The following is a 144,179-nucleotide window of genomic DNA, read 5'->3' on the forward strand; positions in this document are numbered from 1 at the left end:
TCCCACTCACACCTGCAACTAATCCGTAATCAAGCTGTACCTGGGGAGGACAAGGGGGTCTAGAACCTGACACTCAGCGCCAGATCGTTCACGTATCCTCAGTGATTCTGCTCTGCTTGGCTCAGTCTCGTTTTGGCATTTATACCTTTTTCCCTCAGTTGAATATCTTTGTTCTCTTCCAGTTCTCTTCCCTGAACCTGCACCACGCCTCCGTCTCTGACCCAGCTTTCCACAACCGGTACTAACCTCTCACTCTCCGTCTCAGTTCACCTCGACTGGTACACTGTTAAACTTTTCACCCGAATTCTGAATCTTTGGTCCCGGTCAGTCGTTATGACAAGAATACCGACCAACCGATGTCCGATAAGCTCTGCCACTAATTTTTGGGACGATATTCAGAGCCGATTTAAATTATTTTCCCCAAATGATGTCATTTAAATTGACTACAAACTCTCAATAGCCTTTTTTTTTTAACCACAAATCTATAAGAGAGCTGTGTTGTCACGTGTTGTGCAGATATCTTTTTGTATTAAAGTGTTAATTTAAAGTTTTGTGTGTATTTTTAGACAGCAGATTGACCAAAACTAAATATTGGCCTATGCTGGAGACTTAAGGCCGATATCTGATACGGTAAAAAGGCCAAATATCGGCCTGATATATCGGCCAACTGATTTATATATAGTCAAAAGTATTGGAGTTGATTCTAATTAATTTACTTAATCAAAACATTCAAAAGTGACGCTCGTTTCACTCTTTTCAACGTCATTTCAGTGTGTTTTTTCAGAGCGGCGTCCGTGCACAGATCTATGTTGTGCTGAATACGTTTTTTTCTTGTTCTTCTCAGCAGTGCACAGTCGTCTTCTCATTAGTGTCTTCCTCTGTTGTATTTGGCAGGCTTTGAACCAGGGACAAGTTGGACATTTGTCTTGTGGCGTCTCTACACGGTCCAGAGGGCTCAGATCACACGCGGCACATACAGGGGGCGCTACAGTCACTGCTCCTCCAGCTGTTTCCACTGGAGAGGCTGGGATCCCGTCTGTGTCACTGCAGGAGCAGGTCAGTCACGCTGAGGCGACAGTTTTACGGGTTTTATGAGCTGAGACGTTAAAGACGCTGCACCTGATTCTAGAGCATTGCACAGAAAAAAAACATCACTAATTTCACAAATGTTTTAGTGGATTATGTTGTGTTAAGAAGGGCACCTGAATGAACGACGACTAAAAGTTTAGTCAAATGTACATGTATTTTAGCCAAATTTGTCTTGCCCTAGTAAAGATGTATTATAAGTATAGTATAAGCAGTTCTTGAGGTCAACACACGTCTGCTTTCTGCGTCTAAGTTATTAGTGCTATTGTACCATAATCAGAAGGTGTGTGGTTAGCATGATAGTTGCTGTCAACATTATCGTGACGACTCCGCTCTGGCCTCTGAAAGTTGTGAAACGTCATCTCTGTAGTCCCTCAGTCGTCCAAATCTGACCCATAATAAAAGACGAAGTTTAAATCTGTCAACTCGGCAAATCGTTGTAGGAGTGAAGACGTTTCGCTGCTCGTCCAAGCCGCTTCTTCAGTTCTGGTCAGATTACTGCTGGACACTGCCTTATATCTGTCTGAAGGGAGGAGATAACCACACTGAAACTGTAAACAGCTATTGTCTTCAGTTTCAGCCTTTAACGACCCTGCTGTTGTTCAAGAGCAGATAGATATAAGTCGTGATAAGTTCAACTGTAAGTGAACAATTATGACCGTATATATTGCCAAAAATCTCGGAATGTTCAGTTTATCTCCTGCTAAAATTCGGTGAATATAACTTAAGAATTATAGGAGCTATTGAAGATTTAAAAGTGTCAGTGAGTGAATAGATTTAATTCTGTGAAAATAAAAACACTACCTCTATTTTACACTAAACCTCCAAAGGACATGGTTCAAGGTGGGGTAGAAAATTCATGCTCCCCTATCCTTGTTCATGGGTAAAGCCTTTGCAAATTAAGAGTATTTTCATCACAACAGCTTAGATCAAATAATTAGATCAACTTAGATCAAATAATAATTCATAGAGTGATTTTAATTTTCCAAAAGAAAACACAACACACACATGATTAGAACTGTATACAATATTTATTGACAATTGTATTTATCTCCATTGGGTTTTCATGTAGTAAAGATGGACACTGGTTTTACAGGGCTTTGGGGGTTCCTGGTGAATGGCACAGACAGGGTTGTTCTGAGGTGAAGAGAGAGAAAGAGAGAAGAAAGATGAAAAAGAGGAAAGAGATAGACAGAGAGATAGAAGGAAGAATATGGCGCTGCTGGAGAGGAGCCCTGGGCAGCATTCAGGCTAAGGCTTCTTTTGTGAGTGTGTGCAAACCATCACCAGATGCACTGTCAAATCGGCTTCCCCCTTCTCGTTTTTAAAGTGTCCATTGAAAACGCCCGTAACACCCAACCATTTCAGGAAAAAAGTCACCATTTACAAGTTTCTGTAAAGTTATACAAGGGGCTATGAAAAGACTCCCGACGTTGTAAGTTTAAAATCATCATTCTGTGGAAGAAATGTTGAAACGGTCAAAGCAATGGCCAGAAAACAGTGTCCGTTCACACAAACTTTTATAGACAGGAGTATAAAAATATATATCCAACCAAAAGCACTGTGAATCAAAACACAAAATAATGAACTACGGAGCTTTCTTACAATGTGCTTAGTCGAGCCGGTCAACATACATCCACCACACGTTCACTCAAACACACGATTCTATTATCATATACAAATTTTGAACTATTTCTACTTTAGATTTAGTGCGGTCAGGTTGTTTTTTCAGCAGCTGAGGTGGTGTCTGGGTTGTCAAAGTGTAAGTTCGAAACACATTACTTTGGAAATACACAGAGGTAGAAGTAAAGTTGGGGTAAGATCGAAGTTTGAAGTGTCAAAGTTTCAAAATTTTTTGTTAAATGGAAGTGAAAACTCTTGCGTCTGAGGTAAAAGAGGCGATATATTTTGTTCTAAATGAGACGACAATATTGGAGATTTGTTTCCAGGCCTGCCAAAACCACTCGCTTCGATAAAACTTTACAATCCCCTTGCGAGTCTGGAGCCATATCCCGTTTTCCCCATTTCAGAGAGACGTGATTGACAGGTGGATTAACCAATCAGAGAGACACCTGGTCTGTTCATGTCAAAGCAAACATGCCGGTTTATGAGTAAAAAGGGGGGGAAAACAACGCGGAATCAATAATCGACGCTGGAAACTCTCATTTATCTCATGTACAAGAAGTTATACATTTTGTTCTGAGAATTTTTGAAAGGATTAGCTGCAGTGGTTTGACTGTCCCAAGTTAAAACGGATTTTTACACATTCTATAGTCCCTTTCCAGACTCTGTTTTCGAACATAATGCAGAAAAAACAGGCTGGTCAAAACCATTCGAGACTGTGATGGGCACGTCCCAAATAAAGATGGTTGCTCCAGACCCTCTGCATTAGAATAGAAAGTAAATAAAACTATATATTTAATAGTATAAACAATGGGACATTTCATAAATCATCCTCTAGTCTTCCATTTGCTCTGGGTAGTTCTGATAAAAAAAAATTTAAAAAAAGGAAAAATTTGTCTTTTCTTTGAAGGAATGTCAAATATACGCCGCGCTGATGAATTATAGTAGCGTATAAAAATGGCTTCAAAACCAAAAATATCAAAAATAAACTAGAAGTACAATGTTTGGACTGACAGTCGTGTTGAAATTCAATGAGATGATCGCGTACCCCGACCTCACCGCCGCCTCTGTGCACGCCGGCTCCAGAGAACGTTACGCTAAACCTGAGAGGAGTTTAGGGCTGATTTTGAGACATGCCGTAGTGTTCTGTGTGTTTTTCCTTTCATCATTTCACCGGTTGAAGTAAATGTTCCACAGCCGCTCCACGCTGCATCTACATTCATGATTCTACCTGTAACATTTGGCAAAGTAAAACGCTTGGATTGAAAGAGCAGAATGAACTAAACTATGGCATTTTCACTGAGTGTTTGAGTGACACGCTAAAAGAGGCTATTTACACAGTTTCAATATATTTTGCATTCGCTTACAGTATAAATATTATTATTGAAAGTTTCTTTTAGTCTTTTCTGTAGAAAGGCCATTTTATTTACAAGATAATATAATATGTACCAATCCAAAGGCTATTATTTGCAGTATCATATATGTACATACATAATTATGATTACTTCAATGGCGCAATATGTAACTTTTCTCGTGTGGGGTCTGACACCTGCTCGTCTCCGTGGCGATGTTGTTGCTTTCTTCGAACTTTCCACAGTATGGCATTAAACTTAGTAATCTTGCATTCATTAAATTACATCCATCCATTTTCTTCTGCTTATCTGGGGCTAAGCAGTCGAACTAGGGACTCCCAGACTTCCCTCACCCCAGACACTTCCACACTTCTTGCAGCTCCTCTAGTGGGACCCCGAGGCGTTCCCAGGCCAGCCGAGAGACACAGTCCCTCCAGCGTGTCCTAGGTTGTCCCTGGGGCCTCCTCCTGGTGGGACATGCCCTGAAAACCTCCCTAGGGGCCGCCCCAGCTGCTCCTCTCGACGCGGAGGAGCAACGTCTCTACTCCGAGCTCCTCACCCTATCTCTAAGGGGAGCGCTCATTAAATTACAGGCGTTTATATTCCTCAAAAATACCTTGAAAAAAAAACATGCTTTCTCGATTCGACCTCGTCTCTATGGTGATAAAACAAGTTTAAAGCCATAGTGTGGATTATTACAACGCAGTAACATCTTCATGGAGACGATAGCGAGCGCCCCCCCCGCCAGTCAAGTTACACAGTGTACATCTTTAAGCACAGCACATCCTTCAGAAAACAAAATGTGCCTATGCCGTTAATAATTATATCTGTAATAAAATTGATTATTAAGACCAGATACCATTGTGTACATAAAAATAGGACAAATGTGAAATTAAAAATAATTTTCACAAAACACGAGATTATAGTGAAAGTCCTTGGCCTCTTCCAAAACAAAAAAACCCAAAAAAACAAAATTAGGTATTCCATTTTTAAATATTACCACAAATAATCTTCATAAACTGCTAAATGTCCTATGTAAGGTTGAGGTCAAACATCGTGAGAAACAGATGACCCAAATTCAAAATAGTAGAAAGTTAACATTGACTACAGCATGCAGTAACACACCTCCTGTGGCTACATATTAAAAACAACTAAAGCAGAACCGCCCTCCGCTCACTCCTCCACACCCAAATGAAGAGCGTTACAAAGGAATGACTCATTTGTGTAAAGTGAAATGGATACACTGTGTTCCTGCTAGTTCTACGAGTCTAATTATAACCACACAGATTTGTCGGTAAAACGTAGCTCTAAAGGGCAGTTCTGTGGTCATTTGGTCTGAAGGCAGAGTGGCCACCTCATCAAAGTAATAATAAACCGTAGACAGTAGTTGTTAAAGGCGCAGTACTTGATTTTTACCGTCTTTAAAAACCCACAAAGTTCATTTTTGAAACGTTTGCAGTCGGCTAAAGTCATTCAGCGCTTATTTTTGCATTCGGAGCATCCTAATTATTTACCGCCGTGAGTTTGTAAGCTTTTCGCAAACGTTCAGGAGCGGGAATAGTAACGCTAACAACAACTAGCATGCTAACACACACTTCCTTGAACACTTAATTGAGCAAAATGGTTTAAAATGAGATGCAAACAGTACACAGCAGACTTATTTTGACCTCAAGAGCATCATAAACTGTATATATAAATGGACAGAGCTAACCCGCTAGCCAACATGTTGTAAATAGGAAGTGATCATGGCTCCAATTCACTTTCTATTGAAAAACTGTCAGCCTTCTCTCTGTATCTACTGCTGTCAGACTCGTCATTTTGGTCTCAGAATGTTCGTATTAACCCGCTCTACATGATCCTGGTGTTTTTATTCTGCTTTCGTGTCCGTAAATCAAGATATGAACATTAATAACGGACAAATCGGCTGCTTTCTTTCCCAGAGGTTGTTCTGCGGGCGTTAGCAACATGTTTGATTTGATTAACAGCGTTGCTAAGCGCCCTCTCCCAACTAAACCAAGGATGTGAAGGGGCGTTACCTTCAATAGCTTCACTCCTGATTGGCTCTTTGGTTGCTATGACACTCACGGTTGAACTCAGCTACAAATTTACAATACAAACTTTGGAAACCAGGACGTAGCACTGTTAACATGCTAACTGCTCTGGCCTTTGAAAATAGAGGAAAGTGCTTAAAAAAACATATCGTTGTGAACAATTACGATGCTAGGAATGCATCAGGAAACGAGGAATAACTTTGGACCACTGCAAACTGTTTACAATGAATTCAGTTTTTTCACTTATTAAGAATCAGGCACAGCACCTTAAAGATGCTCATCACTAAAAAGTCAAAATGTAATTGTCTTTTTTGAGCTAGACTTTCAATTTTATCTTTTGCCATATCTGTATAATTTAAAATCCTTCTTTTATAATCAAATTTTCCATATTTGGCCCAATAATTGATCATTTTTGATTGTTCTAGCAACGAAAAAGGTACTGACTACAGTTTATTAAGGGAATGTATATCAAAACGTTGTGATAGTAAATTAAATATAAGTTGGAGAGCACCAGGTGTTGAAGGTACAGCCTCTATGGCTTTAGGATCGTCAGTGCGCAAAGGTTTTATAAAATGTTCCTGGAAACAGACAGCACTGTTCTATGGAAGTATAAACTGTGGCTTTCCAAACTATTCTGAATACTATTGTCAACAGAAGAAAAGGTATGGTCCAATATGTGGTTTTGGTCATTTTGTGCTTTGTTATGGGCCACAATTTTTCAAAACAACATGGAAATTACATCGTATAAAGTGCTTTTTCATTAGTGAATTTAAGTGTTTAGGATTATCATCATTATTATTCTGTATTACTGAATAAATATGAGTTTTTAGTATGTTTTATTCACATACGTACATGTACATACACAGTCATAAGGAGGAGTGTATCGTTATGACATAGAGCTCCTTAAATAAACCTGTGTACATGTGCTTTGGATTAAATATGTTTACTTATTTTTTTGTAATTTATTACTCTAGCGAGGCTACACAATTTGGAATGTATCTTTTTTTTTTTTTTTTTTTAGTAAAAACGATAAATATAATAGTTGGCTTTTCTTTTTTTCTTTTTTTCTTAAAGTAGAGGATGTTTCTCTCACACAGTCAAAGTTATGTAAATAGTCAAGTGTAGGGCAGTAGACTTTTTTTGCTCCAGAAATAGGAAAACCTGACAGTTACTTTTTTTTCTTTTTAATATTAGCTTCGGTCACAGTACTCGAATATCACCCATCGCTTTACTCCATGTAAACTTGCACCTAACTGGTATTTTGGCAACAACTCATATCCTGAAAATGCAATTAAAAACAAAAACGATATAAAAAAATAAGTTACTACGCAAGTCACACACAAAAAAAAACAACGCTAAATCAGAACTAACCAGGTACAGGCACCTTAAATGTTGGTAATCTCGTCTTTTGAGTATCTGGAAAATACGTAAAATCCTGAATATTCCAAAATGAAACCAAAAGAAATGAGAAATACACTTTTTTTTTTCTATTTTCCTATATAAATGTCCCTGTTTAGTTGACGTAGTAAAGCCAGTAAACGATGTTGAAGAAAGAGAACATGGTTGGGAAGATCATCCGCGACCACTTGTCAATAGAGTTTACGTCAGTCAAGTCGGGGATGGTGATTTTGAGCTGGGACGCGCGCCTCCGTAGCCTGCTCTTTTTGGTCATGTGTCTCTCCAGCGCGTTGCGGCCGAAGTTGTGGCGCGCGAGGCCGGCCTTGCGGTACTGCAGGGTGGAGCTGTCGTAGGTGAGCATGGTGTTCCGCGGGTCGTTCAAGCCCAGGGCGAGCTCCGAGATTCCCATGTCGTTCTTCAGGTCCAGCGTGCTCAGGAGGATGTTCTCGTGAGGGTCCATCTGTTCGAGTCAGCAAGCAAACATGGACATTTTAACGTTGTGTTTTATTTGGGACAATAAACAACAAACAGGTCTGTAAATGTGCCAGTAGTAGATATTTTTAACTGTAGTCCCTATGCGAAATGTAGAATGCCAGGAATATATGAAGTTTATAGCGGTCCCTCGTTTATCGCGGGGGGTCACGTTCTAAAAATAACCCACAATACGTGAAATCTGCAAAGTTTCAGCTTTATTTTTTACAGTTACAGTTGTCCCTCACTATATCGTGGTTCACCTTTCACGGTCTCGCTGTTTCGGATATTTTTTGTGCAAATTTACATCCTTTTTACATCGTCTGAGCGTACATTGTGTTCTGCGTCCTGATTGGCTGTTGGACCGTAGACCATTGTCCATCCGTCTCCTCCGTGCCGTGTCTCCTGTACAGTACAGAATGTGTTCAGATTTACATAAATGTTGGATCGCAGTGTGACTCTGAAGTGCTGTACGTTTGCAATTTGTTTTCTCCCCGACAAAACCCACAATGTCGATGAAACGTTCTGCACCGACAAAGACGCCGACGAAGGTTTGAACTTTGAGAGAGTTTAAACGAGAGAGAAATGTGAGAAAATGTTAACGCCTGTGTGAGAAAAGTGTATAAAGTGTGTGGTGAGGGGTTTTACAGCCAAAAACAGAGAGTAATAGTAAAAAATAAAGCTGATACTTGGCAGATTTCACCTATTGCGGGTTATTTTTAGAACATAACCCCCGCGATAAACGAGGGACCGCTGTATTCTATATGTTTTGCAGCTGTAAAACCCCTCACCACACACTTTATACACTTTTCTCACACAGGCGTTAACATTTTCTCACATTTCACACTGCGATCCAACGTTTATGTAAATTTGTCTGAACACATTCTGTACTGTACAGGAGACACGGGACGGAGGAGACTGATGGACGACGGTCTACAGTCCAACAGCCAATCAGGACAAAGAACACAACGCACGCTCATATGCTGTAAAAAAAAGATGGAAAATTGCACAAACAAATCTGAAAAACAGGTGAACCGCGATATAGCGAGGGACAGCTGTGATAAAAGTTAAAAAGCCACGTCGAGGCAGATTACGGGATGAAACCTATGTCCGTGTATCGATAAGCGAGCTAAAGTTTGTTAAACGATGATCAACCAAGGACTAAACGAGGACTAGGACAGCGGTTATCAAACTTTTTGCACCAGGTCGCAGAATTTGATGCTACAAAACCCATGACTACCAGATCTAAACCCAAACTACAGTATATCAGACCTAAATTAGGACTAAACTAGGTCTAAAATGAGACTAGCATGGATGAGGAAGCTAACTGTGTTGTCTTGAGACTGAAGAACCTATTCCAACATTGGTCCTTGCACAGTTAACACTCTTAACTTTTCACGTTTTACCGCACACGTGTGAAGTTTTGTCTGATTACCCTGTTCTTCTGATCCAATCCGATGGCCGCGTCGTCCATAAAAATAGGCTCCCACATGGAGTCATGTCCATCCAGGTCCCTCTGCTTCATCCGGGCATACAGCGTGTCATCTCTGCCAACTACGTTTCCCACAAGCCACTGCAAAAACACATCGTCACCATGGTTACTTCATTGGTTTTTCTAGGTTAATTACACTTGTTTATTATTTCTGACCGATCATTTCCGTGTTTTTGCTCGTTTTGTTCTGTGAGGAGAACCCCAAACATTAAAAGTGCGGTAAATAAAGTGGTAGTTTCACACTTTTACTCGTTCGCTTGTTATCTTGATTTCCAAACTGGGACAAATTCCTTATTTTCTGCAAAGCTGTCACATCTCGATCCAAAGGCAGGATTCACAGAGGCTTAATGGGCTGATTCAGTTACAATACCTGGCGCTGCATAAACAGACAGCGCCAGGTCAACCTTTCTTCTTTCTTCTGTGCGAGCAATTACCCTAGCCTATATACACTCCGTTATACATTTTTAAAGTCAAAACATTTGCTGCTTTGGAGGCAGTTCTTTCATTATAATTTGACTTTTTAAAGTTTTGCTCCATTGCAATGAACACAATAGATATTTACCTTTGGAATGTCATGGAGAAATACTACAAAGACGTGATTGGTACAAGACAAAGCAGCTGTTTAAGGCAGCACTTAGAGCACATGGGTCAAACTCAAGGCCCGCGGGCTAAATGAGGCCCTCCACATCATTCGACAGGGTAAATTAAAGGTATGATGGTCTTAAAATGTCAATTTATCAGGAGACATGCAGTTACACAGCCATATTTTTTTACATCTGTGCAAATGCATATGTACTATTTGTAACTACTTTTAAAAAATTGTGAATTAACTGTTTCTGTATTTATTACTTCAAGTTACATTTATTTTACATCTGGCCCTTCGACGGCAGCCATTTTGCTAATGTGGCCCTCGGTGAAAATGTGTTTGACACCCCTGACTTAGACGATTATGGATTGTTATTTCTGTATTTTTTTCTTCCATTTAAAGTTATAAGATGGGACTTTCTGGAAGTGGCACATCACCTCAATGACTCCATGGAAATAGAAAGTTAACGCCATGCTTCGGAACTTCAGTGTTATGGAAGTTTTATGGAATACTGTGGAAGTCTAGGGCCAAAGGAACAGCATTACCATGGAAACGAACAGTAAAGATGCATGTTTTTCTATGAATTTCAATGGAAAAACATATCTATTTTTGGCAAGAAAGGTGCATACTGTGGCTTTAAATATGAACCTTTAACACGGGGATACAAGTGCACGATGTAACGTTTCTCGAGAAGTCAAGCAGGTGTAGCCACCAGATGTTTAATGCCATACTGGGAAACATTTCAGACTAAGCAGCAATGAGCAGACAGAGTTTAAAATGCCTTGAATCGATGAGGTATTTTATAAATCCTCCCAGTTTACATACAAAACATAAAAATAAAAGTAAAGTATGGTCACCTTGTTAGGATCCATCCTCAGCTTCTCGTTGTTGGCGAGAGAGGACCGTTCGGCGGCTTTCTTCTGCCTCTGCGGCCCGCGTCCAAAGAAGATGTAGTTGACAAAGGCGTACTCGAGCAGTGCGAGGAAGACGAAGACGAAGCAGCCCATCAGGTACATGTCAATGGCCTTCACGTAGGGGATTTTGGGCAGTGTTTCTCTCAGATGGGTGTTAATGGTGGTCATGGTCAGCACAGTGGTGATACCTGGAGACAAAGGATAAAACGCTGTTATTGTACAATGCAAAAAGTTCCTGTACTTACACTTAATCGTCCCTGTAGGGAAACTTGTCCTCTGCATTTGACCCATCCTTGAATGCCGCTGGGGCATCTTGTCAGGAGCTGTGACCACCGCAGTGCTGCACCTGAGAACCCATCTCCAGATCTTGTGCTAAACTAGATCAGGACTACCTTCGTTGAAATATTTCACCTATTGTGCATGTTCTCGCAGTGAGGCGTCAGTACGCTCCACTCAAAACTGATTAACCAACACATAATTACTAAAAGTCTCCATGTTCACGTCAAAAACTTCAGGATATTTGTCTATATAGAAGCCTTGAAGTATTTTTAAGCAAAGTTCTATATATAAGAAAGTGTTTCAAATGCACTAAGATATTACAGTAGGTACTTTCAAAATCCATCCATTTTATTCCATTTAAGCAGACTCCCAGGCTTCCCTCACCCCAGACACTTCCTTAAGCTCCTCCGGTGGGACCCCAAGGTGTACCCAGTCCAGCCGAGAGACATAGTCCCTCCAGCGTGTCCTGTGTCTTCCCTAGAGCCTCCTCCCGGTGGAACGTGCCCAGAACATCTCGTCTAGGAGGAACAGGAACAGCCAAGCCACCTCAGCGGCTCTTCTCCTCATGTCTGTATTATTTTGTCTTTTGTCAGTCACATTAGCTTTTCCCTGTTATGAATGCTAATTTCAGCCCAAACCACAACATTATTGGTGGATTCAATCTCAAATGGAGCAGTAGTAGATGTTTAAAACAGCTTACAGCTTTTCATTGTCTTTAATAAATGTTCAGCTAGTATCAAGGACTTGTTTAGACGTAAAGTTTATTCATCAAACTCACAAAATCTGAAATTCTAAGTGATGTTTTTTGAGAGCCCAGGACAAGCGACCTCCCAGATTAAATCAGTGCCACTTCTACATTTGATTAGGACTGTCAGGATCGATGAAACCAAGGACCCCACTCCTGTGCTTTCAGATGCAGTTAGAAAAATGAGCCAAAAAGAACTGCACCGCAAGAAATGTGAGAATCTGAAATTCAAATGTCAGCCATGATCCTGTTCATTAGTGGGAACTCCTACTGGGAAAGTTGGAGACAGTTTGGAGAAAAGAGAGTCTTAACTTTTTGGAAAACTAATAACACAGCAGTGGAGATTTGTTTGTTTAGTTTCATTTGCAATATTTTGTGAACATTTTTAGTTTCATTTGCAATATTTTGTGGACATTTTTTGGGTTCATTTATTCTGCAAAAGTTCCTCCGTGAGAATTATTTAAACTTCTGGACGCTTGAGTCTTGATATTTCCTTTAGAGTAACACCACAATGTTTTTTTGCTGGATGGAAACCCGTCAAAGGCTTCAAAACACCAGCAGAGGGCGCTAACTGCTATCTACCCATCCATAGGGACATGGAAAAGTGGAAAAAGTAGTTGGTATGAAGTAAAAACTTTTGTTAAGTTTTCTACCGTAAGAGATTTCGCCATTGTTGTGACAAATAAAGGTTCTCATTATCTTCTCGTAGCTTAAATGAACTGCAATGTAGCCTGCAACCTTAGTGTTTGGGGGTTGAGGTGGTGGCGATTCAGATCAGAGCGAGTACTTTTAGGTTTAAACAAACTGGATTTTGGCATTGAAAATGGCAACCCAGATAAAAGTCTCAGGTGAGGCACATTCTGCTTTCTGATTGGAGATTATTTGGAGCATTACCTCGTATCTGGGTAATTTTTGGGGGAATTTATCATCAAAATCTTCCATAAAGTTCCTTCTATCTCTATAAATAAATAAATCATACATAGATAAACACACATAACATAAATACAATCCATTACTGTTTGTTGTTTACTGCGTTAACCGTTTTGTGAGCACTAAATATTTATAGCTTTTTCAAATGAACTGACACTGACCTCCCTTTCCCCCTAAAAACTCTTGTATTTTTAGACATCGTGGTGTATTAACGTGTCAAATATCCATCACAGGATTTCAAATATAGCCGGAATGCTGTCAGAGGCTACACATATTGGTCTATATTTGTCTTCGCCTCCACACGAGCGTAGTACATCGCCGCGCTCCTCCCCAGGTTTACGCAACGGGGCCATTTCGCTGATTGCACGGGGCTCTGTAGGGGAGGAGGTGCAGCAGGAGGAGGAGGAGGAGGGGGGGGGGTGTTATATGGGAGGGCGCATAGAGGATTGGTAAAAAACTGTATTACGGAGCGTTGTTTTTCATCCAATCGCTTTGACTCTAAAGTCGAAATTTTGGCACAAATTCCAACACTTGTCAGTCAAGGAGCAAATACTCTATTCTAAATCTACTTTAAAGCCTTAACAGTCACATCAAAACTACAAAAATACAACTTTTTGTAGAACCTAAGACACAACGATGAAGTACTTAAAAGACAGATGACATTTGTAACACTCCCTCCCCACTACTGCAAAGAAAAAGTACGATAAATACTGAGCCTAACTAGACCAAAGACACAAATATGAACACTCCTACAGGTCTGTTTGTCAAAATGCACATCTATCGTCAACGGTCACATTCTTATACAGCGCTTTTCCACCTTCAACACACTCAAAACACTTTATATCAAGGGACCACTCACTCGTTCATTCCGTTGAGGGCGAGGTGGGTTAAGTGTCTTGCCCAAGAACACAGCAATAGTACTCATCTGAGGGACCTGGAATCGCACTGCCAACCTGTGAGTCGATGTATTTGACCGCTCAACCAATAATGTTTATGTCGAGAGCGAGATTCAAACTGTTAACCTTCTGATCAGTGGGCAAACGTAAATGTATAAAAGAACAACAGCCGCTCTAGAGGTAAGATTTAGTACTAAAACTAGAAGGTTGTTGGTTTGAATTCTGTTATACTCAATTCATGTTGTTACGTCTTTGGGCAAGTGACTTCCCACTCTTTTATCACAGTATACATGGTATTGCCTATACTACTACTACTACTACTACTACTACTACTACTACTACTACTACTACTACTACTACTACTACGGGACTGAAGATGGAAAGTAGCAGTAGCTAAATCTGGCACAAATCATCTTTTCTTTTGCAAGATTAATGAACTTGTGCATGATTCCTGACAAGAAGAAAGAAAGAACTACAACTACTACTACTATCATTACTACTACTACTACTGCTACAACTATTACTACTACTACTACTACTACTACTAGACTGAAGATGGAAAGTAGCAGTAGCTAAATCTGGCACAAATCATCTTTTCTTTTGCAATATTAATGAACTTGTGCATGATCCCTGACAAATAAAGAACAAACTACTACTACTACTACTACTACTACTACTACTACTATTACTACTACTACTAAATCCTTTCATTCTATATCTTATTACTTATCCTGTAGTTTAGATCTGCACAAACATGTTCTAAAATGCCATCTGTTATTTTTCAGTCTTTTTGTCAGTAGCAGACGAGGCTAAAACATGAACTTTGAACAGAATCTTATCATTAAAACAGAAATCGCAAATCTTCCCACAGAAATGGCAGCTATACATATATATTTTCCCCAAATCGTTCAGCCCTAGTTACTCCTGCTCCCGTTATTTGCTGCTCAGTCTTCAGCGTGGCCTGGTTTTAGTCGTTACTGTAAACCGAACGTCAGTATAAATCCTTTGTTGTGCTATAGACAGGAGCAGCTTGTGTGAAATTACCCGAGTCCCGTTGTGAGCCTTGACGGCTTTGTGACAGCTGCCTGACCATTTACTAATTGTTTGCGGTGACTGTGGATAGAAATTACCTTAAATAATGTTGATGTGTGTAGATTATAATGCAGGTGCAGCTGGGGTCTGTATGAACATTAGCTAAATCGAGCTGCGGTTAAGCCTGCACAGTGGGGCTTCTCATACTGCATGAGTATTTTGTACTACTAGACCTGTCAATTACTATATCGACTTATCCTTCAATACGTGACAGACGGAACAATCATTTTTGGGGGTCAGTATTTGAACTAATTGGGTGTTTTTGGTTATTTTCCTGTGTTATGATCATAGTTTGTATAAAAAAGTGGACTGAGTGTGACGTCGCCCGTAGCCTTTAGCGTTCCAGTCAAATGAAGCGAATCGAGGCTAGCAGTTATAGCGGCGAATTTAGAGCCGACTTCCTTATTTGGAGGTCCGACTGCGAGTATCATAGCAACCAAAGAGCCAATCAGGAGCGAGACTGTTGAAGGTAAAACCCCTTCCAGTCCAGATTGACAGGCTCTGGTTTAGGAGCGGTCAATCGAACCTGTTGCTAACGCTAGGGGGAGCGACTTCGGGGGAAAGAAAGCGCCTGATTTGTCTGTTATTAATGTTCATATTTTGATTTAAAACCCTTTAAGGACTGAGCACATTATAGACTATTACAGCCAGACTTTTTTTTGTCTTTATTTAGCCATAAAAATCATGTTAAAGGAAGTACCAGCTTGTACTTTTGCCTTTTTTCAGATAACTACCTCTATTTTACAGTCTATGGTTATGATACAATTGGCGACAGTAGCTCAGAGTGTTTGTCCACTGATCTGAAGGTTGGCGGTTTGAATCCCTTTCTCGACATAAACATCATCGGTAGAGTGGTCATATGAATGCTGTCCTTGTGTCCTTGGGCAAGACACTTAACCCACCTCGCCCCCACTGTCTGGTTTTCCGAATTCAAGTCACTCAAAGAGCTTTACATCAAGGAACCTTTCACACACTGGAGTACACAAAGTATAAAAATGTGGCCGTTTACCATTTACAATGTGAACAGCAGAAGGTTGAATTATGAACTTCATTAGAGACACAAACTAACCACTACAATAAAACTACTTAACTGTTGCATTCTGCCGTTTATTTACTGCAGCTCATGGTTTTTTTTTAAACATTGCACATTTAGAACAGATTTTGGGACTTTATTTTGCTCGATGGTTTGGTGTCAATATTATCGTTTATTGTCTATATTTAGTTAAGCAATATATCGCACAGGTCTATGCACCACTTTACACACACATAAACACTCATAGTTTATTTTGATTATATATATATTTTTTATTAATTAATTTTTTTGTCTACAAACGTTTGTCTTGTCTTGTTATTGAAATCAGTGCGTCTCATTATTAACATCTGTTGTATTTAAAATGCTTCACTTGTATGTCTGTCTGGCTTTAAATAAATAAATGAATAAATAAATAAAAACATAAAAAAACATAAATCCAAAAAAATATATAAATAAAAATAACTAACTAACCAACCTAAAATGCCTCTCTGATCTGAATTGTCACTCGCTAAACTCCAGGACCAGGCCACATTATCTGAAAACCTTGACTCTGAGTCTGTATTGGGGCTAAAAGTCAATGTGATCTGAATTTTTAAATATTCTAAATGAATTGCCAGACTTAAAGTCATTTGCATTCAACCCAACCAGACAAACCCTGTATGAGCTCATTCCCGTATCAACATACACTGCGGCAAAAGCAATTACGACTCTGACTGATGTGTAGACTCGCTCGTGCTAACAGTGTCATGTTCATAATAACATTAATTTAAACTTAACCATGTCCACTGCTTGTTTAATGTAGTGTTTGCAGAGGGCTGTTTTACCCAAGGCCACTCTGGCAGCTGAAGCGTCGTAATTGATCCAGAAGGAGACCCAGGACAGGATGGTGATCAGGATGGAGGGCATGTACGTCTGCAGGATGAAGTAACCGATGTTCCTCTTCAGTTTGAAACTCAGGGACAGGCGTGGGTAAGCTCCTGTACGGGAAAACAGGAAGTACAGCTTGGATAAAGACGGTAACAATAAAGCAGCTACTTAAAGATGATGGAAAGACAAGGAAAGTTTATTTGTACAGACGTGTGTAATAAGACTTGTGTACCAGTATGACAGCTGGAGTTAGCGGAGTTGTTCAGAAGCGACGCCGAGGATGAAGAATTCAACATATTTAGTGATTTGGAGTGAGATCCAGATGCTTCTTTTATCCGATTAACTGTTAATATCTTACGTTAACAAACCAGACACGTGTTTATTTCTGCCTACGCTTCATGTACGTGTTTACATGTGTGTTACAGTTCACTTGTTCGACCTCTAGATGGCACTGTTGTGTTAGTAATACCTGTAAGAAAATTGACTTGACTCGTTTTCTTTTATACATTTCATATTTAATTTCCCCCTTCGTCTATAAGACCATAAAGGTGATAATTTTTCATTTGGAACAATATTGTAAATGTTAAGTTTGTCATAAGTCTAGTTTAAGGTTGTGAAAACTACTTCCTGTTTTGCGAAGTCTTACCCGACAGAGCACTATTTAAGAAAACGATTGAAAAGTAAAAACCTGTTATATCTGTTCTAACCAGCGCAATTCGGTCCAGACAATATTAAAAGCGCACACACAGAAATAAATAAATAAAAAAACATTGAATTATCTCCTCGCTGTTAATTATCAGATCTGAAACCTAATTATTTTCAAGTGCACTGACTCATGAGTTAATCAGCTCCTTGAGTGTTGTTTGACGCCAGCCGTTATCTCCGCTCTGTGTCAATCATGAGTTTTCAAATACAGAACAATGGAACCCACAATAACACGATAAAAATACTTCCAAGTGTCAGCAGCTTGTTATTTTTCACTCCGTAAAAAATAAATATAGATGTTTTTATGTGAGATTTTCTTGGAGGGGTGATGGTGGAGAGTAAAGTGTGCGTGTACTGTATGTTCTCTGCACTGGGAGGTATTTTGGTACGAAAACAACTCACTTTTGATATGATTTTGAACAGATTTGGGGCTGTAGTTGCAGTTTTGGTGGTAAACAACAGGTGTGTTAGTTTTAGTGTTGTTAGCTCCTCCCTTCAGACAGATGTATTTTTATATCTTTATATTTTTTTCTTTACTTCAGCCTAAACCCTTTCGGTCATGATAGAGATGTTATGTACAACCTTACGCAAGCTGAATAATGTTTGATTTGAATGTAATGACCGAATAAATCTACAAATATATATAAGGCAGTGTCCAGCAGTAATCTGATCAGTGAAGTGTTACAGTACTGTATGGCATTATCTCATATTTAATCAATTACAGATGTTTTTACTGCTTAAAAATGTGAAGAGAAGCAGGTGGCGAACTCTCTCAGAAAAGTTACACCGTTATCTTTTAGACCAGGGGTGCTCAGACTTTTTCAGTATGTGAGCTACTTTTAAAATGATCGTGTCTGAAAGATCTACCACCTAATACAAAAATGTTACACATATATTTATTTGTAAATGTATTATGAATTATTACATGTACAGTGCATTTTCATGTACTTTGCACAACGTCATGAGATAATACTGCACAACACAACTGAACTTCTTACATGTTCATAATGACTTGAATGATGATCACTGCTCTGACACTGAATAGAATCAGTGAGGGATGCAGAGTTCGGGCAGAAGCTTCTGACAGGAGCCAGGAGTAAAATTGCATTTTTTGTTTGAAAGCGATAACAGAGCTAATCATGTGGATTACGTTTTAATCTGATTTTTATGGCTATAAAAAAAGACAAAACTAAGTAGCAGAATTTACTGCATTTTTTTCCACACAACTACTTCTATTTTACACATCCTTCCGTATTTTTTCTTTTACGCATCGAATAAATGAGAGAAAATCCCCTCAGCCCCCGCGCTCTCATTCGTCGCCTTCGAGGGACAACACAGGCAGATTACCGTAATGATGGAAAAATATTTAAATAGCCCCATGTTTCCGCTTTGAGACGCCGTTTGAATTTACATGAGAGCACGACTGGGCACGGACTTACACTGCTGGAAAGTCCACAACCCGCTCTGTCGGCAACGATAGGATCCGACGCTATAGGGTTAAACTAACTCGCACTTGTTTATGCAGCGCCCATGATGTGACCTAGAGTCAGGTGTAATCTGACTGTTGTCCTGTATATTAGTCATGTGACTGGATGGATGACGGGACGTGATCTACACAAAATGCCTTCGCGATCGACAGGTAGATCGCGATCGACGTAATGGACACCCCTGTTTTAGACCATAGACCGGGCCATATCTTGAAAAGTATTTGACACAGAGGACCACAGACCAGTGTCAATACAGTGGAGAGTCCACATGGTGCATTTAACAAACTTTAAATAAGACTTGAAATAATATTATTAGGTCTGTATGACAATGCAGTGTGATGTTATTTAGGTTATATTGGTAGGATTACTCAAATTTGCTATAAAAAGTACTGATGATTATCAATTAGGCCAGTTCAACTGAAGGCCAATAAAAATTGGCTTGAGGGCCGCATTTTGCCCCTGGGCCATAATTTGGACACCCCTGCCATAGACCATATAAAGAAGTTGATTAAGTGAGTGTGACGTCACGTTCAGCTCCAAATGAAGCTCATCGAGGCTAGAGCTGTTATAGCGGTGAATTTGGAGATGATCATAGCAACCAAAGAGACAATCCGGAGAGAGGCTGTGGAGGGTAACGCCCATTCCCGCCTGCACCACTGATTTAACATCGAGCGGGGGCTTAGCAACGCTGTTAATTAAGCCTATTGCTAACACTTGCAGGAGCCACTTCAGGGAAAGAAGGCAACTGATTTGTTTGTTATTAATGTTCATATCGTGATTTACAGACACAATATTAAAATAAAAACACCAGGATCATGTAGACTGGGTTAATACGAACATTTAAGACCAAAAAGATGAGTAAAAGACGGAAGTTTAAATCTGTCAACTGGACAAAACGTTGTAAGAGTGGGGACATTTCGCGGATCATTCAAGCCGCTGCTTCAGTTCTGGTCAGATTACTGGTGGATGAGGCAAAATGACGAGGATCACTGCAGCAGTTACAGAGAGAAGGGCGACGGTTTTTCAATGTAAAGTGAATTGGAGCCAGAGCTGATGGAGCCGGCAGCGCGCCCATGAGCACATCCTCATTTGGAACACGGCGGCTCACACATTAGCTGTGTCCATTTATATATAGAGTCTACGTTTTAGACAAAATGAATTCAACCCAGAGTAAAAAAAATTCCGTTTCCACCTCCACCATTGACCATCTGTTAAACGCGCTGCTGATAGCCGGCACTCGCCAAAAGCCACTTATTGTAATCTGTGAAATCCTTCCCCGTGGCATGGTGGTGACATTGTCCACCCTTGGCTGCGGCGGCTCTATATTGGATAAAGGATCTATCTCCTGGTGCTGATGATGCGTTTGGAGCGACCTCGGGGTCAAACGCGAGCATCAAAACGCCGCGCCTGTTAAAAGGGATTCCCCCAATTTCCATATTTCCGGACGGGATAATGAAACTCGAGCTTTCACTACGCAACGACTGACCCATTCAAGCTCAACTCACGCTCGGGTGGGTCCACATTGTGTTATTAATAGATTTGGGCGCATGCAGAAAGCGTTGAGTTTATTGGTTGGCCATTTCACAGTTATTGAGTTAGTGTTTTGCATTTATTCAATATACCGGTTTCCCATAGATTGTGCTCAGCAAATTGGTAATTTGACTTGCACAATTGCGTGTACGGCAAATGTATAAATATGTAAATGAAGTGTAGATGAATATCACAATAAATGTGTTTACGGGTGGATTAAAAAGGGAATACAAGGCGTTTTTAACCGTACCGTTGGCTTGTGAGCGCATTCTAATTTTATGCTAATTTGTATAAAACGGGCAAAATGAATTAAAATTGGAACATTATCCGCTGTGCCGTAGTGAAAATGATATATGACGTGGCCCAGCGCAGGGTTTAATTAAAGAGATGAGACAGAAAAATGTATTATAGTGGAATAAATGAAATGCAGACACGTTCAGCTCGTATTTTAGGCTGTTAGCGAAGACGTTTTGTTTTGTTTTTTGTTTTTAGCCCAGCGTCTATGACCTGGACAAGCCCTTTCTCGCATTGAAGAGTGAATATATTAAAAAAAACAGTTAATAACATGTTGAAATGCCAAACAAATCCATGCAAAGTTGTGTGTATTCAAAATAGCTTAAATAAAATAATGTTTGTATGTAAATTTTGATGTTCTGTCCTTCTCCGTGCAGATGTTAAAGCCTTTCCTGGAATGTTCTACAGTATGGCATTAAATGTATCGACGTCAGGTGATGGGACCAGGCTAAGTTACATGTCAGATCTGCGGAGAGGCAGCCCCACTCACAGTAAAACGCATGTTCTTAAAGGTTTGGTTTTATAGTTTCATTTATCTGGACAGAAAAGCTGTTGTTTTTCTTCCTTTGAGTATTTTTGAGCAATAAAGTGACCGGCAGGTAAATACACGCAAGATGGAGAAGTTAAATGGCGGAAACTACACCAGAAATGTTACACAGTGTAGCTTTAGTCTTCAACAATGCGTTTGCGGTGCTGAATAAGACAGTTTAGAGGCCGAGTATGGAAAGAGATTCACGTTGGTGTTGGTTTATGAAGGGGGAGAGTCACGGCGCTCGGTCTTCAGCTCGTCCGACAGGTGTATTTGTGTTGTCCCTGCTGCTGAGATGTTTCTGTGTGCAATCTCTGAAACCAAAGGCCTCTCCTGGTGGATTGCTCGTAAACTGGCATCTGTGTGTTGATTGGTGCGACGTGCCAGAGCCCGGCAACTCCTGGGGGTCCCACCTGCAGCTGCCGCTCCTTAAAAGGACCCGCCTCCTGCCACTCGGCGCTGCAGGATTCTGATTTTGAACCGCACGCCACTTGTGACCTACGCCTGCGAAACTGTCGGACTTTAAACCCTGTAAAATTTGAGAAATCTGTAGTACTTTGAAGTAGTTTTGAGACTGTTTTGTGTTTTACTTTGCGTCAGTTTTGAACTCGTTGAGCCTTCTTTTTTTATTTTATTTTGCTGTGTAATTCTAGGTTTACTTTATAATTACTTTATAGTTAAAACAGCCACTTATTATTCACCTTTTTATAACCTTTTCCTACCCAAGGAACGGTTCGTAACAGTTTAGAATTGCATCATTTAGCAGTGCATACAGCCTTTTCTACAGCATTTTTAGAGTTATATTTATTTATTTTTGTCTGAGAGCACTGCACTTTTTCAGGTGTCATCAACATTACATAAGCCTATTATGTTTAGAGAACGGCAGGTAAAATTAAAGACGCACGCAACTTTTTGAGTCCGCCACAGCATCGCGTATCTTTCATTTACTACTGATTAAAAAAAATGTGTTGAAGTAAAATAAAATATCCATGGTGACATAATAGTGCACTTTTAATCGTTTAATTTTTGGATTATTGCGGGGGTCACGTTCTAAAAATAACCCGCAACAGACGAAATCCATGAAGTATCAGCTTTATTTTTTACAATTATTCTATGTTTTTGTCTGTAAAACCCCTCACCACACACTTTATACACTTTTCTCACACATTTTCTCACATTTCTCTCTCGTTTAAACTCTCTCAAAGTTCAAACCTTCGTCGGCGTCTTTGTCGGTGCAGAACGTTTCATCGACATTGTGGGTTTTGTCGGGGAGAAAACAAATTGCAAACGTACAGCACTTCAGAGTCACACTGCGATCCAACGCTTATGTAAATTGACAATGGTCTACAGTCCCTTAGCCAATCAGGACACAGAACACAATGCATGTTCATACTTAACAGCGAGACCACGCAAGGTGAACCGCGATATAGCGAGGGACGACTGTAACACAGGACGGTCGTTGGTGTGTGTTTACCTGTAGAGAAAACCACCTTCTTTGCGATGAGTTTGTGGTCCACGATGGAGAACTGGGGCAGCTCGATTCGGTCCACTCCGGTCACCGCGTTGTGTCCTCCCCTCCAGTAAAACTCGATGTCGTCTGTGGTGTATCCATCTGAGACACAGGGACAGAAAGTATACAGTTTTTGAAGGACGATAATTCCCTTTGGTTTTCTTTCTTATTCTGCATAACCCCGTAGTTTCGATCTGTACGGACATGTTCTGAGATGCGATTCTTGCATTAGTTTGTCGCTTTCAGTATCGGCGTTTAATATTTGAACTCTGAACAGGTTTCTATCATCAAAACATAGATCACAAATTTAATCTCAGTTGCAATGCATGGATGAAGAATTGTAATTAGATATTTTTTCCCAAATCGTGCAAAACCCTAGTAAGGAGTGAAAAAAAAAAAGTCTAAGATGATTAAACAGAATCTCAAAACCAGATTGTGAACGTGAGGGTCCAGCGGGCAGGGCACCCGGGCTGAACAGTGCTATTTTACAGGATCGTGTCCATCTGTGTCCGCACACGGGGATAGTTTATTAATCACTTAACATGATGAGGTTTGCGTTTGTCACCGTCTCTGTGAAGCTGCACGTGTATAAAATGACCTCTGCTTGACCGACCATTTAAAACATATGCATTAAAGATGACGATTTCCTCCAGTAAACCTAAACTCTTTGACGTTTTGCAGGTCCTTCAAGACATTGTCCATTCTCCGCTCCGTTGCCAGAGTTGCCTTGTGTCTCACGTTTGTCCTTGTTGGCTATAATAATAATAATAATAATAACAATACGTTTAGGCAGAAGAGAAGGAAGAGAGGAGCTAAGAGGGAGCGTCTTATCACTCAAAAAAGACTTTTTCCATAACAGTTTGGAGAATAAGTTTGCATTTTATCTGTATGTGGAGGGACGGGACAGGCAGCCTTCTCTACGCTGCACTGAAGGTCGTGTCCAGACGTTCATTCACTTGGAAACTTCACACGACCCAACGAAAATCCTAATGGGTCTCCAAGGTTTTTGTTGGGACCAAATGGCTACAGATGGAAATTAGCATTTTTCTAAATCTGGTGCAGCCATCTTTTTAATGTATCTGCACACTGTCCTTCAAATAAATAAATAAATAAAATAAATAAATGCAATAGTTGCCTGAGTTCGATCATAAGAAGTATATATCAAACATATATCAGAATTTGGTTTTGAAACTCTCCAAAACGAGTAAATACACATGATTGTTATTATTAATCTGACTTGCAGCGCTAACATCGAGGTTTATGTGTTGCACAAAAACAGGACATTCCAGAACGTTTATCATTTCAGTTCTCGTCTTCGTTCCAGTGGGTTTTCTCTGCAGTGCTCCACAACATCGTCAGGCGGCCCAGCGCGGGACAGGACCAACCGACAAAGCACATCCAGACACAGAGTTTATGGATGTCTCTGAGTCTCCTGATCAAACATCTTCACCCAGGAGAGAGAGGACATTCCCATGGACACAAGGAGGACCAGGAGCATCAGGGAGACAATGGACAACTGCATATCGGTCTCAAAAGCAGAGCAACAGTTTGAGCTTCTATAGACCAAGTCAGATCATTACTGGAACATGACGAACGGTAAATCTAAAGTCTGAAGTTTAGTCCTACAGGATCCCACATTTGTGCCAAAATAAATGACGGCTGTGACTTCTCCTCCTCCTTTAACCTCAGCTTCTACCACATATAGAAGAAATGTTCATTCTGTAAACTAACATCTAACATACATGACCATTCACACGGTCAGTCCCTCTTTTCTGAATCACTCGAGGAAAAACAAAAACCAAAACAGGAGAAGGGACGTAACAAAAAGAAAACCAAGGTGGAGAAATGGTAAAATAAGTCATTTAATTAACAGGAAAGGGTAAAATAAGTCATTTAATTAACAGGAAAGGGTAAAATAAGTCATTTAATTAACAGGAAAGGGTAAAATAAGTCATTTAATTAACAGGAAATGGTAAAATAAGTAATTTAATTAACAGGAAATGGTAAAATAAGTCATTTAATTAACAGGAAAGGGTAAACTAAATCAAAAGGAACTAAACATGTATAAATAAAAGCTTCCTCGCAAGGAATTAAACCAAGAAAAAAACAAAGGTAAAGTAACTAAAACACAAATTTTACAATAACAAAATCTTACGAACAGAGAAACGATCAGCACTGACGACGAAGTGTCTCATAAAACAAAGCCACTGAACCGAAGAGACGCACACGAAGGACAAAGGCGCACTGTCCACTCCAGGCCAGCAGGTGTCCCCAGTCGTCTTAAACGGGGACGGAGGCGGCTGAAGGTGAGTGAGGCTCGAAGATGGCGGCCATGTTTAAAGGGAAAAACATAAAAAGACTAGGGAACACAGACAAATACAAACAAAACAAAGAACTTAAGGCTCAGACACTGCCCACACCAGTCCATCTTTCCCACAATCATATAATATAACTTAGAGGGATAGGTTTATAGATTTTTAGATTAACCTCCTGAGACCCGAGCTTTAATCAAATAAAATAATAAATAAATAAATAAAATAAAAAAATACAATAAAAATAATAATAAAAACAAATAAAAATAAAATAATTAAATAAAAATAATTAAATAAAAAAATAAAATACAAATAAACAAAAAAATAAATATTCTAAACTCTTAGAAATATTCAAAATTGAACATGTTCTTGTTGCTGTTCTTCTAAAAAATTTGCACTGTGGCCTAAACAATCCAAAATGTGTTGTCCACAGATGAGGACGCCAGGTCTCAGGAGGTTAAACAGAAGAAAGGAAAGGAGGAGGGGGAGGTTTAATCTGCAAATGGAACAAACTGTTTCAAATACTGTGTTTTGTTATCTAAATGTAATATCATAGTTGTTTGTTTTGTTTATAGATTTCAAAATGGACATTATTTCTATGCAGCACAATCAAAGCGTACAGTGTTTTTCTCTCATAATCTCAGGAAACAGTCGACTACGAAATGAGTCCTGAGTCTGCATGGATTTATGTGTATATGTATGTGACGCCTGCGATGTTTTAGAGTCACCGTCCAAACTTTACAAGCTTAAAACGATAAAGAACCATTTTGTTAATAATAAAAGCTACATCATCAACCAATAATATGCCCGAGTAACAGCCTATTAAAACAACATAAAATATAATACGTAATACTAAATCCAAATAAATGAAATAGTATTTGTCTTGGCTCTTGCGTTACGCGGTCATACGCTCATGTACACGATTCATCAGACTATGCAGGACTGGTAAACTGCTGTAAGACTTTAATAGCTGCCATAAAGTTGAGTACGGGCACAGAGGGACGCGCTCCACGCCTCACAATACCTCAATTATAGAAGACGTCTGCTCTAAGATACATTATTCAAGCAAGTTAAACATACAAGAGTCCACATAGCAACTCAGGGAAGCCCTACATGGGAAATACATAGCCATTTTATAACATTTTGTCCTACGAGGAGATAAATAATTAAGACTAAAAGGAAGAATGAATAAAAAACATGCTAGTACCATTTTACCCACTTAAAGCTGCAGTAGATGTGTAAAGGGAGACATTAATATTCATCGAAACCGCAGCCGCTGCTTTTGCTCTCATTTTGGCCAAATCAGTGGAGACGCCCGCAGTGGACAGGAGGAATAAAAGATTGACTAGAACGGAGCGGTACTTATTGCTGATGACAAGAACTGGTAAAAGAGAGAAGAGAGTTGAAGGAAAGAACTAAATTCTCATCCGAGCGTAAATGGTTGTATAATCCAGAGCCAATTCTTGTGTCTACGCTTGATTAATATTATGGGCCAGGTTTGTTAATCTAGGTGCAAAACTGTGCGTACAAACCATTGCTAACCTGCTAGCCGCCGCCGCGATCCGAATAAGAAGTGATCATGGACATACGTTAGAAAACTGTCACCTCTCTCTGTAACTGCTGCCGTCAGACTCGTCGTTTTGGTCTTAAATGTTCGTATTAACCCTCTACATGATCCTGGTGTTTTTATTTCGGTATTGTGTCCGTAAATCAAGATATAAACGTTAATAAGAGACAAATCAGGCAGCGTTGCTAAGTAGATGCTCCCAGACTTTTACCTATAACGTAACAAACCTGGGGAACTCACAATTGCATATTTTTTTAAAGCTCATAGGGAGCGAGGATTCATCATACAAGTGTTAAGAGCATTGCGAAATACAACTCCTGGTATGTTTTTGATGAGGGAACAGTGTTATAATAAGGTTAAAAGGCGAGAGCGGAGAGGAAGGGGCGTTACCTTCCACAGCCTCGCTCTGGATTGGCTCGTTGGTTGCTATGATACTCCAAATTTGCCGTTAAAACTGCTCGCCTCGATGAGCTGAACGCTGCGGGTGACGTCACACTGACTTAGTCCACTTCTTTATACAGTCCGTGGTACAAACTAGAGATAGGCGAGACGATATTTGCGCTTTTTGCGTATCGGCGATCCGTCTTATGGCACATGCAAAATGAGATTGCACGGCTCTATTATGGGTTAGCAGTAAAAGCAGGTTTAAAAATGATTTCTATTAAGATTTCTGTGTAATCCCTGAGTCGTCCAGGTCTGATCCACAGGGAAAGACGAAGTTTAAATCTGTCAACTGGACAAATCGTTGTACGAATGAAGACGTTTTGTTGTTTTCACTCCTCCAATTGGTCCACTTGACAGATTTAAACTTTGTCTTTTGCTACAGCTTTTTATCTTATTACAGTTGAATTATGCAGAGCTGTGAAAAGTATAGACAGTATTTATGTTAGTATTTATTTCAATTCATACATTTATGGGGGGGAAATTATTCAAAATCACCCCCAAAAATATCGGCAGAGCTCATCAGCCATCGTTTTTTTTCTGGATTCTAATCAATCGGTATCGACATTGGCCATGAAAAACCCCAATTTGGTCGATCTCAAGTACAAATTAAAGAAATAGCCATTGGAGACTATTATTTCCGCCGCAAAACTGATGTAAATGAGAGTATACAGCAGGGGTAAAAGCGTGCACGGCTCAGAGGGAATTACTATTGAAAAAACAAACCACGACTCGGATTTGCACGTTTTTAAGCGACGGCAGAAATGCACAGATTTTGATTTAGCCTCAAAAACAGCACAGGAAATCTTTAGACTTTTACCTGTAATGTAACAATCCTGGAAAACTGACATAATTGCGTTTTCTTAAGGAGCGAAACAAAACAAGGATTCATCAAACGAGTGTGAATAACATTGCAAAATAATCTGTTTTTGATGAGGAACAATGAGGAACAATGTTATAATAAAGTTAAAAGCTGAAAAAGTCGTTTTTTTAAAAGGCCTGTTCTCATTTTTCACAGGTAGCTGCTTTTAAATGGAGTATATAATGTGTAGTAACGTTAAAAATGCATGTTACCCTTTGCAGTATTGCCAACAGTCCAATAAAAAGCAGACAGAAGGCCATTCACAGTTCATTTTGTCTGTGAGCCTGAACCTGCTCTGACACTGTAAACACTCTGCACCTGCTCCTGTCTCCTGAGCCTTACCTTCAAAACCCAAAGCCAAAAGAAAAAAAAAAGCATGAACAAATAGAAAACTAAATTGATTTTGTAAAATATTTTCATTGCCAGCTTCAGTAAGAATCTGACAAAAACCGTAGCTGTGTTTATGTAAGAGTTTATAGTCAAAAACCTGCTTTTCACACTATGGTTTATTTTGTTTTATATTTTATTTTTATTTTTTTTATTCACTGTATAAGTTGTGGCTATGACCAAAGGTTTTCTGTTATGTTAAATGCTTTGTTTTAAAAAATAAGTACCGTATTTTCCAGAGTATAAGGCGAACCAGCCAAAAAAATGCACAATAATGAAGAAAAAAACACATTTCACATATAAGTCGCAAACCCGGACAAAAAGTGCAACTTATACTCCAGAAATACAGTAATTAAACTACTGCATCGTCACATATTTGACTCGTTTGTAAGATGAGCAATACATGACGCTTACTAGACCTGGGAAATGTTACTTTAAGTACTTTAACAATACCTGTTTTTCGATACCAGTTCCTGAATGGTTCTTTTTTCAGAGCCTGTATTTTTGTCTGTGTAAATTAATGGCCAATACTATTAAGAACATAGTTTTTAATCCTTGAAATGCTTGTTAATTCAGATTTTAAAACCTAGTACTAGACTATAGGACGTCCAGTTATAACTCAGAACAAATGAACCAAAGCGCACGGACTTATGGACTTTACTCTGGGCTTACCTGAGCGGAGGAGGGGATCATGGTGAACTTTACGCAGACTCGCCTGGATACACGTTTACAGTCACGCTCCGCACTTTACAACCACGTTTATTTTGGGAATTGCAGTTTTACCAGGACCAAGGGGAAGGAGGATTTTGGCGGAGTTTGGTTCTTATCTGTTTAGCTTTAGCTTTAGCTTTAGCTTTAGCGGACACTGCAGACTGTGACTGGATGTGGATTTATTATTACAGGGACTTTGAGAGACGGGACAGGACCTGCACTTCTCTAAGATACTGTGTTTGGACACGTGTAGGACTATGTTAAACGCGCTGCCGTTCAAACACATGTAGGACTATGTTAAACGCGCTGCCGTTCGGACACGTGTAGGACTGTGTTAAACGCGCTGCCGTTCGGACACGTGTAGGACTGTGTTAAACGCGCTGCTGTTCGGACACGTGTAGGACTATGTTAAACGCACTGTTTGGACACGTGTAGGACTATGTTAAACGCACTGTTCGGACACGTGTAGGACTATGTTAAAAGCACTGTTTGGACACGTGTAGGACTATGTTAAACGCACAGCTGTTTGGACACATGTAGGACTATGTTAAACGCGCTGCCGTTTGGACACATGTAGGACTATGTTAAACATGAGAGCTGTTTGGACACGTGTAGGACTATGTTAAACACGCTGCTGTTTGTGTTTTCTTTTGTGCTGAGTGCACTTGTGATGCGTGAGAACCTGTGCTGCTGTTAAATAAGCAGTGCATGTATCTCCTTGGCTTTAAATGCCAAACGAATGGTTCTTTTTCCAGTACCAGAACTTACCAAAACTTTTCAATCAGTTCCTACTTGGAACCGAGTTTCGGCGTCCAGCCCTTTACTACGTGCTTGAAAAGAGTAAAACGCATTGAGAAGCAGAATCACCAGTCTGCCTCCAAAGGCTTGAATCTTGTCAGTTTTAAAGAACAAATATTCTGTACTGTTTGTTTCTGGCGTTTATGCCCTTTGCTTTGGCATTTAATGTTTTAGAAACTAAAATAATAGTTATATATAAAGATGAGATATCCTGTTTCTACACTTGAACTCACAATAACTGGAACTGGGGTTAGGTCGCCACCTACTGGCAGCAGAGGGAATTAGTGTTGAATACAGGAAACAACTGGGGTTAGCAACTTTCCAACATGCTAAAAGAAACAGTTTGACTTTTAACCGCCATCAAAAAAAAGTCTATTTCCTGTTTCGTTGATACCTGCTCATCTCCACATGCATCAGCCTACAGAGATAAACTTTTAACCAACAACACAAAATCAAAGTCTGAATAGAGGAGAGTAGTGAGCAAATAACCAATGGTGGCTATAGCGCCCCCTACAATATACGTAAAAAGTCAAAATTTATCTGATTATCATGAAACATAGGACATTAATTGTATTCACCAAAACATAACAAATCAATTGGACCAACATCACATGGGAACATAAACATCCACAGTTTTATATTGGACTTTCTTTGAGTACATACATAGCTTTATTGTGCGGGAGGTTGCTGGTTCAAAGCCAAGGACCCCACCAGTATAATGTGGGTTATGTTTGTAACTATGGTTCTATGACGCAAAACGATTGAAAACTGACACTAACTGATTATTTAGGTCCCTCCAGTCAAAAAAGTCAATTACACGATAGGAACCGTGCGTATTGTGCACAAGGTTGGTGGTTCAATGCCCTGAATCACACCGGTTTAAGTCAGTTTGCACACTTCACTACGGAAACGGAGGGACATCATCGCCTCTCGCGGCTTTAATCCGTCTTATCATTAATAGGAACCAGACTAGTTAGTAAGACTTAGCATTACACGACTGCTTAAAAAGACTAAAGCCGTGCAATTAATGTGACACGTTGTAAAAAAAAGAAGCTATTGTAGTTTGAACTTAAAAGCAAAAACAAACAGATCCAAAGAAATCAGCAGCAGGAAGTGGAGTTTGAACATGACATCACAGCGGCGGAGGCAGTGGACTGTGAAAAGACAAGAGAGGCCATTCAGTTTGTCTTTGTGCGCTCTGTTATGTAATCCTAAATGCATGCGCCCGCAGCAGGAGGCAGACGTGGCTTTAGTGTATCACCAGTTCTGGCCATTTACTGCGTTCGGCCCCAGAGACGCGAACGCACAAACACGAACGCACAAACACGAACGCACAAACACAAACGCACAAACGCTTCATCAAATGGATCTAAAATGGTGCAGTGTCCATGAGGCTGTATTCTTGACGCCTTCAGAACAACTAAATTAAGATTACAGGGATCTAAGCTTAAATGAATAAATATAATGAAGGTACGCAGAGTGGTGGAGTGGTTAGCATTTCTCCCTCTAACCAAAGGCAATGTGGACTTTTATACGGTAACGAGACATTCTCCTTTTCCCACTTCTTCAACCATGATATTGTATGAAGTGTCGAGGATATAACGGCTAATTACGTCCCATGTCGAGTTGTTTTTGTATTGTTACTATAGGCAACATAAAATATAAATATGTCCAGAAAACCCTGACTAGTTTTATCTATTTATCTGATTTTGGTCAATTAATAATGTACTTCCTGGTTGGACGTGGGCAGCAGATGTGACATGTGTCATCTAGAAACATCATGTAAACAAGGGACAAAACGTCTCAACTGCACAGTGGAGATGATTAAACCAATAAAAACACATAAAAACACCTCCTTTGTGAAATGTGAAAAAATGTGTTCCTCGTGCACATTGTCCCTGCATTTTGGATGGAATAGGTAGATGGAGGTGTTCCGACAGTGTTCCAAGTGTTCTAACGTTGACTAAGTGTTCTAATGGCATTGTTAAAGTGTTCTAATGGTGTTCTAACAGTGATCTAAGTTTTCTAACAGTGTTCTAAGTGTTAGAATACTTTAAGAACATTTTTATAACTGTATTCTGTTTTAACAATGTTCTAACAGTTCTAAGTATCTAACAGTATTCTAACAGTGCTCTAATGATGTTCTTAAAGTCTTTTAACAGTGTTCCGAGTTTTTGAACAGTGTTTTAATTGTGTTCTAAGTGCTCTAAGAGTGTTCCAAGTGTCCTAACAGTGTCCTATCAATGTTCTAAGCATTCTAACAGTGTTCTAACTGTTCTAATAGTGTTCTAAGTGTTCTTACAGTGTTGTAACAGTTCTAATAGTGTTCTAAGTGTTCTAACAGTGCTCTAACAGTTCTAATAGCGTTCTAACAGTGTCCTAAACATTCTAAGAGTGTTCTAACAGTTCTAAGTGTTCTAATGGTGTTCTTTAACATTCTAACAGCATTCTAAGTGTCCTAATGGTGTTCTAACAATGTTCTAAGTGTTTTAATGGTCTTCTTAAAGCATTCTAATGGTGTTCTAACAGTGTTCTAACAGTGTTCTAACAGTGTTCTAACAGTTCTAAGTCTTCCAACAGCTACATCCCGTATTTTTATACTTTTCTTCCAAACTCCCACTTAACTGATGTAAAACTAAGACGAATATTTAGCACAGGCTCTACCCACCAAACCAAACGATTAGAAACACAAGAAAACCTGATGTTAGAACGTTCTCTTCTGGTGTGAGCGTCAAAAAGGACTAAGAGTCTGAAACATAAAGTCTGAAGTGTTTGAATGAGTTCCACACAGATAAAGGGAACAATGAAGCAATGGACTCTCAGGAAACGATAGAAGAGAGTCCTGAGATTTACATGTGACGCTTTTATAGTGTGTGTCCGTGTGTGTGTGTGTGTGTGTGTTATTTACTCCAGCTGTAGTAAATCAAGGTAACAGTTTGTCGTACTGCTGCGCCGCTAAGTGTAGATACCTTACACCGTCACGTTCGCTTTAACACAAAACATTTCAACTCAGTCCGAGCGTTTGTGTTCCCGTGTTTACAACCGGCCCCTAACGACTTCCCATCTCCCTTCTCCCATCCTGGGCTTGTTTCCGACTGATTACCTCCATCTCCTCCTCCGTTCCTCTGTCGTTCTCTCATGTTTGTGACGTGGCTGGTACACTACAGTAGTATTACGTGAGCGCTCCGACGCCCCTCCCCCCCCCCCCTCTCCGTCGTGTTCGTCTTCATTAACGCCGCGCTGACCTACATGCTCTGTACTCCTAACGCAGACTTCCTCCCGCCTCCAGCGCTGACATCCCATTGACACAAATAGAAGTGTTTTCCTCAATGCATTGGTCATGTTGTTCAAGTGTTTGTTTGTTTGTTTTTTTGCTAGTACTGCATGGACAATCAGAGTAAATGTGTTGTGTTACTTTACTCATCAATACGTAAATAAAAACGTGATTTCTGTTCTAAAGACATGCAAAATCTGAATATTAAGTACGTTGTTTACGGTAAAAATGCTGCTTAAAATCTTTAAAAAGCTCATTTATAATATTTTTTTTCACATTTATCTGATATTTAAACTTCAACACATTGATTTAAAGACGCGTTTTCACACATTGGATTGTCGAAATGATCCGCAGTATGGCATATTTATCAAAACCTTGAGTCGCACGGCCACAGATCCGACTTAAAACTCGGTCTGTAGGTCCATGAATGTGCAAAAGCGTAATGCCATACTGTGGAAAATGACAAAGCGTTAACTTCTCCATGGAGACCAGCAGGTGACGGACCCTTCACCATCATTTGTTGCACGTTATATCAAGTACAAGTCTTGAATATCTGGTGTTTCTTCAGTTCTTTTGACTATTACACGCTACTTTCTCCCGCTAAGCTAACGTAATGCTAATGAATTATTTAACGCTGCTTATTATTTACTCGGCGCCTGCAGAGCGTTCACAAAACATCACACAAACAGACATATTTGCTAAAGCAGCCGTTTACGCACGAGACCTTCTTTATAGATTCTATGTGCAGAACGAACAAAATAAAAGTCAAAAGGCCTAAGAGTTTTACACCTGATTTGTCTGTTATTAATGTTCATATCTTGATTTAGAGACAAAATTACGAAAAAAAACCCACCAGGATCATGTAGAGCGGGTAAATATGAACATTTAAGACCAAATCGACGAAGCTCACTGCAGCGGTTACAAAGAGAGAAGCTACAGTTTTTCAATAGAAAGTGAATTGAAGCCATGACCACTTCCTATTTGCAACATGTTGGCTAGCGGGTTAGCTCTGTCCGTTTATATATTCAGTCTATGATGTACACGCAGCTCTTGAGGTCAAAATAAGTCTGCTGTGTACTGTTTGCATCTCATTTTAAAGCATTTTGCCCAATTAAGTGTTCAAGGAAGTGCGCGTTAGCATGCTAGTTGTAAGATAGATAAGTGATGAATGACTTTAGAATGAACTTGATCTGTTTGTAGGTTTTTAATAAAGTAAAAATCAGGTACAGCGACTTTAACAACGACTGTCGATGGAGCCAGAAGTGCGCACATGCTCACTTCCTGTTTGGACCGCAGTGGCTAGCGGGTTAGCTATGTCCATTTATATGTACGTACAGTCTATGGTTACACATTAAAAAAAGTCTTTCTCTGAATTTTACATGTAAGATTTGAAAACTTAAGACCACTCCTGGACTAAATCAAGATGACAGCAGGGGTGTCCAAACTATGGCCCGGGGCCCAAATGTGGCCCTCAGATCAGTTTTTATTGGTCCTCAAGCCTCCTGCTGAACCAGCTCAATTGATCATAAGCGGCACTTTTAACAGCAAATTAAACTATTTCTACCAACACAACCTCAAACATCACATTGCAGTGAGATACAGACCTAAAATGAATGTGTGTTAAGCCTTTTTAATGTCAAAGCTGAGCACGTGGCCACTTCGAATATGTTTTGAGATGTGGCTCTCGATAAAAAAGTTTGGGCACCTCTGGATTACAGGACACAAAGACACCAAGATATTTGAAAAACACATCCAAAAAATCAGAAAGAAAGCAAGAAATGAACCCTGGACCTACTTGAATTGGCCATCACACAGACACAGTTTGACTTTAAAGAACACTTATTTTTGACTTTTTTGAGGTTTTACTGCTGTCCTCTCAACAAAAACCTAGAGTTGTATTTGATTTCATAGATGCTTTGTTTGTATGTTGTCTGTTTAGTTGCGTCATAGATAAAACTCACGACTTCTACACAGTTTTAAGTCCATAAACCGTCACCGGATTCATTTTACCGTCACATTTCTTATCACTACAAATGGATGGCTCTACTAGCTTAGCATTCCCAGAGGATATGCTTACTTACTTACTTGTTTACTTTCTGATTGTTCATTCCCGTTGCTGACAGCAGAGGGAGCGCCATCGCCTAAATCCCTCATCGGAAACAAAGGTGAAGTTTATAAAGTATTTTCCAAACGCAGACATTATTTTCAGTTAGAATATGTGAAACGCCGAATCCCAGCGTGACCAAAAACACGCTTATAAGAGATTTAACGGCACAAGAATGCATAATGTGTTCTTTAAAACGTCCGTTCCAACTCGGATGAAATGTTCTGAACGTCCGCCGACTTCTCTGTGGTGCGCGTCGTCCTCTTCGCTCCTAAACGGCGGCGCAGATTCATTTTTTGATCTCTCTCGGTTCAAAGCCACTTTTAAATCATTCCCAAAGTTCAATTAAAGACGTGTTTTATGGGGGTTTTATACGGCAACGCTCAGAAATCCATCAGTGGCTTTGGAGCTTTGGACAGGGGACTGCACATCTGAAGATACGATAAATAAATAAACTCAAAGTATTTATACCCTAGAGGACTTTAACGCTTTCTAAAAATGGTCTCCGATGGGAAGAGATTGAGAGAGGATGCTGCTCTGTCTATATGATGTGCATCGCTGGTGCAGAAAATATAACTATTATTTGGTGGAGACGCGACAAAACTGGCAATGTGGGCAAAAACATGAGCAAAAGAGCACGGCCCGTCTGTGGGTCTGGTGACGGCTCCACGTGGAAATGATCAGGATCAGACAGGGAGCCACAGGACACGCTCTTCAATGGAAAACAATACAGCAATGAGCCTCAAGAGGGCGGCAAACGATACACTAACTGGAGGTAATGCCTTTGACCCAAGGTTGACCGCATTTGACCCGTGGTAATGGTAGTTCACCGGTGGTAATGTCACTCAACCCTTTGTAATTTGACCGGAGATGAGACTCATGGGGCTCTGACCATTTTAAGTGCGTTGTCATGACGTTCATAAAAGTGGTAATGGCATTTGACCCAGAGGAGTGGCATTTGACCCGCGATAATACCATTTAACCCAGGATAGAGGCATTTGACCCGAGGTGGGGCTCATGGGCCTCTGGCAAAACTTATTTCCATGACAACATGCTTCAAATAGACAATCAACTGACGCGTGGTGCATGTGGTGACCCGTGGTAATAGCATTTGACCCAGGGTATTGTCATTTGACCCGTGGTAATATCATTTGACCCAGGGTTGTGGTATTTGACTCGTGGTAATGGCATTTGACACAGGGTAGTGGCATTTGACCCGAGGTGGGGCTCATAGGGCTCTGTCTGTTTGAAGCGGCTTGTCATGGAAATAAGTTTGCCAATAAAATGATGCGTGGTGCACGTGAACAAGACCCGTGGTAATGTCATTTGACCCGGGGTAGTGGGGCATGTGACCCGAGGTGGGGCGCATTGGCTCTGTCCATTTGAAGCGTGTTGTCGTGGAAATAATTTCGCCGATCACCTGATGTGCGACGCGTGTGAACACGGCCGATCCAAAAGTAAAGTGAACAGAAATAAAGTATCACATACTGAGCTGGCTCCACAGAGCTCAACAACATGTGAAAAAAAACAACCTTAACTGGGTTTACAGGCAGTTTATTTACACTTTTAACAGCACCGAGGCCTTCGAGAGTCCTTTGTAATTATTTATTGAAAAAAAAAATATTGTGACCCCAGAATGCCCTGCTCAGTGTCTTCAGTCTGCTGTGAGTTACACTACACAGTCCAATATGAGGTAAACAGCTGTAACAGTGACCCAGAACATCAGGACGTTAGCCCTTATGAATAATACACTTACTCAATGGTATTTTCCTGCTAAGGTAAAACTACTACTACTATGCATGCATGCATTATGGAGAGGCGAGGGTGGTAGCTACTACACAAATACGAGTTGACAGGGCTCGCCTTTCAAGGTTAAAGCCCTATCTGCCACTTCTGCCAGGAATGAGGTAGAGGTTACGGTCTGGGTTAAGCTTATGTTGTTATGTCTTGGTAAAAGGAGAAAAAAAAAACTCACTTATGCAATATACAACCTGCTACTCCTACAGATGCGAATGGCGTCACTAACTCTACTACAGGGCTGCAATCAAGTCAAAATCGCAATTTGAATGGACACAATTAACAAATCGCAAAGGCTGCATTTTTTTAAGTACAGTGGTCCCTCGATATATCGCGGTTCACCCTTCGCGGTCTCGCTGTTTCGTGGATTTTTCAAGTGCAATTCGGCACGCTTTCTCACAGTGTATGAACGTGCATTGTGTTCTGCGTCCCGACCGGCCAAGGCACTGCAGACCACCGTCAATCGATCGTCTCCTGCATGTTTAATTCATCTATAATAATGGATGCATGTTGATATTCTGTTATAAATGCTGTTTTATGTTTACACGAGTAATTCCATATTGAAAGATTTAATATTTGATTTATAAACATAAGCTGCATTTATTTTATTGCATCGATGTTGATGTTAAAATATCTTAGAACTGTTATTATTTAACTTTACGTAAATATGTTACCGTCACTTTAAGAGCGACAGCACGTACGAGGAAAAGAGCACACGCTTGAGTTGAGGCGCCGCATAAAGACGGAGACAAATGGTTTTCTTACCGTCGTATTGTTTATTTTTGAGACTTGGTTTGATTATTTCTGTAAAAAAGGATTTTGCAAAGCTGCGAGTTAAAATTTCGTAACTCTCTTTTTACATCGGAGTCCAGTGGAAGTTCGATCGACACGACAGCGGAGCGGCGCCAGGACGAAGATGCGCGGTCAGAGGAACTGTGAAATACACGAGAATCACTATTAATCAATTAAACAAGAGAGAAATGTGAGAAAATGTCAACGCCTGTGTGAGAAAAGTGTATAAAGTGTGTGGTGAGGGGTTTTACAGCCAAAAACATAGAGAATAACAGTAAAAAATAAAGCTGATACTTCGCAGATTTCACCTATTGCGGGTTATTTTTGAAACATAACCCCCGCGATAAACGAGGGACCACTTTACCTTAACATTCTGTCTTACTCTGCATAAATACTGCGAACCCCGTAGTTAATATCAGCGCAAACATGTTCAGAAATTAGCATAAAACACCTATAACAGCGAGTCCAAAAGAAATACCTGCGTTTATCTGAATCTATTCAACATGTGACATTCTTTTTACAACACGAGCGTTAACGTCAGATTACGACATTATAATAGCATGTACTGTTGTGTAATTCGAGGTTAGCGCTAGATAGTCGGGTCTGGACGAACGGGGCGGAGTTTGGAGTGCGGATACCTGTTAGACCAATCAGTGTTCCTCAGAGTCCTTCATGTACTTCCTACTTCCTAATTTAGCAGCTGTATTTGCAATGAGGCTGTGGGCGAAAGATGTCAAATCCCACTTTAACCATAACCGTAATCTTATTTATAACCCAGTTCAATCCTTTTAATGAGCGACTGTAGCCGACCAACCCTCTTGACCCCGACTATTTAGCTCGCACCAACCTCATAACAAACAGCACATGTTTCTGGATTAGCGCAGTTTGTTAGTATCAGTTAGTTAAGCAATTGACCAAACCAAAACTACTAGACTGGAAAATGGGCTCCTGATTAAACAGAGTGATGTGTAGTCAGGAATCAGATGACTTTGAATCCCACGCTCCGCTCCGGCACATTCACTTTTAATGACCACAGCACAGCAGGAACATTTGCAGCTCTGAGCATCTCACTAAAGGTGCCCTGAGCAAACCACACTGTAATTTTTGATTAAGATGTTTCCCCGTTGGCCAGTTGGGCTCAGATAGTGGACCTTGGATACTAGCCCTCACATGGAAGTTCTTAATATAGTTACGCTCAGAGGGGCCAAAAAAATGTACTCAAATAAGTGTAACGTTACTTCAGAATAGATGCCGAGGGGAACGAACGCCTCGGGGCAGAGCTGGAGGACGTGTCTGGGGTGAGGGAAGTCTGGGAGTCCCGGTTTAGACGGCGACCCGGCCCCAGATAAACGGAAGAAAATGGATGGATGGATACTTCAAAATGATATTAGTCAAGTCGAAGTATAAAATAATGGTGCAAGAAATTACTCAAGAGTGAAAAAGTATTTGGGAAAAGTACTACTCAAGTAAGAGTAACTTAAAGAGTAACTGTCAGGACGTAACTTCCTGTTTATAATGTGACGTTAATGTAATTTGAAGAATAAAAACATGAAATAATGGACAAAATCTGCGCGTAAATGTTCAAATAGTCTAATATCGTAAACCGCTTTTGTCGCTAATCTTAGTCGCGATGGAAACTAAACAATTACTCAAGGAAAAGTACTGTTATTTCAGCAAAAAATTACACTCAGATAGAAGTAAAAGCACGCCGCTATAGAGAAATAACAGCACGCTATGGAGTACGAGATGATTGAAGCTGTATGGGGTCGAATAAATGACTTCTATGACTCATTGTAGACAAACTAACTGCTGAAGGTTTTTTTTCTAGTTTTCACCCACAGTTTCTGAGTTTCGAGTCCGTAGAATCAGGATCATTAAGTGCAGCTGTGCAGTACACAGAGTAAACATTATTAGTATTATCAGTTACTTACAGCTTTCGATCTCCAGTGTGCAGTTCTGCTCGTCCAGCGGGTACCTCCTGAGGTCCATCATGCAGGCGGCAGTGGTCGTGATTCTGAGGGGGAAAAAAAAAACAGACAAAAGCTAAAGTCAAAGCCAAATGATTCACGTTTATAGAGAAGGCACAGGACTTCAGCTCTGTGCATCTGGTATAAAGACGCCTGCTAAGGGATGTTTGCTATTTTGACATTAAAACACCTGCTGCTGTAAACACACGAGCCCTGTGTCCAATAAAACTTGTATTATATTATTTTCAATATAAAGGTGTGAGCTCTCGGGGGCCCTCTGGTGGCCTCGGGTCCCTAAACAGCTGCTCAGTCTGCTTATAGCCTGGACCGGCCCTGTTCCCGGGACACTCCCACTAGCGTTAGCAACAGGTTTGACTGACAGCATTGCTCAACACCGGTGCACGCGGGACAGAGCGTTACTTTCAACGCTTCACTCCTGAATAGCTCGTTGTTGTTGTTTTTTTAGATACACAAACGCAGAATTCCAAACGTGGGACTATAACTGATCCACTATAACCACGAGCCCCGATTGGCTTCATTTGGCTGAAGCTGAGGGCTACGGGTGACGTCACACTCGCTCAGTCCAGTTCTTTACACAGTCTACGCCAGAGATAGAAAAAAAAACAAAAACTGAGCTGCTGAAAACTAGATTGTGAATTGTGGACTTGTCTTCATGGGACCCATTTTGACATTTAGACAGAGGATGCTAAGGGCTGTATTGGGGATTACAAGGCCAAGCTAATCCTGCCACTGCCCTTCCACTTTTTTACATTGTTTGGCTAATCCTTTGGGTCCACTTTAGACCACCACCTGAAAAGAACAGGCTCAGTACGAAGGTAATGGAAGACAGCAATGCACAGGTGAGCGGGGAAGTCGTACAAAACACATTACACGCTTATATGAAAAGTTGCATTGCGTTTCCGTGTTTATCTTCACCAAGAAACCAAAAAAATACTGTTTATGATTTGATGGACGGGGCTGTACTCCTGAGCGACGTATGGTGTAAGTCTACGCCCGAGTACGCCAGGAAAACTCAAAGTATTTCCAGAAAAAACTCAAAGTATTCCCTCTAAAAGCTATAAAAGTAATACTCCCTCTTTAAACTGTGAAATCAAAAGAGAAAGAGAGAGGGAGGTCCTACCTGCTGCAACTTGCTGACTGTGTTTTAATATAAGTTATAGTTCTGAGCGTTAACATAATGCAATAACACTTGCTCCTCCAGACGCCAATGAAGTTTAATGGGCTTAAATATACGATACTCTTAAACAAGGCAGTGATGTACCTCTTTCAGTGTGGCCCGAGCAGATGAGTTTACTAAAGGGGCCGTAAATGCAGTTAACTACGCGATCCGTCCATTTGCATCGCCACGTCTGATGTCTGATTTCGCGTTGAATGTCGGCGTAGTAGAGTCTTCATTTGATGTATTTGAGAAAACATTGTATTGTTCTAGAAAAAGCAGAGGTCAGGATGTGTCTGCTGTGTTCTGTGCATCGAATTAGAAGCATTTTATTGTCTGATAAACAGGAAGAACAAGTTAAAGTGTTAGTTTTTGTTGTTTTGTTGCTTTTACTGTCACGGGAAAACGCCGATCCGGGTCCTGAAAATTGTGAGGAGTGTTACAGGTTACAACTTTAGTTCGAAATGTCTGCACCCTCATTTCAAGCGCATAAAATAATGACACTTAATGGAAGCGTATTATGTTTGTAACCCTTTGAAAATGAACAAAACTGTCTAAAATGTCCATGCTTTTAAGTTAAAATTATGTACAGAACCTTCAAGCACCGGCGAGCGCATAAATGTCCGTCGCTCATTTGTTTTTGTAATTTCAATTTGAACCAACACTGATTCAAAAATGGCATATTTCTCATAATAAATTTCAACTTGAGCCAGTTTATTTTCCCGTTTCCACAAATACGGGGCCCTCAAATGAAGCCAATGTGCACACTCTTCCAGAAGGTCTTCAAAAAAAACTTTAAACTTCATAAAACGGAATATTCTCGAAAAGATCGTTACATATTTATTTTGCCAAAAGCCAGAAAAGGCCTTGAAAAATGTTAAATGTTTTTCTGTTGCTCGAGCAAAGCGATGGAATTATATTAGGGAAGAGATGAAAACATGTAATTCCGTGTTTGTATTTGAAAAGAAGTTGAGGAATTCGGAGTAGAGCCGCTTCCAGGACATGCTACTGTGTCTCTCTGGCCTGGGGAACACCTTGGGGTCCCATCGTAGGCGCTGCAGGAAGTGTCTGGGGTGAGGGAAGTCTGGTAGTCCCGGCGTAGCCCCAGATAAATGGAAGAAAATGGATGGATGGATGTCGCAGTCCAATGTAAACAGCAATAGCAACAACAAGTTATGTCAAATTAAACATCCTTTATACGACTGCAACTAAAACTGAACCGAACTGAAACCGAACACTGAAAAAACAAAAATAACAATCTCTGAATAATTAAATGTGCGGTCCACTGTGAGATTTGCTCTGAAATGATTCTTAAGAACAGCAAGAACTCTGGGAAAACTGCAAAAACAACCTGATTATTACAGTAATGATTCACTAAGAGGTACGACTGCAACGAGACGTGTCATTTTGCTGAATAGTTCAAAATGGCAGGTGATTTCGTATCATTTTTAAAGTTTTGTGCGCACGAAGCAAATACGTATGAAAGTTAATGACACAATAACGACTTCGGGTCATTTTCAAAACATCGTCCAGGTGTCACAGCTAGAACATTGGACACTCGAAGCTTCGTAGATCGATCAATTCTAGTCTAGTTCACGGTTTATTGTTGTAAGCTTGGTTCAATACTTGTTTTAGTCCTGATTAAGACCAATTTCTGAATCAATTTTTTGTTTGTTTTGTTCACGTTCGTATAAATGAATATGGGTATTACATAAAGCACATATACAACAATGTCAAAAACCAACAAAGTCAACTCAAAAAACTACAAAAAACTAGTCTGAATGAGTTTTTAAGAAGTCAGAACAAGGCAGCTGGACCTGGACGTCTGTTCGGGTTGCGGTTGAGTTACCATAGCGACGATCTCCCTCGTTTTATTCGATCTCGTTGGTTAAAAGTGTAACAGTTACTATCAAAACAAACCGACGATAATACAATGAGACTCTGACCCAACTGTGACAGCCTCGTCTCATCCATTTATGTTTCGTAAGGCTTTTCAAACACCGACTTTGTTTTCCTTGGCCCAGACCTGAATTTGAGGACTTGGCTTGAACAGGGGGAGCAGTGTTGCATGCTGGGTAATCGTCTGCACACCTGAACACACAGATAGTTTAGTGCCAGAAGAGGCTGGTCCACAGCGGGGATAATCACCAGCGTGGCCCTGTTCACCTTCTCAGCACAGTGTCTTAACCCTCTATCACATTTCGAGATTTTTCTGCTTTTTGACTTTTGTTTCTTAAATTACTGTTTCAATTTTGGTGCAAATGGGTTGATTTTGTGGCAGAATTATGTATCTTTGAGTGTTTTAACATGTTCCCATCTGATCTGGACGTGTGCTCTGGGGTAATTTCTATATTTTAGATACATACGAGACACTACATATGCGATGTAGCAAAGAAAAAAGTGAAATAACTCAACTAAATATGTGTTTTTATTGCTCTAAGTATCCACCGTTTGCTTTGTTGACACAGCTGCAAACCCAGGAATTTCTCTCAGTATCAAGGAAATTGTCAAAATTATTATTATTTTTTTTACAAATCTTCAATCTACAACAAGTTTATTTTTATTTACTCGTTTCCATCTGTGCTCATTCATAGTTGATGTCTTCAGTGAGAATCTATAATGTTACTAGTCATGAAAATAAAGACAAAACGATAAAATGAATGAACTATGCTCATTTAGCGTTCTAAAGCATTAGGAAATATCTGTGTGATCCCTCAGTCATCCAGGTCTGATCCATCACAAAAAAAGTAAATAAATAAAATCTGTCAGCTGGGCAAAAAGGTGTAGGAGTGAAGACGTTTCGCTGCTCGTCCAAGTCTCTTCTTCAGTTCTGGTCAGATTCCTGCTGGACTCTGCCTTATATCTGTCTGAAGGGAGGAGCTAACGACACTGAAACTCAAAACACCTATTTCCCATCTGATCTGGACACGTTTACAGTTTCTGTTTGTAGACTAGCTCACTCAAGTGCGCACTGTGCCTGGGTCCCACTTAGCATAGTCATTCAAGCCTCTAATGAGTGATTTCACACCTATTAGCATCCTGGCTAGCCCAAGCGTTTTCTTTGTTTTGCTTTGGGTCTGACAGAGTTATAGATGTCGGATAGATTATGTCTCAGATCCCCATTCCTGTTTAAGGAAGGATCGTCTTTCCTAACAAAAATCGCTTCTTTAACTCTCCTCTCAAACCGTTTCTTTTCTCTGAACGTCACTTTCTTTAAAGGAGTGGGGTTAGCGGCTTTGAGATGGAGATGCACAGCAGACTGGAGTCCTGAGCCGCTCTCATGACGGTCGCCAACGTCTTCACTCCTACAATGTTTTGTCCTGTTGAGAGATTTAATATTTTTCTTTTGCATTAGGAAACACTTTATTCATAATGAAACCGGAATGATTTTAGCAATAAATAAACTATGAATAAACTATTTGTTAATCGTGAATCAAGCCACATTTTTAAAGGATAATTACGTTGTAGTTATTGCCACTTTCTTTGAGAACAGTTGGATTTGTTTTCTGTTGCGTGTTGGGTTATAGCACAGGTTTTAGCAACATAATATCAACAGTGGAGTCTTAAAAACTATCAGAAATTGTTTGATAAAGTTTTATGGACTTTGATAACTTGACGTGAACTTAAATAGCTTGAAACGTGATCTGTTTCAAAAGACATCGACTCAACTTGACTCACGCGAGTATAAAAGAATAAAGAACTACTCAGACGTGCTTTTCGAGGAGACGACAGCTTAATAACTTCACTTGGAATCTGTCTAAGAAACACTACTACACCTCTACACAAAAAAAAAACACCATCAGAGGGCGCTAAACCTGCACTGAGCGATACAGTGAAATGAGACAAACAATAAGACAAAAACGTGTACGTGCCAAGCTAATTCACAGGCGATTCGAGCTCTGGAAATACGTGTTGGACGAGCGTATAGCATCGGTGCGTGGTCGGAATAGGGATTTGGTGCCATCGGCTGTTTTTGAGTGACTTGATATTTACGGTAATGGCAGCTTTCAGCGCTCTCCTGCCCATAGCCAGCTGGTCGACTCCCACGGGCCACAGAGAAAACATAGGGAGCCGAGCATCCACGCCAAAGCACTCGGATACTCTGGTGAGAGGATTCAGAGCAGCAGATGATCTTGAAACTGGCACCGAAAGGCCAAACATTTAGCCACTGACGCAAATGCCTGGCTGTTTCAATATCTAATGATGATTTCTGCTTTGGTTTTTGGTTCATGGGAGGTGCAATTGTTTTAGGGGCTGTTTTCTGCTGTGCACTGGTTTAGTATTTTGGAGCAGGATTGGTGGACACATGGTACATTTTGGTTAAAGTGGGGGTTTTACAGTTCTATGAGGTATTAACTGTGAACACAAAACATATTTAGATGAACATTTTACTGTTTATTGTTTTGAAAATGCTATTTAAAACCAGTTTGTTTTTGTTTTTTTAGGGGTTTTATTAGGAACACTGGCAGAAAGACAAATTATAATGAAATATACAGTTTAGTTGTCTCCTTTTTGTTTTGTTTTTCAAATGCACAAGCAAAGTACAAGTGAATAGATATATAAAAAAATGAAATAAAAAAAATACATAATAATAATAATAATAATAAATACATAAATAAATAAATAAAATAATAGTAATAAATAAATAAAATAATAGTAATAAATAAAAAATAATAATAATATTTTAAATGAACATCCCCATCCCACCTCATCTCAGCCCAACAGTTGGATTAAATAAATACACAAATAATACAGACATCACAACAGGCAGGCACTGGCACACGTTTATATCGACAACACCTTCAAATTTGTAAAATAACAAATAAAGCATTGTCACACCTGGAAGAATCTGGCTGTACTTCCTCTTAATGTGAAAGAGAGAAGGACATTTAGGAGATTTCTGATCTAATATCAATGCATTTAGAGACGTAAATGCTATAATAACCTTCTGTGTGCTTCAGTTTCGTCCCACCTCCCTTTTACTCTCTGTGTTAAGTCACTCCCTCTTCAGAGCTGTATTGGCGTGTATTTCACAAATGACACTGCTGCATCAGGTTTGTGAAGTTGTGGTGTTTTTTATGTATCATGCTGTTGGATATTTATGGAAAATTGCTAACGATATGTAGTGTTTGAATAGGGCCCAGGAGAGATCGCTAGATTAGTCAAACCTGCATGACATATTAAACCACTTGAGGCATGTTTTCGCTGAGGGAACAATGATATAAAACAGTAGAAAGAAATGTATTTTGCATAATACTTCCTCTTTAAAGATTACACATGGACATTATCAGAAAGCGAGTGAGTAGCTGAAGTGAGTTAGTCGAAAAGTTTAATCAAGAATTTCTACCAAAGCCCAAATATATTCATACAAACCCTACTCTGCTCACATTATTTTCTTTCTAAGTATACCAGTCAGCTATAAAACGTCGCATGATGCCATACATCTGCTACATAATTACTCCTAAATTTCTATAGGGGGCGTCGTCAACGTTTAAGCAGGCGGTAACCTCCACAGCTGTGGGCTGCAACCAATTACAGCTCAGATCACTGCTGCTGTCTGCCAGATGTTCCCAACACAACACATTTGTTCCAATTACCTCCAAGTAAAAGTACCTTCTTGTTTGCCAAAGTCTCTTTACTAGAGCGGAAGAAGAAAAATGATATGAATGATGATGTGTAGAGAATTATGGTCATGTTATAAATGTTTTTGTTATATTTATTTTATTTATTTATTTAAAGGACAATGTGCAGTTACATTAAAAAGATGGATGCACCAGATTATATTATATTATATTATATTTTGTTGAACAGATGAAAAGTAATTTGTCTGTTAAAGATGCATTATGTGGCTTTCTTGGAAGAGGGTCCAGTAGTTTTACCTGGAATGTTCCGTGGTATCTATCTCCATGGAAACAAGCTGGTGACGCTAGTAGACCAAGTTACAAGTCAGCTCTGTAGAGAGGGATTTTTGGGGGTTTTTGGAGGGTTTTTTTTGTGTGTGTGTTTTTGTTTTTGTTTTTTTTTTTGCAATAAACACATCTAATTGGAACAAAAATGCGAGACTTGAACGCCATATCGTAGAACATTTCAGGCAAATAAATAACATATCCACAGGCACGTACATGGCAGACCTCCCTGATAGAAAAGTTACATAGTGCAACTTTAAAATGGGTCTTATTTCAGTAGCCGGGGCCGACAAAGGACTGTCCATTGCAGCATTCGCATTTCCAAAGTTCAATCTCTGGAGTTACAAACGTTACAAGTTTGGTGTCACAATTCACACCAAACTTGTAAATTGTAAGTAATTATTATATTAGCATAATTATAGTGATTAGTGCTGATTACCTAAAACAATTATTCCGCTCTCTTAAAAGCAGCCACGGGGACGCAGCGTTGGTATCTTATTAACCCTCGTGCTCGCTCCACACAGGGCGACATAAGAAGCGCCATCTCCTCTGTTGTTCTTCCCACTGCGCATAACTCACCACCTCCGCACTATCCGCGTCACTGCCTCAATTTCATCACGGGGACCATTAAGGTTTCTCATAATCTAATCTAATTTACAGCTGCGATAAATCAAATTGCGCTCGCCTTCCCGGGAACAGGGAATCGCTGCATTGGCAAGAGCCGTGTGGACTTAGTGACACGCGCTGAGATTCTCTGACCCACTTTAGGATGTGTCCAAATTTGGTCATCCTACTTACATGATATTGAGTGTCAAGGGTGATGGATTTCTTGCTCCGGTCTCAATCTAATCCGGCTTCATCCAAAGTAATATTTGTGCCGACTTGGTGCGCGGGAACCAGCCAGACTTGCATACTTCAAGCGATTATGGATTTTTACATTTGCATACGGGACGCTCGACCGGGACGGATGTGCGTGGCGTTAGCTGGGTCGACTTAAACGACCTGCCGCAGCGAGGGTGTAGTTATGACTATTTTCTTCAACAGTAACATCCTAATTACTCACCATGATGAGTTTGACCTCTGAAAGTTGTGAGAAGCGCTAACAGAGTGGAGGTTGGTGTCACGGTAATGCTAACAGCTAGCACTTTGTAATTCTTGGAGGGTAAAAATAGACACAGACAGGACACAGTGGACTTATTTCAACCTGCCAAGACAAGACAAATTTTGCTTAAATATATGGAAAAATGTGTACAAAATGGGTGGGCTTCAAGCAGTGGGTGATAAAAAGACAAAAAGCTGTGTCCAAACTGTGGTCCAGGGGCTAAATGCAGCTCTCAGACCAATTTTTCTTGGCCCATATTACGTTTAAGCAGTGTTTTTTTACTGCAAGTTTTGAAAAATCTACTTTAATAAAGCCAATATCAAATATTTAGTGTGTCTCTTTGAGGATCTAAGCGTGAATAAAGATCTGGTCTGTTATAAATGCTTGACTATTCACTTTGTTGACCACTAGTCTATGGCCCTTTTATCGGCCCTTAGCTTTGTCTGTTTTGATTGTGGCTCTTGATGAAAAAAGTTTGGGTACACCGGCCATAAATCATGTAAAAAATGCATTTTTACTGCTAAATACATCAAGTATTCGTCCCAACATGGCTTACAAGATACTTTAACCCACTTTTAACCCTATTCTTTCTATAGTTTCTCTTAGTCTTTTTCATCAGTGGACTAAAACTTCACACAGTCCGTTTTGTCTGTAATTCTAACGTCACTAATGGGCCAGTGACTCTCTTTGTCTTTCTCTCCTTTGGCCCTTCATGTGAGTTTAGCTGCCGGTCCCTCTGCTGAGCCCGCCCGCTGCCAGGACGACCACGGAGATGTTACGCTCTTCAATAACTTTTTATAGACGCGGGGGTATGGGGGGCGTGTTTGGAAATGAAGCCACGAGCCCTGAGTGTGAGCGTCCAGAAGTGAACTGTCATCATTTTGGACTTTGAAGGGGAGACGAATGGGCCATCAACTTCAATAATCCAACAGGGCCGAGTCGCTTTTGGCAAACGCCGAACAGGCACATCAGATGCAATTCTATTAAAATCTATGCAACACCAGACAGCTTAAAGCCACAGGACAGTCACTTTTTGGCCAAAGAAAAGCATGTTTTGTTCCATTTTGGTTGCGTTTATTGCACTGAAAACCTAAAAATAAACAAGCGTCCTTACTCGGAGACGGCTTGCATCTCCACAAACCTGACTCTTACTTGGTCTATAGCGAGGCCTTCTGCTTGTTTCCATAGAAATGTTGTTCCTTTGGCCATGATCTTCCACTGTATCGTATAAAACATATCTACCTCAATTGAGAATGTTCCGAAGTATAGTCTTAAACTTTACATTTCCATATTATACCTTTAAACAGGGCCGGTTCAGCCTATAAGTAGACTAAGCAGGTGCTTGGGGCCCCGAGGCCACCAGGGGGCCCCTAAGAGCTCAAACATTTATATTGAAAATAATAGAATATATCAGGTTTTATTGGACACAGGGCTTGTGTGTTTACAGCAGTTGAAATATCCCACTAAAACAATAACTTTTTTACTAATCTATAGTAGTAAAATATCTGCTCTGTGTTTACACCGGAGCAACGACCCGACATAATGTGAATTTAAGAAACACACAACTGGACACACAACTGAACACATTAAAATCCACAAGAAACAAAGAAAAAACGTCTAGAAATGTACAAATCACAACTTATATGTTTGTGTTGTTCTTATATGTTTGTGTTGTTCTTATATGTTTGTGTCGTTCTTATATGTTTGTGTCGTTCTTATATGTTTGTGTCGTTCTTATATGTTTGTGTCGTTCTTATATGTTTGTGTTGTTGTTGTGTTGTTGTAGTTGTCACATTTTGGATGTTTTCAGTCTGATGTTGTTCTGATAAACACAAAAACAACTGGTCAAAGTGATGAGAGCAGAGTCAGAATGTGTCAAATGTGACTCAGCAACAGCTGAACCAGGAGGGGCCCCAGAGACACATTCAGCTTAGGGCCCCTGAGAGGAGGGGGCCCCAGAGACACATTCAGCTTAGGGCCCCTGAGAGGAGGGGGTCCCAGAGACACATTCAGCTTAGGGCCTCCTAAAAACTAGGACCGGCCCTGCCTGTAAATGAAAAGTGTGTTGTTTCTTGTCATACTTTTGGAAGTTACTGTTGCAGTTAGATACAAAAACATAAAATTAAGAAATCTGGCTGGTTATGAAAATGAACTTTTTGCTATATTGATTTTTATGTTTATGTTTATCCTCTATTCTTCTGGGAGTCATTTTTTTTTTTATCACAAAAAACATAAGCCATTTTTAAAGCTTAGTAGTTATTTAAAAATGTGCATATTTGGAGCAGAACTTTATAAACCGTGGAGTGAAAGTTCCTTGATTCGTTGGGAGGGGGCGCTGTGGCTCCTTTACAATCACTCCAATTTAAATGCAGTTGTTGACAGCGAGTCGTTTCATACTTTCCAGTTTGTTTTGCAGTAGAAATTGACAGAGGGTCTTTCATCGCACCCACTCCAGACCTGAGTGGATCAATATCCCCGAATAAAACCCGATTGATCGCAGATGTCACAAAACTCATTGAGATTTTGGATATTGTGAAAGCATCATTACGAGCGCTGAACGGTATCGAGCCGGCGGAGGTTCTGTCGCTGGCCGCGTGAAGAGCGAAGTTTCATTTTGAGAGAGAAAAATCATTAATATTATTATCTACACCGTGAATTAATTTGAATCTGGGATAAAGGATAATCCAATCAGAAAGCAGAATGACCTTCACGTGATTTTCTCATTGGGGTTGCCAGGTTCAACGCTGAAATCCAGTTGGTTTAAATCTAAAATGCTTCTTTTTGATATGAACGGTCACTATCTAAACCTCCAGTACGTGCAGTCAGTCATAAATCAGTGCTAGTGCAGCCTTTGCAGCTCACACTTGTCCATAAAAACTGAGAATTTACTGATTGAAGCCCAGGTAATCCAGGTTCAGTTGTGATTATTGGACCTTTTTTAATAGTAAGAGACCAGACTATACAACTAATGATACAAATATATGTATAAATAAATTATTGGACATTTAAAAGAAAATTAGAAGGTGAAATAAGTGGACTGTGCGCTTCAGATTCAAAATAAAACGAGGAACATCTGCCAGGTCTTATGATAGTTTTGAATTGAAGTGTTTAAGCGAAACATGACGTCTTCCACCCAACGCTTAAAATAAGTTAGGGATCGATTTATTATATTCTACTTTTTTATGTAATAATAGAAACAACTATATTCGTTCTTTTGTGTCTGATCTTGATATTTATTAATGTATAATCTTTGTTTTCTCATCAAAACTGATCACTGTGTGGTTGTACATCTGTATTAATGTGTGACTAAAGACTTTGCTCTCAAAACTATTACATATCCTAATGTATCTGCCTGCATTGACGAGACGACATCTGCACAGAAGTTTATGTACATTTAGAATATTTTTTGGAAAAGTTCTAGGAAACAATGTATTTTAAAGATTAAAGATGAGTTTAATCTGACTTTTTTTTTTTTTACATATAAATACGAAAAAAAAAAAAATCATCAGTTGACTTCTCCTTTCTGCTATTGTCTAATACACATCCTTATAATCTAAATAAAATGATTATTTGATTAATAAAAATAATATTGGTACTGTGTTTTGCAACTTTTTTTGAGTTACAACACATTTTTTTCCATGGTGCCAAATCGCAACTTAAAAAATTATGTAGACTTTGTATTTATAATAATAATAATAATAATAATAATAATAATAATATTTTTATGATGTTTTATTATTATTATAATTTTTTTTATATACCGCACAAAATTATAATCAATCATACTCAATCTCTGGTAGTGCTTCTTTTGTTCTTTCTCTACCGCTGTCCATCGCTATATTTATTATTATTATTATTATTATTGTTATTGTTATTGTTATTGTTATTGTTATTGTTATTGTTATTGTTATTATTTTATTTTATTTTATTTTATTATTATTATTATTATTATTTTATTTTTTATTTATTTTATTTTTTTTTTTTTTATCTAGACCGCACAAAATTATAATCAATCATGCTCAATGGTAGTACTACTTTTGTTCTTTCTCTACCGTTGTCCATCGCTATATTTATTATTATTATTATCATCATTTTTATCGGAAGTTGCTCAGGACAATCCAAAATGTCAAATTAAACAATAAAATCCACATATGAGTCGTTTTACTCAAATTATGATTGTTTTCAAGTCGCACTAATGCCCACACTGTAAATCAATGGACTGAGCCGCCGCCATCGCCCCATTCATCCACTAATCGACTAAATGTCCCCGGCACGGGGCCTTACCTGAGCCCGTAGAGCACGGTCCCGTCCGGATGCAGTCGGATCATCCTGTTCTTCACCGTCACTCCGTGCACAAAGGACTTCTTGTCGTTGAGGAAGTACGTGTCCGGGACCCACAGCTGATCCGCCACCCGGTTATCCAGAGTCAGGTTCAGGGGGATCTCGGAGTAGGACAGCCTCTTGTCCCGCCACGCCTGCTGGAAGTACATGGTCAACGTGTAGTCCTGCGGGAAACAGACACAGGGAAGAAGAAAGTTACAGAAAAGCCAAGAATTTTCTGCCGCAGATGTTTATTTTTTCACTTAACGGTGCTATGCCTGGTCCAAAGTTATTTCTCACTTACCTTGGACGTTCTGAACATCGTAATTAGTCACTGTGATGTGTTTTTTACAAGACTAATGCAGCGTTTTAGCATGCTAACGTGCACTTCCTGATCATCGGACAATAAAAACATGTGACAATAAAAAAGCTTTCTAATTTGATGTAATGGGGCAAGATAATTTTACTCAAATACATGAAAAAAAAAAAATATTAGAGGACATTTAATAGCTGTATATTATAGTAAAGTAAAAGTAGTACAAAAGTATTGCCTTCAGATGAGCAATTTATGTTAAAACAGCAGGATTTTGTTCAGAGTGCTCACTGTAAACAAATCCAGCAGCATTAATATTTGAAAGAAGACTGTAAAAATGTATTTGAGGATAAATTAAACCTGTAAAAATGTATTTGAGAATAAATTAAACCTGTAAAAATGTATTGGAGGATAAAATAAACCTGTAAAAATGTATTTGAGAATAAAATAAACCTGTAAAAATGTATTTGAGGATAAATTAAACCTGTAAAAATGTATTTGAGAATAAATTAAACCTGTAAAAATGTATTTGAGAATAAATTAAACCTGTAAAAATGTATTTGAGGATAAATTAAACCTGTAAAATGTATTTGAGGATAAAATAAACCTGTAAAATGTATTTGAGAATAAATTAAACCTGTAAAAATGTATTTAAGAATAAATTAAACCTGTAAAATGTATTTGAGAATAAATTAAACCTGTAAAAATGTATTTAAGAATAAATTAAACCTGTAAAAATGTATTTGAGAATAAATAAAACCTGTAAAACTGTATTTGAGAATAAATTAAACCTGTAAAAATGTATTTGAGAATAAATTAAACCTGTAAAACTGTATTTGAGAATAAATTAAACCTGTAAAAATGTATTTGAGAATAAATTAAACCTGTAAAAATGTATTTGAGAATAAATTAAACCTGTAAAATGCATTTGAGAATAAATTAAACCTGTAAAATATATTTGAGAATACATCGACACAGGTTTAAGACCGTAGGATTTATACTACACAACTTGTATTACACCATCTCATAAAAACAGTATATTTTGCTCTTGCCGAGAACATTCTGTCGTCTAAATAATTACAGCCTTTGCCATTTGATCATCCCCCAACCGAAAATATGATTTGGACTAGATTTTGATATACTGTGCAGCCCTAAATAGATGTAGTAAAAATAGTAGTAGTAGTAGTGTTACTGACTTTTTAATCATGTAGTATGAATAATAGTTGAGTTTTAGGAGAAGACAGAGAGGAAAAGAGAGACATTTCTCCACAAAGCTGCTATTTTTGGGTCTGAACTTTAAGACTAGACAAGACTTCAATATTAAATGAAGTTCACTTGAAAGCAAATGGGGCATATTCTCAGTGTACGAAGCGACTGGGGATTCCTCGTTCATAGAAACACAAGGTCGGTACAAAGAATGTGCGAGAAAAAAGGGACAAAATGAAGGGACAGAGGGTGAAGTTTTCCAAGATGGCGGAGTAGGACACCGCTCGACTGGTCCAAAAAACAAGATCAGGATTCTAACTCCAATTGCGACTCGTGTGTCCGACTGGAAAATGGAGACTCTGATGTGAAGCTGCACGGGCGAGACCACGCGCTCCAGGGATAACTATGTACTTATCAACATAAAAGTCTTGTTGCACGTGAGATTTGTTTACTCCTGCACAAGGTGACGGCACCGGAACGTCATTCGTCATTAACTCTTGGTACTTTCCGCACCTTGAAACTCTGCATCCTGTTCGCCGTATGGCCCAGTCAAGATACTTTGGTGTTGTTTTCTTTTCACTTTTTTGTTTCCCGTATTTAAACTGATTAAAAAGGTCTGTTACCATCTGTTTAGAAATGGTATATAATTCTATTTTTATTATTAGATATATATTCTTATCGTGTTAAACCTTGCTTACAAGATTCTTTTGTTGGGAGCGGGGGAAAATTGGGACTCGCGAAATTATAATCAATCATGTTCAGCTCCGGTTGTGCTGCTCTTGTTCGTTCTCTACAGTTGTACTTCGCTATATCGCGGTTCACCTTTCGCGGTCTCACTGTTTCGCGGATTTTTTAGTGACATTTTCTATGCTTTTTTACATCGTCTGATCGTGCATCGTGTTCTGCGTCCTGATTGGCTGTTGGACTGTAGACCATCGTCCATCAGTCTCCTCCGTGCCGTGTCTCCTCTCCAAATTTACATAAACGTTGGATCGCAGTGTGACTCTGAAGTGCTGTACGTTTTCAATTTGTTTTCTCCCCGACAAAACCCACGATGTCGATGAAACGTTCTGCACCGACAAAGACGCCTACGAAGGTTTGAACTTTGAGAGAGTTTAAACGAGAGAGAAATGTGAGAAAATGTTAACGCCTGTGTGACAAAAGTGTATAAAGTGTGTGGTGAGGGGTTTCACAGCCAAAAACATATGGAATAATTGTAAAAAATAAAGCTGACTACTATCGCGGACTACTTTTAGAACGTAACCCCCATGATAAACGAGGGACCGCTGTACTGTGAATAGCATTACCCTGTTATCATGGAATGTGCAGGGCCTCCATGTTCCACATAAAACAATAAGTATTTTCGACGTTGCTACGCTACAGAAACAAGAGCGAGAGATTAGCCAGATGCAGAACAAAACCTATAAAGTCTTTTCATCCTCTTCTTTCACTAAGAAACGTAGTGGGGGGTCTTGATTTCAGTTAAACATGCACTACAGATGACAGAGGGGGTTCTGGAAAAGACTCTCAAGGAAGGATTACTAACCAAAACAATGAAAAATGGAACAAACAAAAAAGTATTTCTATCTACGTATTCGCCCGATGAGTACGTTGTCGAGTTTTATAATGCATTGACATATTGATTCAACAGAATTCTTCTTAGTAGCAGGGGGTGATTTAAATGCAGGTCACATTTACGGGACAGATCGAACAAAAACGAATCAAGAGACCAGCGCCTAAGTTCAGAGGCCTTGAGAAAATGGGCCGTGAGCTGCTCTTGGGTTATGGGGAAATATAAATGAATTCTCAAAGCGATTCTCTGTGGTACAAACATCAACCAAACTCCTTCTCTCATATTGATTATAAATCTTTTTCCACTTCCATATATGACAAAACCTCTGATTTCAAATTTCTTATGTCGCTTTCCGATCACAGAGCTGTAACGAGTGAATAGCAACTTTCTTCTATCCTTAAAACGGAATTGAACGAATGAATTTGTAAAAGAAATGGAAGATCAGCGACATGAAACGAAACCTTCCGTCATGGATCCTGGCAACCTCGGGAATCCGTGAAATATATGGTTTACTGGTGTGTATATATATATATATATGGTCTGCTCATCCTTACCATTATTATTTGAAAATGACAAAAAAAAATTGTCAAGAAAAAGGACAAACAAATGGTACGTTGAGACTATGGCACCTCGGAACTCGTGATATATGGTTACGGGGAAAAATTGGATTGGGTTTGCATTTATGTTACCGTGCAGAGGAGAACAGGAGAAGCCACATGCTCCCGACAAATGAAAATATTCTCCCGGCATTTTATAAAATCTGTTTCACAAACTTGCACCGATCTGCTCTATTTGCTCTGACGGTGTTCGGGGGATTAGTTTTGGGATTGGACTCACGTGTAATACAAATGGTCATTGTCGTAGTGCGCATTTCCACATTCATACCAGGACTTACATTTAAATTCATACTCTCGAGCACTCAGTTATTTCACAAAAGGTTGAGAATAAGTCTTTGTTCCTAGACTGTGTTGGTGCCAATGGTAAAATGGTACCACACATTCAGCGACAGCATTCATCTGTGTGAGCTAGAATCGCACCGCCAACCTAACAACCTACCTAAAACGCAAGTTATTGGACAGACACATTGTGCAGTGTATTATAACTCTTTACAGGAAATATACTAGACAGATTGCCTCGTAAAGATAAAAAAACAACAACAACATTCCATCCCGTTCGTTTCAATGAGGCATCAACATAAAAACGTGGAATTTGACAGCGACGTGGGTTTTATTCATATGTTTATTGAATTTGGCAACGCGTATTAAGAAAAAAAAAATCCACTTTCTGTCCCACTGTTGTTGCCCGCTGCATTTTTACTGTGATATTTGAACCGCCAACCTTCGGATCAGTGGACAAACGCTCTACCAACTGAGCTACTGTCGCCCCCAATGCATCATCCGTGGAGTTCGCGTGGAAAAAACTGCTGTTTCGGTGACTGACAACCACACGGCCACGCGTCAGGAAGACCAGCGCATCATTAGGAAGCATTATGAAAGAAAAAATGTCTTAAATGTAACATTCTGCTGGACATATCACAGTAAAAATGCAGCGGGCAACAACAGTGGGACAGAAAGTGGATTTTTTTTCTTAATACGTGTTGCCAAATTCAATAAACATATGAATAAAACCCACGTCGCTGTCAAATTCCACGTTTTTATGTTGATGCCTCATTGAAACTTATTTTTTTTATCTTTACGAGGCAATCTGTCTAGTATATTTCCTGTAAAGAGTTATAATACACTGCACAATGTGTCTGTCCAATAACTTGCATCGTCTCTTTGAAATAAACATGTGCAAATTATCACTACTTGAACGCTACTTATTTGAACTATGTCTTAGAATCAGATGCAGTAGTAGTAGTAGACGTCACACCGGTTTATTCTTCAGTTTATCCTCCGTGATCCCGTTTCTTGGACCCTCCCTTCACCTCAGCCTTTGACCCAGCTCTTCATGACCGATACGAACACCTCAGCCTCCGACCCAACTTCCTTCGATCGATTTGAACACCTCAGCCTCCGACCCAGCTTCCTACAACTAGTACGAACACCTCAGCCTCCGACCCAACTTCCTACAATTAGTACGAACACCTCAGCCTCCGACCCAGCTTCCTACAACTAGTACGAACACCTCAGCCTCCGACCCAACTTCCTTCGACCGATTTGAACACCTCAGCCTCCGACCCAGCTTCCTACAACTAGTACGAACACCTCAGCCTCCGACCCAACTTCCTACAACTAGTACGAACACCTCAGCCTCCGACCCAACTTCCTTCGACCGATTTGAACACCTCAGCCTCCGACCCAGCTCTCTACTCCCTGCTCCATCATCCAACATTCACACTTCCTTGTTTGTCATAAACTCTGACAAACTTTTACCCTGAGTCTGTATCTTTGATTCCCCAAACGTTTCAACAGATCAATGTCGTTTAAAGCTTGAGAAAAACAATCTGACAAGCAAAACTATCTTTTTTTTAAGATTCTTTTCTCAGCCCAAGGTTTGTTTTGTTTTCATACCTGACACTTTTGGACTGCTCACTAGCCGTCTTCCTCAGCGTGGTCACGTGCTGCTGCTGTGACGCGTTTGGTCAGCTGATGGAGGCAGGACGACAGCGCCATCTGCAATCCGACTTCTTCAGGACAGTATTCCAGGTGCGTGAGAGTAAAAAGGCGCCCTTGTCCCGGTTTATCGCCCCGTGGGCATGTTTTTCCGTATTTCTTACTGCCTCCACTGGTAGGAAAACAGCACCAAAACCTGTTTAAATCAGCTGATCGGACACGTCACAGCAAAATCACGTGACCAATCTGAGGAAGTTCGCTAGTTTGAAGTCCAAAAGTGTCAAGTATGAAAAGAAATTAACCTTGGTCTGGAAAAATAAGCTACAAAAATGGAAGACCCCAACTAAGACGTTCTTTGCCTGGATACTAAAAACAGTACAGTAACCCAAATTGTAAAACGCTGAAATATACATTAGCAACTCCAAACTCCAGAGTCGCTTTAATCAGATGCAACCTAATTCCCTGACATTAAATCCTTAACGTGGAAAAACAGTCAAGCGAGCATTCACTCAACTCACCAATCACCATGAAATATTCAAATGCATGCTGTCTGAGGAACTTTTGTCATGACTGGCACTTCAACTTCCTCCCTAACATGCATTTTTCAATATGGCTGACAGGTACAGATCTGACATCCTGCCCCGCCCTGGGATAAGAGAGTTAAAATGTGGGGGAGAGTCGCACGCATGGCCTCAGTTGACTCAAATGGGTTTTGGTTGTGCTACTGTTGTTTGTACCTTTTGGCTTTGGGAGCAGACACTTTGGGATTGAATTTTTAAAGATGGACGTTTAAATATTCAGTGGTGTTGCGGAGGGTAAGGGTGGATGAAAAGAAAAACAAAAGAGAAAGCGAAGAGACAGGGCTGCAAAAAAGGTGTCCCAGAAAATAATGTACGTGACAGAAACGTTACTTGGTAAAACGTAGAGTCTGGATAAACGTCACGTGCACAACTTCATGAGCTAATGGCAGAAAGGAAAGTCGCAAAGTTAGCAATTAGCTAGGCCCGTCATGATAATCACGACTTTACGTTCAGCGCATGACGGATGGAACAATCATTTTTGGGGTCAATATTTGTAGTATTTTCTTTGCACTACTGGGAACATGTTGTTTTTGCTGTACTACAATAACATTTGAACTGTAGAAAGCTGAATTATGAACGTGTACGACTCATTATAGACACAAACTAACTACTTAAGTGTTGGTTTCTGTTATGCATTTCTTGCGACTCATATTTTTTTTAACAATCTTGTACATTTAGAACACTTTCTTGGACGTAATCTGCTTAATAATTTGGTTTCAATATCATTGTTTATCGTCTATACTTGAAAATGTGTCTACAATTACTCAACCTAATATAAACTCATCTATTTCTTGTACCCAGAGGTGTGTAGTACTGGTTCTCAGGCTATGTGGGTGAGTGTCTTGCCTAACGACACAATGGCAGTTTCCGCTGTTATGTCCTTCTTTACCGTAAATCTTTACTCGTCTTGTTACAGATCTCTTTACCTTAAATATATCCAGACAAGTACTAACTAGGCCTGTCACGGTAACACATTTTGAAGTGTGATATATTGCTGAAGTAAATATAGACGATAAATGAAAATACTGAAACCAAGCCATAAAGCAGAAATATTCACGAAAAGTATTATTAAAAAGTATAAAATATTGTTAAATGCTATTATAAATAAATACATAGCAACACTTAAATAATGGATTTGTATGATTTTAGCTCATAATTCAACCTTCTACAGCTCAAATCTTATATTACAAAAAAAAAAAAAAAAAAGACCAAAATGTTCCCACTACTACAAAGAAAAAGTTCCCACGATAAATATTGACCCCAAAAATGACTATTCCATTAATTATATATTTAACTATACGTCGATAGAGTATTTCAGGCATCGACTACCATGAACCCAGTTACTGTTACTTGAGTGAAGTACATTTAAATAATACACAGTAACTTTTAAGTAAACACAAACTTTTTTGAGTAGTACCAATGATAAAAAGCGTAACAATATCTAATTTTTGTGGTTTTTGAAAACAGTTGAAAATGAGTTTGTGCCATTTTAAAACTTTTACTTGAGTAGTAACGTTCGCAAATACTTTCTAGCAATTTCTTGAACCCTGGCCTTGCACTTGCGTAATCATATTTTGACGTAGCATTAATGATAACGAACGATAACGCCACGTATTTAGTATTTTCATTACATATAATACTTGGATACTGTAGTTTTCAGCCTGGCCCAATCCATCCCAACCTGATATTTTGAATTTTACGAAACACAAATTACAGTTAAAGTATTCCAGCAAACGTCTCAACCAATCACGAACAAGAAACGAAGTGCGTCCTTGCGTAACCTCGCTCTCAAATTCAAAATCTCTTTCATTTCAAGAGATAACAATAACCTGTCTCAACTTCTTACACACCAATCTCCCAGCACTTAACATGTTTAATTACACAGATGTAATCAGACTCAACTTGTTGGTGCTATAATTGGGGCCAGCTCGGCTCTTCTGCACATGCTCAGTTCAGTCCTCTCTCCTCTCCCCAGTCGCTGCTTATGTAACAGTGAGACTCTCGCCCGGTTCCTGGCCCTCTGCGCTCGTGTGCACGTGTCGGTGGAGGCTTCGGAGATGCTTGTTGCCATGGCCGCCGAGCTAAACTATTTTCTACGCACTCATCATTACATGGCATCAAAGAGGAAGCGCTGGCTGCGATGTACCGAGCAGCCGGGGGGGGGGGGGGCCCTCTCGGTGTGCGCAGCGCTTGTAGACGCGAAGCAGAGCGCACGGTGGTGATTTTACTGATTTGGAAATAAAGAAAAGACGTGGGATCTGAAACCGGTACCTGCAGCTCATTATAGACTCTGGAAGACGCTTTGGTTTTAGACATATCATTATCAGATTGTATTAGATTGCACGTTAAAAGGTTCTTTCCCAAATATTTGAGCAAGTACAGGACAGATATATTGTGCAAGCAGCTCTTATAAACTCATCGTGGTGAATAATTTGAATGCTCGTGATGATTAGGTAAGGGAGGAATAACTTTGGAGCACTGTAAACTAGTTATGTTCACGTTTTTAAAGACAAACCAGGTACAACGCTTTTAACAAGTTAGCAAAAAATGTTTGACTAGCACAAAAAAACAAATAAATCTTCATGTTTGCTGGAAGATAAACGTGCGCAGTGTAATATGCTTGTGGAGATGTTATTTTTTTTGTAAAGAATGTCCCTCAGTATTGCTTTAAAAAGTATCTATCATGGATTTATTCATTTTCAATTCAGGTGTTTTTCTTGCGGTCGCTAAAGAAAGAGCCGTGTTCAAAGGGAAAGATCTCGATTTACCGGTCCGTCTACGTTTCTACCCTCGCCTGTGGTCATGAGCTTTGGGTAATGACCGAAAGGACAAGATCACAGATACAAGTGGTCAAAATGAGTTTCCTCCTGAGCTCGGAGTAGAGCCGCTGCTCCTCCACATCGAGAGGAAGCAGTTGAGGCGGCTCGGGCATTTGTTCAAGATGTCCCACCGGGAGGAGGCCCCAGGGGAGACACAGGACACGGTGGAAGGACTACGTCTCTCAGCTGGCCTGGGAACGCCTTGGGGTCACACCGGAGGAGCTGGAGGACGTGTCTGGGGTGAGGGAAGTCTGGGAGTCCCTGCTTAGACTGATGCCCCTATGACCCGGCCCCGGATAAGAGGAAGAAAATGGACGGATGGTGTTTTCTTACTTAAATAATGTCTTGAATCTAACTGATATTGGGGCTCATCTTTCCACAGATCTGATTTCTAAAGTAGCTGTTGTCGTCACCTGGTTGTTTCCATGAAGAGCGATATATATACAGTGAAAAGTTCCAGGTAAAACATTATAATCTGAAGACAAACTAGTGGCAAGTCGCAAAGGTATTTTTAACAAAACAAGAAAAACACTAACACAATAAATGAAATAAAAGTCAACGCAAAACAACGGAACCTCCCAAGCAAAAACATTTCAAAATCTCTCTGGAGAAAAAGTAGGTCGCTGAAAAGTTACATAGTCCATCTTTTAAGTTTCATGCTGTTCACTTAAACCCAACCTACCGCTTTCAATAATCCTACACATTTTTAAAATTTCAAGGATCATAATCACGGGTTAATCCCACACGTAGAAAACAGCAGCGTGTTGTGTGTGACTTATACCTGGCAGTGCGGATTACACGGGATTTTCCGATTGTTTCCCGGAGGCTCGGATTGAATCGGGGGACCGCCTTTTGTGCTGAGAATTGCATTACTTGTCACAGTCGCTCTGACAATAAGCTTCACTTATACAAGCCCCTCTGTCATCCCGCCAACCGCATACGTAGCTCGTTACTATATGAAAGAAAACGACTTTAAAAGAGAGGAGCAGAAATTGACAGTTGTATTGGTGCTATTTTTATTGAAACCTATGAGTGACGCCATTGTCATCCCCCTGAGTGCGTATTACTGTATTCAAGACAAGACAGCTACATTGTGCGTCGTCTATTCTTCGCACATGGGAGGTAGAGGTTTTCACTCAACAGAAAACCAGCGGAGGCTTGTCATAACAGCGTCCGTAATGACCATCAGAGCACAAAAGTTGCAGAGATAAATGCTAGCTAAGATGAAATAATGAAAGATAATACGAGAACGGATCATTTGCGGATTTGGCCGAGCTGACAGTGTTCCGATTATAGTCATATTCAAGCAAAAAATGTCAGAAAGTAGAGCTTTTGGAAGAGTTGCGTGTGAATTGTAAGTGAAACAAACTGCCAAGACTGTTTAAATGATAGAAACAGAAATAAAACCTATGCCTGGCCAAAAAAAAAAGTAATTGTCACCTGGATTTAACTGAGCAAATATGTTGGTGTTGCTGCAGTTGGTCCGGTCGAGGTTCAGCAGAATGAGGTCAGCTGACACCTGAATATACTGAATGACCAGGTTATTACATCAGTGGATTTTTGGGCATATTCCAAGACGACAATGCCAGGATTCATCGGGCTCAAATTGTGCAACAGCGAATGATCAAAGCTAAAGGCGGAACAACCAAATATTAGAGTCTGTGAGATTTCTTTTTTTTTGGCCAGGCAGTGTATATATATATAGACATTCTGCACATCAAGAGTGGTTCATCTGTCGTGATTCCAGATGAAAAAGGCAGAAAGGGCGTAAGCAAGATCACAGAACACAGAATTACTGCTGAAAATACAGTAAAGCTTTAAGTTATGCAGGTTGACCCTGCTCCTTTTGGCACAGCCTGGACCATAGACTGTATAAAGAAGTGAACTAAGTGAGTGTGACGTCGTCCATAGCGTTAAGCTCGAGTCAAATGAAGACTGCGCCTATCGTAACAACCAAAGAGCCAATCCGGAGCGAGGCTGTTGAAGGAGCAGGAGCTTAGCAACGCTGTCAATCAAACCTGTTGCTAACGGTAGAGACCTCTCGGAAAGAAGGCGCCTGATTTGTCTGTTATTAATGTTCATATCTTGATTTAGGGAGAATATGGAGGAATAAAGGACCTGGATCATGTAGAGTGGGTTAAAAAGAACAATGTAGAGTGGATTGGAACCAGAGTCGATGGAGGAGGAAGCGCACCCATGCTCATTTGGAACGTGGCAGCTAGCAGGTTAGCTATGTCCATTTATATACACAGTCTACGGCCTCGACTCACTTCTGCATTCACATTCTGCAAAAAAAACAACACTATTATAATGTAGTTTTTTATTAATTGAATTGGCAACTGTTTCAACAACTAAATTTAAGCATTAAACACATCCACATGTAAATTCTTTGTCTGATATAACCAAGAAATAAATATATCAACCATGACTGTCAAAACATTACATCTACATTTAACTACTTTTTTTATTACGCTGGAATTATATTTAAAAAAAGTAAAACGATATAGCACAAGTACTGCACGTCCTCTTTCTTGCACACAAGTAGCGCACAGCTGATAAAATTGTACTCTTGACATTGCCCCAGTAACATACAGAATATGCTAATGTATATATATCTCATCTTCAGAGCCCTGGGCCTCACTTGAGAATGAGTTCCTGTTAAATCACTTCAGCGCGCCATCCCGCTCAAGCCTACCTGACCCGTTACCGGCACGGCCTGTCACCACGGCAACCATCACTGCAACGTAGAGGCTTGTATCTGTCTGAACCGGTGAACAGCTCTGCAGAACATCACTATACCATGCAGCACAGTATACACGAGTAGAACGTAAGTGTGGTGTTTCACAGGTTGAGCCGTTTTCTGAATCAAAGATTTGTGATTCGGTCTGGCTCCTTTTGAGTGTTGAGCTCTAGGACGCTGTGTTATTTTGAATATTCCCAAAACAAAACACTGATGGTATTATCAATATTTCAATAATCTGGACATCAGTAGTGTATTGCACATTAGAGCCATATTGCACATTAGAGCCGTATTGCACAGTAGAGTAATATTGCACATTAGAGCCATATTGCACATACACTTTAGAAATGTACTACGCCTCAGAAGCCTATAGCACGTTAGATCACTGTACATAAAAGCGTATTGCACATTAGAAACGTATTGCACATTAGAGCCGTATTGCACAGTAGAGTAATATTGCACATTAAAACCGTATTGCACTTACACTTTAGAAATGTACTACACCTCAGAAGCCTATGGCACGTTAGATCACTGTACATAAAAGTGTATTGCACGTTAGAAATGTATTGCACACTAGAGCTGTATTGCGCATTAGAGCTGTGTTGTACATTAAAGACGCATTACACTTTAGTTTACAGTAATCTAATGTGGAAAAGGTTTCTGATGTGTAGTACGTTTCTAAAGTGTATTGCACATTAGAGACATATTGCACTTTAGAGATGTATTGCACATTTCAGCTGTATTACATATTAGGGAACAGAAAAAGCTCTTTCCGTCTGTTTATAGTATTTTTTTTAATACATATCCAGAGGCGTTCTATATTACACTGAATCAATCTATGGACGTATCAATGGGTTTTGAAATAATGAAAAATTAAGAGGAGAAGGTTGCCATAGCAATTAACAATTTAAAACAAAACATTATATCTTTTAAATATAAAGATATAAAAAAAGACTCGTCTCTGAGGGAGAAAAAAACAAAACAAAAATCATTACAAAGCGTTATGCTACGAGGTTAAAGCCGCATGAAGAACTATTCCAAAGTCTTGATTGGCATATTCCATAAATCTTATCCTTGTCAACTGATTCCTGATTTCTAAATTGCAATTGTGAATGTCGTAGTTATCCACAATCGTTTTTTAAGAAAAGTGCAGTAACATTGTGGCTACATATAATAAACATAGTCAAATATTCATTAAGATACGTGCTTTTTGTATCATAGACCGTATAAGGAAGTTTTTGAATTTGGAGCCAAGTTTCATATTTGGAAATCCCCTTAACAACGCTGTCAATCAAACCTGTTGCTAACACTGTCTGGAGCTAAAGAAGGCAGCTGATTTGTCTCTTATTAATGTTCATATCTTGATTTACGGACACAATAGCGAAATAAAAATACCAGGATCATGTAGAGGTTTAATACGAACATTTAAGACCAAAATGACAAGCCACAGTTTTCTAATCTAAAGTGAATTGGAGCCGGAGTCGACGGAGCCGGAAAGGCGCACATGCTCACTTCCTATTTGTAACGTGGCGGCTAGCACGTTAGCCATGTCCATTTACATATCCAGTCTATGGTGTATATACATGCATTTACTACCTTTCTATCCAACATTTGTTCAAACTCTTTAATTGAAACGGAAATATGAGTCTATAGTAGTCGAAGAAAACTGTAGTCTGCCCCTGAAATTCCAAATACCACCATAATACACAGTCTACACACTTTGCACTGTCAAAAAACTATATGCGATTTGGACATTCAGTCGTGCAGAGGATGATTTCGTGCGGGGGACAAACAGCTTCCAACAACGATGGAGAAAATAGAAATGGGTACAGCTGTCCAGTGTGACCTCATCAGCTCCGTTCACCTCGGAGTCGCCCCCGTCCACTAACCTCTGACTCGCCATCACCGCGTCAGCAAAACGGATTTATACTTAGATCATGGTAAACGTAATCCTGTAGCAGTTAGGTAAAGGTAACAGGATGGAAAAAGCACGGTAAATACAAGTATAGCTTAAGTATTTATTAGCGATGCGCCGTACAATTTCGATACGATGTGACTTTTACGGATCGATACCACGGCGAAGTCTGAAAACAGCATTTATTCTCCCTAAAATAAGACAAAACTGATCCAAATGGGTTACGTAGCTGTAGCTGTATTTCTAAAGGAACTACAAACCAACTGCGTGGAGAAAAAAAAGTTCGAACATTACGAGAACTTGAGTCACGAGAACTGAACCGATGCCGAAGCTGATATCCGATCCACTGCATTTTTGAAGACTTGACGCTTAAATCTGCATCTTTAATTCTGTTTTACTCCACATAACTGATCCTAATTCACTAAATTTGCAGGAAATCAGATCAATAAACTGCAAAATTCCTTTATTACTTGCGATCAAGCCAAATATAATTAAAGTTTTGGTGTCCTAAAGTGTTTGTCACCTGTTATTGCTTTCCCTGGAGGATTGTTCTAGTTAATACATTTTGAAGTTTTAATATATTGCAAAAGAAAATATAGACGATAAACGATAATATTGAAACTAGAATTATCCTCAAAAAACTTCAAAATGTTCAATTTGGCGAAAAAAAAAAACACAAACCAATAAATAAACAGCAAAACAAAACAGTTTAGTAGTTAGTTTGTATCGATATTGACTCATAGAAGTTATTTATTCAACGCTCCACAGCTCAAATCTAATCGTAAAAAACGGGAAAATATCATGGCGGGGCTGTAGTTCTAGTGTTGCTAAGTTACAGGTCAGATCTGCGAAGAGGCGACCCCACTCACAGTAAGAACGCAAGTTTTTCTAGGTATTTTTGAGCAATAAAAACACCTTTGCTGGAAAAAACGGTAAGGAGTTATACTGGAGAACATCAAATCCAGAACTCATTCTATAGTTCTAGTGTTGTAAAAAGTTACAGGTCAGATCTGCGAAGGGGTGACCCCACTCACAGTACGAAAGCATGTTTTTCAAGGTGTTTTTGAGCAATAAAAACACCTTTCAATTCACTGAAAAGAAGTCCTCATGTAATATACAAAGCAAACCTACGGCCTTGTTATAATTTAGTAGTAGATTTTACGTCGTTTGGACAGAAAAAGTACCAGTTTTCTTCATTTTCTTTGTTTTTTTACCTGGTTTGAACTCTTAATTCAGAACCTCCGCTCTCCTCCTGGACCTGTATGAATAAAAACATTAACTCTTTCATGACGGCAGATAAAAACAAACGCTTCAAAGCCTCTGGAGTGGGGGAAACGGTTAAACAGGAACACGCCGCAGCTCTGGGAGACGCGCGATCGAGGCCGGAGTCTGCGGGGAGTGAGAGAGCAATGAGACTGGAATGAGGATGACTTAACACTGTTACATTTGCTCTTTCTTCCCATTGCCCTCCGAGCCACTTTTCCATTTGGAGAGCAGGCACGGCGTGGTGTGGCAGGCCCGTAGCTGCAGGGATGGGGTGATGGGGCGCGAGAAGGAGAGGAAGAGCGGAGGAGGGGAGGGGTGGTAGAGATGGAGGACTGGCTAAATGAAAGGCGTTGCAAAGCTCAGTGGACCAAGTGATGTAAATTGCTTTTATTCGTGCTGCTCTCCACGTCCGCAGTCCAACCTCAGCTTCGTCGGTGACCTCCCTGGGCTGATCTCGATACACGTCTCTCTAAATGTTCTTGAGGATTTTTGACTGTATTATTCTATAAACGCAACTGTATCGTTCGTTTACTGTTTATTTATCATGTTTTATTGCATATTTGGTTAATTCTCAGAAGAGCTGTGAGCTTCGTAGCATTGATTGGACCAAAATCACAGTGAAAATGTGTCAAAATAAGTGATGAGATGTTCAGAAACGAGTTGGATCTTTTTAAAACGGTTCCTTAACGTTGATGGTTGCATCCGAATCTCATTTTTTAAAAGAGCCGAAGCTTTTTCTTTCTAATTTGTACGCGTTTTTATACTGTTTTAACACTGAACCAACACGAGAATCAGCACAGAAGCAGAGCAAGCGACACGAGTGACAGCTTTGTGTACAAAAAAAAACATATTTGGCATCATAAAAACAGCTCGTTTTCGAATTATTATTATCGTACTGCAATGTTTTATTTAAATTATGCATAATTCCAAAGGGTAAACACACTCCCGTCTCAGTTTGAATCATTTTAAACTAATCTAGCCTTGGTCCTTTCTTTCTGTGATTAGTTTGTTGTAAAAATGAGTTCTCACATTGGCTTCTGTCATAAATAAATAGTAAAAGAGCCAGTTTTTTTTTTTTTTTAAATGAACGGGTCCAAAAGATTCAGATCCCATAAAAGAGCCAAAAGTCCCATGACGTACATATGAAGTCTATAGGGAACTATGTGTCAAAATTGCATAAAATGGTGTAAAATGGGTATTAGAAATGTCAAATTTTCACAGTTTCTTAGATATCAGGTTTGCCAGATTTTTAAAAACCAAAACTAGTTAAGCGTTGTGTGTCAATGCTGGCTTTAGAACACCAACAGCTTGCATTTCAGTCATTACTGCGTCTCTCAAAATGGAAAAAGGGCTAAAAATCACCCCTTTTATGATGTGAAAATGCGTCTCCAGAGTCAGCCCAAAGTTGCTATAAAGAAGCTTACCTGGCAACTCTGTCTGATACGTGTTTACAGTGGGACTAAACGCACAAACTCTGCTCGGAAACACATTTCAAATAGAGCTGTTAAACTGGGCAGTACCTGGAGGACTAAAGAAGAGAGTGAGGAGGAGGAGAAGGGGCGTGGTCTGGGGTTTAACGAGCAGTGTGATTGGTCTAATGTGTGATGTCACCAACTACTGGAAGCTGCAGAGGACACGGACGGCAACACATGCTAAAAATACACATTAGTTTGCACTGAAGCGGTCAAAAATTACAAGGAAAAGTAGATAATTTCATTAAAACAACATACGCACAGTTTAGTAGGGGGAAAAGTGGATTTAACGTTTAGTTTCACTTTAATTGAACTACCGGTTTAGGCCTGTCATGATAGTTATTATATCCACTAAATATAACTTACATGAGACATTATAGATCAGGGGCGTCAGACACATTTTTACTGACAACCACATCAGGAAAACGGTTGCTATTAAAGGGCCAGACGTAATGTAAAATAAACGTAACAGCTTTTTTTTAACTTGTTCATAAACCTTCAGTATTTAGTATTAAGTAATAAATATTTTATTGTAGGTTGCCTTGTTACATCTGGCCTGGGGACAACCGATGAAAACTAGCTCTAGTCAGCTAACTCGGGCACATTTACATTTTTTTGTAATGTTGATTAATGTGCGTTGTCCCTTTTTTTAAATAAATAAATAAAATAAAATATGTGCATTTGTAAAAAGATGTGAAAAAAATACCTGTATAACTGTATCTCCTGATAAACTGACATTTTAAGACAGTCGTACCTTTTAATTGACCTTGTTGTGGGCCGCATAAAATGACATGGCGGGCCACATTTCGCCCGTGGGCCTTGAGTTTGACACATGTTAAATACTAGAACTTGCTACTTTTGTGTGTCATTGCACTTTTCATATATTGCTGGTCACATCATGTTTGAAATTATTGGGTTTACTGTGATTATCCTGTGTTAAGCTCATCGTAAAAGTGCTATAAATTCATTTCAATATTAACGTTTATCGTGATATTTCCAGAATCAACACATCAAACTTGAAAATGTGTTATCGTGACAGGCCTACATCTCTCGCGTGACCTACCCGAGTCGCCCAGGCTGCGTTTACCGCGTGCCAAGGTTCCAAACTCGTTTATAAAAGGTGCTGTACTCTATGTATTTCCACACATATTATACCGAGCAGCATTTCTCCCTTTCAAACAAATGGAGATGGAGTTTATACACTGCAGCTTGTCTATTGGTCCAAATGGTTTAAATGGAGATAGATGTGAACCGTTCCTCGCTCTCTCTGACCTTGAAGAGTGCGACTGAATCCTTAACAAGTCCAGCCTCCTGCTTCAAAACCTCTTTTATTGTTGATCTGATGTTTCTTCCGCAGGATCCCACAGCCTGAGACAAATATGCGCCCTCTCTATCGTTTAAAGCCACACAGCCACTTATGTACATAGCAAAACAGGATATATTCGAGCGGCAGAGGAAAAAAATAAGCGTAAACAACAGTCATCCGGGTGTTTGAGTGATAGAAAAGGCGACAACGATATATTATAAGTACTTGCAATACTACAGACTGGCCCCTTTAACCATTCATGACACCAATTTTAGCGCAAACTATAGGTGAATCTGCGTCTTTGTGGTAAACGATGTGTAAAAATTGGTACGCCCCGGCTTCACTGCTATTTCAGGTACTAGGTGACATCACATAGAACTGCCCTGATAACAGCTAGCCGTTTCTGACGACACCTTTTGCCAAACTACTCCAAATACTGCAGACGTACACCCCACGTCATGCCATCGGCGCCTCCGATCTTTCACGCACGCATAACTTTCATATTAGTCAATGCGGGTGAAGCGTCTTGCCTAAGGACACAACGGCAGAACTCGGTCCGAGCGGGAATCGATTCTCTGACCTTTTTGGGGTTGGGGAATCACTGCTGGAACCACTGAGCCACTGTCGCTCCTCGAGACGCTACGAGACATGATATTGGGTCCAGAAAAACAACACAGCAAGATTTTTTATTAAATATTTTGTTCATAATGTTCCAGTTCCAATTATTGTGCGTTTTTTGTGTGTTTTTTTTTATATTGTCACACAGAAGTAGAGCTGAAAGTGTGAGGTATGACCAGCACATCCTCCCAGTCCCAGCTGCGTCTATAACGACAGATGGACGTCATTGTATTGTCATTGAGATATTTGTTAGACGTTTATAATGAAAAGATCATCCATGCAGTCAGGTGCAGCTTTCAGACAAAGACAAAAGGAAAAATACACTCAAATAAACGCAAACGTAAACTATTTTCTGCTACTAAGCTGTGTATATGGTGTTTGAGTAGCACCGTCTACTGTTTCTAGCCCTTTTTTAATCACAATTTTAGCACAAACTATAGGTAAATTTGCATCTTTGTGGCAAACAATGTATAAAAATTGCGATTTCAGGTACTAGGTGACATCACATAGGACTACTCGGATTACAGCTAGGTGTTTCTGATGACAAACACCCAGCGGAGGCAGAGTTTCAAGCACAGACTAATCACACTGTTCCTCGTACAGTATGTGGCATTTTGGTTTCTTTTTGGCTATATGATAAGATTTAAGCCGTAAAAAAGGTCGAATTAATAACTTTACAAACTCATTACAGATGGAAACTAACGACTTAAGTGTTTCATTCTGCCGTTTATTTGTTGCAGCTCATGATTTTTTAACAATACTGTAGATTTAGAATAGTTTTTGTGGTTTAAATCGGCTTTTTCGTGATCGTCAGTAGCATAAATTAGCTCCAATATTTTCGTTTATCTTCTATATTTACTTTAGCGATATATCAAACTGTCCAAATCGCATCCTCTTCTCCGCTCACCCTTTTCCTTAGTCCTCCAGATACTTCCCAGTTTAGCGGCTCGATTTGCAATGCGGTTGTGGGCGGAGTTTAAGTGTTTGATCTCACTTTTAATAGCTCATTATTATATGCTGCAAAATCAAAAACTCTGGAGACACTTGGGAATCTAAAAAAGATGTTCTACGCCCACACAGCATTCAGCCGGGCTTCATTTTTAGTCAATCTGCCTCTTCTTCGAGGAATGTCAGCAGATTTACTAGTTCAAATTACCACAACAGGAAAAAAAGGCCAGGAGTCTCTTTTGAACAACCGAAAGGATTTTGACACAAGTGATACGCAACATGTAAAACACAATTAATCCCAATTAGGACAAACGTGACTCTTACGATGGTAATATAAGGCTAAATAACAATCGGACACATGATAAAAGATGCATTTATTTATTTATAATGCCCCAGATTAAACAAAACTGCATCTTTTCTCTTGACAAATTCCTGGGAGAGGAAGCTCAGACCCCCATCCTTCAAAACTACTGACATATCAATCCCAAATTCAACTTAAGACAAATTCACATAAACGTTGGATCTCAGTGTGACTCTGAAGTGCTGTACGTTTGCGATTTGTTTTCTCCCCGACAAAACCCACAATGTCGACGAAACGTTCCGCACCGACAAAGACGCCGACGAAGGTTTGAACTTTGAGAGAGTTTAAACGAGAGAGAAATGTGAGAAAATGTGAACGCCTGTGTGAGAAAAGTGTATAAAGTGTGTGGTGAGGGGTTTTACAGACAAAAACATAGAAAATAATTGCAAAAAATAAAGCTGATACTTCGCGGTTTTCGCCTATTGCGGGTTATTTTTTTAAAACGTAACCCCCGCGATAAACGAGGGACCACTGTATTCACCAAAAACAACCTGCTTTATAAGTCTCACTTTCATTTTTTGACACTTCCTTTTGCTCTCTGTGCTTTATCACTCGCAACACAATCATCGTGCATCCCGCTAATGAAACTACAGCACATCGCATCAGATTTGTGAAGTTGTAGTGTACAGTTTTGCATCACGCTTTTGTATATTTATGGAAAACTGCCGTGTGGGAGCGTGGGTGACGTAGGCGTGTGGGCTAAACTTTGGATAAAAACGCACCGCTAACCGTAAGCAGGGCTCGAATACGGCCCGGGAGAGATCGGTAGATTACTCAAACGTGACTGGATGATATCAAAAAGTAAAAATATATAAATGAATACAAAACCCATGCTTACTCACACTGCCTTTTCTTTCATAATACCTTCCCCTACGCCAACAGTGAACTTTTTACACCTATACAACTCGCACCCACCCTTTTGGTTTCTCTCCAAAAAAAAGCCCTCCAAACACCACGAGGCTTTCAGCTCCCTGCCTCACGCCGTCAGCGCAGGGCACGAGGAACCTGGCATAGGGCACAGGCGGCATCCGAAGCGCCCTAATAATAGACACGGGATCCCTACGGAGCTGAGTGACATGGCTGCTCAGGCGCTGCAGGCTGTGTACAGTGTGGATATAGAAATAAGCCGTGTATTCAAACAGCTTGAGCGCCGCGTGGAGTCGATCTGACACACGGAGCACACAGGGGTGACTGCAGGGGTTTGTAAGGCCCATTTCAACCAGAATAAATGCTACCGATTAGCGCATTGTGATTATTTAGACGTTCAGGAAAAAAAAAAAAAAAAAAGATAACGCGCCTGATCATTTTGTCTTCACTGTGAGAAAACAATGGTAGATTCAGATTTCGTATAATTAGCTTGTCAAAATGTATTTCAGCGCTGTCAAAAAGTGTGTCTAAAAATTGCAAGTAAAATCAATGCATTTTCAAGATGGATATGTTTTCTTTTCTTTTTTTTATTGCACTAAAAAAACGTTTACCCAATCTGACCACATCCTTAGGCACAGCTATGGCTGAACAATTAGACACGGTGTCCAGAACTACCTTTCAAAATAGAATGGCCCTTGATATTAGCCGAACAGGGAGGGGTATGTTCTTTGTTCGGGGAACAGTGTTGTACATTTATTCGTAGTAATACTGCTCCGGACGGCTCCGTAACCAGAACTCTTAAAGGACTCCAAATGTTCTCAGACACGATGCATTCTCACTCAGGTGTTAATCCCCCAGATGAGTGGTTCTCCAAAATGTTTGGCTCTTGGAAACAAGTAAGTACACATTAGTAATGGTGATTGCTTTATTTATCTTTGGTGGTTGTTGTATTCCATTGATTAGATCTTTAATTGAACGTGTCATTCAACGCGCTGTAGGTGGTCAGCTAAAAGGTCCATATACAATGCTTAAACAGGAGGAGGTAAAACCCACATTACAGGTACTGGCCCCACCGTATGAACTTTAAGAAAACATAAATGGTGATCTACAAACATAGATCAAAAGGGGGAATGAAGGATGTAAACGTCATTGCTCATAATATTAAAGATTAGACTAAAAGGAGGTTTAGGACTTTCACGCAACACTGCACAAACACACTCCATTCTTGCCCTATCGCATAGAAAAGAACGTACTGTGACAATAGATAGATTGTGTAGCATGTCCTCCGATTAAGCTGTTACAGATAACGCTGCACCAGTGGGGCACCTGGAGGAGTGCCAGAAGGAAGAAGATGATGTCCACACCCAGCTACTGAATATTCATGATTTATGTTTAAATGTGGCGTTCAGGGTCAGGCACTCAGATCAAAACGGGACTGCCCCTGAGATCTCTGTGCACGTACTAGGGACAGCATCACGCCTGACTGGTATTAGATTGAATGTATAGGGAACAATAAAGCTCGAGTGATTCTACTCTCTGGTCTCCAGTGATTCTTCTGATCGGATAAAAGGAACATGCTTACAAAAACATGCATTCTTACAGGGGCTTGCCTCTCCACAAACTTTAAATCTGCACTTGTGTGTTGCCATGGTATTTTCATGGAGACTCAAGACAGAATAAGCAAAAGGTTGATCAGATTATTTCTAAAAGGTGAATTCACAAATATATTCATGTTTGTTTTTGTTTTGTTTTTTGTAAATTCACAAATATTCAATCTGATCGTTTCTATAACTTACTACATTACACAAATCTGAATTTTGATCATATTTATTTTAACTGTATTCAATAATATTGGCCAAAAGAAGGTTGTTATGTCGTCTAATTGGACAAACATTTCACTTTTTCTTTTCGTCTTTTCTTTTCAATTCTGACGCTGGGCTTACTTCACCGCTAAGCCCCACCCCGTCGTTATAATTGGTCAGTTACTAAATGACACAACATCAACATTTCTAAAGAACCATCACCACAGGCATTACTCCTATGACATTTTAATTACACGCACATTACTATCGACCTATAACGTCAATTTCGGACTATAGAGCGCACTTGAATATAAGCCACACCAGCTCGATTTGAAAAGAAAACCAATTTTGTACATTTATAAGACGCACCTGAATATAAGCCACAGGTTTTTATGCTACGACGTGAGATATTTACACAGAAAGATGATACGCGAAGGTTTTTTTTGTTTGTTTTAATTTAAGACATGCTTTTTTTCAAACTGTGCCGGAAAATCAGCACCAACACGACATCCACATGAAATGAACACACCTGCATGTTCACAAAATAAAACAGCACCAACATGAGCCGTCTGCTTTTATTTCCTCTGAAAGTTTTTGTCGTCTTTTTACATCGACTAAGTTCTTCCCGCTGCCGCCTCCAACGTCGCACCATCGATCTCTTAACGCCAAACTTACGTGCAGTGGCTCTATTTCCTTCTTTGACGTCAGATCCATTGCCTTTAACTTAAAAGCTGCAAAATGACAGTTCAAAATCAAAACTAGTTTATTCTTCCGTGCATAATTTTTCCCCACGTCTGTCTCACTTTTGCGTTTACTGCTAGAGAGCGCCCCCCGTTGTTGTTAGCCAGTAAAAATCTATAAATAAGCCTCACCGTTGTGTAAGCCGCAGGGTTCAAAGTGTAGGGAAAAAACGTAGTGGCTTGTAGTCTGAAATTTATGGTAGTTTCTGTAAAAACTTGGCATTGGTAGTTTTCAGATTCTACTCCCAGATGAGGGGTAGGAGCCATGAAATATCCAAAAATGCACAAATATTGAACCTGATCATTCGTATTAGTAACTAGACCCAAGAACTCACTGTACTACAACAAAATCAGCATTTTAACAATATACATAATAATATTGGCCTATAGAAAGTTGCGATGTCGTCTGAAACACAGCAGTAGTGTGTGGGAAGCGTGTTTTTTTTCCTTTGGCCCTAAATGAAATTCACAAGATTAAATCACGAAATCAATCAGTTACTTTGACTAAAGCTTTTAGACTGAGACCACTTCTATTTTCCCTCAAGAGCATTTCTTTACCAACAAAGTAAAAGATCAATTTCAATAAAGACACCACTCCTGTTTGTTTACTTGTACCCTGCTAACCTCCTCCAAGCCCTGTCGCAAATAAGGTCCAAATGTCTTTCAGTCCCATCATGCACTGCTCTTTCATCATTCAGTTTGGCTTGGGATGTGTCTTATTAGAGTGCCAGAATCTAATTTCCTTCCAAGGTCTCCCAGCGCAGTAGTTTTCCATCTATCCACCTCGTCTGGCGATATATTTAAGGGCCTGTGTCAAATTTTGAACCCCGAGATGAACTGTAGCACCACCACAGACTGTATATATAAATGGACGTAGCTAACCTGCTAGCCGCCGTGTTCACAATAAGAAGTGAGCACAGACACGCTCCATTAACTCTGGCTCCAATTCACTTTACATTGAAAAATTGTCACTTCTTTCTTTAACTGCTGCAGTGAGCCTCATCATTTTGGTCTTAAAACGTTCATAGGGACCCGCTCTACATGATCCTCGTGTTTTTATTTCGCTATTGTGTCTGTAAATCAAGATATGAACATTAATAACTGACAAATCAGGTGCCTTTTTCCCCCCAAAGTTTGCTTCCGCTAGCGTTAGCAACAGGTTTGATTGACAGCGTCATGCTAAACCAGGTGTAAAGGTGGAAATGGGCATTGCCTTCATCAACATCGCTCTGGATTGGCTCTTTGGTTGCTATGATACTCACGGTCACACTCACTTAGTCCACTTCTTTATACAGTCTACGGGCACCGCCCACTTTTATGTTGAACCATCATTGAGAAACAAGAGTCTAGAATAGTCCCAGACTGTCAAGATCCCAGTCTGGCCTTGAGTTTCTGTGCTGTTTTTCCCCCTCCTTGTCTGGAGCTGGGTGGAGACTCTGGCACCACCCACTACACACCTGCAGCCCATGAGCAATCAAGCCTCCACCTCTGGAGTACAAAGGGACTGAGGATCCGACACACTACGCCAAATGGGCTGTGTGTCCTCCGTGGTACATTTCTGCTTGGCTCAGTCTAGTTTTCGTGATTATGGTCACAGTACTCTGCTGTTTTTCTCATTTTTCGCCAGATCCCGCTCCTTGGAACTACCCCGCACCTCTGCCTTAGCTCTCCACGACCTTAGCGAACACCTCAGCCTCCGTCCCAGCTCTCCACAAACGACACGAACACCTCATCCTCTGACTCAGCCTCCTACGACCAATATGAACACCTCAGCCTCCGACTCAGCCTCCTACGACCAATATGAACACCTCAGCCTCCGACTCAGCTCTCCTCGACCAGTATGAACACCTCAGCCTCTGACTCAGCTCACCACAACCGACACGAACACCTCATCCTCTGACTCAGCCTCCTACGACCAATATGAACACCTCAGCCTCCGACTCAGCCTCCTACGACCAATATGAACACCTCATCCTCCGACTCAGCTCTCCACGACCTTTACAAAAACCTCAGCCTTCCATTCAGCTCTTCTACGACCGGTTCGAAGACGTCAGCCTACGACCCAGCTCTCTACTACCTACTCCGTCAACCAACATTCACATTTCCTCGTTTACAATAAACTGTCAAACTTTCACCCCTAGTCCGTATGTTCGATCCTCAGACGATACAACACAGACCGTTGCTTCCAAATGGTTCAAACAACAAACTCTATCATCGGATAAAGCCATTTTCCTGACGGACAGTTCGCAACACCCGTTTGTCCCCATGAATACTGTCTGTTATTACTTAGAATGTTCCGCAGTACGGTATTAAACTCATCTTTTATCCATGCAGACGAGCAGGCGATACCAATTACAAATCACCTCTGCGGAGAAGCGACCCCTCCCGCAGTGCAAATACATGTTTTTCCAAGCTATTTTTGAGCAATAAAAACAGACAAAAGCAATGACACATCCATCCACACCTGACCCCTCACCACAAAAGTTACACAGTGGGGTTTTTAAAGGAAATCGTTGTAGTACGTTCCTCTGAGTCCTCTTTGGCGTAGAGTGGAAAGGCCGTTGAGAAAGAGTTTGAGGCGGAGGGCAGAGGAGGACAGAGATTATAAGGGCACTTTCATATCGCCGGAGAGGGGGGGCCGTTCCGATCTGAGCTGTCACGAGCCGCAGATGAAGGTCGGCCGTCAGGAGAACGACGAAGAAAAAGTCACTTGTCGTCGCGCTGGTGTCGTGTCCGGCTCCGTACAGTACAGTCTCTATCCAAATATAACGGCAAGGGTGACATTTTCTACTGACACCGTGCGAATATTCTGAATTCCCGTCTTGCGTTATTGAAGTTTGAGCCTCTATATCGACGTGGATATTTACACCTGCTAGACCTGATTTTTATCGACTTAAAAACGCGAAAAACAACCACTTCATTTTAAGCAATTTGCAAAGTTAGGACCAAAGTTATTCCTCACTTACCTTATGCAATTTGATCATCCTAGTTACTCCATGTGTTGAGTTTATAAGCTCGTTTCATAACTTTAAAACGCAAGAGCCGAGTTAAGCGTGATGTTAAATACTTCCTGATTACTGGACGATAAAACATTAGATGCAGACAGAACGCAGCTGGTTTATGTTTATCTTGCTTTTCTGTACTGATGCAAGATGAGTTTTCGTCAAATACATGGAGAAAATCTTGCCTGGGTTCTTTAAAACGAAGGAACCGAAAGATGGAACTGAACAAATGGTATTTTTTTGGTTCCAATACTTAACGAACCATTTCAGTTTGTACCAAATATGAACAGAGTTTTGTTGCCCATGTCCTTATATCCACTGGTGAAATGAAGCAAAATAAGTAGTAAAGTACTGTACTTAACTGTACTTAAGTAGATACTTTTTACTTTTACTTTGTTACATTTGTGAGAAGGTATCTGTACTTTCTACTTCACTACATTTTTCAATAGGACAGAAAAGTAAAAGTATTTTTTTAATGATTGTCTAAGACCTGCTTGAAAGGCTTTTTGTTTTGTTTTTTAATAATTTGAGCAAACAAAAGTATACAAATAAAAAGCTAGAAAAAATATTGATTCAATTTGTTTCTGATGAACAAAATACAGCACAAATCTTTATCAAAACCACTACATTTGAAGCCTTATAAGCTCTCAAAAATATGCAAAATACTTTTACTTTTTACTCTTTAAGTACATTTTTAAACAGCTACTTTAATATTTTTACTTAAGTAGATTTTTTTTTTTTTCTCCATGTGATAGTTTGACTTTTACTTTGGTGATGTCTGAACACTTGGTACAATGATGCTGTCGGATATGAGTGGTGGTGGAAGAAGTACTCTGTTTTGTTAAGTAAAAGTACAAAGTAAAATGTACTTGTACTTGTCTTCACCAAAAAAAGCAGTAAACAGACGAATGTATCAACAAGTTGCCACGACATATGTAAGAGACTAAACAAAATCACACACTACAGGAATATGTTGTACGTGAAATCCAAGACAAGGCTCACATACAAAGCCTGTGCGTGTGTGTGTGTGTGTGTATATGTGTGTGAGTGTGTGTATATGTGTGTGTGACTGTGACATGTGAAACTGTAATATCCTTGAGCCAGGACTCCCTTGAAGAGGCAATATCTCGTCACAGCTGGACTGACCTACAGGAGACACAGGGGGGCTCAGTGTGCAACCAGCGTGTGTGTGCGTCCGTGTGTGTGTGTGCGTCCGTGTAGGGGTGTGTGTGTGTGTGGGAGAGAGTCGAGGGTCGCGCCAGAGATACAACCAAAATAATAGTACAACTGGGAATGTGCAACAAATTGAGACCTGTAAAACATTAATGGGATTTTTGACCTTTCTACCTGAGGGTTTTGAGTAGAAATTCCCCTCTTCAACTTTTCTTATTCACAAAACAAAGTCGTTCAGCGAAGTTGAAGAGGTAAATTCGTATATTTTACTAAACTTGAAAATGTTCTGTCTGGTTTGTGTTTGTGTATCTCTGTGCAAATACAGCAAAACATCCACAAATATCGATATTTCACTTTGCATCCTGCACATCAACTTATCTTTAATCAAATAAATGCTGTTTTTGTATCATCACCATACACTTCATCTCAGAAATATACACTTAAAGCCACAATATGGAACTTTTTAGTCTCCATAAAAGCTTAATTTCATTTTAATAGTGTTTTTGCTCTGGAAAAACGTTTTAATCTGAGCAAGCTTGCATCTCCACAAACCTGACTCTTATTTGGCGAAGACCCTTCCCCCGCTCGTTTCCATGGAAATGTTGTTCGTTTGGATATAATTTTCCACAGTATGGCATTAAGCTTTTTGATTTCTGCGCAGAATTTTCCGAAGCATAATTATTTTAACTTTCTATTTCCATTGAATCATGCAGGTGACGTTATACTCCCACAAAGTTACATACTGTATCTTTAACAATGTCTAGATAATCAATGACATTATCAGCTTATGCACACACACACAGCACACACACACACACACAGCACACAAAACGATTATAAACTCCAGGTTGTAAAGTATAAACTGTTGTACCAAAATCATGATTCTTACTAACGTCACTCTTCTTTTACATATTATGGAGGATCTTAACTTGACCATAGCAACTATCCCCAGAATCACCTTTAAATAGATTTAGTTGAGACGTGAGGAACCATCATTAATAAACTTTAGAGTCACGTTGCCAGGATGAGCTCCTGTGTTGTGATGGAGCACAGTGTGTATTAATATGGCTCGATGCTAATTGGTATGAAAATGAATGATGCACATGTAAAACAGGCACACGGTGAACCCAGCACAGCTCTGCAAACACAACCAAGAGTCCTGAAGCACAACCAAGAGTCTTGAAGCACAACCAAGAGTCCTGACACACAACCGAGAGTCCTGAAACACAACCGAGAGTCCTGAAGCACAACCAAGAGTCCTGAAACGCAACCAAGAGTCCTGAAACGCAACCAAGAGTCCCGAAACGCAACCAAGAGTCCCGAAACGCAACCAAGAGTCCCGAAACGCAACCAAGAGTCCCGAAACGCAACCAAGAGTCCTGAAACGCAACCAAGAGTCCCGAAACACAACCAAGAGTCCTGAAACGCAACCAAGATTCCTGAAATGCAACCGAGAGTCCTGAAGCGCAACCAAGAGTCCCGAAACGCAACCAAGAGTCCTGAAGCGCAACCAAGAGTCCTTAATTTCCAGAGCATGGATTTATATAACATTTTACACCTGTAATATCTGGTCTGGACTCGGGTCTCTGGACTCGGGTCTCTGGACTCGGGTCTCTGGACTCGGGTCTCTGGGACGCGGGTCTCTGGGACGCGGGTCTCTGGGACGCGGGTCTCTGGGACGCGGGTCTCTGGACTCAGGTCTCTGGACTCAGGTCTCTGGACTCAGGTCTCTGGACTCAGGTCTCTGGACTCAGGTCTCTGGGACTCAGGTCTCTGGGACTCAGGTCTCTGGGACTCAGGTCTCTGGGACTCAGGTCTCTGGGACTCAGGTCTCTGGGACTCAGGTCTCTGATCAGATCCTCCATTACACATTTAGGATAAATACAAATTCATATTGGACGTCCTATTTTTTCCCCTTGTTTAAGTTGTTCCATCATTTTGAGTGTTCATCATAGTTTTACATCATTTAAATGGCAGATTATGGACAAGAAGTTGAGAAGAAAAGTACAAAAATACAGGAAGAAGCCCTGAATTCTACAACAAAATACGTCTATCAAGGAAGAATTTTTCTGGTAGTTTATATCTTCATTTAACAAAATAAAGGTGTCGTAGTGTATTTTATATGAGTAATTAATAATAAATAATCATAACTATTATGCAATTTAGACACGTGTTTACTGTATGCTGCTAGGTAACAGAAACGCAATTAACACTATGTATGTCCCATGTCCAGATTATGAACTTCACCAAAAAAATACAACTCCACGTATGTTTTTAAAGTGATAGCAGCAAAATAACCTGACTTAAACCTCACAAGAGTCAATTTTGTGTAATATATGACCTTTATATTTTAGTGAAATGAGTTGCGGAGCCGTCACATGCATTTTAATGAACTGAACCAACCATCTAAGAACATCTGAAGTGTCAGTCACATCAGAATAATTACTTGTCTTATACATTTACAGCTAACTCATTAATAGTCGTATAACGCAGATAGATGGCCTTGTCTGCTATACTAACAATACCAAACGATAATGAGTTTAAGCCCTAAAGCCCTCAGCTCTTCAAAATGACAAACCACACGCTGAAAGGTCAACAGTAATCCTCTTGCAGTTGTTTGTTGTAGTAGCGAGAGTCTTTCACTTTCTCACCCAAAACAACCTCCATGAACGTAGAGGGACGTCAAGATTACACTCAAACCTTACGTTGTGGTACTATCTGCTGCTATAGGATGAACAGCTTTAAAGAATAATGGAAAAATACCTTAATCACAATGGTTGGTTGTGCTTATTCATTGGGAATTGGTGTAAAACGCAGACTTGGAGAAGAGATATTATGATTCTGGGTGCTATGAACTGTAAATTTTAGAATATAAGCCACTACTTTTACTTATTTTAGACTATAAGCCACTACTTTTACTTCACGAAACGGCTAATTTATATGTTTTTACTGACAAACGACCACCAGGGGGCGATCTCTAGCAGTAAACGCAAAATTGAGACAGACGTGGGGAAAGATTATGCGCTGAAGAATACACTAGTTTTAATAATAATAATAATAATAATAATAATAATAATAATAATAATAATAATAATAATAATAATGCATTTTATTTATAAGCGCCTTTCAAAACACCCAAGGACACGGAACAAGATAAAAATCAGATAAAAACATACAAATACAATAAAACATGACAAAAACGGATTGATAAAAGATGTGTGAAAGTTGTGTAGTTTGTAGTTGTGTGTGTAGTTTTGATTTTGAACTGTCATTTTGTGCGTCATTTCACTGCCTCATCACGGAAAACACACGAAGAAATGAAAATGATGCGGCTTTTAAGATAAAGGGAATCGATCTGGCATCAAAGAAGGAAATAGAGCCACTGCACGTAAGTTTGGCGTCAATGATTCGATGGTGCGACGTTGGAGGCGGCAGCGGGAAGAACTTGGTCAATGTAAAAAAGATGACAAAAGTTTTCAGAGGAAATAAAAGCAGATGTCCCATGTTGGTGCAGTTTTATTTTCTAAACCTGCAGGTGTGTTCATTCAGTCGATTTTCAGGCACGGTTTGAAAAAAAGCTTAAATTAAAACTCAAAAAACCTCCGTGTACCGTCTTTCTGTGTAAATATCTCATGTTATAATATGAAAACCTGCGGCTTATATTCAAGTGCAGCTTATGTACGTACAAAATGCATTTTCTTTTCACATTTAGCAGGTGCGGCTTATACTCAGGTGCGCTCTATAGTCCGAAATTTACGGTAGTTATAATCTATGGCACCCATGGATCATTTTGGACCTTTTAAATTGTAATAATCTAAAATGACTTAATAAAATAATGTATGTGTTTATGATGTATTCTAATGTGTATATGCGTGTTTATTTATGTGCTGATTATGAAGTTTTGCTGTTTTGTTTAGTTTAGTTTCTTCTTTTTCCATTGCCATCATCATTATGACTTTTACAGATGCATTTCCTCCTTGACTTTGACAACTACAAACCTCTGCTTTCATCCCATATTTCTGTCACTTTTGTTTATCCATTTAATGTTTCTTTCTCAGGTGTAAATATTGATGTTTGCAAAGAAAAAAAAAAAAAGGCTTAATAAAATGAAACAAGTCTTCTGGATAGAAAACTGCTGAGCTGGATTCCCGTCATCACAACAAAGTGCTGCACGCTGTCGACCCGTCTCATTAATCGCTGCCAATGATGTAAACGAGAAGCAGATTTGTATTTTTTATGTATTTTTTTGGTGAAAGTGGATATGCACCGCTGTCGAATCACATTGCTTTTTATTCATCGTATTACAATCACTCCCAAACTCTCTGGGTTTTAGTTGAAAGGGTAATGTCATCGGAAAAATCCAGCCGACTCTGTCATCTGAAATTCCGCTGTCTCAGTCTCATTAACAGCTCGGAAACTCATTCTGCTCCTATTGTGAAAACCAATCCACACCTAAAACAGTTCTGTCTGTGACCATTATCAACTTCTGCTATTTTGACAAGGTGTGATAAAGAGACGAGCTGAGAGTTCCTTTGACAACTTCAGTGAAATACGCCAAAGTGACCCAACGACAGAGAAGGTCTAATGACAAACATATTTTAAATGCGGTTTGGAGCCAAGTTCAGACAAATTATTCTGTCTTTTGTGTTCCATCCATCTTCTTTTGCTTATTTGAGGTCAGGTCGGTGGGGTAGCGGTCTCCCAGACGTCCCTCACCCCAGACACTTTCCCCAGCTCCCCCAGAGGGACTCCAAGGTGTTCCCACCCCAGCCGAGACGCGTAGTTCCTCCAGCGTGTCCTGTGTCTTCCCCGGTGAGACATGCCCGAAACACCTCCCCAGGAAGGAGTCCCCAGAGCGAGTTTCTGTGTTCAATAGATCCAGTCATTGAGGCCCCTCGCCTTCGACTCCCGCTCAGATCTCTCTGCACCGGGCCCTTTTGCAGGTGGCGGTTCCACGGAAGGACGGCCTCACATCGTTCCCTCCGGCTGTCCCCAACCTTTGTATTATGATTTAATAAGAAAAATAAATGGAATTGAATTGACCTTTTTTTTTGTCATATTGTCTCATGATATGGAAAAAAGAGAGGTCCTATAATTGAACCTTGAGGAACACCACATGCAAAAAGGGGAAATGCTCTTGTGACCTAAAAGAAACTGGTCAATGAACAAATATTAAAATGTATTGTTGAAACTTTCCACTTTATACCGTGAACCGTTAACCCCAACTCAATGCCAGAATCGTCCCCAGACCCATCGTTTCTACACCATCAAACCAGCAACTTTCTGACCTGAATCCCACATTGGAGGCTATATATGCTCCACCCCTGCCTTTCCACATGGATCTGTTTGCTTTTTATGGCCTGATGAGCTGAAATGAAGCAATCAGCGCACTCTCTCACACTTTGGAGCATATCATACTGAGCGTGTCAGTCTGAACATGTTAACTTGATTAACTCTCTAAAAATAACCCCCACGCGCCGAGGCCTGTGATCCGCCCGGCAACACATGATGAGGTAATGCTCCAACTAAACAAACAATGACAGTCCATTATGGGCCTATATAGGTCAACCTCAGTGACAAACAAACACTCAAAACCTACTTTTGTGAGTCGAAAATCAGATTACATATCGCTATTGATAACTTTTTTCTAATTAAAAGGATATGATTGGCTGCAAATACAATACTATATTATGATTTAACAACTGCATATGCGCAAAATCAGCCAGCATAAATCTACCTAATACATCCACTATTTAAAAAGTATTTCTTGTAGCTTTCTCACTACACATAAAGTGCAAAAATAGCTTAAAATGATATAAATGATTAATACTATTACATTATATTACACTACTTATTGGTCATTTCCCTGACATTTGTCGAGGGCCACGATACCAGACTCCCTTTTATGCCAAGGATCGCTGCATACATAGCGACAAGGGAGCGGTAGAGAAAGCGTCCAGTTTAAAACCGATGTACGTCAATGTCATGTTAAAAATGATTTACTGAAGCAGAGAAAATGCAACTGAAAGATGGACAGTTTAATAATCTTTAAAATGTTATGTATTCAGGGTCTTCAACTTCCTGTTTTACGCAACAGTTTGAGGACTTTTCACCAATCAAACCATAGGATTTTTATTTATTTTTAACCAGGAACAGGTTAGAATAGCATCGTCCTTCCCTTAATCAGTGAACTACAACCTCTAAATGAAGTCCAGGGGTCAATGAGCTGAAGGTGCTGCAGGTGGGGCCACCCGATTAACCCAGTTCGATTTGTCACTCGCACTAATCCCCTCACAGTGAGACGAGCCATTACCAAACACACACCCACGGAGCGGAGTCTAGTGATGGTCCGTGTCAGGACAGAGAGACACGACGCAAACTCGGGTTCACAACGGCACAGGGGAGGTGTCTCTGAGGTCGTTTGAGTACTACGTGTACTCTACGTGTACTCTACGTGTACCGCGGACGAACACCAGGATGTACGTGATCGACCTCCTGATGTGATGGAAAATGGAGGGCAAGTGTTGACGCCCCCTTGAGGGTATTCCAAAAAATAAAATAAAGCATAGGCGAGGTATGACGAGTTAAGTAGAAGCAGTTGAAGTACTAGTAGTAGTTTCTTTCAGTCATGTATATTTGGACGTTTTTAACATGCAACAAGATGTATAAAGTTTAAATGGCCTGTGTTATGTCATTTTCTCATCTGTTCTAATGTTGTTTGTTGTGTTTTGTTTCATTTCCCCATATTTTAAACACACAAATCCTGTATATTTACATCGAGTTCTTCTCTCAAACTGAAAACACTCTGTTCCACCTTGTGATGTCATCATCTGTAAATTTTAGAATATAAGCCACTACTTTTACTTATTTTAGACTATAAGCCACTACTTTTACTTCACGAAACGGCTAATTTATATGTTTTTACTGACAAACGACCACCAGGGGGCGATCTCTAGCAGTAAACGCAAAATTGAGACAGACGTGGGGAAAGATTATGCGCTGAAGAATACACTAGTTTTAATAATAATAATAATAATAATAATAATAATAATAATAATAATAATAATAATAATAATAATAATAATAATAATAATAATAATAATAATAATAATAATAATAATAATGCATTTTATTTATAAGCGCCTTTCAAAACACCCAAGGACACGGAACAAGATAAAAATCAGATAAAAACATACAAATACAATAAAACATGACAAAAACGGATTGATAAAAGATGTGTGAAAGTTGTGTAGTTTGTAGTTGTGTGTGTAGTTTTGATTTTGAACTGTCATTTTGTGCGTCATTTCACTGCCTCATCACGGAAAACACACGAAGAAATGAAAATGATGCGGCTTTTAAGATAAAGGGAATCGATCTGGCATCAAAGAAGGAAATAGAGCCACTGCACGTAAGTTTGGCGTCAATGATTCGATGGTGCGACGTTGGAGGCGGCAGCGGGAAGAACTTGGTCAATGTAAAAAAGATGACAAAAGTTTTCAGAGGAAATAAAAGCAGATGTCCCATGTTGGTGCAGTTTTATTTTCTAAACCTGCAGGTGTGTTCATTCAGTCGATTTTCAGGCACGGTTTGAAAAAAAGCTTAAATTAAAACTCAAAAAACCTCCGTGTACCGTCTTTCTGTGTAAATATCTCATGTTATAATATGAAAACCTGCGGCTTATATTCAAGTGCAGCTTATGTACGTACAAAATGCATTTTCTTTTCACATTTAGCAGGTGCGGCTTATACTCAGGTGCGCTCTATAGTCCGAAATTTACGGTAGTTATAATCTATGGCACCCATGGATCATTTTGGACCTTTTAAATTGTAATAATCTAAAATGACTTAATAAAATAATGTATGTGTTTATGATGTATTCTAATGTGTATATGCGTGTTTATTTATGTGCTGATTATGAAGTTTTGCTGTTTTGTTTAGTTTAGTTTCTTCTTTTTCCATTGCCATCATCATTATGACTTTTACAGATGCATTTCCTCCTTGACTTTGACAACTACAAACCTCTGCTTTCATCCCATATTTCTGTCACTTTTGTTTATCCATTTAATGTTTCTTTCTCAGGTGTAAATATTGATGTTTGCAAAGAAAAAAAAAAAAAGGCTTAATAAAATGAAACAAGTCTTCTGGATAGAAAACTGCTGAGCTGGATTCCCGTCATCACAACAAAGTGCTGCACGCTGTCGACCCGTCTCATTAATCGCTGCCAATGATGTAAACGAGAAGCAGATTTGTATTTTTTATGTATTTTTTTGGTGAAAGTGGATATGCACCGCTGTCGAATCACATTGCTTTTTATTCATCGTATTACAATCACTCCCAAACTCTCTGGGTTTTAGTTGAAAGGGTAATGTCATCGGAAAAATCCAGCCGACTCTGTCATCTGAAATTCCGCTGTCTCAGTCTCATTAACAGCTCGGAAACTCATTCTGCTCCTATTGTGAAAACCAATCCACACCTAAAACAGTTCTGTCTGTGACCATTATCAACTTCTGCTATTTTGACAAGGTGTGATAAAGAGACGAGCTGAGAGTTCCTTTGACAACTTCAGTGAAATACGCCAAAGTGACCCAACGACAGAGAAGGTCTAATGACAAACATATTTTAAATGCGGTTTGGAGCCAAGTTCAGACAAATTATTCTGTCTTTTGTGTTCCATCCATCTTCTTTTGCTTATTTGAGGTCAGGTCGGTGGGGTAGCGGTCTCCCAGACGTCCCTCACCCCAGACACTTTCCCCAGCTCCCCCAGAGGGACTCCAAGGTGTTCCCACCCCAGCCGAGACGCGTAGTTCCTCCAGCGTGTCCTGTGTCTTCCCCGGTGAGACATGCCCGAAACACCTCCCCAGGAAGGAGTCCCCAGAGCGAGTTTCTGTGTTCAATAGATCCAGTCATTGAGGCCCCTCGCCTTCGACTCCCGCTCAGATCTCTCTGCACCGGGCCCTTTTGCAGGTGGCGGTTCCACGGAAGGACGGCCTCACATCGTTCCCTCCGGCTGTCCCCAACCTTTGTATTATGATTTAATAAGAAAAATAAATGGAATTGAATTGACCTTTTTTTTTGTCATATTGTCTCATGATATGGAAAAAAGAGAGGTCCTATAATTGAACCTTGAGGAACACCACATGCAAAAAGGGGAAATGCTCTTGTGACCTAAAAGAAACTGGTCAATGAACAAATATTAAAATGTATTGTTGAAACTTTCCACTTTATACCGTGAACCGTTAACCCCAACTCAATGCCAGAATCGTCCCCAGACCCATCGTTTCTACACCATCAAACCAGCAACTTTCTGACCTGAATCCCACATTGGAGGCTATATATGCTCCACCCCTGCCTTTCCACATGGATCTGTTTGCTTTTTATGGCCTGATGAGCTGAAATGAAGCAATCAGCGCACTCTCTCACACTTTGGAGCATATCATACTGAGCGTGTCAGTCTGAACATGTTAACTTGATTAACTCTCTAAAAATAACCCCCACGCGCCGAGGCCTGTGATCCGCCCGGCAACACATGATGAGGTAATGCTCCAACTAAACAAACAATGACAGTCCATTATGGGCCTATATAGGTCAACCTCAGTGACAAACAAACACTCAAAACCTACTTTTGTGAGTCGAAAATCAGATTACATATCGCTATTGATAACTTTTTTCTAATTAAAAGGATATGATTGGCTGCAAATACAATACTATATTATGATTTAACAACTGCATATGCGCAAAATCAGCCAGCATAAATCTACCTAATACATCCACTATTTAAAAAGTATTTCTTGTAGCTTTCTCACTACACATAAAGTGCAAAAATAGCTTAAAATGATATAAATGATTAATACTATTACATTATATTACACTACTTATTGGTCATTTCCCTGACATTTGTCGAGGGCCACGATACCAGACTCCCTTTTATGCCAAGGATCGCTGCATACATAGCGACAAGGGAGCGGTAGAGAAAGCGTCCAGTTTAAAACCGATGTACGTCAATGTCATGTTAAAAATGATTTACTGAAGCAGAGAAAATGCAACTGAAAGATGGACAGTTTAATAATCTTTAAAATGTTATGTATTCAGGGTCTTCAACTTCCTGTTTTACGCAACAGTTTGAGGACTTTTCACCAATCAAACCATAGGATTTTTATTTATTTTTAACCAGGAACAGGTTAGAATAGCATCGTCCTTCCCTTAATCAGTGAACTACAACCTCTAAATGAAGTCCAGGGGTCAATGAGCTGAAGGTGCTGCAGGTGGGGCCACCCGATTAACCCAGTTCGATTTGTCACTCGCACTAATCCCCTCACAGTGAGACGAGCCATTACCAAACACACACCCACGGAGCGGAGTCTAGTGATGGTCCGTGTCAGGACAGAGAGACACGACGCAAACTCGGGTTCACAACGGCACAGGGGAGGTGTCTCTGAGGTCGTTTGAGTACTACGTGTACTCTACGTGTACTCTACGTGTACCGCGGACGAACACCAGGATGTACGTGATCGACCTCCTGATGTGATGGAAAATGGAGGGCAAGTGTTGACGCCCCCTTGAGGGTATTCCAAAAAATAAAATAAAGCATAGGCGAGGTATGACGAGTTAAGTAGAAGCAGTTGAAGTACTAGTAGTAGTTTCTTTCAGTCATGTATATTTGGACGTTTTTAACATGCAACAAGATGTATAAAGTTTAAATGGCCTGTGTTATGTCATTTTCTCATCTGTTCTAATGTTGTTTGTTGTGTTTTGTTTCATTTCCCCATATTTTAAACACACAAATCCTGTATATTTACATCGAGTTCTTCTCTCAAACTGAAAACACTCTGTTCCACCTTGTGATGTCATCATGTGGTGATACAGGAAGTGCTCCACACACCTTCACTAGAATCATTTGGATCATTTCAGCCCTCGAATTGCCGATCTCTACTGAACTAAAAGGTAAAATGTAGATGTTAATTTGAAAACTACCACGGCATGACATCACAAGGTGGAACAGTATTTTAACAGCCTAATAATCCAGGGTCACTCAAACATGTGTGAATGAAACAAAACACAACTCCAGGTATGTTTTTCCGAGAAGGTAACAACATTATAACTTGAATAAAAGTGTCCATTTTTCATAATATAGGTTCTTTAAGCTTATTATACCTAGACAGTAATGAAGTTAGTAGTTAAATTTGTTTTTCTGGGAGGAAAATTATCAAAATTTGCCCTACATCATCAGCCCAAAAATATTGGCAGAGCAGTGTCGGCTATGAAAAAAAAAACAACAAAGTGTTTTATTGTCAGATAATGAGGAGGTTTGTGTTAGCATGCTAGTTGTTGTTAGCTTTACCGTTACTGGAAAACTCTGCTTTGGTGTCTGAAAGTTGTGAAAAGTGCGTATAAACTCATCACTGTGAATAATTAGCATGCTTGGAATGTATAAGGTAAGTGAGGAATAACTTTGAACCGTTGCAAAATGTTAAAATTAACTGTATCTGTTTTATGTTTTATTTTTTTAAGACAAAAAAAAACAGGTAAATCAGGTAAAAAAAAAATAAAAAAAATCAGGTAAATCAGTAAAATCAGGTAAAAAAAAAAATAATAAAATCAGGTAAATCGGTAAAATCAGGTAAGTCAGGTAAAAAAAAATCAGGTAAATCAGAAATATCAGTTAAATCAGTAAAATCAGGTAAAAAAAAAACAGGTAAATTGGTAAAATCAGGTAAATCGGTAAAATCAGGTAAGTCAGGTAAAAAAAAATCAGGTAAATCAGAAATATCAGTTAAATCAGTAAAATCAGGTAAAAAAAAAAACAGGTAAATTGGTAAAATCAGGTAAATCAGTAAGATCAGGTAAAAAAAAAATCAGGTAAAATCAGTAAAATCAGTAAACTCAGGTAAATCAGGTAAAAACAAACAGGTAAATTGGTAAAATCAGGTAAATCAGTAAGATCAGGTAAAAAAAAAAATCAGGTAAATCAGTAAAATCAGGTAAATCTGTAAATTAGGTGATTCTGTTAAAAATCTGATAAAATATCAGCCTTTAAAGACATATACATTTGTGTAGCCCTATGCTTAATACATGTTTTAGTACATTTTGTCTTTGTTTAGGTAAGTAATCATAGGAAACATAGAACTCAAAACATCTACAAAAGAAACAGCTCGGGTGTTCGATATATTACCCTTCAAAATGTGGACACTACCAGGCTCGCAGTGCTTGTCTCCCTGTCAGGACAAACAAGATGGCTCTGTTTAAACTGGGGCCCTGCAGCTGGAGAGGGACAGTCCATCTCTTCTCATCACTCACTGTCCTGGGACGCTCTGCCAAAGCACCCCTCCAATCTGCCCCACGAGGGATGGATTATACACGTCTGCCTTACAGCGAGCAGGTGAGTTCACTCCAATGTTTAAAGTAACAGAAAGGCTGTTCGTCTGGACAGCCATTGTGTCCAAGTACAAAATTACTCCTGTCAGTATGTATTTTTTATTTTTATTCTGTTTATTTGCAAAAAATGTACAATGTTCAAGTACATCTGACCAGCAAGACCTTGCATCATATATTCAGTCCAACATCATTTCCAGGACTGAACAATTCTAACAAATTTACAATTGTATCATTATTGTATTATAGAACTGATGGTATTAAAAATAAACAAAAAATGAAGTGAGAAGGGATGAAATATAAAGTACTGAAAAATAATAATAATAATAAAAATAATAATACAAAATAAAAAATGTGTATAATCCAAAAAACTAAACAAGACAATACAAAAAGAAAAAAAGAATAAATAAATATAAATAAATGTACAGATAAAATTAGTCAGTGTTCCCTTCATTGAGAAGTGTTTCCCTCAGTGTAGTGAAGTCCCTCAAAATAATTTAAAAATGGAGTCCAGGTCTCTAAAAACTGCTGTGTGTTTCTCTTTAAAATGTATCTATTTTTTTTGCTAATTTCAAAAGATACATAACATTTCTTATAAATCTAGGTGGGGATTGTTGTTTCCAATTAAGTAGAATGAAGTATTGCTTGATACAGTATGTAATTTCTAAATGTTTTTTAAACTATTAATGAAGAGTAATTGTAAGAGTAAATGTTTTTGGACGGGATAGTGAAGGACAAAACCTTAACTGAAGCACAAAAGTTGGTATTTGTTAAAGAATGCTGGACCTTTAAAGCTGCCATCTGTAATGTCACTGGTGGACCCGGCCATGTTGAGGTCTCACATAACAATAGATGCTTCACCTGGTCAGTCAGAACCACAGGCTTTGACAAAACTTCACAAAATACAAGTGGTTGATTCCAGAGGGTGTGACTGACAGTTCTGGTCAGATCAGGGACATAGTAAAAGGGGGAAAAAAATCTATCCTGTCAACTGGACCAAAAGATTTTGAGTGAAGAAGTTTTGCAAGTTGCTTCTTCAGTTCTGGTCAGATTTCTGCTGGACACTGTTTTATATCTATCTGAAGGAAAAGGCTAATTACACTGAAACTATAAACAGCTTTTGTCTCCAGTTTCAGCCTTAACGACCCACCCAATTCAAAATTTTAATGCCCCTCCTATTGTTCTCTTTTGTTTATTTTTGTTTGCTTTGGGTCTGAGGATGGAATAACAGATCGGTGAGTGATTATGTCTAACCAAAATATCTTCTTTAACTCCCCTCGTTTCTCTGGCTGAGATCTGAACAAAAGGAGTGGTTAGTGGCTTTGAGATGGAGATGTACGGCGGACTGGGGTGATGACACTTGAGTGAGCAGCGAAACGTCTTCAGTCCTACAACGATTTGTCCAGTTGACAGATTTAAACTTCGTCTTTTTGTATGGATCAGACCTGGACGACTGAGGGATTACACAGACATCGGACGCACAGTAGCTTTAAGGCGGCTAGCTGATACGCAAAAATATACATCGGTCTATCTCTACAAAGTACCTCTGCACATTTTTCAGTGTGTGTGGATACCCCAAGTTCTCATTAATAGGTTTAAAAAGTACTGCAAAAGATCATATTCCTCAAGAGTATGAACCATCCACGTCCTAAAGTATGTTTGCGCCGCTCGAGCTGCCCCCATCAGCAGTAATGTGGTACACAAGAATAATGACTGACAATGATATTTAGAAAAGTTGGCGAACTAATCAGTGGATGAAATGTGCTGCATGAAAGGTTTAGCTGCATTATTCATTTGGCGCAATTAGCTAAACTTGACTACTTGTCTTTGTTAAACAGACTGACTGATTTCAAAACTCTTTGGCATTTTCACAGTGTCTGATCAAATTATGAATATTTTATGCTAGAGTCATATTTTACATTAGGCACGAGTGGAACTTTTATGAAATATCTTTTGAAAATGTTCACCTCTCAACTTTTAGAGCTGGAAAAGTCCTCACAAAATGCCAATACTAATAGATTTGCTGTAAAGTGCACTTAAGTCAGATTGCTCATGTTCAACGTAACCTGATGGAAAAACACTTCTCTATAAAATGTCATTGCTAACTTCATTTCAGGCTGTAGATTTGGTCGATGCAGAGTACGGCTACGCAAAGTTTGTGTTTAAAGGTTCACTATGTAACTCCTACCACTTGTCCCTCGCTATATCGCGGTTCACCTTTCGCTGATTTTTTTGTGCTATTTTTCATGCTTTTTTACATCATATGAGCGTACATTGTGTCGTGCGTCCTGATTGGCTGTTGGACTGTAGACCATTGTCCATCAGTCTCCTCCATGCCGTGTCTCCTGTCCAGTACAGAATGTGTTCAGACAAATTTACATAAATGTTGGATCGCGGTGTGACTCTGAAGTGCTGTACGTTTGCAATTGGTTTTCTCCTCGACAAAACCCACAATGTCGATGAAACGTTCTGCACCGACAAAGACGCCGACGAAGGTTTGAACTTTGAGAGAGTTTAAACGAGAGAGAAATGTGAGAAAATGTTAACGCCTGTGTGAGAAAAGTGTATAAAGTGTGTGGTGAGGGGTTTTACAGCAGGTGTGTCAAAAACATTTTCACCAAGGGCCACATCAGCAAAATGGCTGCTCTCGAACTACTTTTTAAACTTGTTAATTAACTGTTTCTGTATTTATTACTTATTCAAGTTACAAATATTGTATATGCATTTGCTTAGATGTAAAAATATGGCTGTGTAACTGCATCTCTCGGTAAAAATGGCATTTTAAGTCTATCATACCTTTTAATTTACCCTGTTGAGGGCCACATAAAATCATAAAATGACACGTGTTTTACAGCCTTAAAACCAAAATAATAATTGTAAAAAATAAAGCTGATACTTCGCAGATTTCGCTTATTGCGGGTTATTTTTAGAACATAACTCCTACGATAAATGAGGGACCACTGTATGTTATTAAGCATATCTATCTCCATGGAGATACACCACCAGTACAAGGTATGGGTCAGATCTGAGGAGAGGCAATACCACTCACAGTAAAAATGCCTGATGGATAAGCAAGATAAGAAGAAATTAATGTCATACCGTGGAACATTCCAGGGAAAGCAATAGCTCCAAGATGACAAGCAGGTGGCCGATGTGAAATGTGCCTGTTTTGGAGACATGTTGATGCCCAGTTAAGAATAAGTTAAGAGGTTTTAACTATTAACCATTACTTAAAACAAAAAACAGGAAGATCTGGGGTCATTCAAAACCTGCAGTCACCAGCGCGTAAAGTCGTCACGGTGTATTTAGCTACAGGTGAAACAAAAGACCACCGTGTCTAGCACCAGGGCCTCTGTCCACTTGAAACATGTCGTCACGGAAATAAGTTTGACAATCACCTGATGGCGTCTCACGGTGAAGCGTTTAGAGTGAATCATGAGCGGCGTGCGTGAACAAGGACCGAAATCTAGCGCGCAATGGGGTCATTCCACCGAGCGCGGTAACATGTGCGAGAAAAACCCAACTACGATCATTTTTCATAGTCAACTAATGAACCAAAGCAAAGCATCAATCCAAAGCACGAGCTCATCAGCATTTAGCACATTCCTTCTGCTCTTATAAGCGCACACCTATGCATTGTGACCGGCGACACAGAAATCCTCTTTAGGCCCGCGCTCGGCCCACTTAACGCGCTGCCTCTCGCTGAAACCAAGCAGCGAACCAGAGTCATGCAAATGGATGAGTAAATCTCTACAGGCACATGTACGTATCTAAAGCCAGCGGTATGAATAATGCAGTCAGGAGCACTTTTCACACACTAGGCACCGCTCGCCCGCTCCCCACGTGTACCCTATGGGACTACAGCGGGCGCGCTCGTATACGGCTTTTGTGTATGTTTCATGTTGTTGTGTTTTTTTTCTGTATGTAATCCGCTGGTGCGTGTAAGAGGAACGGTGTAAGATCTCCAGGTGTGATGTTAGCAAAGTAAAGGCTAAACATGATGCAAGATTACCAAGGCCTGGTGTTGTTTTTTTTTAGTTTTTTTTTTTCTATTTAGGTCAGTGCAGCCGTGTTTTGAGGGAGTGAACACGTTATCTTAACTACACGTCTTATCAAAGCGTGATCATTCTTAATAAGTCTTTTGTCATTACAGCTGTTCCTCGCTCTATCGCGGTTCACTTTTCGCTGTTTCACAGACTTTTTTAGTTCAATTTTTCATGCTTTTTTACAGCGTCTGAACGTGCATTGTGTTCTGCATCCTGATTGGCTGTTGGACTGTAGACCATTGTCCATCAGTCTCCTCCGTGCCGTGTCTCCTGTACAGTACAGAATGTGTTCAGACAAATTTACATAAACGTTGGATCGCAGTGTGACTCTGAAGTGCTGTACGTTTGCAATTTGTTTTCTCCCCGACAAAACCCACAATGTCGACGAAACGTTCTGCACCGACAAAGACGCCTACGAAGGTTTGAACTTTGAGAGAGTTTAAACGAGAGAGAAATGTGAGAAAATGTTAACGCCTGTGTGAGAAAAGTGTATAAAGTGTGTGGTGAGGGGTTTTACAGACAAAAACATAGAAAATAATTGTAAAAAATAAAGCTGATACGTTGCGGATTTCGCCCATTGCTGTTTTTTTTCAGAACGTAACCCGTGGTATCTTATTGTTTATCTATTTTATACCTAATTTCCTCTATACTTTGGCACCAAGTGTGGGCAGCAAAGTAAGAATTTCATTGTATCATGTTTCTTTACTGTACATATGACAATAAAAGCTTTGAATCTTGAATCTTTTGATAAACGAAGGACCACTGTACATACAAATTGCTTTATTAAGGACCAATTAAAGTACCTGATGTTTTACTGACTTAAAAAACGTGAACTCGTTTGCAGTGCTCCAAAGTTCTTCTTCACTTACCTTATGCATTCAGAGCATTATAATTATTCACAGCGTTTTTCAGAGACCAAACTTTTGCAGTTACGGTAAAGTTAACAACAAGTAGCATGCTGTTTCGAAGGTCTTGATTGTCTGGCAACAAAATGGTTTAAAATTGGATACACACAGCACACAACGGACATAGTTTGACCTCAAGAGCTGATTATACAATATATCTGTACTGGGGCAAGACAAATGTTGCTCAAAGATGTGGGAAAAAATGGGTACAAATCAGGTACAGGGCGTTTAACTTCTACTACCACCTGAAACATAGCCCATAGAAACATCATCACCCATGCAAATCTGATATCCCTCCAATCCTAATTTAAAAAATGTACATAATTTCTGACAATAAAATGTATACAACTAAACAAATCCGAGCCACTTTCCATTCCCTCCATCTTCAACATGTATCTAGAAGCCCCAATGCGTTCACCCAACCCAGGAAATTCAAACAGAATTATGGACGATCACGTTGTTTTGGCATCGTTTTAGCTTGTCTTCCACGTTACCCTAATGCATCTTGTATCCTGCTGTAGCACAAATAAATCAATAGCGTTCGCGTTGAAGGCTAGATTTTCCTATCACAAAAATCCACTCTCCCCGGCTCGTCCTCGCCGCTGAAACGCTTTGACCGCTGCCTAAGTTCATTCTTGCTGTAGCTGTTACGTAAGCTTTTAGCACACCACATACATTTTGCTGCAGGCTAAGCTAACGTACTAGTTTGGGCTCCGCGGAACTGGAGTGGTATACAAGGATTTGCGGAAGTCTACAGTACAATTTCACAGTCTAAGAATTCCCTTTAAGTACCCATGTCCACCCTGAGCGCACTGGGACTAAGGGACTTTGTTTTCGCTCACTTAAAGATGCTGTAAATGAGTTTTAAAAAGGTGAAAAATGGTTTGCAATGATCCAAAGTTATTCCTCACTTACCTCACGCATTCGAAGCACATTAATTATTCACCGTGATGGGACAAAAGCGGAGTTTTGCCATGACGGGAAAGCTAAAACAAAGCAACAACTAGCACGCTAACACACTTCCTTACTATCGGGCAATAAAACGTTTCCTAACTAGATGCAAAACACCACGCTGCTCGCTTATTTCAACCTAAACAGCTGCTCATGCCATATATTTGAACAACTGGACAACAAAATGGGAGTACACGGCTTTTAAAACTGCTTTTGTACAAACTTTTTAAACGCGTAACTCGACTCAAGCCAAGCGGCCAGTCAAACTTAATGACGGACGCTTTGTACTGTCAAGCCAACAAAACTGGGGCATTTTCAAAGAGATCCACTTTGGCTAAGGCTTCTGTCTCGCTAATCTAAATTTCACAAAAGGAAACAAAGAATAGTTGGCTTGAATTATTAGATATTTTGAAAGATTAGAGCACACAAGCCCAATGGAAAGTGTTATAGCCAAAAAAACTACGTAAATATTGAACAGATATAGTGCGTTTCATACATTACTTCCATCAATCTATCCATTTTCTTCCGTTTATCCGGGGCCGGGTCTCGGGGGCAGCGGGCTAAGCAGGGACTCCCAGACTTCCCTCACCCCAGACATGTCCTCCCGGTCCTCCGGTGGGACCCCAAGGCGTTTCCAGCCCATTACTTCCAAGGCAAAACCAATCCACTCTGAACTTTTTTGAAGCCGAAAAGTACCAAAGTAACGCATCACTCGTCTCCGCAGGTGACTTAGTATCACTTGTCTCCATAGCAACAGATAAGTTTGCGGGGAAACATTTCAGGAGACCCAAAAAAACATATATATTACACACTATATTAAAAAAAAGCCATCATTGTACAGCACGTCACGTATTTAGAGCTGCGTCTGGGACTAGACTCGAGTCCCGTTTTATTTCTCTATGACAGTTTGAGAAAAACGTGTGAAGATGACTTTAACAGTTTGACACTTCATTCACAATAAGAACACTCACATATGGCAATTAGCACCGTTCCTCTTCTGGCTGTGTCTCATCACATCGTCCTCACAGTTTGCAGTTTCCATGGAACCACTGAGATGAGTAACATCAGACTACAGTCACGATGTGGTCTTTACAACAATTGATTAATCATACACTTTTTTTTTTTTTTTGTTTCAGTAAATGAGCTGTCTCGTTCCTGGGTTTCAGAATACACACTTGTCCGACGCTTTACGAAGATGTGAGTCTGGACATTCAGAGACAAGCCTCGTCCATCTGTATCATCTACAGACGGTATACAGTGGCGCGAAAAAGTATTTCGTCAGCCATCAATTGTGCAAGTTCGCTTAAAAAGATGAGAGAGAGTGTGATTTTCATCATAGGTGCTCTTCTACAATGTGATTTCCTGGATTCTGTCTCTCATAGTTGGATTTTTAATGAAATAATTGGTAAATTCCTCAGTAAAATATGTATTTGGTCACCTACAAACAAACAAGATGGCTCTCGACAACCTGTAACCCTGTGGAGACTTCCAGAAAACGTCTAACCTCTGTCACTGCCAACAAAGTTATATAACAAAGTATTGAGATGAACTTTTGTTATTGACCAAATACTTATTTTCCACCGTAATTTGCAAATAAATCAGTCAATGTGATTTCCTGAAAATTACACACCTCTCTCATCTTTTTAAATGGGAAAACTTGCACAATTGGTGTTTGCCTAAATACTTTTTTGCCCCTCTGTATATAAAGAAGTGGAGTGTAGCGTCACGATAGCGTTTAGCTCCAGTCAAATGAAACTCATCGAGGCTAGAGCAGTTAGAGGGAAAGGGAAGCCGGATTTGAAGCCGATTTCCATATTTGGATTTACGATCGCAAGTATCACAGCCAATCTGGAGCGAGTCTGTTGAAGGTAACTCCCCTTCCCGCCCACACCGCTGGTTTAGCAGACACAATAGTGAAATAAAAATACCAGGATCTTGTAGAGCGGGTTAATACGAACATTTTAAGGTCAGAACGACACGTCTGACAGCAGCAGTTATGGAGAGAGGGGTGACAGTTCTTCAATAGAAAGTGAAGAGGCAGTCGATGGAGCTGGAAGCGGCCCCATGATCACTTCCTGTTTGAAACGTGGCGGCTAGCAGGTTAGCTTTCGTACATTTATATTTATTTTTATTGATTATAGAGGTATAGAGGAAGTCCCTGCTTAGACTGCTGCCCTTGCGACCCGGCCCCCGCGGATAAGAGGAAGAAAATGGATGGATTTGATAGTTTCCACGGTTAGCATACAAGTCGTTAGCATTACAGTGAGGGCAAAACTCCGCCGTGACCTCTGAAAGTTGAGAAAAGCGTCTATAAACTCTGTAAATAATTAGAACGTTTGAAATTCATAAAGGTAAGCGAGAAATAACTGCAAACCGTTGAAAATGAGCTAATTCTGCGTTAAGACGGTAAAAATCCGATACAGCAGCTTTAATATGTTTTTTTGGAGCTGTGAAGTGAGAGATGAGAGATTATGCGACGACGTCAAAGTACTTCCTCCTTCTTTCTTTATTTTTTATTATCATGTGGCAGAGCAATAAGATCTGCCTTTTCACTCCACATCCATTATATTACATTACAACTGCATAATGTATAGGGCACTTTTCAGAGCTGCCGTGATGCATTTAGCGCACACTTTCCATCAGGGAAGAGGACGCTGCGTTCACTGTACAATGAAATTATCAACACTATACTTCCTTCTAACTGTTTTTTGGGATAATCTGTCCAAAAACGTGTGTCTAAAATGAATGCTGACGACAATAGTTAGTGTATATCTACTTTTTTAAATTATTAATTATTCAAATTTTATTCAATTATTCAAATAATTATTCAAGTAAAGTATCAGTTCAGCTATTCACGTTATTCCGGACGTTGTCGTGGGTGCCGCCGTTGTCATTTGGGTCGTATTAGTGCCAATCTTGACCGCAAATAAGTTATATAAGGACTATAGAGCCGTTTTAAGGCCTCCAGAGAATCGGTGCAGCGTTGACTCGTTGGTCACATGAACATTAAACATTTTACACGAATTAACACGACTTTATATCAGGTTTTAGCAGCAAAACTTTTCTCAAATTCTCCATTGAAAAAAAAAAAAGTGGATGAGGTGGAATAATGGTAAATGGTTGCTTTTTTATATATAGCGCTTTTCCACCTTCAAGTCAGTCAAAGTACTTTACATCAAGGAACCGCTCACTCGTTCACATACATTTTCAAACACACAGACACTGAGGGGGAGGTGGGTTAAGTGTCTTGCCCAAGGACCCAACAACAGCATTCATCTGTGGGAGCTGGAATTGGATCTGATGTTTATGTCGAGAGCGGGATTTGAACCGCCAACCCTCGGATCAGTGGATAAATCACTCTTCCAACTGAGCTACTGTCGTTCACGTTCAATAGCGAAGGAAAAGACTTAACTCTATAACGTTGGACGCTAACGCCGCCGATAGACTCGTGGTTGCAGACTTTCCATTACCGTAACTCGTGTAAATTCAAGCGGCGTCTCAAAGCAGAGGCATGACGCTCTTTAAATATGTTACTGTTATTACGGTCATGTGCTTACGCATCAAAGGAAAAATAAAAAAATAGTAAAATAGAGGAAGTTGTGTGAAAAAAGGCAAAAGTACATGCTGATACTTCCTTTAACATGATATTTATGGCTAAAAAAAATAATAAAAGCCTAGGCGAGATATAATGGTCTATAATGTGCTCAGTCCTTAAAGGGTTAGTAATAAATAAATACATAAATATTTACCAATGTTTTCTTTTTTGTAATAGAAAATAAATATTTAAAAACACAATTATTATTATTATTATTATTTATTTTATTTTTTATTTTTTTCATTATTACTATTAGTATTATTGTATGAATTAAAAATATCATGAGTATTTTTTGCTAAAACTGAAAGCACTTAATGTGATTTTTCAGCAATTATGTGTTTAATTTTACTATAAATTCTCTTTTGTGCAAAACCTGACTCTGAACATTTACAGGTTTTTAGCCCAGATGATAAAATACAACATATAACTGACAAATATCTAGAGAAAGTATATTTTTGGTAATATTCTGCACTCTTATAATCCCCACTCCAGTTACAATAACACAGTGGAAACAGGACCCCACACTGCAAACAAGGTAAATTCGCATTTTAGTTTTTCGCATTTTTAACAGTAAAAATCTGTTACGGGACCTTTAATTGCTAAAAAAAAATCAATGCTTCCAAGCTTTTGTATTGTCCAATTTCAACTGCGCAGGGACACTCTGCAGGAGGAGGCTCTTTAAGCACCTGAGGGGTGACAAAACACTCTATAACGACTCGGCGCCGTGCGAAGGCCACTAAGCTCGACCAAGACACTTTGACGTTTGGCGGAGGGTTATTAAGTAAAGTTAATCCTCGGATAGGAGCGCGCCTTCCCCTGTGAAAACTGTTGGCTTAGGGCTGCGGCGCGGTGGACACTCAAGCAGAAACAAATATTGGCTCTTCAATGGGAAAAGTGGGAACGCTGAAGGGAATGGATCACCTGGAGGAAAACGGAAGAGACCAACTAGAGCTTTATATTTCCCATTACCGCTGGATTTGATGCATGATTTAACTTTGACTTGAGCTCGGGTTTGGAAGATGCGCTGCCAGAAGTGTATTTTTATGTTTTATTACTCATTTTATACAGGAATTTATATGAACACTCAAGTTTTGGTACCTTTTTTTTCCACTAAAACTAAATAATAAATGGCCTGTACCAAAAAGTGAAGTCAAAATAGGTTTGCTGTGCTGTCTGCTGTGTTTATTTTTCGAAAAGGAGAAAGTGTGGGGTTAGCGTGCTAGTTAGCGTTAGCTTTACATGACGGTAAACTGCACGCTAGCCTCTGAAAGTTGTAAAAAGCTCCATTATTAAGCTTATCACGTTTAATAATGGACTAAGTGAGTGTGACGTCACCCACAGCGTTCGGCTCCAGTCAAATGAAGCGAATCCAGGCTGGAGCAGTTACAGCGGACAATTTGGAGCCGAGTTCGACATTTGGAATTCCGACCGCGAGTATCATTCACAGCACAGCGCCCGCACCGCCGGTTTAGCAGGGAGCGGCCGCTTAGCAACGCTGTCAATCAAACCTATTGCTAATGCGAGCGGGAGTGACCTCGGGGAAAGAAGGCGCCTGATTTGTCTGTTATTAATGGGCATGTCTTGATTTACGGACCAAATAGTGAAATAAAAACACTAGGATCATGTAGAGCGGGTTAATACAAAACGTTTTTAGACCAAAATGAGGAGGTTACAAAGAAAGGGGTGAACATTTTTCCATGTAAAGTGAATTGGAGTCGGAGTCGATGGACCTGGAAGTGCGCCCATGAACACTTCCTATTTGGAACGGAGCGCCTGGCAGGTTGGCTATGTCTATTTATATATACAGTCTATGGAAGTGCAGGATGTATAAGGTAAATGAGTAATAAAAAAAAAAAATAAAAAAAAAATCTGTACTAGTTTCCAATAACAATTTACTATAATGGAATTCTTGCATTTTTTTTAATTTTATTTTATATTTTTTTATGGCATATAACTTCCTATATTGCAACTATCAGCTGAAAATTAAGGCGTTTTTTCAAGCCACGCAGTGAATCCAAATGCAAACCGAAAAGTCAGTTTTGACAATAATCAATCTGACAGTTCATGGGCAGACTCCCAGTGCACAGGTCTTCTCTCATAACGGCCTTGTAGTGTCTGGAAAGTCACTCGCATAATGTTTGGCTCAGGATTTATTTAGTTTTATTGGCGTTTTGTAATGTGTATTCCTCTTAAAATGTGTACTACCTTTGACAGCTTAGAATTTAGACACAAAGATGCTCGCTTAAAAGGCTCTGCACCTGACTTTTATCGTCTTAAAAACATGAAAACCAGAACTAGTTTTAACAATTTTAAACATTTTGCAGTGGTCCAATGTGATCCCTCGCTTAAATTACTCATTAGTGGCATCCGAATCAGTCGGCGTGATAATACAAGAGCTTTTCCAAACTCTCTGAGACCGGTGCGGAGTTAAAGCTAGCATCAACTAGCATGCTCACGGTGCACTGCCTGATTATCGGATAGTAAAATGCATTCTAATTTGATCTCAAGAGCTGCTCATGCGACATATCTGTGCTGAGACGAGACAAATTTTGCTCAAATACGTGGAACAAAAATGGGCTAGAGGCTCTTTAAGCACGTTTGAACTTTACAACCGTATTAACCACGAGCAAATGAAAGAATGAATTATACACGAGACGCTTTTATGGAGAAATGTGAACACCCAGAAACACCAGGACAATAAACACTTCCAGCGGCTGTGTTCATGTAGTTTTACCTTTACTGGATGAAGCGTGATCGAGCCTCTAACATGACATTGGTATTCAGAGAGCGTCACGTGGTTCAACCTCTAACTCACCCAGAGAGGACCCTCACAGGATTCACAAGTGCGGATCCATCTCCATAACGCATGTGTCAAACTCAAGGCCCGGGGGCAAAATGTAGCCCGCCGCGTCATGTTATGTGGCCGCGAGAAGGTGAATTATAGGCATGACTCATTTTAAAATACGTCTACGCTGTTTTAATGTGTGCATTGGCCATAAACTAGTAAGTGGAACTAGGAAATATTTGCAAATAATGATCCAAAAATATCCAGGAAGAGGAAAATTGTCGGTAGTCGATTTTTCAAAAAAGATGCGAAAATTAATATAAGTTTGTGCTTCAAGGAGAAAAACCTGTATGTTTTTTGTGTTATGAGGCGGGGTCGGTTGTCAAAGAGGACAATCCAAGTCTGCATTTTGACACCAAGTATGTAAAAGTCAGCCTTCAAGAAAAACAACAAATTTTCCAAGAACAAAAATGATGCAAATTGTACGTTTTAAAGAGCTTTTTACCATGTTATATTGTTATTCCTCATAAAAAAACACACCTGCAGTTGTATTTTGCTTCATTCATGCTTGTTTAATTGATCCATTAATCCAAAGTTGTCTTCTCCAAGCACTTTAAAATACTCTGTTTGCAATTTGCCAGGATTGTTGCCTCATAGGTAAAAATCCAAATTTCTTCTGTACAGTTTTTGAGCCCGTAAGTCATCACTAGACTCATTCGACGATCATCAAATCAAATGCTGACAGCAGAGGGCGCTCCAATGCCTAAACACGCACAAGTGTAATTTATTAAGTGTGTTTTCCAAAGAAGTCATTATTTTAAAGGTGCATTATGTGACTTTTTATGGAGGAGGATCTGCCAACTGCCTGTGTTCATGGAGATGTTATTGATCTGCCTGCAATGTTCAACAGAAAGGTATTAAACTTAACTATCTCCATGGAAACAAGACAGTGACGCCGCAAGGCAAAGTTGCATGTCAAATCTGTGGAAAGGCGAGTCTGCTCAATGAGAATGGACATGTTTTTTAAGTTATATTTCATCAATAAAAACACCTCGCCTTAATGAATGAACGCACGATAAGCTCAAAACGCTCTGTTCCACCTTGTGATGTCATGAAGTGTCAGTTTTAAAGTTAACAGCTACATTTGACCTTTTAGTTCATTAGAGATTGGCAATTCCAGGTCTGAAATCATCCAAATGATTCTAGTGAAGGTGTGTGGAGTTTAAAAACACAGTGGAGCACTTCCTGTATCACCACATGATGACATCACAAGGTGGGACAGAATGTTTTCCGTTTGAGAGAAGAACTCAAAGTAAATCTGCTGTTTTTGATGATAAAACATTATAACATAGATCAGAAAATCATGTAATACGGGTACTTTAAAGCCAAACTATGGGACATTCCAGGCAAAGCAATGACATTTAAGAGGAAACCAGCACAGAGACGACCAGAAAATTTACATAATGCACATTTAAGTCTATGTTTTAAAGCCGCAAAAATGCATAGCGTGTGTTCTTTCAGTTGTCAATGTCCCTCTTTTGTCTCCGTCTCGTCTCGTCTTTCGTCGTCTCTCCCCCCGTCACGTACGAGCGGGGTCGAAACACGCGACCCCGGGTGTTCTAGCATCATCTCCCACCTCCGCTCACCCTCGGAGGCGCGGCGCATTTGGCTTCCATGCACAAGAGCATTGACCTTTTGAGGCCATGTAATCTAGACTGGCCAGTGCCCCGGGCTGGAAACCTCTGCGGTGGACGCTTCACGAATCCTAAGAACGTAAGACAATAACGACATGTGCTGGAGCGTGCGGGCAGCGGCTCAGGGCAAACGGTGATTGTGATATAGAAAAAAAACGACATATATACTGGATTTCGTACGTTTCCTTGTTTGTTTCTCGCTCAAACTAATATTAAAATGTATAAAATATGGGATTCGGGATTAGGGAAACAAATAAGACAAGTTTTTTCCTTGAAATCCGCAGAAATACTTGTATCCAGGCTCATCTCTAAGTAAATTGGTTTGGTGGCTTCGTCTGCTCATCTCCGTGGAAAATAGAGCGAAAAGATGAATCAAAATCAAATCGAACTGGCGAAATGTGATGGCTGCAGTTTTTGAAGCGCAATCATTTAATTTAATTTCAATATTATTTATTAATTTGAGCTGTAGAAGGTTGAATAAATAACTTCTCTGGCTAATTATTGCTTCATCTTTCTATGTATCTGTTGCAGCTCAGGCCTTTTAATGATACTGAACATTTAAAAATTGGTTTAATGGATGTATCTTGCTTTGTCGGCGACAGTAGCTCAGTTGGTAGAGCGTTTGTCCACAGAGTTGGCGGCGCGATTCTAGGTCCCACAGATGAATGGTGTCATTGTGTCCTTCGGCAAGACACTTAACCCACCTCATCCCTAACACCTGTGTGACGGGGTGAGTGGTTCCTCATCCATCTGCCCGTGTCATCAGGGAAGAACAAATCCATTGATGTAATAACCTGGTCGTTCAGTATATTCAGGTGTCAGCTGACCTCATTCTGCTGAACCTCGACCGGACCAACTGCAGCAACACCAACGTATTTGCTCATTTAAATCCAGATGGTGACTTTTTTTTTTTTCTTTGGCCAGGCAGTGTATGTCGTATAAGCAGCTCTTGAGCATTTTGTTGTCCGATAACCAGGAAGTGCACTGTGAGCATGCAAGTTCGTTAGCTGTTAGCTTTAACTCCGCACTGGTCTCTGAGAGTTGGGAAAAGCTCTTTTATTATCATCGTGAGTGATTTGGATGCCCTTAATGCATAATTTAAGCGAGGGACCACTGCAAAAATGTTTAAAATCATTAAAACTAGCTCTGGTTTTCATGTTTTTAAGGCAATAAAAATCAGGTACAGTGTCTTTAAGCGAGCATGTTTGCGTCTAGGGTCGATAGAACATCATTCACTCTCACATTTTGAGTCTCTTGAAGGTGTAAACGCGCTATATAACAGTGTATACCATGGACCATTTGTGTTAGCGGCATAAATAAGCTTCAATATCATCGTTTCATGATTCAAAATGCGCCTAAAATATCCAACATATCTACACACAAAACACTAACTAATCAGCTCCAGCTTCTGAAAAGTTTAGACATTACCAGATATAGCAGCAGATGAGTCCTTTGTGTTCTTTCAAAACTCTCTCTCTGTTCAACAAAGTACATTAGAAGTCTGCGATGTCTCTAAATGTCGAAGTAGGATTTATTTCGGTGCCATTGGTTACACAGTGTGAACAAAGATGCTCCAACAAGACGAATCTCTGCTTTGTTCCTTACTTTTCTAATGGCCCGTTCCCAGACCCACTGCTCAAACTCTGTTATTACTTCCATCTTTTCCCTGTAATGCAGCGCTCCAGTGGTATATCGCAAAATACTACGACACAAATCGAAGCGTAGAGGCCCCAACGTGCACGATGTGGTGTTTCGATCTTGATTTTTGAAGGAATAGACTCGGATTTTCACCACCGATTTTGATACCAAGACGATAAGTAAGAACACTCCTTCTTTAGACGATAGAATGTGAGTTTCAAGAGTAAATCGTAGTACTTTCTTTTATATTTACCATCTGTGTAATCACTCGGTCGTTCAGGTACGTTCCATCGTGGTCATTGGGCGAATACTAGCCTTCGTGGTCTTATCGTTGTTCTGATACAGCTCAAGCTCATTCTAAGGAAAGGAAAACTTCAGGAAAGGTTCATTTCTGTCACGCGAATGTGACTTTCTCGATGCCTGCTCAAATATGTATCTAGTTTCGATGCTAGTCTTAGTTTTCCAATACTTCTGACAATCCTAGGACGATTTTTAATGGCTAATACACGTCTCGGTTACAAAGAAATCTCGCAGGGTTGTTCTGTCCGATTCAGACGCCGAAAGAGAGAAAGACAGAGGGCCAGATGGGTAGAGGAAATAGGACAAATGAAAGTGCTCGTAACCCCAGCTGCTCTCCTGAAAAGTGGTCACATTTAGGAGGAAGAGGGGGTGGCAGATCAAAGATGGCCGACCATTAGGCGCACATGTGGTCTCTGGGCGTCGGATGGGTCAGGTGGTAATGACTGTCCCCTCGCATTAGAGGCTGTTCGGTGGGCCGACGCTGACAAAAGACCAGGGATGATCAAAGAAAGCTGCAGCGCTGATGGCTTCTTTGTGGGTTTTCAAAAGAGAAAAAGGGAGAATTTTTTGTGCTGTTTTTGTTTCGTTTTTGGTTTGCACACGCATGTGGGTGTGTGCGCTGCCTACAGTCCACACGAGGAGCTTTGGTTTGATGTAACGGCAACTACAAACACATTTTGGGACATTCTGTACCCAAACAAGCTGGAAGTATTTCACTGTGTACTGGCTTTGAGCAAAAGAAAAGAGCGGCATTAAACTAATACTATTGCTACTTTTAGAAACGCAGTATTTAGAGTGTATTTCTTGAATTTCTAGCTCATAATTTGATGATGCCTAATGATAAATCTTGCAATGAAGCTGCAAAATGAATCGCAATCTAAACAAAATCACAATTTGAATGGATATAATTTGCAAAATCACAAAGGATGTAATGTAAGTACCATCATTTTCTCCATAAACAACCATATTTTCACTCTTATCCTGCATAAAAAACTGCTAATCCTGAAGTTTAAATCTGCACAAACTCGTCCTGAAATGTGGTTCTTGTGTTAAATGGTAAATGGTCATATTTTTAAACCGTGCTTTTCCACTTTCGAGTCACTCAAAGCGCTTTACATCCACTCACACACACACAACAATGTACTCAGACACTGGGGCGAGGTGGGTTAAGTGTCTTGCCCAAGGACGCAACAGCAGCATTCATCTGTAGGAGCTGGAATCGCACCGTCAACCTTCAGATCAGTGGACAAACACTCGACCAAACAGAGCAACTGTCACTTTAAATGACTGTTTTTGTCAATTTTAAACAGTTTTACAATGTGATATTTGAAAAAAAAATCGATACTTATTCTCAAAACTCAAATCAGAATCGCCTTATTGTTCAAACTCCAATTTATCTGATTATTTTTCATCAGTGTGGCTTTTGTCTCGCTTCTAGAAAAGTTTATGACAGGTTAATTTCACGAATCACCAAGTACGACATAAAGTACTGGCTCCGTATTTAAGATTTCAATGAGCAAGAAAACGTTTTCGCCGTATATTTAACCGATAAACACTGTTGTTAAATTGTTTTAGGAATCTTTAAAGTGCACCATGTAACTTTTCCGGTGGACGGTCCAGCCACTTCTTTTCTCCATGGAGACGTTGATGCTTTTACTTGAAATATTGCACAGAATGGTTTAAAATGTATGTTATGTCGCAGCGTTTCCATTGATTAAAAAAAAAAAAAAAAAAGCCTCGATAAACAAACAAAATTCTTATTAAGAGCGGAGTCGCCTCTGCACAGATCTGATTTGTAACTTGAACTGGTGCTTTATCTGCTTGCCTCAGTAAAAATTTACACATTTCACACATTTTGAAGTATGAAATATCACGATAAACGATAATATTGACACTAGTTTATGCCATTAATTAAGATTTAAATAATGCAAAATAATCACAGTAAACTATTTTAAATCGACCGCTTCATTAAAAGACGTGAGCTGCAACAAATAAACAGCAGAACGTAACAATATTTAGCCATAAAAGACACTTATTCACCGCTCCACAGCTCAAATCTTACTGTATTCCAACAAAAAAAAAAACAGATCTCCCGTTTTTGCACAGAAAAAAGAGCCGATATAGTAATTACGACAAAAAGTGATACAAAGTGATAACATTTGTGTGGAGACAAGAACATGATTTGGCTCTTCTTCACCAGAAACGTTACATAAAGTACTTTTAAGCTTCCGAGTTTATGTTTTCACTCATGATTCACTGATACTGTATATCTGACGCTACAGGAGTCAATAACTAATATAATCAAGTATCCCAAACTCAAAATCTGCAGAAACTTCTATTACAACTGCAAGAAAGACGTATCGTGCTGCAGTATAGTTATAATCTATGACGCCCGTGGATCATTATGGATATTTTAAATCACAATATTCATCTAAAATAAGTTAATAAAAGAAGTGGGAGCTGACGTCACCAGAAACGTCACTACAAAACTGCACATCACACTAGCGAATGTCAGTTTTTCTTTCATTTGTACCAAAAAAAACTACGCCACGCTGCCGAATCCTACATGTATCAACTATTAAGAAAATAAACCTGAAGAACGAAGTGCGTACATCACATCGGGCGTGTGCTTTTGGTCGTGAAAACAGGACTTGATCCGCGAAATGTCGTCTTGAAAATGAGCGATTAAACATTAAAGATCGCTAAAACATGCATGAATCACTCCAAAAACGACTGACGGGGTAAACGAGAAGGAGAAACAAGTGTAACATGGTTTAAAAAGAAGTCTGAAATGTCGATTTTGCAGAATACGTCTGATTTAAACGCGCGCAGCAATAATTCACGTATCCACTATGGCTAATTAACAATGTCACCAAGCTACGAAACTTTTGTATAATATTTCTCATTGCATAAAAAGGAATCTGTCTAAGTTGTGCCTGTTGTGATCTATAAATCCTGTGAAAGCCGCTGCCAAAGAGCTGTACATCTTGTCTCCTCTCTTGTGCATAAACTCCGAGCTTGCAAAATGAGTCTTTGCGTTCGGCTGCCAAAAATACTCTTCTATATAATGATTTTCTGACATCAGCATGATTCATATCACAACACCGACACCACCGGCAAGACATAAAACCAAAAACACTATAGTAAAAGCTCCAAATATAACAAGAAATACAACCGAATGTGCGGAAAATATACAACTAATATGCATTTTAATCTGTTCTTACGATGCAGAATTACCAGTTTCTTGCTATGATACTAATCCACTTCACCTCTCACAAACACCAGCCCGCAGTTCCCCTATGTAGACACTAGGAGGCGCACTTGTATGAAGCAAAACTTGCACTTGATACACATCCACAGCACACAAGTTGAGCATGATGACAGCCCAGTGCAAGCCACGTCTAATTAACTCACATCATAATGAGAAACATCGTTATGGGTATTACGTGTCCAGTAACACAATGTAGGCCAGTGGAGACTATGGAGACAACGCAACGAGTGTGTGTGCTGATGTTCTGGCTACAAAAAAATGGTCCAAGTGTCTCCCAAAAGTATTGATCGGAAAGCTGTGCGTTTTTGTTTTTTTGCGTAAAACGTGGATCAGCTTTACGCACGGCTAAAACGACGTATCCATCATCACACGTCAATCAATAGAGGGACTCAGGCTCAGGAGACAAACGTTGTATTGTCACTAAAACGATTATAGCAGCGTTGGAGCAGCCACACAGCCACACGGGAGCGAGGGAGCGAAAAGAGAGGCAGTTATATAAGTTGCATTAGCAGGGGTTTCCCCGTTAGTTTGGGGAGACACTGGATTATTGGATAGCTTTTGTGAGAATGGCCTACTTACCATGTTGACTTCAGATACCATGTCTATGCTGGCTATGTCTATATTCATGCCTACACCAACGGGGGCACCTAAAACAATAAGCACAACACAATTAAAACGGGGTTAATTGAGTATTGATGGCGCAGAGGAGGAGATAATTACGATAAACTGGTGAAACTTGTGCGCTTTGCAGACCCTTTGGCAGCGAAACGTGCGCATTTCACGGAGGCAAAAAAACAACAAAAACAAAGTTGTTGACGTGAAATGGTCCAACACAGACGTCCAACTCGTCCGTAGCTTTTCAATTTGACCAGATCTGAGTGTCGTACAGCTGCGTATCCGTTCACAGCACTTTGAGATATTACCACCAAGTCCAATTTACATATTGTTTTGATTGGATTTGTCACCCCCGTCCTGAAAAATGGCACACGGGGATAAGCCGAGGACAAACGCGTCTTTTGGCAATTTTATTTATGAACACAAGCACAGCGCTGCCACAGGAGCTGACAAGCCACGGGATGGGATAATTATACATTTATTTACCTCCGAAATCGGGTCTCAATCGTATATCGTAGCCTTTCAGTAGTCTATCCACTGTTTCTTTTACCAGAGTCATATTGCTTGGATCGTGGACACCTCCAGGACTACGGGACAAGACAATAGAGTTAAAACGAGCAGTTCTGGTTTAGTTAATTACCACGCTGGGTCTATCACATAAAGGTACACACGGTTGGAGCCGCTTACGACCGGGCATCCACTTACCTTTGCGCGCACACGGCAGCTACAACGAAGGCGAAGGACCACACGACAAAACACCTCATCCTCCGTAGTCTCAAAAGCGCCATACTTAGCTTTTAGTGTCTTATTTCTTTTTACTGAAGACACGCGAGGTCCAACTTATTCTTGCCAGTGCAGTAATTCCAATGCCGGGCGCATGCGTATTCCCGACCACAACATGAAGAAAGCAGCCAGCGAGCCGCCAGCGCTGCTACTGCTGCTGTCGCTGCCGTAGCAGACGCACACGGAGAGGGACAGGACGGGGTAGGACCCAGGGAAATTCAACAAGGACTCCTCAAGTTACAACGGGACGGAAAAGAAAATGTCCGCCGCGCACAAAAGCCACAGAATGCGCGCGTGGTAATGTGGAAGTCAGTGGTCCGATTCCCCCCCGGGTGGACATTGTAGCGTGGGTGGGGTTTTCTAGTTCTTTGGACACGACCCATCAAGCACTCTTCCGTCACTGAGCAAGGCACTTAACCCCGTGTACAACTCGGGAACCCCGCTTTTGTTTAATGATACAGTTTACTACGTATTAGAATAACAGTCCCTTTGCACAATTAACATGCATGAGTTGTTAAAAGACAACAACAAAAGGCTGATAAGATAAGATGATATGATTATACATATTGGATGCATGCGTAAAACCTGTGCGTAATAGACTGACGCAAAAAAAACATACACGGTTGGGCTTTGCTTTACCTTTAAACACATGTTTTGGTAAAAAAAAAAAAAAAAAAAAAATAAGAATGCTGCATAATTTCTTTTTTCACTTTTATCTGAAAAGTACATATACACATACATATGGGATCCACGCGTAAAACCTGTGCGTAAAAGACTTGGTTTCATACTGACGCACAATCTGATACATGGTTGGGCTTTGTTTTACCTTTAGACACTTCCTTGGGTAAAACTAAGAATTCTGCTTGTTTGTTTTTTTCTTTCTTTTTTTTTTACTTTTGTATGAAAGGTGCATATACATTGACATATGGGATCCATGCGTAAAACCTGTGCGTAAAAGAACTGGTTTTATTCTGACGCACAACCTGATACACGGTTGGGCTTTTTTTTTCTTTTTTTTCTTTTTTTAACCTTAAGACACATCCTTGGGTAAAAATAAGAATTCTGAAGTTTTTTCTTTTCCACTTCTGTCTGAAAGGTCAAACCCACAAAAGGAGCTACTCACTTTCTTGCAACACAATACAGCTTTATTTTAAATCATATAAAGCACAGAACACCGGTGCCAACGCATTGAGATGTCTAAGTGAACAATACATTGGCAGGTTTCTGGTTTGGTTCTAGCTTTTACGCAGCATCAAAACGTCTCAGCCTATCCCAGCACCTAATAATAGCTACTCATCCCTCCCTTAACTCTCCATGCTATTTTCTCGCGCGTAATGGGCGCTTGGCTGATTCCTTGCTCCAACAACTGCACGCATTGATCCCCCGCGCGCTCACTCTTTCGGGCCTCTGACCAATAAACAACGAGCAGGGAGCGTGGCTGTGCGCTTTAGAGAGGAGAGGCGCCTCGGGGTGAAAAGCAGTAGCCTTGTGCGCAGGGACCAGAGCCGGAGAAGCCTCCACACACTCCCTCCCTCCTCCGACCACAGAGCGCAGGACTGTGAGCACGCACCAGAGAGCAGGGGACGCGCTCCACTGTGTAACACCCGGACACGAGACATGGAGACGGTGGGTGCTAAGGAGGAGTGTCGGGAAGTGTGGATAAAACCAGCTGTCGACACGTACAAGAAACCCAATCTAACCATAGAAAAGATGCCAGATCTGCAGCACTATTTTACGCACAGCATCCAAACGAGATTGAGCCTTTCTCGTGCGTAAAATGAAAGATTGCTGCAACTGCTGAATTATTGACAGCCTTTGACCTGAGGGAGGCGCTGTTATTAACAATGGCATTCAGAAGCAGCATGTAGAAGTCAGTATGATTTATTTAAACACAGTTGCAGAGGATGTGGAAAAGTACAGTGTATTAACATATGTATATTTTGTTGTACAGTTAAAAATCCATTATTTGTTTGCTCGTTTTTAGCTGTAGTGCATATGTTTGGAATAAAAATCTCTGTTTCTAGTGTGAAAAAGGAGTAGATAGTTCTTTTTGTTGTTCGATTTGCTCGTTTTGCTCAGTTTTTTTCCGCAGATAATCTCAAATATATTGTTATATCGCATCAAAATCCACGAATGGCAGTGGGCAGGCACGTTTAGAAACAAGAAATGAGTTTGAAAATCTAGAAACGAGGGTGAAAAAGCCAGTCGCTCCTGTCAAAGTTTCATTCATTTTTCACAAACTTTTCGGGAAAAAAGTTTGAAAGCTACAATAATCAGCTACGTGGCAAATAATAACCACAAGATCTATTACTGAAACATTATAAACCGCTAATTATTCAAGTATTTTGCTGAATCTTGTGTTTTAAATTTGCTTTCTGGGCTTAAAATGATCACATTATGGACATTAGTTAGCACGTAGCTCGTTTGAACTCATAATATTTGAGTTTTTCGAAAAGTTTATGGGACAATGAATGGAAAATTTCACTGTTGAGCTCCATCGTCTTTAAATTATCTCAAAATTTTTACATTAGCAACTATGATTCTTCTTAATTTTTCCCATAGACTTTTCCAAAAAATTCAAATATTATGAGTTTAAAGGCGTCGCAGGGGCTAACCAGCTACGCGCTAACTAATGTCCATACTGAGGTCGTTCATTCAAAGTCCAAAAAGCAAATTTAAAACACAAGATTCAGCAAAATACTTGAATAACTTAGCGGTTTATAATGTTTCAGAAATAGATCTTGTGGTTATTAGTCGCCACGTAGCTGATTATCCTCGAGCAAGGTTTCAATTTGTTTGTTTTTTCCAGGAAGTTTACGTGAAAAATGAATGATAAATCTTGTTCCAGAGTTCCATACCCTTGGAGATGGATTTACTCTGTTCACAGTTGCACAGTTTTGAATTGATTTTGTATAATGTCTCCTTTAAAAATGATCTTTCCACAACAAAGAATCTGAGAAGCAAAACTTTAAATTATTTCAAAATTGTCCACAAACATTATAAACCACTAAGTTATTGAAATATTTTGCTGAATCTTGTGTTTTAAATGTGCTTTTTGGCCTTAAAACGACCTCATTATGGACATTATTTAGCACGTAGCTGGTTTAAACTCATAATATTTGAGTTTTTTTGAAAAGTCTATGGGAAAAATGAATGGAAAATTTCACTGTTGAGCTCCACAGACTTTAAAAAGATGCCAAGTCGCTAATGTATAAAAGACAAAATTTAAGTTTTTGGATCATCTCTGTGTAATCCCTCAGTCGTCCAGGTCTGATCCAAAAGTAAAACCTGTGAACTGGACAAAAAGTTTTTAAATTTTGCAAACTGGACTGTAACAAACAGCCCATTTTTTCCAAAGTAACAGCAACTATCTTTACTTTATGCACTTTAAATTGCACTTTGAACATTATTTGCACTTTTAAAAAAGCCAATTACACACAAAGGATTTTAACATGTTTATTTAACCTGTCTGTTCTTTTATCCAGTTTTAGATCTGGAGACACTTTGGCATTTTTATTTAAACTTAACAGCTAAGAATTTATCAAACTGGATATGTGCAATGTTAGTGCAATGTTTATTTGAGAATATTTTGAAGTCTTTGTTGTGTAATTTGTACTGTTTTTAACGAATCGTGTTTTAAAAATCTTTAACTTACCTCCTGTGTCCTTGTGTCCGGGCGTCAAAGAGGTCCCCATGGAAACGAGCTCCCTTAAAAAGGTTCCGGGGCAGGACCAAAGCGGGGAATGAGGCGTGTCGGGCGTTTTTATGGGTTTTAAGTATATTTGATGTTTGTTTTTAAAGTTTATGTGTGTAATATATGTATAAAGTTAACTTGATCTGCGGGTTTATTGGGTTTTATGGAAGTTTAAGAGTTTTAAAGTGGAAATGTTATTTTTAAACGCCCCTTTTAAATAACACTAGTTCTAGTTTTATCCAGTTAAAGGGACAGTATAAAAGGCGCCTGATACGTCGACGCTGCTCCTCAAACCTCACTTTCCATAACGGACTTTTGCACTTTGGTAACGAATTTAAAAAGAAAATAAAACTTGTGGACCACACCCATGCGACTATCTTCCGTCTCACATCTTACAGCTAAAGTCCAGCCTACGTTTCACGACTTTTTAGAGCTTTTATACCATGCTGTATTTCTTCTCATTTAAACACTCAAAGTCACATTTAGCGTGATTCGTTCATGTTTCTTAATCTTTCTTCTCTTGCATTCCAGACGTCATCGCTCCAATCGACCCCGGTGTTCACATACGCCCACCGCTCTGTACTTATACTCCGTTCTCCGGTTTTATAAATCAGTGGTACACGTGCTCAGCGGTGTTGCGTAGCCGTTTTGGGACAAATCGAACAAGAAAAAAGCTTCTCTGTAGGAGGTGCCGCCTGCTACAGTTTTAATGTAATGATGTTTACGGCTCCTATTGGGCACCGCAATTTACCAGATGGACTTTTTGTTTTATTAAGTCTTTTTAGATAAATGTTGCGTTTTAATATACAGTTGTCCCTCGCTATATCGCGGTTCACCTTTCGCGGCGTCGCTGAAGATTATTTTTAGGTCTGTTTCACGATGCAGTGTGATGTTATTCGGGTTATAAAGGTAGAATATCTTCAGTTTGTAGTAAAAAAAAAAAACTTCCTGATCAATTCGACCAGTTTAGGAGGAGGCGTGAGGGCCAACAAAAATTGGTTTGAGGGCAGCATTTGGCCCCGGGGCCGTGGTTTGGACAGAAGTGCTGTATGTTTGCAGTTTGTTTTCTCCCCGACAAAACCCACAATGTCGATGAAACGTTCTGCACCGACAAAGACGCCTACGAAGGTTTTTTTGAACTTCGAGAGTGTATAAACGAGAGAGAAATGTGAGAAAATGTTAACACCTGTGTGAGAAAAGTGTATAAAGTGTGTGGTGAGGGGTTTTACAGCGGCAAAATATAGAGAATAATGTAAAAAATAAAGCTGATACTTCACGGACTTCGCCTTTTACGGGTTATTTTTTAGAACGTAACCCCCGCGATAAACGAGGGACCACTTAAACACATGATTTGTCTTCTTTAAGTTCATCACGTGGACTTGTCTCGTATGGTCAGACTGTGAGTGTCTATAGACAAATAAAGCACGTGCAGGTGGTGATGGGACGCCCTGTAGGTGGCGCTAGGTCTCGAGGAGGGCGCGGCAGACGCAGTGACCCGCTGTTAGAGTAATACCAGTCTGCTGCGTTTCTGCTGGAGGCCTTCGCTTCAAAGAGCAGAGGAGATCAGCACCACGGACAGCTCCTCTCAGGCCAAAGCCACGAGAGCCAAATCCTGCAGGAAATGTACCGTCGTAAATAATGAAACGAGAGTCAACGTCCACTCGGATTAAACGGGACGTCCTCAGATTAAACAGGTCGTCCTCCTGAAAGACGTGGACTTTAAGATTCATGTATATGTAATGTTTCATTTGAAAAGTACATATAACACGATAACATACTGCTTTCAATTTGAGGTACAACAGTGGAGTTGTAGCATTAGTACTGGTGGTAGTAGTAGTAGTAGTAGTAGTAGTAGTAGTAGTAGTTAGCAGCTACAATTAAACAAAGGTAGGTATCAATAGCATCAGCAGTAGTGTAGTAATAGTAGTGGTAGTAGTAGCAGTAATAGTAGTAGTAGTAGTATTGGTAGTAGTTACCAGCTACAAGTAAACAAAGAAAGGTGTCAATAGTAACAGCAGTAGCAGCAGTAGTGTATTAATAGTAGTAAAAGTAGTGATAGTAGTAATAGTAGTAGTAGTTATGGTAGCAGTAGTAATAGTAGTAGTAGTAGTAGTAGTAGTGGTGATAGTAGCAGTACTAGTAAAAGTACAAGTAGAAGTAGTAGTAGTTACCAGCTACAATTAAAGAAAGATGGGCACAAATAGCAACAGCAGTAACCGCAGTAATGTAGTAATAGTTGTGGTAGTAGTAATAGTAGTAGTAGTGGTGGTAGCAGTAGTAATAGTAGTAGTAGTAGTAGTAGTAGTAGCAGTGATAGTAGTAGTAGAAGTACAAGTAGAAGTAGTAGTAGTAGTAGAAGAAAGATAGGCACAAATAGCAACAGCAGTAACCGCAGTAATGTAGTAATAGTTGTGGTAGTAGTAATAGTAGTAGTAGTGGTGGTAGCAGTAGTAATAGTAGTAGTAGTAGTAGTAGTAGTAGTAGCAGTGATAGTAGTAGTAGAAGTACAAGTAGAAGTAGTAGTAGAAGAAAGATAGGCACAAATAGCAACAGCAGTAACCGCAGTAATGTAGTAATAGTTGTGGTAGTAGTAATAGTAGTAGTAGTGGTAGTAGCAGTAGTAGTAGTAGTTACCATCTACAATTAAAGATAGGTGTCAATAGCAACAGCAGTAGCAGCAGTAGTGTAGTAATTGCAGAGGTAGTAGCAGTAGTATTAGTGGTGGTGGTAGTAGTAGTAGTAGTACTTGTATGTGATGCAGTGTGGTGTGAATGTCATCTTGGAGTAAGCAGTAGTGTAGTAGTAGAAGTGGTGGTAGTAGTAGTAGTAGTAGTAATTGTTGTACTAGCAGCGGTAGCAATAGCAATTTTGAAGTACAAAGATGAAGGTAGGTGGTTCAAATCTCGCTCTTGACATAAACATCACCGGTCGAGCTCAGATCCACTGATCCACAGGTTGACGGCGCGACTCCAGCTCCCAGAGACGAACGCTGCCATTGTGTCCTCGGGCAAGACACTTAACCACGTCGCCCCCTAGTGTCTGTGTACGACAGTGTATGAATGTGTGCGCGGGTCCTTAATGTAAAGTGTTTTGAGTGACTTGAACGTGGAAAAGCGTTGTATAAAAGTGACCACTGACCATTTACAGTAGCAGTAGGAGTAGCAGTAGTAGTAGTAGTTGTAGTAGTAGTAATAGTAGTAGTAGTAGTAGTAGTAGTAGTAGTAATAGTATCTCAGAAATAGTTTGAATTTGCATGTAAACAGCCAACATTACAACTTCACATCTAACTCTCTGAATGGACAGTGCTTATTTTTATGTTGTGCCCCTGACATTGCTGTTACTTCCACTTTCACTTTCACTTTCACGAGTCGGTCCACCTGAAAACAAAACTTCTCTCCATACATTATTCAAACGGATGTGGGCCTTAAGGTCGAGTCAGTTGTTTACACCCTGTACCTTTCAGTTTATACATTATGCATTTGTCTAATACACAAAATGCTTTTCCAATCAGACGTAAATGTCGTCTATAAAGTCTGTTCTCTGTACGCTCTTCTGTTCTTACTGCCTCGTTTAAGTGCTCTTTTCTTTCTTTTCTTTCTTTTCTTTCTTGTCTCGGGCTCAGTCTGACGTTTACGCTCAGAGGAGGGAATAATGGCTTTTCTTATAGAGACGAGATTCATTTTGCTTTTGCACAAAACAGGCTGGAAGAGAAATAAAAGTGCGGCGTTTGTTTGGCGATATCTCAGCGCGATGATGTAAATGTTTTATGTTAATGGAGTTATGACCAGTGTCTCTGCCATTCACTTTCTTTTATTTCTCTCTCTCTCTGTCTCCGCCTCTCTCCTTTCTCTCTCTGTCTCGTCTCTGTATTTGTCTTTCTCCCTCCCTCTCTCTTTACCCCTCTTTCTTTTCTTCTCTTTCTCTGTCTCCTGCTCCCCACTTTCTCTGTCCCTCTACCTACCTCTCTCCCCATCTCTTTTCCTCTATCTGAGTCTCTTCCTCTCTATGTCTTTTCTATGTATTTCTCTCTGTCCCTCTCTCTGCCCTCTTTGTCTTTATCTCTCTGTAACTGCCTCTCTCTTTTCTCTTGGTTTCTCTATCTCTTTGCCACTCTTTCTTTTCTCCCTCTCTGCCCCCCCCCCACTCTCTCGCTGTGTCTCTTTCCCTCTCTCCCTTTCTCTCTCTCTCTTTACCTCCTTGCTCTGTCTCCTTTTCTCCTTGTCTCTCTGTCTCCCTCTGTCTCTGTGTTTGTACTTGAGAGCGGGGCTGAGTCTCTCTGTCTCTCTGTCCCTCTGTCTCTCTGTCTCCTGTCTCTCTGTCTCCTGTCTCTCTCTGTCTCTGTGTTTGTACTTGAGAGCGGGGCTGAGTCTCTCTGTCTCTCTGTCCCTCTGTCTCTCTGTCTCCTGTCTCTCTGTCTCCTGTCTCTCTCTGTCTCTGTGTTTGTACTTGAGAGCGGGGCTGAGACTCTCTGTCTCCCTCTGTCTCCCTCTGTCTCTCTGTCCCTCTCTGTCTCTCTCTGTCTCTCTGTCTCCCTCTGTCTCTCTGTCCCTCTCTGTCTCTCTCTGTCTCTCTGTCTCTCTCTGTCCCTCTGTCTCTCTGTCTCTGTGTTTGTACTTGAGAGCGGGGCTGAGTCTCTCTCTGTCTCTCTGTGTCTCTCTGTCCCTCTGTCTCCCTCTGTCTCTCTGTCTCTCTCTGTCCCTCTGTCTCTCTCTGTCCCTCTGTCTCTCTCTGTCCCTCTGTCTCTCTCTGTCCCTCTGTCTCTCTGTCTCTGTGTTTGTACTTGAGAGCGGGGCTGAGTCTCTCTCTGTCCCTCTGTCCCTCTGTCTCTCTCTGTCCCTCTGTCTCTCTGTCTCTGTGTTTGTACTTGAGAGCGGGGCTGAGTCTCTCTGTCTCTCTGTCTCTCTGTCTCTCTCTGTCTCTCTGTCTGTGTGTTTGTACTTGAGAGCGGGGCTGAGTCTCTCTCTGTCTCTCTGTCTCTCTGTCCCTCTGTCTCTCTGTCTCTGTGTTTGTACTTGAGAGCGGGGCTGAGTCTCTCTCTGTCTCTCTGTCTCTCTGTCCCTCTGTCTCTCTGTCTCTGTGTTTGTACTTGAGAGCGGGGCTGAGTCTCTCTCTGTCTCTCTGTCTCTCTGTCTCTGTGTTTGTACTGTGTTTGCGGGGCTGAGTCTCTCTCTGTCTCTCTGTCCCTCTGTCTCTCTCTCTGTCTCTGTGTTTGTACTTGAGAGCGAGGCTGTGTCTCTCTGTCCCTCTGTCTCTCTCTGTCCCTCTGTCTCTCTGTCCCTCTGTCTCTGTGTTTGTACTTGAGAGCAGGGCTGTGTCTCTCTGTCTCTCTCTGTCTCTCTGTCTCTCAGTCTCCCTCTGTCTCCCTCTCTGTCTCTGTGTTTGTACTTGAGAGCTGAGTACACAGATAGCGCACACATGAGTCTATCATCTGCTTTGTCATCCGCTCTTGTTTTAGCAATAAACACCACGACGGAAAACTTCAAATATTGGGATCAAAAGCTACATGAGGAAAATGGAGAGCAAACGTGGGTCTTTTGAGGTCATTCAAAAACTCTGGATGAGATTTAAAAGACAAAACTCTGTGATAATAGTCCACACAGAAACTGATAATTACTGTTTTTGCTACAACTGGTTGAAGGTGCAGTACATGACTTTTACTGTCTTAAATTATAAAAAAAAAAATGTGAAAAAACTAAACAAATTCATTCAAGTTTAAAAAGTTATTCTTCACGTAGTTTATGCACTATGAACATCCTAATTATTCACAGTGATGAGTTTATAAGCATTTTTCACAACTTTCAGAGCAAAAGCAAAGTCGTAAACCTAAATCTTACATCAACTAGCATGCTATTGGCACACTTCCTGTTTCATAGGATAAAAAACCCAAAAAAAAAAAAACCCAAAAAAACCTCTCCATGGCAATATTTTGAAGTGAAAGAGCTTGATCTACTACAAATAAATAAAACATATAAGTATATTTGTGTCTCCTTTATGTCACTTTTCCCTTTCTATTATTTTATATTGATTTAACATTAATTATTTACACTTATAGATTAAAATATATGTTCATTTTCACATTTAAAGGGCCCACGTTACACTATTTTCTGATCTATGTTATAATGTCGTTTCCTCGTCAAAAGCACAGTTGTATTTTTTTTGTTTCATTCGCACATGTTTAACACACAAACCCTTCATATTTAGGCTGAGTTCTTCTCTCAGAACTGTAAACACTCTGTTCTACCTTGTGATGTCATCAAGTGGTAATCCAGGAAGTGCACACAAGTCCACTGTGTTTTTAAACTCCACACTCCTTCATTTCGAGAATCATTTGGGTCATTTCAGCTCCTGGGATTGTCTATATCTACTGAACTAAAGGTAAGAAAAGTAGATGTTAACTTAAAAACTACCACTTGATGACATCACAAGGTGGAACAGAGCATTTTTGAGTTTTGGAGATGTAACAGACTAATAATAAAGGGTTAGTTAAACATGTGTGAATGAAACAAAACACAAATCCAGGTCTGTTTTTGAGAAGGTAACAGCCTTATAACATGACTTAAAGCTCACGAGGATCCATTTTGTGTAATATAAAACCTTTAAAAATACATTTATTTATTTATTTATTTGCATTATTGTAAAGCTTTAACATCTCACATTAGATCCTTCCTCTTAATAATCACACCATTCTTTACATTTGCTTTTCTATTTGCTTAATAATGACCAAAGTACTTCAAGGTACTTCAAGTGACACAAACCTTACGGTTACACTTCAGTAAAACTACTACTACACAAAGGTAAAATACTGCTACAGGTGTGTCTTCAAATACATCCAATGATCAGTCGCTAATTAACTGAAATGTCATCAATAAAACCAATCAGAAGCTTCCAAAGACATGACATCATCCGGGTTTTCCCTCTGATACATGAATTATGAAAAACTTGGTCAAGATTCTGAAGCGTTTTTCTTCTTCTCAGGACATGAAACAACATTGTGAGCTGCATGTAAAAATGAATTAACTTGTGTTCTATTGTAAATATACAAACACATCTTTCTTTTTATGCTTTTTATTTCAACAATTTTTGGGAAATTTCAACACTGTATAGCTGCAATGTTTAGGCCTGAATAAGAAAACCAATCAATAACCAAGGAAATTTACTTGCAGTTACACCGACTGACCACTGAACTGACCTCAATGGAGTGTGGCAGCAGAGAGCACTCCACAGGCTGATATGCAGCTCCACCATTTAAACCAATGCATTAAAGAGAAAGTTATGTTTTAGTAGCTGTCCACTGCAGTGACCGCTGTGCACCAGAGGGTTAAATACATAATAATCTCACTGTATGTAAACTTCTGACTTTGAAAAAACTAAAGAAAATTTGTCTAAAAAAACGTCTTCCTTTTCCTTGTCTGATTATTCTAAAATTTAACAAATATAAATAATTTTGATAATCCTAATTGACCTAAAACAGGAAAGGTTTAGTCTGATTTCATGTCAGAGAATGAGAAAAAAAAGCGTATGTGTATTTTTTATGTCTATGTAAACATCTGACTGAGTTAAAATAGTACTCTTTATTATTCAAATGTACACAACTTTCACACAAAAAAAAGTCATATACGTTCCATAAATGCTACTACTCTTCCCTAAAACTATAATAATTAATTAAATGTCTGGTTTTGCTTTCAAAGTTCATGTTTTTCCGTAAACTAAAGCGACGCAACTCTCTTTAAGTTCTATTTGCTTTTAAAATACCTTCAACTTTATCTCGACGAGCTCAGGGCACATTGCAAAAACCTTCTAAGTCTTGTAAAAACCTGCACAAATATTGGCAGTCCTACAAAGCCTGTCCAATCTGCTTTATTTGCTTACACGTTTTGAGAGGGTCCCGTGGGGGTGGGGGGACGGGCGGAGGGACGGAGGGCGGGTGGAGGATTAGGCTTCAGTTCTTATTAAACTCGACTGTGGAGCTACACCTGGTCTGGTCTCTGCGGGTCGATCGAGTCTGTGAAATCCATCCAGGTCCAACCAAACATGTCCAAAAAATATGGCAAGAATCATTTTTGCTTTGGCAGAAGGTGAAGTCAAAGGCACTGTGTATCAGGAAGTGCGAGTTAGCATGCTAGTTGTCGACGCTTTATCGTGACGACAAAAACTCCGCTCTGGTTTCTGAAAGTTCACGCTGTTTCTATCGTCTCCCAATCAAACAGGAACTCTAAATTTAAGTGAAAAGAGCTTGAAAACTCATCATGGTGAATACTTTGGACGCTGGGAATACATAAGGTTCGTAAGTGAGGAATAACTTTGGACCCAGCTCGAAATGTTCCACAGTATGGCTTTAAAATTACAGGTGTCTTTATTGCTAAAAAGAATACACTGACATACCGTTCGTACTTGGTTCTTTGTCTTACTGCGAGCCTGCTTGCCTCTCCACAGAGTTGACTATTACTTTGGTAGTTGCTTTGACACGCTTGTCTCCATGGTGATAAATCAGTTTAATGGATGGATGGTTTGATTAGGAAACCAGTGGTGGAATGTGACAAAGTAAAAGTAGTAAAATACTGTACTTAAGTAAACATTTCAGGTATCTGGACTTTTCAAAATAGATACTTTTTACTTTTACTTCATTACCTTTGAGAGCAGTATGTGTACGTTCTACTCCACTACATTTCTGAACTGGATTGAAAAGTAAAAGTATTATTTATTATTGTCTGAGGCCTGCTGCACTGAGCCCTGCAGATGATGGAAAAGAGAAGAAGAATATTTACAAATAAAAAATACAAAAAAAAATACATTAACTTGAGGGAACGAGATATTATTTTTAGGGAATGAGATAATTATTTTGAGGGAACGACATAATTATCTTGAGCGAACGAGATATTTTCTTAGGGGAACAACATAATTATCTTGAGGGAATGAGATTTTGACTTGTTCCCTCAAAATAATATCGTGTGAGAACGTGACATTATCTCGTGGTCTTGCATTAACATTATATTTTTCAAATGTCCTATGTCCCGCTCTGTACTGCTGAAAAGACTGAGGGTTTATTTTGATCAACTTCACAATTTGAGCAAACAGAAATATAACAACAAATAATCAAATCATAAAAATCAAACAAATGTGCTTGAACAGAACCCAGGACATTGTTCCATATTTAAACGTTTCCTCTTCATGTCGGTTTGTTCTTTACGTGACGCCGGTCTGAACCCTGACAAGGTGAGATCTGAGATAATGGGACCAAAGAGGAACAAAACCAAACAAGTGAAGAGAAAGTGATAGATTGTCATTAGGCAGAGTCATTTTCAACTCCATTTGAGCTGGGAGTCGACTGCTCCAGAGCTGTTATTTGGAAGATTTCTTAATTGTGTTCTATTATCGTTATTATAATAGGACTGTTGTGGTTTCAATGTGGTGCCAGTTTTCAGATGGAGAGACTGAAGATGTTACCGGAGTGTTAGGACGAGGGTGCAGCAGACGGGACTTCATTTGATCTCATTTCATTTATTTTTATGTAATTCTATTAAATTTTATGCTATTTCATTGTATTTAATTTTATTTTCACACACATTGCCTATGGACAGTGATGGGAAGTAACCAAGTACAAGTCGTAAAGTACTGTACTGAATTTTTTCTTTACTTAAGTACATTTTACTGTGGACACTTTTTACTTTTACTTCACTACATCTGAGAGCAGTATCTGTACTTTCTACTCCACTACATTTTGAACTGGACTCAGAAGTAAAAAGTTATTTTTATGTGATTTGAGGGTTTATTCTTACCATCCCGACTAAAGCTTCAAATTTGAGCAAATAAAAATAAATACACAAAATTCAAAAGAAAAATTAAAAAAAAAAATTCGTATTGTTGATGTCGACCAAAATATGTATCATTTTAAGTCAATATCACTACATTTATACTTTAAGAAATGAACGACACATTTTACTTTTTACTCTTAAAGCACATTTTTGAAGTATTTCCGCAATTTTACTTAAGTCATGTGATACTTTTACTTATACTTGAGTATCTTTTTACCTCTGTATCTGCACTTTTACTTCATAAAACTGAGTACTTCATACATCGCTGCTTACAGATCCACAGATATAAAGATAATTCGAAAGGATCTCTTCTTATCGTTTGCCGTTTTTTGTGTTCTATTAAAAGTGCAATGCGTAACTTTTCAGATGTAGGATACAGTGATGATGATATTACTTTGCCTAAAATGTTCCACAGACATGAAGCGAGCAATCCCACTCACAAATACATGTTTTTGGGCAATAAAAACACATGTAATTGGATACTAGATGGATATGTTTAATGCCATACTGTGGAACATTCTCAGCAATAACAAAGTGACAAGCGGACAGCACATCCTCCACCAGAGAAGAGTCGTATATTTTGTTTTAGGTCAAAATTTGTGGCAGAAATTTCAGAAGTAATAGGATAAAACACTTATAAATACATCTTATATATATCATATTGTGTCTGTGTGTGTGTGTGTGTGTGTGTGTGTATGTGGGTGTGTCGGGGTGTGTAGGGGTGTGTGTGTGTCTGTGTGCCTGTGTGTGTGTATGTCTGTGTGTTTCTGAGTGTGCCTGTGTGTGTGTGTCGGGGTGTGTATGTCTGTGTGTGTGTGTGCTTCTGAGTGTGTGTGTCTATGTGCTTTTAAGTGTGTGTCTGTGCCTGAGTGTGTCTGTGTGTGTGTGTCTATGTGTGCCGGGGTGTGTTTGTGTGTGTCTATGTGTGCCTGAGTGTGTCTGTGTGTGTCTATGTGTGCCTGTGTGTGTTTGTGTGTGTCTGTGTGTGTCTATGTGTGCCTGTGTGTGTTTGTGTGTGTCTATGTGTGTCTATGTGTGCCTGTGTGTGCCTGTGTGTGTCTGCGTGTGTCTATGTGCTTTTGAGTGTGTCTGTTTCTGAGTGAGTGAGTGTGTGTGTCTGTGCCTGTGTGTGTCTGTGTGTGTCTCTGTGTGTCTATGTGTGTCTGAGTGTGTCTGTGTGTTTCTGAGTGTGTGTGTCTGTGCCTGTGTGTGTCTGTGTGTGTTTGTGTGTTTCTGAGTGAGTGTGTGTGTCTGTGTGTGCGTGTGCAAGTGTGTGTATTTGAGAATTTGTATAAAACTGGAGTAAACTCAACATTCAAAAGGAACTATATGATTTTTATTTTAAATTCCATAAAAATGACTTGACTTTGTCCCCAGATGTGAGACATAAACATGTTCTTAACCAGTATGAACGTGCGTCGTGTCCTGTGTCCTGATTGGCTGTTGGACTGTAGACCATTGTCCATCAGTCTCCTCCGTGCCGTGTCTCCTGTCCAGTACAGAATGTGTTCAGACAAATTTACATAAACGTTGGATCGCAGTGTGACTCTGAAGTGCTGTACGTTTGCAATTTGTTCTCTCCTCGACAAAACCCACAACGTCGACAAAACGTTCTGCACCGACAAAGACGCCTACGAAGGTTTGAACTTTGTGTTTAAACGAGAGAGAAATGTGAGAAAATGTGAACGCCTGTGTGAGAAAAGTGTATAAAGTGTGTGGTGAGGGGTTTTACAGACAAAAACATAGAGAATAACTGTAAAAAATAAAGCTGATACTTCACGGATTTCGCCTGTTTCGTCTAGAATCTTGGCGTTTTGGTTCTCACGCTGACTCTTGATCAGACAGCAGCCTCACGCGCGAGTCTCACATTTGTGTTTCCAGTCTCTTTAAACCTAAACTCTGTATGATCTGTCTAAACCCCAGCACCTGCAGCTGCTCATTAATCCCAACAGAAGCTCAGTCGGTAGAACGTTTGCCCACTCATCTGAAGGTCTGCGTACAGTGGGTGAGCGCCTTTGAGTGCCTTGAAGGTGGAAAAGCGCTATATATAAAAAAGTGACCATTGACGATAATCAGCGCTAGTGCAGTTTCTAAGCTTTCACGTTGAGACATATAATTAAAACTCGTACGTCTCCTTCGTTCGCAAGTCTACACCTCTTAACCCTCACGCACGACCAGGGTGAGCATTTTCTGTTTTGGTCTTTATTGCATGTTTCGGGGTGATAAGAGTAAAGCTTGTTGAGCTTTTAAGGCAAAGTATAAATATGAGTAACTATAAAGAAAAACGCATCACGGGTTAAGGATATTCTCTAACCATAAACGCATTTTTCCAAAGCAATAGGTTACATTTTATTTGCTGTTTCAATGACATTTACTAAAACACGCTCTTGAAAGGGGCATGTTATGTGAAACTGATTTATGAGCTTATTATTAACAACAGTCTCTCCTCTCATGATTATTTTACACAGTTGTATTTCGATGGATTCATGCAGACTTGAGTAATCCTACTTTGACCTGGAGTTCAGTTTTGACCTGAGAGTGGAGTTTTGAACATTAAGTCATTGGATCTGTGTCTATTATTAAGAGGGTTTAGATTAATATTGAAGTTTTCCGTTAATAAAAATCAAATAAAACAGCTTGCCTTTATTTAAACATCCATCCATACAACTGGCAACCCCGGACTCATCTGTGACCGTAGTACCTTTTCTAAAACAGAGTGTAGTTCCATTAAAGCGACATTGTGTGGGCTGTCGGTCTATAGACTCTAACTGTAAAAGCTCTTAATGGACTATCGGCGTGCTCCAAGAAAAGTGCTTCCTCTGACTCATTCCATATGGTTCCTCAACGCCATCTCCACAACCCAAGTGCAAACAGCCAACAACAACAGCCATTTTCGGTTTGTTAATTTCTCTCCTAGTTTAATTAAGAAAGCTTTACTGGATGTTTGGATGGAGGAGCCATCTTTGAACGCCATGGGGTGTTTGCGCTTCCCGGGACATCACCATACGGTTATTGTCACCCGAGATCAGCCACCTGTCCCAACAAATGTCAACCGAGTGTAATTTTCTGACAAAATATGAAGATATCTAGGACAACGTTGAAACCAGATAACCATTGCACTACTTTGAGATGTTAAAAAGTACTATTCAGTCAATGGCGCTACTTCAAGTTTAATAAGTTCTGGCTTGAACGGCTTAATTTTGGTCATAAAACTGTAAATCGTTACTTTTTTGTATCGTGATTTTGCATCTTCAAGGCACTCACACATTCACACACACATTCATACAACGGCGTACGCAGAAACGAGGGGCGAGGCGGGTCCAAGGACGCAACAACACGCGGTATTCATCTGTGGGAGCTGGAAACGCCGTTCGACTCCAAACGAAGGTCACTGAGGCTAACAGTTATAGCGGCTAATCTCCCCCGTGCCGTGTCTCCTGTACAGTACAGAATGTGTTCAAATTTACATAAACGTTGGATCGCAGTGTGACTCTGAAGTGCTGTACCTTTGCGATTTGTTTTCTCCCCGACAAAACCCACAATGTCGATGAAACGTTCTGCACCGACAAAGACGCCTACGAAGGTTTGAACTTTGAGAGAGTTTAAACGAGAGAGAAATGTGAGAAAATGTTAACGCCTGTGTGAGAAAAGTGTATAAAGTGTGTGGTGAGGGGTTTTACAGCAAAAAAACATAGAATAATTGTAAAAATTTCACGGATTTCTCTTATTGTGGGTTATTTTTAGATAAACGAGGGACCACTGTACACAAGAAAAGTATGATTTAATGAGATTTTATTGTCTAAATAAAGAGTGTTTTCATCTGTATCGAGTATCGAGTTAATTCCTTAGTATCGAACTGGAGTCTGAAATTTTTGACTCTATGTGAAGAAATATATCTATTTTTAAGAAAGTTTCAATAAGCCAGGAGTGATCAATTGAGAATATAATTTTGATTACATAAGCTTTGGTTTTCTACTAGGCAAAAGTCATTTTTTTCCTCCTATCGATGGACGTTGTGCTTAACGAGGAATTATCCAAAAGGTAAATGTTGAACCTGATCATTTCTACAAATTCACTGCCTCTGGATTAAATAATATTGGTCTATAGAATGTTGTCCTGTCATCTAAAACCCAGCAAGACCTAATAAAGTCAAGAAAGGTAATTGGTATGATATAGTTTTAGTGAGATTTGATTGTAAAATTTGATTGTGTAATAATTGGTCATCTGTAGTGTGTGAGTATTGATGATATTGTTTACATTTTATATTGTATTTCTCACCTGCTCAGGGACGACAGATGGAAACTAGGTTCAGTTATAGTCTGGTGTAAAGCATCTTTAATGTTTTTGCACATTGTCCCTGTCAAATCAACTAATAAAGAAAGAATAAATAAAGAAAGAAGTCCGCACAATAAAGAGAAGTACATGTACTGCTTAGCAACTGCTTATTTAATACACCATAAACTCATTTAATTACTAAGCCTGAATCTTTCTTAAAGGTAAAAACTTTCTGGATTTTGCAAGTCACCTCCAAAAAAAAGTTAAAACCAAACATTTGAACCGTCTCCATGAACATAGATAAGTTTTATGCCATTCTGTGGAAGATTATAACCAAACAAACAACATTTCCATGGAAACGAGTAGAAGTAGACCTCCTCCAGGTCAAATAAGAGTCAGGTTTGTGGAGTTGTGAGGCCGGTCAGAGTAAGGACGCATGTTTTTGAGGGCTATTGACACAACCAAATTGAAAAAAAAAGAAAAAAAAGAAACAACAGACTTTTATTTTCGTCCACTTTTCAGCTAAAAAGTTACACACTGTGGCTTTAACAAACTATGAATTAACTATGCATTGTAAAGTGTTACCAAAAAAGATGCGATTATTCCCTCGTTAAGAACACGTAAATCTTTCATTTTTCGCTCATTCTCCAACTCCACTGACCAACCTTCATGCATCATTACCTTGCTCCACCAGCGGAGGCGCCACCTGCTCTCCTTCCCAAGGTCACGCCGTCCTTCCCTTAACCAAAACAGCACCAGACTTTTGGCCACCGCTCAGTCCGCTTCACCTTCCATTTTGAGCGATTCTTTCAGTATTTTCCATCGGCCCAGCAGTCGGCAGAATCTGTGCCAAAACTGCTGCCATATCTGGGTGAGTGTCATCTTTGCCCACAGTGGGACGGAGGGAGGAGGGGAGGAGCGAGGGGGACGCTTTTCAGGTGCGCTGCCAATGACCCCGGTATGTTTTGATATCATGGCGTGCGCAGAGACTGGCTCGAATGACTGAAATGAACGGTGACGCTGAAGATTCTTTCCAACGAGCTACTGGCTTAAACATGATCTGTATCTAGAGTGTAAAGCCCAGTCTTCAAAATGCACATTTATCTGTATTTTCCATTTAGAAATAACTGATACGACCCAAAGAAATCAAAACTGTCGTAATGGTGGTGTAAAAAAAGGTGGAGCAAGTTTACAGTGTTTATTTACAGTTTGTGAATTAACTGACAAATGATGGCAAGACCGACAAGGAGCGGGGAGCAGGGTGCGAGCCAGAGTCCGGGAATGCGTCGCGGGGAGCAGGGACAGGGACAGGGCGTGACCAGTACCGGAGCGGGAGACAACAGGGCCAGGAACGGGGGGCAGAGGCGACGGAGCAGGGGCAGTCCAGGGAACAAGAACAAGAGCGGGGAACGAGGGGCAAGCCGGGGTCCAGGACGTGACAAAGAGGCGAAGACAAAGAGCAGACAATACCGGAGCAGGGACGGAGCCAAAGACGAAGGAGCTAGGACGGTCCAGGGAGCAGGAATCTGAGGGTGGCAAAATTCCGGTAAGCAGAAGTAGTGATGTTTTCCACTTCCTGTTTTTGCACCCGAGCCAATAGAAGTCAGCAGAGTCAGTATGTTCGTAAAAATATAATAACTCTGATATAATCTGTACACTTAGATCCAACTATTTACAAATTCAGCTTAGGATTCCCTGAAAAGCTAGGACCGGCCCTGCTTGTACATTTTCTGTCGGTAAAGAGAGCGCATTTGTTACTCTAAAACACGTCAAACTCAAGGCCCAGGGGCAAAATCTGGCCCTCCATGTCATTTTATGTGGCCGCGACATGGTAAATTAAAATGTATGACTGTCTTAAAATGTCAGTTTATCAGTAGATAGGCAGTTACACCGTCATGTTGTTTTTACATCTATGCAAATTGGCCCTGGGTGAAATTGAGTTTGACGCCCCCTATGTCTGAAACATTGTTATTTTGCTTTACGACAGGATCTCATTTTCACAGAGGGCCACATCAACAAAATGGCTGCTCTCAAAGGGCCAGATTTAACTTCAAGACAGTATAAATGTAACTAAATGTAACGTAAAATAAATGCAACTACTTTTTAATCTTGCTAATTGACCGTTTCTACATTTATTACTTATTCAAGTTACAAATTTTGCATATCGATTTGCACAGATATGAAAAAATTGCTGTTTAACTGTGTATCTAATGATAAACTGATATTTTAAGACAGTTATACTTTTTAATTTACCTTGTCGCGGGCCACATAAAATGACGTGGCGGGCCGAATTTGGCACACGGGCCTTGAGTTTGACGCATGCGCTCTAAGACAACGCACGTGCTTGTTCCTTGCAGCTTTTACCACGCTTTTTATCCAACGAATCCATTCTTCAATGTAACAACTGGTGTGTTTATGGATTTGTTTTCTGCCTGCGTAGATGAACCATTTTTTTTTTTTTTTTTGTTTTTTTTTTGTTTCCCATAGCGACACCACCTACAGAAATAACTATCGGATGCAGATAATACATATGCATGCCCTGACTTTAACCTTTCGACCAGGGCGTCCGGTCACACGTGAACACCTCTGCGCGCACAAACAAAAGCGCACGAACAACACACATCCATCTCCACCTCTGCGGTTCTGCAACAACTTTAGCCCGACACTCTGGTCTCTAACTACACGGTAACCATAGAGACTGAATAATCATCCGTCAAACATGTGCTAAAAGAGGAAAATCACTCCGCAAGAATTTATTACAAAACTGCTACCCGCTACACGCCGCGACCATGATTGTTACTTCCCCGCTGCAATCGATGTCTTTTTCTGCTTTGAGTTTGAGACTTGAGGCTTAAGTGAATGAACTAAAGTACGTGCACGCTGGTTTGATTGTTAGATGGAGCTATTTGAGAGAATCGATGGCGAGAAAAAAAAAAAGTTGGGTGTAAAAAACGGGGGGGGGGAAGTAACACGCAACCGTTTCTTTCCATAACGAGTCGTAAAATGTCAGAGGGTTAAAGGGTCACGTGATCTAACAACAGTTGAGAGTTTCTGTAGTTTAAACGGTTAGAATTTGATGGTGGGATTTGTAGTTTAAAGCTCAAATTGCACATTGGTTGACCCGGTTTTCTCTCTCGGTTTAAAGAAACAAAAAGGAAACCGCGGGATTAATGTGGTACGTTTGCGGCGCCAACGTTTGTGGATCACGTTTGAATTCAGATACAGTGGTCCCTCGTTTATCGCGGGAATTACGTTCTAAAAATCACCCACAATAGGCGAAATCCGCGAAGTATCAGCTTTACTTTTTATGTGTATTTGTGTTTTTTAGCTGTAAAACCCCTCCCCACACACTTTATACACTTTTCTCACACATTTTCTCACATTTCTCTCTCGTTTAAACTCTCTCAAAGTTCAAACCTTCGTCGGCGTCTTTGTCGGTGCAGAACGTTTCATCGACATTGCGGGTTTTGTCGGGGACTTCTTTGTTTACGTTGTACTTTGCCGTGAAATATCCAAAAGGTAAATGTACAAATGTTGGACCTAATGATTTCTTTCAGTGACTAGACTCAAAAACTCACTGTATTCCAACACAGATCTGCATTTGAACAATATTTATGTCATCTGCCCCCGTCTGTATTAAATGTTACTGGGCTATAGAATGTTGTGATGTCGTCTGAAACCCAGCAGTAGCGTTATATAGGTCCCGCCCCCTCGCTATTCCTTGTTTATTAGACTAAAGATTATTTCTATTGTACATTGTAGATTTTCCTCCATATATATGTCTCTAATATTGCTCTGTCAATTTTCACGGATTGTTACATCCATAGATTAGCATTCGGCTCCAGTCAAATGAGGCTAATCGAGGCTAGCAGTTATAGCGGCGAATTTGGAGCCAATTTCCATATTTGGGATTTCGACCACGAGCATCACAGCAACCAAAGAGCCAATCCAAAGCGAAGCTGACGAAGGTAACGCCCCGTTCCGCCTGCGCCGTTGTTTTGGAAGGGGACGGGCGCTTAGCAACGCTGTCAATCAAAGCTGTTGCTAACGCTAATGGGAGCTACCTCACAGAAAGAAAGCGCCTGATTTTGTGTCTTATTAATGTTCATATCTTTTATTTATGGACACAATAGTGAAATAAAAACATACGAACGAAGACGGAAGTGAGAGTCGATGGAGCCGGAAGTGCGCCCATGATCACTTCCTATTTACATCGTAGCGGCTAGCAGGTTAGCTATGTCCATTTATATAAACAGTCTACGGATAAGACTTCGCAAGAGTATAACTACTGCACCTACTAATATGATACTAATATGAAATTAAAATGTTAAGTCGCCATTATTCCAAAATTCCCGTCACATTTAAAAGCGAAAACAGATCAGATCATGCGCCTCAACTATTTGTAACAGTCGATCTTCCCGTTCATACATGTTAAAATCCACACACCGTCAAACCCACATCTTTACAACAGAAAGATAGAATAAAAAAATAGATAATTGTTTGTTTTTTTCTTTAGATTTGTCAGTTTTCTAGAAGCGGAGAGAAGCATATTTGAATCAATCCACATCACGTCATCTTTAAACCGACGCACGTGACAAACGAGACGTAAAAAGCAGCTCCAGCGTCAGTATTTAAATCGCGGCGTAAAAGCGCAGGAGCTCATTTGACTTCATCGTGAAACCTAACATTTGAACATTCTGCAGCGTGGCGTGGAGCGCTCCATCTCTCCCTCCATCTCTCCCTCCATCTCTCCCTCTTTAATCCTCTACATTTGTTGTTTTCTTTGTGCTGCACCAGGAGCTGTTGGCAGGAGTTTGATTTTCTGTCTACAGTTTACACTTCTGCACAGCTAAGTAAAAGAAAAAAAGTTTACTCAAAAATAACACTGTCAGAAAGAGCAGCCTGGTTACCATAGCAACTATAACCTTAATTTATCTAACAATATTTTTTTTTATATATATATCGACTCTAGAGGACTGTGGTAGTGTGTGGGGTTATTGAAAGTATCAGAAATCAGATACTAATCGATACTAAAACTAGATATTCATTTGAGCAGGTATCGATACTGAAAAAGTCACATTCACAGGACAGAAATGAACCTTTTCTGAATAGTTTTAGAATGATTTTTGAGCTGTAGCAGAACAAATATAAGACACATAGATGAGTAAACATCCATGGACCACTATGGAACCTACTGGACGACTGAGGGATTACACAGATATAAGGGTTTTTAGTTTTAGTCCAATTTTTCATGCTTTTTCACAGCATCCGAACGTGCATTGTGTTCTGCGTCCTGATTGGCTGTTGGACTGCAGACCATCGTCCATCATTCGCTCAAATTTACATAAACGTTGGATCGCGGTGTGACTCTGAAGTGCTGTACATTTGCGATTTGTTTTCTCCCTGACAAAACCCACAATGTCGATGAAGGTTTGAACTTTGAGAGAGTTTAAACGAGAGAGAAATGTGAGAAAATGTGTGAGAAAAGTGTATAAAGTGTGTGGTGAGGGGTTTTACAGCCAAAAACATACAGAATAAAGCTGATACTTCGCGGATTTTGACTATTACGGGTTATTTTTAAACGAGGGACCAATGTACGCAAGAAAAGTATGATTTTGTCTGACTTTGTTGTCTAAATAAAGAGCGTTTTCATCGTTATTTCTGTAACAAGTATCGAATTAGTATCCCTTAGTATCGAAATTTTAGTATCGTGACAACTACATTTGACTCTATGCAAAGAAATTCATCTATTTTTAAGAAAGTTGTCAGAGTTTTAGACGGAGTTTTGCAGTTTTGATCCCTGCGAGTCGTACTGGCAACAGCCCAGTGAGGACGACTTTTCTTTTTATTATTCTTATGATCATTAGAGTCAAGCGATAGGTCAACCGAGGCTGCGAGTGAGAGGCTAACTGCGAGCTAAAAATAAACAGATAAATAAAAACACAGTTACTTTATCTGACGACTATATAGCCTAGATGATGGTCTCCATGGAAACAGCTGCAGTTTCTTCATCTTCTTCTTCTTTTTCTCCTCCTCATCGGCATCGTATCCAGAGGCAGTGGAGGTGGTGCGGTAGATCGGGGGAAAAAGTCGTTCTGAGAAAAAAATAAATAAAATAAGTTAAAACAAAACCAAAAAAAAAAGACCATGTTGTAGATGCATGTGGGGGCTGAGGAGAGAACTTTTTGGAAGCGGGAAGTATCTGCGACAGTAATGGGTTTTATGGAGCTTCAAAACCTGTGAAAGGTGTTATTAGGGCAGCGACTAATGGAATACTAATGGGAGAAGCATAAGAGGCGAGCGATTTGACAGACGAATGAAAAAGTTATGTTCAGAATGTAAGTTAAAGGGCGAGTATTACACTATTTTCTGTTCTACTGTGTGTTCTAATGTCGTTTCCTCGTCACAAACAGACCTGGAGTTGTGTTTTTGTTTCATTCGCACATGTTTAACACGCAAACCCTCCAGATTTAGGCTGAGTTCTTGTCTGTTCAGGAAGTGCTCCACTGTGTTTTTAAACTCTTTACACCTTCACTTGAATCATTTTGATGATTTTAGTCCTAGAATTGCCAATTTCTGCTGAACTAAAGGTAAAAAAGTAGCTAGTAAAGTAAAAAAACTACCACTACCACATGACATCACAAGTGGAACAGAGCATTTTGAGCTTTGAAGATGTAGATAGACTTGTTATTGCTACTAAAACATGTGTGAATGAAAGAAAACACAACTCCAGGTCGGCTTTGGAGGAGGTAACAACGTTTTAACATGTCTTAACGCTCACAAGAGTCAGTTTTTGCGTAAGACAAGACTTTTACACCTTTTTTTTTAACTAACAATCATGCCTAGTCTTTTCCAGTTTTGTTTTTTGATAATGTTTATAATTTTACTTCCTGGTTGGACATATATAATTCAGATATAATGTATATGTAGAAGTTAATTACCTCACAACTATAATGTTAACAAGGGCCAAAATGTGTCTAAATTACACAGCAGTTATGGTTTGACAAATAAAAACACTTTAAAGCGCATTTATTTTATCAAATCATTGTTTAAACTGTCAGAAAAATGCCTCCCTTTTGGATGGAACAGATGACAGAAACATTTTGTTAATCCTAAAATAATCTCTGCAATTTGACCACAGAGCTGAACTTGATCATTTTCATTATTTATTAGAACCAAGAACGCACTGGAATACAATGAAAATCTGCATTTTAACAATATTAACTGTATCTTTCTCCCATCTTTATTACATATTATTGGTCTAGATTGTTGTGATGGTAAATGGTCACATAATTCTATAGTGCTTTTTCATTTTCAAGTCACTCAAAGCGCTTTACATCAAGAAACCACACACACATTCACACACTAATGTACGCAGACACTGTAGACGAGGTGGGTTAAGTGTCTTGCCCAAGGACACAACGTTAGTATTTATTTTGTGGGAGCTGGAATCGCACCGCCAACCTGTGGGACAGTGGATCTGACCGATTTACCGCCAGCCTTCAGATCAGTGGAGAAACGCTCTACGCTACTGTCAAGTCAGCAATACTTTTTTGATTGGTCAACTGTGCAATGCTATTTATTTTATTTTATTTTATTTTATTTTATTTTATTTTATTTTATTTTATTTTATTTTATTTTATTTTATTTTATTTTATTTTATTTTATTTTATTTTATTTTATTTTATTTTATTTTATTTTATTTATTTTATTTTATTTTATTTTATTTATTTTATTTATTTTATTTATTTTATTTATTTTATTTATTTTATTTATTTTATTTATTTTATTTATTTTATTTATTTTATTTTATTATTTTTATTTTACCAGATTTAACGTAAGACTCCTATTAGTTGAGAATGTACAAAGTTTTACCAATGACGCAACAATTCGGGCAAAATACAAACTGAATATTTTTGAGTCCACAGAGAAGAATTTATGAAATAGGAGTGAATGAAGTAAAAGTACAATTCCAGGTATGTTTTTCACGAGGAAGTACATATATATAGAAATTGTCAGTGAGTAAAACTGCAGTACAATAACACAAGGTTACTCAATAATTTCATGTTTACTTGATGTTGCGGCAGCTCTGTTCTTTTGCTTATAATTAAAGCAATAAAATTAAAACCAACGATTACAATCTGCTTCTAGCGCAGTAAACTCACTCTTTTACCACTCTCTTACTCATTTACTATCTGTTTTTTACAAATTAGGTTTAAAAGATCCTGTTTTTATGAATGAATATCATCTTAAGTTTAGTCAAATCCAGGCAGAGAACTTAAAATTTTGCAGCTGCCTTATACAATGAACAAAAACTAAAATACCCCAGCAACCACCCCCTTGTTCTCCGACGGGGGACACTCCAACCTGAGTCTAAATTCAACCCTCGTTTTATAACTCCCGTATCCGTCTCCACTTTTAGCCGGAATGTTCAGAATTCCCTCACAATTCTATTTTCGTTTTGTTCAGATTCCGCCAGATTTTCGACTGTAAGTGGTTTCCATAGAGACCACATGGTTCGGCTCACGGAGAAGTCGAGCCTCACGTGGGAGCTCTCGTGTATTTATAGCTCCGCTGAGTTCTTCTGGCCAGGAATTAGTTTTAGACAATGCAACGTTTTGGGTAATGATGCAACTCGTCCCTTTGGAATTTAAAGGTTCTGTGTGACATTTGTGTTGAAACGGGGTTATTCACGTACTCATGTTCCTGTTACTGTACTCTGCATCAAAATCTGTTGCTTTTTTGAGGATTTTATGAGCAAAAACATCTGCAATTTCAAAGATTAACTTGGTGTTTTAAGGTTCTATCTGCGTGAACCAATCAGAACACAGCATTAATACAACAAACTGACCAATCACAGTCAGCTGCTTTGGAACATTCGGACTTTTTTTTGGTATAAAACGACATTTAAACTCAAATTTCTGATTTCTGAAGTTGGTAAATGTATTTCGAGGCATTCTGAATGTAAAACAAACTCAAAAGAAACTCTGAATCTTAATTTTAATACGTATTGTTCGAGTAAAATGCTGTTAGCGGTTTATCTTGCTAACGAAAGAGGATTCAAGTGGCTAGAATATAAGAAACAAACAAACAAACAGATGAATGTTTTCTAACTGGTATTTATGAATGAATAAGGTTTATTTCTACACTTTTATCTGGATCATATACCGTATTTTCTGGAGTATAAGTTGCACAAGAGTACAAGTCGCACTGGAGTATAAGTCGCACAAGCCAAAAAATGCAAAATAATGAAGAAAAACACATATATTTCACTTATAAATCACATCTCCCGGACAAACTATGAAAAAAAAGTTCGACTTATACTCCAGAACATACGGTCGTCATGCGTTGGTTGGATCTCCTGGCTGTAAAACCATCGATTGTGAGAGTTTCTCTGGATTAAATCTGGACGGTAACACCTGATAATATGAAAAACCTGACATTAAAAACCTATGTCTGTTTGTTCTGATGATGTAGTCTAGTTAACAGGTAAGAAAATGTTTCACACTTGACTTTTAAACGTATTCTCTCTCTGTTTTTAGGTAAATAAGCTGCTCAATCGAGTATAACTTCTTGTTTTGGGCATGTTTTGTCGGTAGAACCTTATAATTCGAGCAGATTTACGCTTTTTTTTTCAGAATTACAAGGTTCTATCTGCAAATGACCCCTTCCCTGAACGCCCACGTGTGATCCCCCGACGACGGCCGACCTCTCTCTGCTGCACAACTGGTCAAAACTTTAAGCCTAAATATAAATAAGACGGACCTTCTCATTCTAAGTGGACAAACTCCTGCTGCAGCCCATAAAACCGCACACAATTGTAATCAAAGAGTTCCTAAAAGTGCCTTAGGTAGTCGTGTAGTGTTGGAGATAATCGGATTCTAAGAGGATCACTGTTGTCTTGTTTTGTTTCTTGCCTGTGCTGTGAGTTGATACGAGTCTCTGTCACCCCCAGGCTCCACTTTCAATCACTCTGTTGAAGATACAGTATGTTCAGGATATTTAGAATCAGAATCAGAATCAGAATCACAGTTCACAAACTAGGAAATTATTTTGGTGATAAAGTGCAACATAAAACATAAAACACACTGAATAAACACAAATACATTACAAATACAATACATACAATACATGTTATTATTTACATGGTTCTTTTAGACGTGCACAGAATGTGAATTTGAGTTATGTAATGGATATATACAGTCTTAGTTTATAGTATATATGCGTTGCCTGGGATCCAGAACACACACGTCTTCAATACTTTACAAAGATGTGAGTCTGTTCACCGCTGCATCTCACCGAGTTCAGATGAGTGATGTGGACAATTTATAAATGTAATATGGCTTCATTTCTTACAAAGGTATAAACTCTGAGACTCTGTGACACTCTTTTAGACTCTGTGAGACTCTTTTAGACTCTGAGAGACTCTGCGAGACTCTGTGAGACTCTGTGAGACTCTGTGAGACTCTGTGAGACTCTGTGAGACTCTGTGAGACTCTGTGAGACTCTTTTAGACTTTGTGAGACTCTTTTAGACTCTGTGAGACCCTTTTAGACTCTTTTAGACTCTGAGAGACTCTGCGAGACTCTGTGACACTCTTTTAAACTCTGTGAGACTCTGAGACTCTGTGAGATTCTTTTAGACTCTGTTAGACCCTGGTACAATCTCAGTATAACAATATAACCGACAATCTCTTAATTGTCGATTATCTTGCTGTAACCGACAATAAAGACCTACAGAACGATCCCTGTGGCTCTGCACCTTTTCTTCATGCAACAGAACAGAACCCGACAGTGTGACTGACAGGTGGACGAGCCAATCAAAGACACACATGGTCTGTCCGTATCAAAACAAATATTTCTACTTACAAGGAAAAAAGAAAGGAAAATAATTTCACAGGAGACATGAAAACATTGTGGATTTCTACAGAATCAGTGAGTGAAACATGAAAATGAGGTGAGAGAAATGTCATTTTGTTTGTAAATGACAGATGACCAATGAGGAAATCGTTGTAGGAGTGAAGACGTTTCGACACTTCTTCAGTTCTGGTCAGATTACTTATATTACTACACTGCCTTATATCTGTCTGAAGGAGGAGCTAAACACTGAAACTGTAAACAGCTAGAAGAAGCGGCTTGGATGAGCAGAAAAACGTCTTTACTCCTGCAACGATTTGTCCAGTTGACAGTTAGACTCACAGACACATGATAATGTGAGCAACAGGTTTGACAGATATTAATATTCTCTCTAATAACTTTGTCTCTGCAGGGCAAAGTGCAGAAGTAACTTCAAACATTTGAACATTGTTGAGACATTTGTACAGACACACAGGGTCCATAAAGTCTCTTTACAATTACAACTAAATTAAATAAGATACATGTTAATCAGACTTGTTCTATTGTGCTAAGTTTTTTACCTCATCAAGACGGGACTGGATTTGTTTCCATGTTCAATCTATCAGAGCCTCATCAGTTTGTACAAACACATCTGTATCTTTTGTTTTAGTTCAGTAATGTCTTATATCTTTGCTCGATACACGATATCGTTAACTTAGCCCCGTAGAAACAAATCCACAGGGGCGATATTTGGTGAAAGTGGTGGAAAGTGATGTTCTTAGACGTTCATTCAAAAAGACGCCTCTTTAATCAACACAAATGCAATGTGATTAAAAATGTTTATAACCACAACAGAACAAATCTATTTAATATATTTTATCAATCATCTTTGTAATTACATTTTTAAATCGCACAGAGACTTTATGGACAACTTGTACATTTGTAGTTTATTTATTAATATCATTGATTTGTGGATTTAAACCATATTTTATCTAAAAAAAAAACAAAACAAAACATAAATAACTCAAGTTTATATAGACCCGGTGCAGGATTCAGGTCCCACAGCATCATTCATCATTCAAACATGTTCATGCAAAAATCATTACACACCGTACAGGCTCACGCGCTCAAACCTGCGTAGAGTCTCTGGAGATTCAGCACATATTCCCCGCTCATTTGGGATTTAACTGCGCAACAACCAACACCAGCCGAAGTCTCCACCTGCCCCATCCGTCTGACGGCCTTCCTCGCCCATCAAGGTCGCCGAGTTTTGGGAGAACATTTTTTTTTTTTTTTTTTTTTTGCAAGTCTCGATAATCTCCCAGCGCCTCCTCCCATCTCCGTCTCCATCGAAAACAAGAACAAAAGTCTCACAAAAGCATCAAAAAGACACGCACATATCATGCCATGTTTAATTAAGTCCTATTTTGTGGAATAATGAAGTAATTAACAAACTCCTACAACAGCGATTTCGCCTTCATCCGAGCACTGCGGATTGCGATGTATGGCTTCTTATCTTTCGGCAGTAATTGTGCTTCCCAAATTGGTCTAATTGAATTGCTGGACCACCACAGTTTGAGGAGCATTGTTCTGAAAGATTGGAGCAGAGCAAATACAGATCCGTTGCCACCAGCTCGTCTTTTTCGGTTCAGTGCGCGAATTAAAGAATATTGTGGAAATACAGTTTGTAATTTCGAATAACCAGACAGATATTAGTTAGCGCTGAGTGTTTTTCTGTGATGAGGAGCTAAATTGCATGAGATGTTTGCAGTTTTTTTTGGAAAATTCTGACTCGGTTTGGTGGGATAGCGCCTGCGGTTAAAATGTCGCGCAGTTTTGCATCAGTAAAGTGGCGGTTTATGGAGGAAAAAAAACACAAAAGTTGAGAGGAAAAATGCAAAAATCCAGGAAGCAAAGTTGAGTTTCAAAACAAAATACCTCTATCCAGGTCATTAACGCGTAAATTTAGGCTCTATGTGTAACGATACCCCGCTAGTTCCGATGCTAAAGCTAATTTCAGAGGCTAATAAATATTTAAATAACGCCACTGACTGAAATAATCTACACCTAAAAATAACTGGGTCGTCCTTATAACTAATTAAATGTAACATAACAACAAAATTAAATGTTTTAATAGATGTTAGCATTAGCATTAGCGTTAGCATTGACACATAAACACAGCTGATTGGAGCTAAAATGCTGTGAGGATTAACATTTACAGGGAGTGTGTTTTTCTGGCGGTGTAAAGTTTAATTGAACAAAATAAAGGTGTTGGTTTTTATTTATCTTGGTCAAAACATAACTATTGTGTAACAGACGAGTTTTGACCCTTGTAAACATAATGGTTGCTAGGTAACAGTTATGAAATTACCTCTACCTGTGTCGTATCTGCTGCTCGTGTTCAACTAGGAAGTGAAATTACAGACTTTACCAAAATAAAAACATAAAAAACAAGGCGTGTTTTTTTTTTTTTTTGTAAAATCTTAAATATCCCTCCATCCGTCCATTTTCTTCCGCTTATCCGGGGCCGGGTCACGGGGACTCCCAGACTTCCCTCACCCCAGACACACGCTCAGTCACTAATTTCGGCCGTTACCCAGAGCTCATGTCCACAGGTGAGGGCAGGAACTTAGACTGACCCGTAAATCGAGATCTTCGCCTTTTGACTCAGCTCCTTCTTTACCAAATCTTAAATACAACACTGTGTTTTATTGAAATGAAAGTCTGTTTTAGTTTGAACAGTTAGCCCCGCCCACTTAAACTCATACCGCACCTAGTTCCTTCTCACTCTCTGATGTTGAGCCGTAGACAAACAACTGATATGGACACAGGAAGTTGTTTCCATATGGTTCTCACCCAGCTACACACCTGATCTTTTCTAGTTTCACTTTCACTTACACAGTTATTTTGATCATAAAAGTAACAGAAATTATATGAAATCTATGAAATTCTGTAGTAGTTATATCAT

At 39.7% G+C, this 144,179-nt stretch overlaps 1 protein-coding gene across 2 annotated transcripts; it reads right to left on the bottom strand.

Moving 5' to 3' along the window:
* Nucleotides 1-7,131: 7,131 nt before the first annotated feature.
* LOC117381861 (gamma-aminobutyric acid receptor subunit beta-2-like) lies at nt 7,132-116,258 on the bottom strand. Of its 2 annotated transcripts, none has more exons than XM_033978898.2 (10): nt 112,518-112,869; nt 112,299-112,399; nt 111,777-111,844; nt 52,352-52,572; nt 39,847-39,929; nt 22,835-22,972; nt 16,773-16,925; nt 10,917-11,161; nt 9,417-9,554; nt 7,132-7,970 (listed from the first exon to the last, which is right to left on the bottom strand). In XM_033978898.2, the coding sequence occupies exons 1-10, from the start codon at nt 112,598-112,600 to the stop codon at nt 7,626-7,628; spliced, it is 1,575 nt and encodes a 524-aa protein (XP_033834789.1). In that variant the 5' UTR covers nt 112,601-112,869; the 3' UTR covers nt 7,132-7,625. The 2 variants fall into 2 exon arrangements, with proteins under 2 accessions (XP_033834789.1, XP_055082371.1); XM_055226396.1 differs by lacking the exon at nt 112,518-112,869 and adding an exon at nt 116,251-116,258 and having other exon boundaries at nt 7,133-7,970.
* Between the last annotated feature and the right edge of the window lie 27,921 nt (nt 116,259-144,179).

The sequence above is a fragment of the Periophthalmus magnuspinnatus genome, chromosome 14, assembly GCF_009829125.3.
Source record: "Periophthalmus magnuspinnatus isolate fPerMag1 chromosome 14, fPerMag1.2.pri, whole genome shotgun sequence".
NCBI lineage: Eukaryota > Metazoa > Chordata > Actinopteri > Gobiiformes > Gobiidae > Periophthalmus > Periophthalmus magnuspinnatus.

Bases quoted from the DNA above. Each gene is read 5' to 3' on its own strand.
- LOC117381861 (XM_033978898.2), bottom strand. From the start codon at position 112,600: ATGGCGCTTTTGAGACTACGGAGGATGAGGTGTTTTGTCGTGTGGTCC. The intron at 22,973-39,846 runs GTAAGTAACTGA...CCTGTGTCTCAG, and splicing joins CACACTGGAGATCGAAAGCT to ATGGATACACCACAGACGAC. The intron at 9,555-10,916 runs GTGACCATACTT...GTGTTTTTGCAG, and splicing joins TGAGGATGGATCCTAACAAG to TGGCTTGTGGGAAACGTAGT.